A 142,359-nucleotide genomic window follows, 5' to 3' on the forward strand; every position below is an offset into this window, starting at 1 on the left:
TTTAGAGAAAATGGTTTTTGATTATGAATCCCAGACAACCTCCTAATTGCTCAGAGCTATAAGCTGTAGCTATAAATGTATTTCTCAGATGAAGTGGGCACTAGGAATTCTAATTACAGGCTTCACGTTTTGCTAATCACTTTCTGGTTGCCAATACTGTAGTTAGAGAGCCAGTGTTGAGAATGGCAAACAACAGCATTAAATAAATAGTAGGAACATTTATATGCAATTATTCCACCCGCCGCCCCACATATGGTGCATCGGCCGGAAATGAAACTGAGTAAAAGTGAAAGTGATTTTTAAATATTCGGATTTGGGAGTGAAATGCGACACGCAAATGAGTAATAGAACAGTGATAGTGTTACGTGTGCATGTGGACGACGCAATTGGGTTAACAACGCATCTGGATTGACGGAGCTGGCACTGAGTCTAGTGGAGCTGCCGGCATCGCGAGAAGCCAGTTTTTCCTCACCGCAGTCGTCCGCCGGAGCAACCGGAGCTGCGCCTGCAGTTGCGGGCCAAGCAAACACGCAGCAGCCATTGAAGTGCTGTCTGCAGTTCAATGCGCCATGTCGCATCAGTAATCCTAGTACGCCACGCCGGCAACGCCATACGTCGTGCAGAAGGAACTAAGTTAAGTGAAAAGCTGTTAAAATTTTTACTAACCTGCACTAAAAGACTGTCGGCGATGGAACCGCCAGAAGAAACTGAGGTTAAACTTAAATCAGAACCTATGTCTGTTGAGGGAACTGTAAATCCAGACAAGGGTTCAAGTGTAAATATGCATGAAAATAGTAATGTTAAAGTGAAATATGAAGTATTGTCTCCTGACAGTAGTGTGAAAAGGGGCAATGATTCACTAATAGAGACCCCTGTAGTAAAGCAGAAATCAGAAATTGTTAATTTATTGGATGATAGTTTATCTGATGAGTTAAAAACGAAACAGTCAACAGAGGTGGTAGAGTTTAAAAAGGATAAGTTAGATATAACTGATCAATCAGAAGTTTCATTTAGTTTTGATGATTCTGGTATTGGAGCTAGTTTTTCGTCACCTGAGTGTGATAAAAAACCAGCTAGGGAGCTACCCAAAGATACTGGGGCTATTGATTTAAATGTTATATTACAAGCAATAGCTACCAGTAATGCTGAATTAAAGTCTGAAATAACTGAGGTCAAAAGCAGTAATGCTGAATTAAAATATGAGATTGTGGCCAGCCAAACTAATTTTAATAAACGGTCTGAGGCAATGGACAATAAATTAGAATCCAATAAAGCTGAATTAGAAACTTCCTTCAAGACTGGCTGCAATAAGTTGAAAGAGGATCTGGACAGTTTAAATTATAAAATTGATTACAATCATGAGGATATTAAGAAAAAGGTTGCTCAACAATTTTCTGAAATGTATAAAACAGTAAAATCCGAAGTTGCTGAGGTTCGCAGAGACTTCCAAATGGAAGATGCGAAGTTAACTGAAGTTAACAGAAAAGATCGAGGCGGAATCTGAACTGTTCTCAGATAAGTTTAAAGATGTTAATATAAAAGTAAACATATGTCAAGCAGAAGTAGATGCAATCAAAACTGATACTACTCATATTGTGCAAAGAGTAGATAATGTTGAAATGAGAGTAGAAAATATTAGTACTAACATTGCTAACATTGAGAGTAAAGTAGCTTCAGTAACTTCTGGTAATGGTAGTATGCAACAAGTTGTAGCTGCAAACGCCGCTTTTATCGGGTGTCGGCAGTTCTTGCGGTTCGATCCAGATAAAAATATCCAACCGCTAGATTTGTGGAACGATTTTGAAGATGTGATTCCACCAACTTGGTCTGAACGAGAGAAAATCTCATTTATTAGAAGCCATTTAGCAGGTGACGCCATGCGTTGGTCAGCTGATGTTATGTTGAAGTGTAAAACATTAGCGGAATTTAAAACAGCTTTCATCAATGAGTATTGGTCTAGTAATAAGAAAAATGAAGTGTTGAGAGAATTTTGGAGTGGAAAACGCTTCAATGCAGGCAAGGAATCTATTAAAGAGTTTGCTAGGTCATGGATCTCACGTTTGTCACATTTGGCCGAAAAGCTAAAACCTGAAATGATAATACTAGGTCTTGAAGCCAAACTGCCATGGTATTGGCAAACTAGAATTATATATGCCCCTACAGACAATCTGGATAGTTTCATTGAATATTTGGAACGTGTAGAACATGTTGCTGCCAATGAGGAGCAAGCACGTAATAACAGAAATGGTAATAACACTAGTAGTAATTTTAAGAACGAGCGGAATGGCAATGTAAACATCAGAACAGTAGGTGTTCGCCGTCCTAAGCGAGGTAGGAATTGGAGAAATAATTATCAGAATCAACAATGGCATCCAAATTATAATAATTTTGTTCCGAACAAAATTATGCAGGTAAACAACAGTGCGGAAAGCAATGCTGTGCCAGTTAACTATAATGGAAATAAAGGAAACAGTAGTAGGCCGACGCAGGAAAACTAGTTCCCGTCTATGAGGACACTGGCGGTCACCAGGCGGTTATTTTTCCTAAGCCAGTAATTACAGTAATTGGTAAGACAGGTCAGAATACTCAGACTGAACATGTGAATGAGGGATCGGTAGCATCTAAGGATACAGCAGAAATATTAGATCACTCACAGTATTTGATAGATACCGTGTTAGAGACGCTTTCTAAGTGGGAAGAGAAAGAGAAGGCGCAGCAGTGTAACGGTAGCGAAGAGCTACAAAATACTGAATTGACAGGTGAAGAAGCAGAAGAAATTCATGCTTATATTTACGATGAGGATGATGTGCTCTTATCTAAAGTGCCTGTGCAGGATGTTGATACTGTACTAATAGATTTAGGACAGGAGGTAAGTGAGAATGTAGAGGATAGCCTGTTGGGGGTCGATGAACCCAGTAGCTGTGACCAGTTGTCACTTGAGAAGGAACCCGACGATAATTGTGAAAGTGGTTTAGCTGTAACTAGTGTTATGCCCGGTCTCGAAGCGCACAATCGCTCAGACTACAGTAATTTGGGTCATGGTCAGCAAACTAAATGTAATGAAGTCGTGCGGTGTTTCGATTTGAATTAATAGACTGACTGGAAAAGGCAGCTGAAAATATAATTCAGGAAACCCCTACACACTTTGACCTAAATGTAATGAAGACAGATGTCGATCACTTTAGTTGGAGACAAATCCGAAAGGAACTATTGGATGAGTTTGAGGAACCACCTGTACAAACTAGAATAAGCCACCCTGTAATAATAGTGAATATGTTGGGTATCAATGTACGTTGTCTCTTAGACAGTGGAAGTGAGGTGAGTGCGATATCTCAGTCCTTCTTTGATGCATTACCTGGTAAAGACAAGCTTACAGTAATGAGGGTATCAGGACTAAGAATAATTGGTGCTACTGGCAAGGTGTCAAAAACGGTAAAACGAGAAGCTTTGCTGCCCTTTGATATTAATGGTAATTTAATTGATCATCCATGCTTAATTGTAAACAATCTCAGTATTGAGGTTTTAATTGGCATAGATTTCTTGTCAAAATGTCAGAATGTTGTTGACTTTGAAAGAAGCCAGTTAAAATTGGTCTTGCCGATAACCGGAGTAATTACAGTACCTTTTATTGATAAACATGTAGTAACTAATGATGAAACTTGGGAGCTGCCTATACGAGTTCTGAAAAATAGGAGATATTGGGACGAAGGTGTTAATCTTAGTGAAAGTAAGCTAAACACAGAAGAAGAAGAAGCAATTATTTTGGACAAAATAGAAGCTAAATTGCAGGAAATCGATAAAATTTCAGCTAATCAGAAGGAAGCACTGAGACAGGTTTTGAAAAGGCACCATAAGGTTTTTTCAAATCGATCTGGCGTGGTCAAAGGTTATGAATGTCAATTAAAGGTGAAACCTGGCCACGTGTTTTTCAGGAAGCCATACCAAATACATGTAGCTAGGAAGGAGGCTGTTCGAAAGGAGATACAGAGAATGCTAGAGTGGGGCGTGATTGAAAAAGCGGTCAGTGAGTACAATAATCCTCTTGTTGTTGTACCAAAAAGAGACGGGAGTGTCAGATTGGTCTTGGACGCTCGTTGGTTGAATGAAATAGTGGTTAGGAAAAGTGATAGACCACATAACATGGACGAGTTATTGCAAAAGTTCCGAGGAGTAAAATTCTTAACCTCTATGGACATCACGTGTGGATATTGGAATTTGCCACTGGCGGAAAGTTCAAGGAAGTACACAGCTTTCTTGTACGAAGGAGTTTGTTACCAATACCGTGTGGTACCTTTCGGACTTAATATCTCTGTTTGTGCCTTCGTACGCGTGATGTGCCATGTTTTAGGACCAGCCTTAATTAATAAAATAACAGTCTACGTAGATGATCTGATAATAGCAACTCCTACCTGGGAAGAACACATAGTTTTATTAGAGGAAGTGTTAGAGGCTATTGAGAGAGGTGGCATGAAACTAAACATTGAAAAGACAGAGTGCGTTAAAGAGGAAATTGGTTTCTTGGGATATATGATAAGTGGAAAAGGAATTCTGCCTGACCCAGGCGAGCTAGCAGTCACTGAAAAATTTGATGCTCCCAGAAACATGAAGCAGTTGAGATTGATGTTCGGTCTTTTCGGCTTCTATAGGCGTTTTGTTAGTGATCAGGCTTTTAATGCGCCCTGTCTTCACCTCCTGCTGAAAAAGAATACCCCTTGGGTTTGGACAGTAGAATGTCAACAGGCGTTCGAGGTGCTTAAACAATCTTTAATTAATAGTCCTATTTTACATTATCCTGATTTTGAAAAACCATTCTGTATGTCTGTTGATGCTAGTGGTTATGGTATAGCTGTGGAGATATTCCAAGTAGAAATAGAGAACGAACAAGAAGTGCACAAGACTATAGCTTTCGCAAGTCGATCTTTACACGCAGCGGAGAGAAATTATGGCATCTCAGAACTAACTCGGGTACGAGCATATGGGATTGGTTCCCAAGTATGTGATGGCTCGAAGACATCTTAAGTAATAGAACCCAGTACGTTGTCCTCGATGGTGAGTGTTCATCAGAGGTGAGGGTATCATCTGGAGTGCCCCAGGGAAGTGTGGCAGGTCCACTGTTGTTTTCTATCTACATAAATGATCTTTTGGATAGGGTGGATAGCAATGTGCGGTTGTTTGCTGATGATGCTGTGGTGTACGGGAAAGTGTCGTCGTTGACTGACTGTAGGATGATACAAGATAACTTGGACAGGATTTTTGATTGGTGTAAAGAATGGCAGCTAACTCTAAATATAGATAAATGCCAATTAATGCAGATGAATAGGAAAAAGAATCCCATAATGTTTGAATACTCCATTAGTAGTGTTGCGCTTGACACAGCCACGTCGATTAAACATTTGGGCGTAACATTGCAGAGCGATATGAAGTGGGACAAGCATGTAATGTACCACATATTTTCTAGAATACCCAATTATGGTAGTGTCTTGTGTAAACTGTGGTGTACAGCTGTTGCCTTATACAGGGTGTTACAAAAAGGTACGGCCAAACTTTCAGGAAACATTCCTCACACACAAATAAAGAAAAGATGTTATGTGGACATGTGTCCAGAAACGCTTAATTTCCATGTTAGAGCACATTTTAGTTTCGTCAGTATGTACTGTACTTCCTCGATTCACTGCCATGATTTCATACGGGATACTCTACCTGTGCTGCTAGAACATGTGCCTTCACAAGTATGACACAATATGTGGTTCATGCACGATGGAGCTCCTGCACATTCCAGTCGAAGTGTTCGTATGCTTCTCAACAACAGATTCGGTGACCGATGGATTGGTAGAGGTGGACCAATTCCATGGCCTCCACGCTCTCCTGACCTCAACCCTCTTGACTTTCATTTATGGGGCATTTGAAAGCTCTTGTCTACGCAACCCCGGTACCAAATGCAGAGATTCTTCGTGCTTATATTGTGGACAGCTGTGATACAATACGCCATTCTCCAGGGCTGCATCAGCGCATCAGGGATTCCATGTGACGGAGGGTGGATGCATGCATCCTCGCTAACGGAGGACATTTTGAACATTTCCTGTAACAAAGTGTTTGAAGTCATGCTGGTACGTTCTGTTGCTGTGTGTTTCCATTCCATGATTAATGTGATTTGAAGAGAAGTAATAAAATGAGCTCTAACATGGAAAGTAAGTGTTTCCGGACACATGTCCACGTAACATATTTTCTTTGTTTGTGTGTGAGGAATGTTTCCTGAAAGTTTGGCCATACCTTTTTGTAACACCCTGTATATGAAGTACTTGTGGAGAGACTAATTTCATTTCTTTTATTGTATCATTGAAACCTGACTGTGTCCCTTATAGGGACATAAACTTTTATAGTTGTTCCTTAGAGTATTTGAGAATTTAATATAAAGATATGCTATAATGAAGATCATATAATTATTAGTTATTCAGGAAATGATCTGAAGAAATCCTCAGCTCCTTCAAGTTCTGGCAACAAATAATTCATTCATCATAGGCAGTGCATTATCAATAATCAATGTGATGTCTTATTTGTACCACCACAGAAGTTCCAGGAATAGTGATCCCACTGAAGATGGATCATAAGAAACAGTTTAAGTTTTCTCTTGTAGATAATACTATTACTTGACTTTTACTACTATTCTCTTTTCTACAAGATAGAAAACATACAAGTCTTAACTGGGTGAGTTTGCTGCAGATATTAATCCATAACTGGTACACCTAGGTCCTGTTGACCTGAGGGAAACTCCTTTATTTATTTATTTTTATTTTTGTAATGCTACAATCTCTCTCTCTCTCTCTCTCTCTCTCTCTCTCTCTCTCTCTCTCTCTCTCTCTCCCCTGTACTTCCCTAGCAGTCGGTTGGCTACCAGCTCAACATTGTTGCAGGTGTGCCTTTGCTAGTCCGACTTTTGTTAAGCTGATAGGGTCCCAAGGAGCCAGGGGTCCCTTAAGTGAAAGGTTTTTTTACCAGTATCATATTAAACATTTTGGATTAATGCTAACAAACTTATGAAAAATGAATATGGAAGATATTATGGGTACTATAAGATTACATAAGCTTCTACCACTAAATCAAAGAGGAAAAAGACCAGATGTTGAGCACTGTTGTGTTTGGAATGTTCCATTGTTTTGTGTCCTAAAAGTGTATGTAGTGTGTGTGAATTAAAAGTACAGAAATGAACTGATAGACTGAATGAGCAAAATCTAAGATTTTTACGGCAATTTCTACTGCTGTGTATTGTTTTCATAAATGATGTAGCCATTCAGCTGAAAATATTGCAATAAAATCACCCCATAAGTTATGCCAGCAGAAATTTATACACTGAATTTGCACTCTTCTTTTGGTATACTGCTTTGAAGCTTATTCTATTTTGTGTTTAAATGTGTTCAGTTTAGCTTATTATTTGTAGCTGATGAGTAGGACTTTGGAAAAGGAGGCCATATTTTTCACATTATATATTTTATGTATTTCACTGCCTTTTTAATAACTTCTATAAGATATGACGAGAAATAATTAATGTAGTTTTAAAAGAATAGCAATTATTAAATGTTTAAATTTCACCCAATTGTTTTCTTTTTTACCAAGGCATACTCAAAACTGAAGTGGGTGCTGAGGATCCAGGTGCACATTACACATCAAAATTTTTAGGTGGGACCACTATTTGGATAACTTAAACAAAATTGTAAGATTTGCTTGCTTTGCCCTTTGAAATCTTTTGCATTATGTTTACCTGCAACAGGGATTGTTAGCACACTTCCACTGAGTACTGTCCTATGCCATAATCTTATGTGACATTGTAGCAATAAGAAAAAGCATGCCCTATCTGTTCTGAAGAAAGTGCAGTCAGAAGATTGTGTTAAGCTAATATTGGAAGGTCTTGCAACTGTGTGTTCTGGACAGAGGGATTATTACACTTGTTATACTATCTAACATGTGGTTCATAACAATAGTAACTTAGAGATTAACTATAGTATTCACAACCACAGTACTACAAGTAAAACTTTTCAGGCAGATAACGAATCTCTGTCTAGAATTCAGAGTGGAGTTCTGTATCCTGTAACAAAAGTTTGTATCAGGTTGCTTCTACACAGTAGTGAACTGAAAATGCCTACTCAGAAACAAAGTAAACCATAGCTCATTGGCCATGTAGGTATATAATTTCTAATAATATAGGCCTACTGTGTTTCAAACACGTCTACAACACCAAAAATATTATCTGTAACTTGACAGACTTAATTTACTTGAATTGCTTTCATGAACTCATCCTTCAGGACAGCGTAAATAGCTTCACATGTGTTGGGTATTATTTCACTCAACGCTTGTTTCGATATTGCAGTTGAAAATTCCAAATCCTTGTAGCTCCTTCCTGTTGCTAGGAATCTTAATGTTACCGCCAGCCGTTCATGAGGAGAAATTACCCTTCTCATACAAGTATTTTTTCTCATAATACGAGGAGTTACAAGCCTTAAGAGATAATTATAAGTTTCGACATCCATCCGCAAATAATTTCGCCAGTCGTTAGGTTCGCCCTGCAACTCTCACAGTAAATTTACGTGAGAAAACTGCTTTCGCTTTAGCAGTCACTGTCTACACCAATTTGACCGCTTTCTCTGTTTCCTGCGATTGGTCTGAATGTTTTATGCAACACAAGTTGCGAACACAGGCCACAACAGAACTTCCTCGATTTCTATATTTCAAAATAACTGAATTAAATTTTTGACGTTTACGGGGAGCGTAGTCGCTTGCCACTGATATTACTTTTCTACACCGGCAGATGGCGGGCGAGTAGTAGATTGGGGTTCGTGTCGTGTGAACACACCACATTTGCAGCGATCCTTTGCATCTACAGACATCTGCGCCAATGTCTGCGCAGACAGATCGTTGCGTGTGGACCGGGCTATACTAACGTCTCTGAAAGTTGCCTAGCCTGCAGTACCACTGTACCAGTACATGTATTCCGGTGTGAGAGGTATCAGAAACATTTCTGCTTACAACTTTCGACTCGACCGTTTCCACACCAGGCACCCTTACCTCAAATCGATATATTCATCCTTCTCTCTCATCCCTGGGAGTTTATAACATCATCACGAAATCACACTGCATAATTTCTGACTAGTGTCGTACTCCATTGTCAGCTCTTTCTGAATGCAGAACTGTTTATTTTGCGCGATGTCTTGAGTCGTATAACCCACTGATTTACTAAGTTAGTACAGGAACATTTGAAAACAGAATTCAGCATTTCTCACTTCAGTTTGGTATCCTCATTCGCTGTTTCACCCATGAGTGCCCAGACACTTAAATTTTACACTACTGACTGTCTCTGCATACAGCAAGGATTTCTTTGGGTTTTGAGAGAGATCTTTCAATAACAGTCTGCTATGGTACCGTTAGTATTCTAAGGGTTCACACATTGAGCTCTTTGACAGCCAAAACCGTTTTATTCAATATATCTATCTATAGCTGCACGGTTTGTTTTACATATGTTATACGGCAGTTACCGTCTTTGAAAGTTTCTTTACAGATATTGTTTAGCATTCTAAACAGACAGAGTTTTGTGTGACTAAGTGATATTTTATGAATAACCTCTACCTCTGTGACCGACATGCAAAATCGAACTCCTTTCCTAAGCATGAGCGAAGATTTTGCCCCTTACCTTAAGTAAGACGTTTGACGAGAGTTTTCACTACCACATATCACTAATCAGTTGTGCATATCAAGACTGTTAGGCACCACAGTCTAACATAACAGTCGCGACACTTTGCTTCGATTTTGTTGCCTACTGCGCCAGCAGTGCCCCAAGCAGAAAGTAACTTAAACTGTGAGTTCGGCGCGATCGTGAGAGCGAATAGTGGTTGTTTATTTTCACTTCTACAATGGTTTTTTACAAGCGGGAGCGTTTGTAGCGCAATAAATTGCAGCAACAACAGGAAGAAGACACCACAGCTGTCTTTTTTAAGTTTCCTAATGATCATGTTAAACTGTATCGTCAGAATTCACTTATAAACTACATGTGTATTAATGATTAATGTTTCGTTTTAGGAGCAGAAAATGGCTAGTTAATAGCAGACGAGAAGACCATATGAAAAAAGACCTAGTTTACCTGTATAATAATATTAGGTTTTGTTTGCTACATTTCGAACAAAACCAGCTCATGAACGCAGACAATAATAAACTCGTGTAGAATGCTGTACCCACACTGTTTGACATCCCAAATAAGCCACCTCAACTGAACGATGAAGAGGAAACTGCCACAAGATTCGACAATCCATCTAAAGCTGTAAAACAGTCCTATGACACAGAAGCAGCCAGTTCAATTCTCCACGTATCAGTGCCAGATTCGTGTGAATCGTCAACACAGACCTGCTTTGACGATGAATTGGTTAGATTAAGTGCAGTTATTCGTGTCTAACAAAAGTGTAATGTTTGGTATGTATTTCATTCACTTCTGTTGTTAGTCACTTAATTTTACTTGCCTCTTTCGTGTGATGACATTATTTTGTTAGCACCTTGTTCACTGACAGATCGTTTGAAAATTATTCAAATATTTGGTTTTGCGTGAAATGTAATGTAATCATCTCATTATAATGTTTTCAACATATTTGTCCCACTATCTGGCAGTTGCTTGTCCCACTTAGAATAATATGAAGATGAAGGTAGTACTAGTGGCAACAGACGACGACAATGACAAATACAGTAGGCCTATAAAACAATAAATGAGCTGTCGATCGTTTTTGCATGAGGTACATGTCTATGCTGCTTACGTGCGAATCTGTGCGTTTGTGTTCTTTTGATATGAACGTCGTGAGCTGCAGTTCTATCTAACGTCAAAAGTGTTTTTCTTCACGAATGTGTTGTAGCTTGCCACTCGATTCACGGTTTTTGTCTACACTTGCGCTTAATTTAAATCATTTTTAGAAACATATATGCCTCCTGATACTACACAAACCCTTGGAGGTAAGAAAATAACTCAAATATTTCGTAAATTACGCAGGAAATGGATGCAAAACAAACATATGCTTACGACGCGTCTGACGTTCACCTTACTCGCCGCTTGGAGCGCTAGTGTCACTCCATCTGTCAAACGGTAACAACTTTTACAGCAGTGAGTGTCGCGCCTGTTATGTTGGACTGTGTTATGCACTCTAAAGATTCAAGATGGCCACACTTCCGATCACATGACCTAGACGTCACTTCTGGTCGAGCAACTGCGAAATTCCTTTCATTTGTACAGCATTAAATCTCCAATATGTGGGTACACCTTATTACTCACTTGATTGAAGGCGTTATTTCTTTAACAGAATCGTGAATAACAGGTGTGCTGTCTTTGTTTTTTTTTTAGGGGGGGGGGGGGCCGTCGGAGTTTTTGTTTGCATTTCATTCTCATATCAATTGTGTTTCTTAACCTTGTCGTGAACAATGACTGAAATGTGTGAGGCACTTTTAGAACTCTGTTCAACTCATAAGCGGATTTCTCCTAGTCCTCTGTCTCCATAATACAGCGACTAGAAACTGTATATTTCAAACTTTGGGCAGTATTTTTTGTGCTGAACTCGAATGAATAGTTCTCTTCGGGATATTTAGAAGAATTCAGGCGTATCTTCAATTCGTTTATGTCTGTTGCATAGAATATGCTGCAGTCATTGGTAGTCGAATTGCTGTTGGTCTGAAAAACTAAAATTACGCATCTTGCTGTTTCGAGCGCTGTGTTGAATTTAACTTGTCACGTCCATGTACTAATTTCTATTGCAACACATTCAATTAAATCCCAGTAACGGAACACTATAGTCAGGCTTAGGTAATTTTTTTTAAAGATGTTCCATAATGATATTTGCTCTTTCTCAGACATTCGTATTTCTGACATTTCCCATTATATTTTTTCGACCACAACTTTCGACTTTGGTTCTGCTCTATCCGAGACAGTACGTTTAATGTTTTGTCTACTGTGAATCAGTGACTCTGCGTACTACCCAAAGCATTCTTCAGCTTACTGCATATGTACAATAATTAAAAGTTTACTATTTTCTATCCTTCTTGGTGTTGCAATTTCAATGGCCAGAATTGTATTTTAGAGTGCAACAATGTAATTACATGAACTAATTCGCCGCCAGTGATTTCAGCCTGGAGTTCCATGTCAAAATCAAGATTACAGGAGGGATACAGCACATCTGTTCTCGTCAGCGCGCAGTTATAATCTGATCCAAAGTGTTTAAAATGCGAATAGATGTAGTCTCGAAGAAATCAGTAACCGAAAGTCGACACAGCACTCCACGACCTTGTTATGGAGAAATATTGCCAAATTTTTTACTGGTCATACCTGTCAAACCTCATTTACAACTCATGGTAATGTTACAGTAAGAGGAAAACTTCCTTTAACAGGTACTCTGTATGCATATAAGCGCCATTTTGATCTTGGGACATAGCAGTATTGCTGTGCAGAATTCTCAAACGTAGCCCACACCCAGACGAGCTGCTTATTTGTTGACATTGAAAGACTGGTTTAACAGCATGCTGATGAAGCAAACTCAGCTGCATCGACGCATTATTGATACTATGTGTTTTACATGGCCACATCAAAAGCGGAAGGCCGTCTTCCAACGCAACCAACTCAATTTTGTAGACACGCCGCAAAAATCTGACAAGGGGAAAGCCTCAGACAAGGCAAGCCGATCCGGTCAATATTTGGCAGGTGGCTTGTTTCCAACCTAAAATGAAAAGACACTAAGGTATTTTTGCTGAACACCTCTACGTTTTTGAGATAACCACAACTAAACTTTGTGATACGTAATCGACTAAGAACTACATCTACATCTACATACATACTCCGCAATCCACCATACGGTGCGTGGCAGTGGGTACCTCGTACCACAACTAGCATCTTCTCTCCCTGTTCCACTCCCAAACAGAACAAGGGAAAAATGGCTGTCTATATGCCCGTGTACGAGCCCTAATCTCTCTTATCTTATCTTTGTGGTCTTTCCGCGAAATTGGTGGTTTATATATATTTCAATGAATTCACTTACAAACTCTCGAGAACACTGACGAGTATCAGCCATTTTAATGCCCTGTGCACACAAATACAAACATTAGACTGAGCAAACAGCTGTTTCGTACCAGATTTGCGGCGATCTCCTGTCCACACGCTCCAACTTGTCGGCGCAGATGTGGTTTGAACCCACAGATTTGAGAGGTTTCGCTCAAACCTCCAACTCCAACTTCCAGGTTTGCACACACCTCAGGTTGGTACAAATCTTCTGCCCACATGCAATGATCTGTCTGTGCAGATGTGATGTGCAAAGACAGATCGTTGTGTGTGGATGGGCCTTATGGACCAAAACAAGAAAAAAATTGTAGTAAACATGGGCTCTAAAATCCATACCTTAACAGCTATGGACAATTGTTCTGTAGAAGAGATACGAGTGTGAAAGACGAGCATTGCTATTTGGTGAGCATTTTAGAGCCCACGTTTACTTGACATTTTTGTCCCTTTATGGTCCATATTACCACCTCTGAAAGTTGCCTACCCTTCAGTTTTAGGAACAACAGTACCAATACATCTATTCTACAGTCAGAGGTATGGGAAATATTGATGCTTTCAACTTTCGACTTGGTCGTTTCCGGACATATGCAAACTAATCAGATGTGTGAAACAGTTTTATAATTGATATTTCGATTCTTTAAAGAATTTTATGGTTCTTGCTGGACAAATCGTAATTTCAGTAGATCAGTCAATATCTTAGACCCCCTATATGATAGGTTGTGTAATTGTCCTTCTAGTGGTCAGGATGGCATTTGGCTCTCCAATCTGGATGTGACTACAGTGGGTTCACTGTGTCAGTGATATTACAGCTCTGGTTTCGCCGTCAGCGGCCAAATGTGTGTCAGTTACTTGCAGTTACAGCAGTACTTGCACCTTCAGTTTAATCTGTAAGTAAGATCGTTTTGCTGGGTCCCATCTGATCCATTTCTACATTTCTTAGATGTGGGCAGTGTCATTACATTAATTGAGATACACCATTTTAAGGAGTTGAAGTGGAACATGCTCCCCTCTTTGGAAGTTCAATCCAACAGTTCGCAGACTGTCAGCATTCTGGAAAGAATTCAGCAACATATTTTGCAGTTTAATGTATATGTACATAATATTTGATTTTCCTTACGCTATTCAGTTTAACTGACAAGGTTCCTTGGCTAAGTACTTAGCCTAATTAATTCCTTTTTCCTAAGGTTGACCCAGTAATGGGAACTTAGTTGGGTGGACGGCCTTTCGTCTCAAATAGATACATGTTGCACAAAGAAGAGTTAAGATGATAGTGGCACCCGAAATTGAAACACTCGTTAACAAGCCTGACTGAAGTGACATATTACAATATTGCTGTACATGATGGAGCATCTGGTCACACATTAATGTGTCCCTTTTGAGTTGCCATTAGCACCTCCGCTGAGCAGAAAAGGTCAGATTGCAAGATATCATTGAGATAGTTTAAGTTCAGAGCTGGGAGCACTTCCAGAGGTTTATCTGGCAAGTACAACAAAGGATGTGTCACCTCTACAGTGTGGTAGTTCCTGCAAAGGTTGCTGGGAGATGTAAGGTTGGTCCTAAGTTGTAGAAAGGTGTGCCATTGGTTAACAAACCACTGCTTTTCAGCTCTAGTCATGTTGTGCCTTAGGTTGACTTTGCTCATAACAGCTTGCAACAACCAATTCAGCTTCATACATAGAATACATCCATTGTATCCCCACTATTTGAAAATAAGGTTGCAGTGCCAGGGTGTCCTGCAGACATCCCTCTGCTCCAGCTCCCTCAAGGATTTACTGTATCTTGCATACTCCTGCATCAGCCTGCAACATTTTGTTAGGGCATTGCAAAAAACCACCCACTTCCATTCCAAAGATAGCACACTACTATTTACACATCCTACACAATTAATTACAACAAAGTGAACACCATCTTAATGTGCTGTCAAATGAATGGACAATCCTCTCCACTCCAACTAAGCAAAATACACAGTATTCCACCAAAAATACACAAAATCAAAATACAACTGTCGGCAATGATTCCCATGAATCCTATAATTTCCTCCACACATAACTACAAAAAATGAACACCCTGAATTAACATATCAAGCAAAATTCACGCTCATGAAAAATAAAAAACGTAAGTAAACGAAACACTTCACAAAGAATGCATGTAATTACTCTTCTCTCTATATATAAGTTTGTCATCTATGATTAATGCTCATAAATATACATTCAAATATATGCAAAACTCTAGTTATGTCATTTGTTACCACAAATACACTTAAAAATAAAACATCCTGGTATATGTCCCTACTCCTTAAATTTAATGTATATGGAATTTCACATGATGTTTGTGTGAGTGCTTGTGGTTTCTTATTTTCTCTTTACTCCCTTCCTCCTTCCTAGGGAGTGGTGCCATCACCAGTAGCAACAAACCTAGTGTGTCTTTAAATGGATGGAGGCACCACACATGTACAATAGTTGTATGTGTGGACAACTATAACTTGACATTTACTGGTGATGTCATTTCAACAACCTGGTACAGAATCTAGTACTGAATGATGAATTTCTTTATCTTACCCTTTGGGGTGTACAAGCTGATCAGCATTACTCACTGACCTATACAATATTACCTTAATTTACTATTATGTTCCCCATTCTTTGCTGACTTCCAAGGGCCTTGGTGTTAGCTTTTTGCGCTTGTTTCCACACATCCTTCAATGTCCTAGCAAAGTTTTATTCAGGTTCTCAATCTTCAGTTTTTCCACGTTAAATGTCAAGGCATTTTCCTACCGAACACCATCCCATATTGTGACAGACCTGTACTATATGGATCTTTGAATTATATGTTGCTACCACATTCAGTAAGAATGTATACCAGTCGTTACATTGGCTGTTGACTTAATAGTTCAGCATCTTTCGAGTAGTTTGATGCGTACTTTCCTTTCTTTCATGGCCTGTGGATGCAATGGACCCCTCAGCTTATGAATACATACCAACATCATTCTGACATAAAGTTGGAGTCCTTATCTGCTATTATTGTCTACAAAACACCGAACTTTAGTAGCCAGTTCTAGGCGCTTCAGTCTGGAACCGCGCAAATGCTACAGTCGCAGGTTCAAATCGTGCCTCGGGCATGGATGTGTGTGATGTCCTTAGGTTAGCTAGGTTTAAGTAGTTCTAAGTTCTGGGGGACTGATAGATGTTAAGTCCCACAGTGCTCAGAGCCAAGTAGCCTGTTATTTGTCATTGCCTGTGCTGCTATGTTTACTGTTGCGATCATCAACACATAGAGAAGAAATGATCTGTAATAGTCAGAACTTAGCAGTTTCCTGCTGGTGTCTAGCTAAAAGGGTCTAAATTATCCATTCCAATCACCTCAAAAGGTTTAGTTGCCACTAGAAACCTCTGTAGCAGCGCATGTTGGCGACTTAAATCCTTACAGTGTACTTATGGCACATAGTTTTTCGTGTATTGATCCACATCTTTTTTCTGTGCTCTCCACCAATAATGCATAGCTGTTCTCCAGTCTGTGATTCTGCAGCCTCTGTACATGGATAATACATCTTCACTTGCTTCCTTTAATACTTCCTCCCGAAGAGCAGCAGAGGCTATCACACATGGCCCAAATGTGGTATAGTGTCCCCACACTTAGCGAATAACCAACAATAGGGTTTTCCCACACAGCGAAGTTAGCCAGGGTCAGGCATGAAGCAGGGCCCCCAGATTTTGGAGCCACAGCTAGTGGTAGCCATCTGATGGGTGGCCTGGTTGGAAGGCACTCACGAAATCCAGTGGCATTCAGACTTTGGTGCAGCAGGTAAGCCTTCTGCTTAATCGAGACACATATAGCAGTGAAACTTCCTGGCAGATTAAAACTGTGTTTCATATCATCGCACACTCCGCTGCAGAGTGAAAATCTCATTCTGGAAACATATAGCAGTGACAGATGATGGATTTCAGATTGATGACTGGCGTAGACTTCCTCTCATAGCTAGCAGGTGGTGACTGATACTGCCCTTCTAAAATGGGTTGTATTTATAAGAACTTGACTCATCACTGTTTTGCCAAGGAATCCTTTCACATCGCGTAAGCCGCAACAGAGCTGCAGCACCAATTTGCGTGGCAGTCAGGTTACCAGTGCTGCAGGGACTTCTGTCTATCTGATATTACACCTCCAGCTTTGCAGTCAGGACCTGAATGTGTGTCAGCTACTCCAAGGCCTGGGCGGCGGTACTTGTGGTATCAGTGTCGTCTGAATGGGTAACACTGCACCCACTTCGACGGCGCTTCGTGGAATGTGCCCCTACATTAACTTGACCACACCAAGTAAGGCTGTTGCGATACAGCAATATTTTGTACAACTTTCTCTCAGTTTGTATCTATGTAAAAAATGATGAAGAAGATCAATAAAGCAGTGCAGTGCAATACAGTAAAATTAACTGTAGACAGTCAATAATATTGCACAGTACGAAGTGTTGCACATTGCTATTGGCAGTCCAGAAGCAGCTTTACTCAAGTCCGTGTGGCCCCTATCAAATAAGACCAGCAGAATTATTGCACGTATACAGAGAAGGAAGACACGAATGGCTACAGGTTTGTTTAACTCATAGGAGAGTATCAAGGCAACGTTTAAACACCTGAACTGACAGATGGTTGAATATAGACGCCAGTTATCACGCGAAAGTCAGCATATAAAGAGTCAAGAATCAGTATTAAGTAAAGAATCTAGCGATATTCTTCACGCTCTACGTATCGTTCTCGTAGGGACCATGAAGACAAAATTAGAGCGCGCACAACATTTTAGTCACTCATTCTTCGCGCGGTCCACGTGCGAATGGAACGAGAAGAAACCCACCAATTATGACAATCTACAGCCTGATCTACGCTCTTTTTTATAATGGTAGGTGACGTAGGCTATATGTGAAAATACAACCTTCACTATCTAAAATGTGGAGAAAGCAAGGAGTTTCAGATTGTAACTCTCTTGGGAGAAAGCCAAATCACAGGAGAAAGCCAACACAATAACTAAATCTTTGCCCCAGCAGGAAAACAAACACAATACAATATGGCGCCGGTTTGTTTGTTTGTAAATATGTAGGAGGTAGTGAACTGTCATTTCCCAAAGAAAAACAATTTTTTGCGAAATCGGCCTTAAATTTGGTATCGTGGTATGGATCTTAAGCTGTCCTCCAAACTAAACGAATACGGAAATTCTTTTAAACGAACATGCCGATTATGTGGTCGCATGGGAAGAAGGTTTACAGATATATTTGCGGAGTTACCTACTGGAAAGAACACCACGTCGGAATTGCCTGAATTGATTCACAGTTGTGTGAAGCTTCAAGTAAGTAACTTATTTAATTTTAATTTTTGTTCTTTTATTGTGAACTATCTATCGTTCTAGACCACATAGGTCCTTTCCTCTAATAGCGTATTGTATATGCTGTTTGTGATACTTCTGGCCTATTGATTGACATTGTTTTACCTTGACAAATCCTATATCATTGCGAGATGGCCCTTTTATGAATAAAGATAAATAAAAGCATTAGCATGTGTCCTCTGCTACCTGTTGTAGTTACCATGCCCATTTTTGGTCATTGGCAAGACATATGTAATTGATTCACGACGAATACAGAAAGCTACTGAAATAGTTTATGGTGTCCTATTGTTATAATTCTTAAGTTGGTTATGTGTGTTCACAGTTAATGTAAAAAATGGCAACATCCTAGGCCTACCTGTTTGCAGTTAACCTCCCAGAACTTGTTACTGTGACGAAGACTATTCACTCATTATGATAACCAATGCTTTTTTGAAGTAATGGTACCGCCAATAACTATCCGTTGAAGGAGGCGTTTCTTATCAAACGTCATTATTTTAGTTATTTAAAATGACCTTGCTTTTGATGTAATGTTTTGTCCTAAATTTTTAAAGTAAATTACTTTGTAGGTTTGTGTGCATTTGCCTGTGATATTGTTTCTAGTTCTGTTTCAAAAGTTGTTCATTAATTTGTGAGACTTTTGTCATTTATTTATGAGTAATATGTAATAACGTCTTTTACTCAGTGATATTTCAATTTTATTGTCTACATCTTGGAATGTAATTTCTGCAGTGAACATCCTCTGTCTTACACTCTCATTATTACATATTTGGAAGGGTAGGGAAAAAAATTAATTCACACAATTTTTCAATTTTTCTTCTCTCTTCCCCCTTTTTTCACATCTTCCATATATCATTTCCTCTTTATTTCTTAATGGTTTGATGTGAAGCACCATATTGCCTTACATATAAATAAACTAATCAAAAAGTCAGGCAAAATTACTAACTTAGTTTTCAAGCTTTCTGAGTACATTGTTACATGGAATTATTCAAGGACAGTGCATTGCAGTTAGTATAGAACTCTTATTAAATGAACAATATCAAAGTTATGTAAAGCAGAGGCTTCCTGGAAAATCATTGTAAGATAAACTGTGATTATGCAAACACTGTATTGCCCTTGTCTAGACCAAGCCAAGTAAATGCATCAAGACAAATGATATTCATGTCCCCAATGTCAGCACAGTGGAATGTGATATTTATTTCAGATCATTTGTCGCTAAATTTAGTAAATTACTCCTAGCAGTAGGTGAAGTCTCAGGACAAGAAATGGACAGTCAAAAGGAGATCTGTTAGACATATAATGGAAGGAAACATTCCACGTGGGAAAAATTATATATAAATACAAAGATGAGGTGACTTACCGAACAAAAACGCTGGCAGGTCGATAGACACACAAACAAACACAAACATACACACAAAATTCAAGCTTTCGCAACAAATTGTTGCCTCATCAGGAAAGAGGGAAGGAGAGGGGAAGACGAAAGGAAGTGGGTTTTAAAGGAGAGGGTAAGGAGTCATTCCAATCCCGGGAGCGGAAAGACTTACCTTAGGGGGAAAAAAGGACAGGTATACACTCGCACACACGCACATATCCATCCACACATACAGACACAAGCAGACATATTGGTCTTTAAATATGTCTGCTTGTGTCTGTATGTGTGGATGGATATGTGCGTGTGTGCGAGTGTATACCTGTCCTTTTTTCCCCCTAAGGTAAGTCTTTCCGCTCCCGGGATTGGAATGACTCCTTACCCTCTCCTTTAAAACCCACTTCCTTTCGTCTTCCCCTCTCCTTCCCTCTTTCCTGATGAGGCAACAATTTGTTGCGAAAGCTTGAATTTTGTGTGTATGTTTGTGTTTGTTTGTGTGTCTATCGACCTGCCAGCGTTTTTGTTCGGTAAGTCACCTCATCTTTGTATTTATATATAATCTGTTAGACATACTTAGATATGCTTTGCATAATCAAGCAGTTCAGTTTTGCCGAAGAACTGTTGAAGAGATTACAAAAGTCATTATATCGTTGGGGAAGGAAAAATCTTGTGTGGCTTGGCAGGCTTCCCTCCAGTTACCGTTATAATTTGTCAATTATGAGTTATTTAGGAATAAAGGAGATGACTTACTGAAAGGCAGAAGCGCTACATCATCGCTAGGTACACAAACGAAAGGTACTGAGCTTTGCTAGCTTTCAGGATGAAATTCCTTTTTCTAGGTTGTGGCAGAAACATGCACACAAAAACAACATACTCACTCACATGCACACATCTGTTTCCCTACGTCACTCGACTGAGCACAGGCGTGTGAATATTAGTGAGTATGTGTGTCTTTGTGTGCATGTTTCTCCTACAATCAGAAAGAGGAATTTCACCCTGATAGCTATCAAAGCCCAGTACCTATTGTTTGTGTACCCATCAATAATGCAGCACTTCCGCCTTTTGGTGAGTCAGGCCCTTTATTCCTAAGTAGTTCACAAGTCTCAATGAGAACTTTCTGTACTTTTCATAATCTGTCAGTGAGTCAAGGTTTATTTCCTGAAAGAGTGATGTATGCCATAGTAACACTCATTTATAAAAGTAGGGATAACCGAGTGACCTCTAATTATAAACCTGTTTCCCTTCTTCCTATGTTCGTAAAACTTTTCTGAGAATGTAGCTTACAACAGAATAATAGACATCTTTCTGACAGTAACAACAACAGCCCAGTTCAGCCTCTGTCCAGGCTTCCAGTTTGAGAAAGAAATATATGACCTCACAAACTCAGTTCTGATAGAACTAAACAAGAAAAATCACACTGGTATCATTTTTTGTGATCTTACCAGACGTTCAGTTGTGTAGATAACAAAAAATTTTACTTGGGAAACTGAGAAGATATGATATTAAAGGCATTCTTCTTCCATGGCTCAATTTTAATGTTAGAAACATTTCTCATCCATGGCATTACGTAGAGGAGCAATCATTTCAAAACTTTAAGCTAAAATGTCTTGTGCCTAGGATGACATTTCACTTAAACTGCTACAGGAATGCAGATGAGGGTCAGTGAAGCCTCTGACACAACTAAAACATCCTTCCTCTGCCATGGAGGATGCCCTGTGCTCTTGAAAATCAATGACATTCTACCAGTGTATAAGAAGGGAATAAAAACTAACACAAAAACTTCAGGCCAATATTGTTAACTTCAGAATTTGGGAAATTACTGGAGAAAGTAATATTAAACTAAGTTGAGGCATATATCATCAAACATGATCTATTCAGTAATCTACAACATGGTTTTAGAAAAGGAAGATCTACTGTAATAACAGTAGCAACTTTTATACATGAAATATTAAACAAGCTGGATAAAGGAGACAATGTAACAGACATTTTCGTGGATATAAGTAAAACTTTTGATACTGTGAATTGTAGCTATTTGAAAGACAGAAAACAGAGTGTCAAACTCATTTATGAAAGGAATGAACAAGTGCTAACAGCTAAATCAACCTACAGTATACTGCAGTGTGGTGTGCCTCAAGGAAGTATATTAGGGCCTTTTCTGTCCTTTGCGTTAGTGTCGCAATTGAACCCAAAAATTTTAGGTCATAAGCTATGTTGATGATACCCCATTTGCACTTCCATTGGCACTTAGTTACATGAATGAATGCAAATTTCTGGGTACTATTGTTGATGAACACCTGTCATAGAAAGAGCGTATTTGTAATAAAATCAATAAAAATTTGCATCTACTGACATGGGTCTCAGCCTTCCTGGACCATGGTAGCTGAAGCCAAATATATGTTGAATTAATACATCCACATCTTCAGTATGGTACTGAGATATGGCGTGGAGCACCCACAGTCTATACAGGCAGACTTGTTAGACTACAAGTAACAGTGATAGCTAAGGTAAACAAGAGAGAACCTTATAGAGAAATTTTCAGAAACTATAAAATACTTACCATCTACTCTATATGTATCCTGCAGGAAATTATGAATGTAATAAATACTAATGTACATAACAACAACACATGGGGAAGTGAAAACTTTCACAGGCTGCAGACTCTAGTCCACTTACAGTAGGAACAGTTTTTGTACAACAGACTGTTCCGTGCATAGGTTTTGGCAAAGAGGGTCAGTTTATTGCAGTAGATGAGCAGGGAATAGTCTGGCTGAGAACAGTAATTACAACATTGGGGATGACCTGGAAGAAAAAGGAGTAGCAACTACAAACACAAACATGAGTTTTGTGGTGGTCCTGCAGTGCCATGACCAGCCCTATTGAACACTGAGTTGAGCAGGTTGCTGCTGACTGAAATGAAATCTCATATGAGTGCAGTGCCTACTGCTACACCTATTCAGGTGTAGGCCATGTATAGTTCATCACCACCTTCCAATCACTTTATTACATTACATTAATGTAATGTGCTGTAGTAATATAATTAGGAGATTGTGGTGTACCAGACATGGCCTGCATCTAAATAAGAGAGTGAAAGATAGGTTGGCTGAGATTCTTGCAGATAATATATGGGGGGGGGGGGGGGGGGCAACATCACACATAGCACTATCCCTGTGGTTACTGGCATCAGAGGGGCACCATTTTCAGGTTAGAATCCAGATTCAGGCACCCTGGTTTGAAAGAAGTCAAAGTAACAGAAGAGCCCACAAAATGCTCACGAGTGCACAGGTTAGCTTACTTCATCAAAATATTAGATGGTTGAGTAATAAGGTAGAAGAGCTTCTTGTCGGTTTGTAAAATATGGAGGGCTCAGAGAACATAGACATCCTGTGCCTGTCTGAACACCACATAACCACAGGATTAGATAAGTTACATATAAAAAATGAAACTGTAGCAGCTTACTCATGCAGAATGAATATGAGAAAAGGAGCTGTTACATGTAAGAAGAGAGAAGTTCAAAAATGTTGAGACAAGTAGATTTTATAGTGCTCAGCACACAGAAGTGTGTACTTGTGAATTAATATTAAAAAGTAGTTCACTTTTAATCGTAACTGTGTATGGATCCCCACTGGAAAATTTTGTGCTATATATTAGGTATCTGGGTTTCTTATTGTGCTGTCAGACATCAGCAAGCAGTTAGTAGTCTGTCGCGACTTCAGTTTAGATTTTTAAAATTATCTGAAAACCTTATTTTGATTGCACAGTTTGAGGTCAGTAATTAACTTTTCAGTGTGGGTGAATAAAGACAGTAGAGCCCTAATTGATAATGTTTTCTTTGGTGAAGCTCAGAGTAAGAAAATAACTGTTCAGCCAGTGACGGATGCTCTCTCTGATCATGATGCACAGATGGTTAGGATGAATAACATAGTGCCTTACAGTATATATATACTTCTCAGTGGAAATCAGTTAGAAGAATTAACGATGACTCCAGGACATATGTTTTTAGGAATAGTTTACAAGAGATGACCTGGGATGAAATTTATAGTGAACAAAATGCTAATGTCAAATTTAACCTATCCCACAATAAGTTCGTGTTAGTATTCGAAAGTAGATTTCCACATAAGCTAATCAGAAAAGGCATTAAACAACCATGTAAAAAACCATGGGTCAATAGAGGGATTAAAGTATATTGTGAACAGAAAATCAAAATGTATCTTGTGGCCAGGACACATAGAGAACCTGCAGTAGTTGCACGCTACTAAAATTACAAAGGAAGGTAATTAAAAATTTAAGGAACAGGCACATAATGTCAGAAATAATTAATTCTGACAACAGACTTAAGTCTGTATGGAATGTAGTGAAATGAGAGGCACGATAACCAGCCACAGAACAGGATAACATCAGTATTGAACTGAATGGATGGGCTGTAAATGATGCATCATATGTAGCAAATGCATGTAATAATCATTTCTTAAATTAGTGGAAAGCTAGGGACAAACAGTTCAAGAGAAAAATCACAGCACTATGTTGAAAAAGTAACTTCCATGAAAATGTATCATTCAAAAGACTTGTATCATTCAACAGTGGAAAATCCATGATGGAATGTAACAATATTATGAAAAGAATAGTTGCTACTCACCCTATAGTGGAGATGCTGAGTCACGTGGTGTAAACTAACATACCTAATGCCCATGGCCTTACCGCAATTGAACACTACCTTTCCCAGTGCCCAGTGGATTCCAAATCTACAACCTCCTATCGTGTCACCACGATCAACTATATCCGCACCCGCAATTACATCTCCTTTGAAGACATTACCTAAAAACAAATCTGGGGTACGGCTATAGGCACTCACAGGCATCATCCTATGTCATCCTATCTGTGGACCATCTAGAGGAATCCTTCCTAAACACCCAGAATCCCAAACCACTCACCTTGTTCACAGTCGGGAATGATATCTTCACAATCTGGATCGAGGCCAGCCGGTGTGGCCGAGCGGTTCTAGGTGCTTCAGTCTGGAACCGCACTACTGCTGAGGTCGCAGGTTCGAATCCTGCCTCAGGCATGGATATGTGTGATGTCCTTAGGTTGGTTAGGTTTAAGTAGTTCTAAGTTCTAGGGGACTGATGACCTCAGATGTTAAGTCCCATAGTGCTCAGAGCCATTTGCACCTTTACGATCTGGATTGAGGTTGAGGACATCCTATCCTCATTCCTCCAGAACCTTAAATACATTCTGCCTCATTCGCTTCACCTGGTGCTAATGAGCCCAACAAGCTTCAGCCCAACAAGCCACTTAACTCAGTGTTGAGCTCCACATCTGTACCTCCATTCATATCAAACGTACCAACCATCAACAATGCCTCCACTTCGATAACTGCTACCAATCCTGTATCAAGAAGACCCTTCCGTACAGCGTAGCCACCCGTGGCTGTCACTTCTGTGATGATGAGCGGTCCCTCTCGAAATATACCGAGAACCTTACTGAGGCCATCACAGACCATAAGTACCCTCCCAAGTTTGTACCAAAACAGATCTCCTGCGCCTTATCTCTCCAGTCACCCACCACCTCCCAAAGTCGCACAGTCTGGCCACAGAGGAGCATTTCCCTTGTGACTCAGCACAAGCATCCCCTATCCCATCAAAGCAGGGCTACCTGTGAAACCAGTCATGTGATCTACAAGCTAAGCTGCAACCACTGTGCTGCAGCCTACATGGGCATAACAAACCCAGTTGACATATTTTGTGTATTTTCATTAAATAATGTCATAAGGAATAATGTTGTGGGGTAACTCTTCTCCAAGAAAGAAAGTCTTCATGGTCCAAAAACTTGCTGTAAGAGTAATGTGTTCTCTCATCATGATCATCTTGGAGACATCTGTTTAAGGTGTTAGGCATTCTGAGTACTGCTTCAGAGTATATTTATTCCCTCAGGAAGTTCACTGTAAACAATTCTCTACAGTTAAACATGAACAATGATGTACATGATTACAATACCAGAAGGTGAAATGAGATTCATTGCTCCACATTAAGGGTGCCTTTAGCACAAAAAGGGATGCACAGTGCTGCAACAAAAATTTTTGGTCACTTAAACAGTGATACGAAATATCTGACAGACAGCAAAGTAAAATTTGCAAACAAACTGAGAAAGTTATTTATGTATTTCAATTGACTGTGCTTATGAACAACAACTGTGGTTGTGGTGCTCACCAGTTCACATTGCAGCCAGCATGATGAGCAGAAGTCTGCTACCCTTTTGATTAACTACTTTATGAGTGACACAAAAAACTGTCTGGCCACCAGAGGACAATAACGACTGGAGAGTTTGAGTGATGACATGTGATCAGCAAACAAACTGCCATATTGGCCATGGGGTCTAACCAGTGGAGGTGACACAGCATTCAGCACACTGGACTCATAGTCAGGAGGACAATGGTTCAGACCTGTGTCTGGCAATCCTGATGTGGGTTTTCTGTGATTTCTCTAAATCACTCCAGGCAAACCTGGGACAGTTCCATTGATAGGGCACATCTGATATCCTGCCTCTTACATGAAACAATCATGTGTTTGCACTTGGTCCATGATGACCTCAATGTTAATAGGATGTTAATCTCTAAATGTCCTTCCTTCCTGAGGTCTTAAAATTCAGAGGCACCCAGCTGAAATGTGAGATTGCTGAGGTTCAACAACAATATGGAAAGGATAGACTGCTACTCACCACATAGAGGAGGCAGCAGTACCCAGATACAGTGGCCACGTGTGTGTGTATGAATTTGTGTGTGTGTGTGTGTGTGTGTGTGTGTGTGTGTGTGTGTGTATTTTCTATTTCAAAAGAAGTTCAAATGGCTCTGAGCACTATGGGACTTAACTGCTGAGATCATCAGTCCTCTAGAACTTAGAACTACTTAAATCTAACTAACCTAAAGACATCACAAACCGCTCGACCACTCCGGCCGGCTCAAAAGAAGTACATTGTCCGAAAGCTTTATTATTTTAGCAATGTTTTTCATTGTACCTGTATGTCCTGGACTTTCCATTGTTTGATTGCTGAAGTTTAGCATTTTTGTCACATCTCTTTGGGTCCTGATAGATTACTGTACCATTGGCAGGGTGATTAGGGGCTCCACAGACACATGGAAGTTCTTGAGAAATTAGTATTGGCACCCAGGCAAAAGAATACTGGGAGTAGTGGACACTTGGGACTGAGACAATCACTTCAAGCCACAGGGCATATTCTGGAGTGCAGCACAACCATAATAAGTAAGGGCACAACTGTGACAGCTTGGTATCAGTAATTTATTTGTCAAAGGAGCATTTTACAAAGATAATAGCATCCATCAGCGTAATACAAGGAAAATGTAAGTTGTATATAGAGACATGGGGATATAAAAACATTAAATGAGTGGACAGCTGGATAGGTGGTTGACTGTTGCCTTGTTGGAGGAGCTATCCCTGCATTTACTTCAAGTGATTTAGTGAAATCTAAGTTAGGGTGGCTGGACAGAGCATGAGAGACTGTCTCCTCAAATCTGAGGCCAGTGTGATAACAAATACTTTACCTCAATCACTTATATAAAACATAGAACTCTTCTAGGTAGTTAGTTATTTTCAACTTCTGTGGAACATATTCCACAGTAAATTGTAATGATGTGGAATTAGTCATTTTACATTCACATCACAAAGTAATTTGTAAATATGGCTCACTCTGAAAATTTATGCCCTGTTCTTTTTTTATTTTATTTATTATTTGAAATATATAAATGTGAGTTAGTAATTCCTATCCACCATCTTTTACATATTACAGTATTAGAAATTCTTGTACAGGAAATAAGGATTTGTCAAGGAGAAACTTTTTCAGTTTGTTTTCAAATTTTACTTTGCTGTCTGTCATACATTGTATATCCCTGGCAAATGATCAAAAACTTAAGTTGTGGCATTGTGCACTCCTTTTTGCACTAAAGACAACCATGATGTGGAGTAATGATTGTAATTTTTTTGAACTGCAGTGGATTATTTACAGTAAACTTCATGAGAGAATAGATATACTGTGAAGCAGTAGTCAGAATGCCTAACTCCTTAAACATGTGTCTACTAGATGATTGTGGATGAGCACCATATATTATTATTACACTATGTTTTTGATCTATGGAGACTTTCTTTCTTTAAGAAGAGTTATACCAGAATATTGTTCCAAATGACATTATTGAATGAAAATATCCAAAATATGTCAACTTACTGATTTGTCTCTCCCCAACATTTGCAGTGATTCTGAGTGCAAATGTGGCTCAACTAAGTTGGTTTAGGAGTTCCCAAATGTGCTTTTTCCAGTTTAAATTCTCATCAATGTGGATATACAAGAATTTTGAAGTTTCCCCCCTATTTATTACTTCCTCGCCATGTGTAGTACCCCTAGAAATGCAGAACTGAATAACTTGCATCTTTTTAAAATTTAGAGTGAGACTATTGGCAGAAAAACAGTCAGTCATACTTTTAAGAACATTGTTTACCATTTCTTTTGTTTCTGTAATTTTGCTAAGGATTGATTACAGCACTAGTGTTATTTGCAAAAAGGACTAATTCTGCTTGTTGTGTATTAGAAGATCATTTACATATATAAGGAACATTAATGGGCCTCAGATTGAGGACCCCATATGTGATTTCTCCCTAGTCAGAATTATGTCCTCAGACTATACTGGTTGAATTACTAAGTACAACATAATGCATTCTTTTGGTTAGATAAGACATTATCTATTGGTTGGCTGTATCATCATTCCCATAATACTTCAATTTATCTAGGAGTGTACTATGATTCACACAGATGACTGCCTAGTCAGAATTATGTCCTCAGACTATACTGGTTGAATTACTAAGTACAACATAATGCTTTCTTTTGGTCAGATAAGACAGTATCCATTGATTGGCTGTATCATCATCCAATAAAACTTCAATTTATCTAGGAGAGTATTATGATTCACACAGATGACTGCCTTAGATAGCTCGCAGAAACTACCAGCCAGCACTATTTTATTATTTAATGCTTGTATAATTTTGCAAGTGAATATGCAAATGGCATGTTGGAATGTTGTTAGAAGGGAGACAGGAAAAGTAACCATAGGGGTAGATAGTGTTACTATTAAGGAGAAAGAGACCATATTAACCCACTGTACACGTGTAGCTAATGTATTTAACAACAATCTCTTAAGTGTAGGTGAAAAAATTGGTGAGAATAGTTCAAAAGAAAAATCCAAGCAGTACATGGAAGAGTCAGTTTTGAGAAATCTTAGTCAGATTAAGTTTTGAGAAATCTTAGATTAATTTTTACCCATCAACCTCATGTGAAATAAGGAACATCATTAAATATTTGAAAAATAAATGTTCTGTTGGAGTAGATGACATCTCTAACAAGATATTAAATCAATTTGGAGCAGTTACAGCTAATGTTCCAAGTCACATATGTAATGCATCACTAACTCAGGATATTTTCCCAGACAGGTTAAAATACATCATTGTCAACCCTCTCTACAGAAAATGGGCACCACAGATGTCAATAATTACCGGCCAGGTTCCTTGCTTACAGCATTTTCAAAAATTGTCGCAAAAGTAATCTACTCAAGAATGTAGCATCTCAACAGTAATGGGATACTTAGTAATCACAGTTCGGATTTCAAAAATGCTGGCCCACTGAGACAGCAATATACACCTTCATTGCCCACATAATTTAGACTTTAAATGGTAAAATGTCACCAATAGGAATTTTCTGTGGCTTATCCAAAGTATTTGATTGTGTGAATCATGAAATCATGTTACAGAAATTACAGTTGTATGGTATAAATGGAACAGCATTTGAATGATTTAACTCATATTTGTAGAACAGGAAGCAAAATGTTTCTTTAAATGATTTAAGTGATTTAAGGACGTTTGCCACTTCATCTAACTGAGGTGAAATTACATTAGGTGTTGCACAGGGTTCGATCATGGTCCCCTTCTTTTCTTGACACATGTGAATGACCTCCCTTCTTATCTGAAACAAGAAGCTACACTGACACTGTTTGCTGATGATTCAAGCATCATTATTAATCCAGTAAAAGGAACTCCAATGGAAAATGATACAAATAACGTCTTTGGATAAGTTATTAATTGGTTTTCTGTGAATGGGCTTGCTCTGGACTTTGAAAACACACAGTATATCCAATTTTCTGCTGCAAGGAGTACAATTTTTCAATAGATATAACACATCAAGAGAAGTCAGTATCCAGGGTAGAGCATACTAAGTTTTTAGGTGTACATATAGATGAGAATCTTAATTGGAAACTAATATTTTGGATCTCCTAAAGTGACTATGTTCAGCAACTTTTCCAGACAAAATAATTGCCATTTTGAGGATATAGAAATTAGTAAGCTAACATACTTTGCATACTTTCACTCTCTGATGTCATATTTTGGGGTAACTCAACACGTAGGCAAAAAGTATTCACTGCTTAAAAGAAAGTGGTTAGAATAATGTGTAGGGCTCATAGTCGCATATGCTGTAGGCATCTGTTTAAAGGGTTAGGAATTCTTACAACAACCTCACAGTACATTTACTCAGTAATGATTTTTTTTCTCAACAACATGGATCAGTTTAAAAACAGCAGTGACATTTATGATTATAGTACCAGAAGAAAGAAAGACTTACACTATCCTCTGCTTAACAATACAAGAGAAGGAAGGTTGCCACTCATCATATAGTGGAGACGCTGAGTTGCGATAGGCACAATAAAAAGATTCACACAATCATAGCTTTCGGCCATTAAGGCCTTTGTCACCAGTAGACACACATACACACACGCACACACTCACTCACGCAAGTGCAACTTGCACACACGTCTGCAGTCTCAGAGAGCTGCAACTACACAACAGTAATAGTTTCAAAAATATATTTAAATCATATCTCCGTGACAACTCCTTCCATACCACAGATGAATTCTTGAATAGGATTAAATAAATCTATAGGTATAATATATGCATTTTGTGCCATTTAAGGGAATAGGGTAGGTAATGAAAGTTTTAAGCTTTTTTTTAAAAGAAAAAAAGAAAAAAATACCTTGATTCATGTGTGCGTTTCATATGCACTTGACACATTCCACATCATAACATTTACTGTGAGATTGATCAATGGATCACGTAACTTAACTAACTAGCATTCTCAGTAGAGCAACTCATCTGAAATGCAGTGCGTGATTTGTTGAGGGTATTATTGTTGCTCAAGTGGGACACTAATTGTAGAATACACCAGAAATTGAAACAGGTCAGTAGTTAGTAACATCTCTCCTATCACTTAAATATGGGTTTCACAATGACATATTCCAGTCTCTCTGGAAAAATACCTCGAACTACTGATGCATTCATTGCACATCTCAAGTAGGACTAGGTTTATGGGAACAAATCTTTAGTGCTCTATTGGGAACACCATCAAAACCAGATGAGCTTTTATTTTTGAGAGAATATATAATTTTCTTAATTTCAGAAGGAGAAGTTGGTGATATATTCATTTGTTTGAATGTTATGAAAGTTACTTTTTCAGTATACTGCTGTGGTTTTTCTCTGAAACTGTTTGTTCCTATACTTTCTGCTGTGTTTGAGAAATGATTATTAAAAGTATTAGCTACAAGTGACTCAGTTCAGTAATTATGTTATCCTTTTCTGTGGCTGGTTGTCCTTTCTCTCATTTCATTACTGTCCATATAGCCTTAAGTCTGTTGTTGGAATTACTGATTTCTGGCATTGTGTGTATGTTCCTTGATTTTTTAATGCCGTTTCTTAGTAATTTCAAGTAATTTTTATAGTGTGCAACTAATGCAGGCTATCTACTTCTTTTTTCCAGCCGATACATTTCCCTTTTACTTTCACAATATACTTTAATCCCTGTACTGATCCATGGTTTTTTACGTGGCAGTTTAATGTCATTTCTTATTAGCTTTTATAGAAAGCTATTTTCAAATGACGATGTGAATTTATCTTGGGATAGGTTAAGTTTCACATTAGCATTTGGTTAATTATAAATTTCATCCCAGTTCATCTATTGTAAACTAATCTTAAAAACTTTTGTCCTGAAGTTGTTAATTATTCTAACTGATTTCCACAGAAGAGTGTCAATACTGTAAGTTGGTAACTTATTTATCCTAACTATCCAAGCATTATGATCAGAGGGAGCATTTGTTACTGTTTAAATAGTTATTTCTTGTTCTGAGCTTCACCAAACAAAACATTATCAATTTGGGTGCTGTCTTTATCCACCCATGTTGGAAAGTTAATCACTGATATCAAATTGTAGAATCCAGATAAGGTTTCCAGATAATTTTTCCTATGAGAATCCTTGAAAAAATTTACATTGAAGTCATGGCAGACTATTAACTGCTTGCTGCTGTCTGACAGATAGCATGGTAAGGAATCCAGATTCCTCATAAACATTTCAAAATTTCCCAGTGGGGACTACATAAAGTTACAATTAAAAGTGAACTATTTTTCTGTATTAGTTCACAAGCACACAATGCTCTCTGTTGGTCAATACAAAATCTGCTAGTCTCAATGATACTGAACTTGTGCCCTGTATTAATGTATGTAACAACTCCTTTTCCCATATTATTTCTCCATGAATAAGCTGCTAGAGTGTAATCTTTTATATGTAACTTGTATTTTCCAAACAGACAAGAAACTAGCTTTACAACATAAAAAATTAGGCATTGCTCATTTAAATTACAGTAATAACATATAAACATAATTATGAACTATTCTTTTAGTCTTTTCACACTTTCTACTGCACACAACCCCATTTACCTGGAGCTGACTTTAGAATCATGATCATGCAGCCACACCTTCATTACATCTTCTGCCAGTATGAAAAATTGAGTCAGCATCCCCTTGTGGTGAGTGAGATATTGAACACAAAAGTAGTGAAACATAAGTAGTAAGCACTTGCAATCCCATTTTTTTAAATTTATTGGCAACTACTCAGAATTCTGTAAGTAATCTTTAACTGTGTGGTATGTTTTATTTAGGAGGTACACTTTGACTGCCTTTTTAAATAGGTTTATTGAGTTATTTCTATTATTTCATTGGGCAGTTTAATATTAAGTTATAATCTCTGACAGAAAGTGCTGTTTATAGATTTTTTACTTTTTTTCATAACAAACGTAAGAAGAAATTGACTCTTCTTATATTAAAGAACTTCTTCACTAGACTGTGATGTCCTGAAATATGCCGTTAAATGAGGTACACTCCACATTATTCTCCCCATATCATCCACAGTAGCTGAATTTTTAACCCCTCCACCCTACACTCCCATACCCGACTAAAAAATCTCTGCAGCATCCTGCTCATCAGACCTTACCCTCCTTCTGCATAAATATCTTGCCTTACAATTCATATGCCTGTCTCTGTAAGACTTTCAGAGGCATGCTCTCACTACTCAGTACACCAGCTCTCTCACTGGAAAGCCTTCTCCACAAATGGACATACCACTTGCAAAACAACTCGTACCTTGTACCAAAGTGTGTGTAACCACCATCCAAGCTTTTCCATTGGTAATAGTGGTTACTATTGTTTGCCTTCCTCGTCTCCAGGTCCCTGCTACTTCCATTTATAGATGCCAGTGTTGGTATGTATAAAAGGAGATGAACAATTCCTCAGAACACAAAGGCATGGGAAAATGGTTTATTGAAGAAGGACATTTTCAATTTTCTTATGAATCCTTGTCCTGTCTGAGTTTGTTCCCAGTCATTCATAGCCTTGTTATGTTTCTCTTATTATATTACATTTATCATTTCTCTCTATGTAGGTGGTCACGTATAAAATATTTTTGTAATTGTAGGAGAAAGTTAGTAAAGACATTTTGTTAAAAGATCTCACCACAAAGAAAACCGCCTTTGTTTTAATGATTGCCAGCCCAACTTGTGTATCATATATGTGACAAACTCTTATTTATTTCGTGATAATACAAAATGAGCTACCCTTCTTTGAACTCTTTTGATGACCAGTCTCAATTCTATCTGGTAAGGGTCGCATATTGTGGAGCAGTGCTCAAGAAGAGGATGCACAGAAGTAATTTTATTTACACATCAAGTTCTGTAGTACCAAATTGAGGAGCAAATTTCCAAGGTCATGGAACATGTCAGTACATGAAATTATAACATAAATGTAATAACAGATAAAAATAAAATGTTTATGAAGTAGTATATGCACTCTCTTTAATAGTTATATGTTGCACCTTCTAAGCGTTCTGCCAATAAAACACAGTCTTCAGTTTGCCTCCCCCGTAACATTTTCTTCGTGATCATTCCAGTTCAAGTTATTGGTCATTGTAATCCCTGGATATTTAGTTGAATTAACTGCATTTAGATTTGTGTGATTTATCATGTAACCAAAATACTTAGTTTCTGTTGTTCCAATTTACTATCTTTTTTCCATTCTGATTTTCTTTATAATAGATAATTTCTCTCTCTCTCTCTAGTTTTTATTGCATCACAATTTTTTCCACATTCATGGCAAGCAGTTGTAATACATTGCCAATCTTTGTAACTGCAGGTCTCACTCAACTTCCATGTTCCACCATGTTCCAGGATGTATCCTTTTACGTTGAAGACAAGTATTCTTAAGTTATTTTTGGCAGCAAACTGACATAACTTAGCTACATTGTCATTATTTCCATCATCTAATGTTTATCTCCCTGACACTTCTCATTCTTTTCATTGAGTGTGGTATTAAAGTCTCCATACTAACATTAGATTTAATTTTCATACTTTACTACTGACGACTTCAGGGTCCTTATAAAGTTGTTCTTTTATTCTTACTTTTGTTTCCTCTGTTATTTGCTGTTATTATTGCTATATTCCTAAGTCTACTTTTTATTCTCAGCTTATTAAAGTCTCCATGTTCACATTTCCATTACAGAAGGCCTTTCCTAATCAATTTTACTAATAGGAATCCTGTTCCAGACTGTCCTGTTCTTCTTTCATTTCCACTATTTCCTTTCAGACTAAGCTGATGCAATAGCTCCATACTTAACAATCATATATAACTGCTTGCTTGTCGAAAGATCCGACCCAAAGACTTGAAAGTTGAACAACTCGATATTAGAGTAATCCACTGAATTACACACCAATATCACGGAACATCGATATGTAGCAGGATTTTGGAACATACGCTGCGCTCGAACATTATGAATCACCTCAAAGGAAACGATTTATTGACAAAAAGCCAACATGGATACAGAAAATATCATTCTTGTGAAGCACAACTACCTCTTTATTCTCATGAAGTTATGAGTGTTATCGACAGGGTATGTCAAATTGATTCCATATTTTTAGATTTCCAGAAGGCATTTGACACCATTCCTCACAAGCAACTTCTAATTAAATTGCGTGCCTGTGAATTATTGTCTCAGTTATTTGACTGGATTCATAATTTCCTGTCTGAAAGGTCACAGTTCATAGTACCTGATGGAAAGTCACTGAGTAAACCGGAAGTAATATCTGTCATTCCCCAAGGAAGTGGTATAGGCGCTCTGTTGTCTCTGATCTACATGAACAGCTCAGGAGACAATCTGAGAAACCTTCCTCTTATTATTGTTTGCAGATGATGCAGTCATTTACCGTCTTGTGAAGTCATCAGATTATCAAAACAAACTGCAGAATGATTTAGACAAGATATCTGTATGCTGTAAAAAGTGGCAGGTGACTCTAAATAATGAAAAGTGTGAAGTCACCCACATGAATACTAATAGAAAACTGCCCTTAGGGACATGGGTGACAAGAATGGGAAGAAAGCCAGTGTGCATTCCATGTGCCTACTGGGTACAGTCATTCCAGACATGGGACGGGTCCTTCCGAATGTCATGAAGAGCCCAGGGTGCAGCCAGCTGTATGTGGTGGCTCATGTCAGTAACAATGATGTGTGTTGCTTTGGATTGGAAGAGATTCTCTCTGGTTTCGAGCAGCTATCTGATATGGTAAAAGCTGCCAGTCTCACTTGCAGGATGAAAGCAGAGCTGACCACTTGCATTATAATTGACCGGACCAAGGCAGATCTCTGGTACAGAGTCAAGTCTGAATCAGAGACTCAGATGGTGGTGGGGGTTCCTTACATGCAGGAAGTGGCTAAGCAGGTAGCAGGGTTTGTGGCACCGACTGGGTATTTTAGGTTAGAAGGTCTCAGGGAAACACCGAAGGGCTTCAGTTCAATGGTTGCAGGTCGAACACAGGGAGAATGTAATCTAGAGACCACTGGTAAAACAGTTGTAAACTGTCACACCTGTGTTGGGAAAGAACCAGAGCTCCAAGCGCTAATAGAAAGACTGATGCTCAAACCAATATAGGCACTGAAAGCTGGGTAAAGCCAGAAATAACTTCACCCGAAATATTTGCAAAGGACCTAACGGTGTTCGCGGAGGATATGTTACATTCAGTTGGTGGTGGCATGTTTGTTGCTGTTAGAACCAGTTTATCTTGTAGTAGAACTGAAGTATATAGTTCCTGTGTATTAGTGAGGGTAGAGGTCATTCTTTGCAACTAGAATAAAATAACAATTGGATCCTTTTACTGACATCCCCAATCAGATGATACAGTTGCTGAAAGGTTCAAAGAAAATTTGACTCTAATTTCAAACACTTAGCCAACGGATACAGTTATAGTTTGTGTTGACTTCAATTTACCCTTGACGTGTTGGTGAAAATACATATTTAAATCTGGAGGTATGCATAAAACATCATCCAAAATCATGCTAAATGCATTCTCTGAAAATTATTTCAAGCAGTTAGTTCATGAGCACACTTGAATAATAAATGGTTGTGAAAACCCACTTTACCTCTTAGCAACAATAATCCTGAGCTAATAATGAGCATCAAAATGGATGCAGGGATTAGTGAACACAGGTTTGTCGTAGAAAGATTGATTACCATAACTAAAAAATCCACCAAAAATAAAAGAAAAATATATCTATTCATAAAAGCAGATAAAAATTCACCGACAGCTTCTTGAGAGACAATCTCCACGCCTTCGAAATTAACAGCCTAAGTGTTGACCAGATGTGGCTTGAATTCAGAGAAATAGTATCAACAGCAACTGAGAGATAAGTTAACAAATGATGGAGCTGATCCACCATGGTACACAAAACACATCAAAACACAATTGCAGAAACAACAAAAAAGGCATACCAATTTTAAATGAACACAAAATACCCAAAATTGGCAACCTTTTATAGAAGCTCAAAATTTAGCACAGACTTCAATACAATGTGCTTGTTATATTTTCCACAATGAAACTTTCTCTCGAAACCTGGCAGAAAATCCAGAGAGATTATGGCCATATGTAAAGTATGCTAGCAGCAAGACAAAATCAGTGCCTTCTCTGTGCGATAGCAATGGCAATACTATTGATGACAATGCTGCCAAATCAGAGTTACTAAACCCAGCCTTCCATAATTCCTTCACCAAAGAAGACGACGTAAATATTCCAAAATTCGAATCGAGAACAGCTGCCAAAATGAGTAAAATAGTAGTAGATATTCTCAGAGTAGTGGAGCAACTTAAATCACTTAATAAAAGCAAATGCAGTCCACATTGCATACCAATTAGATTCCTTTCAGATCATGCTAATGCAATAGCTCCATACTTAACGATCAAATACAATCACTTGTTCAATGAAAGATCCATACCCAAGACTTGAAAGTGGCACAGATCACAACAATTTACAAGAAAGGCAGTAGGAGTAATCCACTGAATTACAACCTTATCATTAATGTCAATATGTAGCAGAATTTTGGAACATATATTGTGTTTAAACATTATGAATTACCTCAAAGAGAACTGTCTATTGACACTAGGTCAACACAGATTTAGAAAGTTTTCTGTTGTGAAACACAACTAGATTTTTACTCACATGAAGTGTTGAGTGCTATTGACACGGTTTTCAAATTAATTAACTTTTCTAGATTTCCAGAAGGCTTTTGACACTTACCTCACAAGTGGTTTGGAGTCAGATTGCGTGATTACAGAATATCCTCTCAGTCATGCAACTAGATTCATGATTTCCTATCATAGAGGTCACAGTTCGTAGTAACTGATGGAAAGTCATTGAGTAAAACAGAAGTGCTTTCTGGCATTCCTTATAGGCCCTCTGCTGTTCCTTATCTATATAAACAATTTAGGAGACAATCTCAGCTGCTGTCTGAGGTTGTTTGCAGATGGTACTGCCATTTATCATCTAGTAACAAGTTGCAAAATGATTTAGAATAGATATCTGTATGGTGCGAAAATTATCAGTTGACCCTAATTAATGAAAAGTGTGAGGTCATCCTCTTGAGTGCTAAAAGGAATCCCTTAAACTTTGATTACTTGATAAATCAGTCAAATCTAAAGGCCATAAATTCAAGCAAATACCTGGGAATTACAAGCATGAACAACTTAAATAGGAAAGAATATATAGAAAATGATGTGGGGAATACTAGATGGGGTTAACAGAGTACACTGAGAAAGTTCAAGAAATAGGGTAGAGAGTGTCATGGGCATGATAAGGATTTGGGGTGGACATCATTAAAGCAAAGGCATTTCTTGTTGTGGCGGGATCTTCTCATGAAATTTAAATCACCAACTTTCTCCTACGGATGTGAAAATATGTTGTTGATAGTGACCTATATAGGGAGAAACACTCATCATAATAAAAAAAGGGTAAAATAGAGCTCGCACAGGAAGATATAGGTATTGAGTTTTGCTGTGTGCTGTTTGAAAGTGGAATAATAGAGAATTATTCTGAACGTGGTTTGATGAAACCTCTGCCAGGCACTTAAATGTGATTTGTAGAGTAGCCATGTAGATGTAGATGTAGATGTAAGTTACACAAATCTCAACACTGCAAATCCAACTAAATACTCAGGGATTAAATTTATGAATAAATTAAATTGGAATGATTACGTAGTTAATGTTGTATGGAAAGCATACCAAAGACTGCATTCTGTTGGCAAAACACTCAGAAAATGTAACAGGTCTACTAAAGAGACTGCTTGCACTATGCTTTTGCACCCTCTTCTGGAGTATTGGTTTGCGGTGTAGGATCTACACAAGACATATTGACGGAGGAAATCATGAAACTTCAAAGAAGGGCAGCTCGTTGTGTATTATCCTGTGCCACATATAAGATACATGAATTGGGGTGACAGTCATTAAAATAAAGGCTTTTTCTGCAGCAGCATCTTCTCATGAAGTTTCAATCACCAACTTCCTCCTCAGAATGTGAAAAGATTTTGCTGGCTCCCACCTACAAAGGAAGAAATGATCATCATAATAAAATAAGATAAATCAGAGCTCTTACAAGAAGATTTTAGAGTTCATTATTCCTGTGTGCTGTTCAAGAGTGGAACGGTAGAGAAGTAGATTAAAGATGGTTTATGAATCCTGTGCCAGGCACTTAATTGTGAATTATGGAGTAATCGTGTAAATGTAGGTAGATGTAGATGTATGCAATAGAGATACTGTATAACATCCATCTGTTCTTACTGTTGCAACCTCACTTATCACAGAGCTACAATATAATACCAAAACTTCACAATTCCTTCCACTCTTCCTTCCCGTTTCCCATTTTTTTCTTTTAATATTTTATTTATATCAAGCTGCTATTGCCAAATCTTTTATCTTTTCTTCTTGCCAAGATCATGTTTTCTATATCCTGATGCTATAATGTTATTTTTTTTATTGTGGAGGATCTGGATTTGTTGTAGGGTTTACAGTCCTGTGAAGGTTGACTTACTACATCTGTTGATTTCTCCATGCTATAGACTGTGGCATATTCATTGTGTGACTCCTCTGTCCAGCTTGAGTGGCTGTACCTGTAGCTACACTATTGCCACCATAGTCCCAGCTTCACGGGAATGCCCAAATCCTCCTCTTCTGTGGTGAAAGAGCTGTTGATAAGATGATGTCTCATAGAAGGAGCATAATAGTTTCATTGTGCAAGGGGTAGCCAAAAAAACTGGAATTGTTTTTAACAGCTATATATTTTCAAATTGTTTACAAAACAACCTTATCTCCATCAAAATACTCTGCATTACAACTAATACATTTGTCCTGCCAGTGGTTCCACTATTCGAGACATTTTTTGTAGTTAACTTTTGAAATGACTGACAGCTCCTCCCTCATTTTTTTCTTGACTTCTTCAATGTTGTCAAATTGGTGTTCTTTCATGCCCCTTTTCATGCATGGAAATACATAAAAGTTGCAGGAAGCCAGGTCAGGTGAGTAAAGTGCATGGGGCAGCGGAAACGTGCCATTTTTAGCAAAAACTAACAGAGACGACCGTGTGTGCAGGTGCGTTGTTGTGGTGGAAGAACCAGTCTACTGTCTGCCACATATTGGGTCTGAACCGAGCTCCAAGATAACTCACTAATCTCTTATGATCGATCAGTTGTTGATCGACAGTCTGTGAGCTCAAGTGCTCAAATTTTTTCAATATTTTCATCAATTTGGGTAGTTGATGGACGTCCAGAATGATTTTTGTCATCAATCGACATGGCGCCATTTTTAAATTGAGCAAACCATTTGTACACTTGAGTTTTTCCTGTAGCATCATCTTGCTAAGCTGTTTACAACATTAAAACAGTTTTAGCAGCATTTTTATCAAACAGATAAGACTCTTTCACAGCCCCACATTGTTCACTTAAACTTGCCATCATAAAAACAAAACAAGAACAAAACATTGTTAGCAAACACAGTCACTGCAGATGAACAGAACAAGCCAGGTTGACAGTGCAGGTGGCACTGAACTGGCAATGAGTTGAGCTACACACGCCTAGTGTCAGAAATGTGTACTATACAAGCTCTATTAAGCAGTACTCACCAATTATTTCCATTGCCCTCTTCTACTTATTTAATGTCCTACTAAGTCTACATCTACATCTACATCCACACTCTGCAAACCACTGTGAGGTGCATGACAGAGGGTATATCCCATTGTGCCAGTCATTAGGGTTGCTTCCTGTTCCATTCACGTATTGAGCACAGGAAGAATGATTGTTCCCTCTATGTGCACAGTAATTATTCTAATCTTATCTTCACGATCCAAGTGTGAGCAATACATAAGGGGTTTTATTATATCCCCAGAGTAATCATTTAAAGCCAGTTCTTGAAACTTTGTTCATAGAGTTTCTCAGGATAGTTTACATCTGTTGTCAAGAGTCTGCCATTTCAGTTCCTTCATTATCTCTGTGACACTCTCCCGTGGATTAAACAAACCAGTTACCTGTCGTGCTGCACTTCTCTGTATACATTCAATATCCCCTGTTAGTCCTTTGTGGTACAGGTTCCACACACTTGAGCAATATTCTAAGATGGGTCGCATGAGTGATTTGTAAGCAATCTCTTGCACTTTCCCAGTATTCTACCAATACCCATGACTGAATCTATGCGTTCATTCTATTTCATATCCCTACAAAGTGTTACACCCAGGTGTTTGTATGAGTTGGTTGATTCCAGCAGTGCCTCATTGATATTATAGCTATAGGATACCACATTTTTTCATTTTGTAAAGTGCACAATTTTACATTTGTGAACATGTCGAGCAAGTAAGTACACATTGTTTGTGTTGCAGCTAAATATTGTAGAATCTACTAATTCTGGAAAAAAACTATGTAATTTTAATTTTGTTTTCTCTTTTACTTCACAGGTGAAAGAAAACGATGGCTTGCCTAAAAAGCTCTGCGGAGACTGCATGAAAAAATTATTTTCTTGGCAACAATTTTATATAAAATGCTGTGACACACAAAGAAAATTAGAAAAGAATTTCACTGACAGAATCAAGAGACTGAGTGAAAATAATGCAGAGAATTCAGATAATAAGGAAAATTTGTGTACTGAGTTAGAATTTCATTCTGAGAGAATTAACTCCTCAAATGAATCAAAGGAACCAAAGAAGAATACTTGTGGACCTAAGAAACAAAGTTCAAACAAAAAATATTCAGCTGGGTCAAGAAAAGCTAAACGGCAAAAATGCAAGACTAAGTATCATAAAATATCATCTAGTTGCAGGGTTGTTGGTGCAGCTATTTCAGATTCTGGCCACACAAAAAGTGCCACTGAATGTGTTGGTGCAAGTGGTGTAGTACAGATTAGGTCAGATGATAAGCAAAATATTATAGAATCAGCTGAAGATAAGGGTTGCACTGAGGATTTAAGAAGTACTCCTCTGAAAGAGGATGGTTATGAAAAAGAAAGTGAGAAAAATGTGGGCAATACTGAAGCCATGGAAGTATCATTCTCAGGAGTGCCAGGAGATCCTGTTGATTCATTAAATAGGGAAAAAGATGATGTCTCCTCAGAGGAAGTAGAAATTCGCTCAGCTGATCAATGCAGTGCACAGGGCCAGAGTGATCCAAGCAGATTTGCTAGTTATGAAGAAGAAATCAAGACACAAATCTCTGATAAAAGTAATTCTGAAAATAACAGTAATGATCCATTGTCAAAAAAATCAAAAGTAAATGAGAAGAGTATCTACCATTGTCATATATGTGAGAGAAACATTTTGCACAAGTATAGATATGATTTGCATATGGCCATGCATGATCATAAACGTGAATATAAATGTGATAAATGTTCCAAAAAATTGAGAAGCAAGTGCTCCTTGAGGTAGGAACTGTGCACGTTTAAAACGTTTTATGGAATTCAAAATAGATGAAACTTATATGCTTTCATAGCATCCTATTAGCTTTGTGTCTGCCATGTGCACACGGTGGAAACAGTTATTGCTTCCATAACTGACTCCATTGCAGGTATAAAATTAAATAAAAATAAATAAATGGAAGAACAGAAAATATAGCATCCCTTACGGTTCAGTACTTCATATCTTCCTATGTTTAGTCTATACTGAGTCTGATATTCATAGATTAAACAATCACTCGCAAAATAAAAAATAAAAAATTAATGATGATGCAAACACACTGATTAGACACCCACAATTAATCAAAATTTGACAGTTTCAGACAAGAGTAAAAGCATTAGCTGAAGCAGCAGGTAATTGACTCACAGCAGTTTTAAGCTTACTATTATGCAATTCTGCACTAACGGTCCCCAAATTACCATTTTCTTTTGGGCTTTTGACATTTTCCTCTAGATCACTACAGGCAATACTGAATGGTTCCTTGAACAAGTTCACATATTATTCCTTTCACACCCCTCCAGACCTCAGTGTCAACTGGATTTGAACTTTTTTCCTTTCATTCAAACAGTAATGTGTATTAGAGTATTAGAAATATCGTGTTGTGACCATATACTCCATGCATAAAGTTCCTCATTATTCACTTGCTAAAGAACTAGAATAGAATCAGCGCAACTAGAAACTGATAAAAAAATTAATTTTTTTGTGTGTGGAAGTCAATTTCTTTAATTTTTTATTTTTTCAGTACTTGTTGTCTTTTGAAGTTATTTGCTGCTGAATTTGAACAGAAATGAACAAATCAAGTGTTGACAAATCAGAAGATGTATTGGCTGTAGACTTTCATGTGCTGTTTAGATACTTGTTTCAGATTGTTGTAATTTTAGGGTTGCTGCCCTAAGAATAATGTGTAGCTGCATTGGTGTTATGTTTTGTTTGCAGGTACCACATGATGACACATTCAGAGAACCATAATTACTGCTGCCATGTTTGTGGGCAGCTGTTTCGCAGTGCTTCATCATTGTGTAATCATGTTCGGTTGCACAGTGAAGCCAAACACCATGTTTGCTCATTGTGTGGAAAAGCATTTCATCAGAGCTATTCATTGCAAGTCCACATGAGATCACACACAGGTGTGTTGCACAGTGGTTTTGACAAGAATATATTTCTCACTGAACATTTAACCATTGAATGCAGCCGTGTGTTAGAACTTAGTTCCATAACCTTGCAGCTGGTACAAACATTGCAAGAAGTATCAAATGAAGCACAGTTGTATAAAGAGCACTTACTGACATTTTTGTGGACGTTAGAAAATGGTTTCTAGTCAATTGTTTGTCACTAAGTTTTAAAAAGACACACTACATTTAGTTCAGAACTTGTAAGAGGTTTCCTCCCTGCTTATGTTTAAAATATGATGACACTCAGGTAAAGATGCTGACTGTGTGAAATTCTTGGCATTACATATTGATGATAAATTCATAACAATGAAAATAATCAATTATTGGCATTATAATGTAATTGTAAGTCTTTCCGCTCCCGGGATTGGAATGACTCCTTACCCTCTCCCTTAAAACCCACATCCTTTCGTCTTTCCCTCTCCTTCCCTCTTTCCTGATGAAGCAACCGTTTGTTGCAAAAGCTTGAATTTTGTGTGTATGTTTGTGTGTCTATCGACCTGCCAGCGCTTTTGTTTGGTAAGTCTCATCATCTTTGTTTTTAGTTATAATGTAATTGGATACATAAAAAATCTACTCACCAAGCAGCGGCAGGAGGCAAACTCACAAAATTGTTTAGGTTTTACAAATTTTCAGAACCAGTGGCTTGTTCTTCTGGCAGAAGAGTTGAAGTGGAAGGAAGAAGGGTGAAGGAAAAGAACTGGAGAGGTTTAGGAAAAGGGGCACTGTTCAGATAAGTCACACGGAACCTCTTGTCAGGGGAGACTTTCTGGATGGAATAAGAAGGAAAGACTGATTGTTGGGGACTGCATTGGATGAGATTTGAGAAGTGTGAGCTTAAAGATGGAAGACAGGGTGATATGCAAGACAGAGATTATGACTAAAACATCTTGCATGAGTTAATAATCTGAGTGAAAAGCTAAGTGCACAGTATGTAACAGACGTAGGAGGGAGGTGGAGAAAAATAGACAGGTCAGAAAATGACAGATGTAGAAACTAAAATCGAGTGAAGAACGGAGTAGTTATTGTGAGGAAGTGATGAAACAGAAGGAATCAACGTAAATTAAGGTCAGGTGGGTGGTGAGAACCAAGGACATGTAATGCAAGTTCCCACCTGCAGAGTTTTGAGAAACTAGTGTCTGGGGGAAGAATCCAGATGTCGCAAGTGGTGAAACAGACACCGAGGTCATGACTGTCATGTTGTAGAGCATGCTCTGCAACAGGATATTGTGTGTTTGCCTATGCCCATTCATCCTGACTGATAATTGGGTGGTAGTCATACACTATGATAGTGTATGTTTTTCCAGTTGCACGGCTGGAATAGATGGTGATAGGAAGGTGCACACAGCAAGTCTTGCAGTGGGGATGGTCACAGGGGTAGGAGCCATAGTGTAGGGAGATGGGAACAGGAGGAGCATAGGGTCTGAGAAGCATATTGCGTACTAATTTTCTGATTTTTCTGATTTTTTTCCCCTGCATTTCTTCTGTTTTTCTATCTTTTCCTACCCTCTGCCTCCCATTTTGCCACTCCCCATTTCTTACACTCCAGATTGTTCTCTCTTGCCACGATGAATCCCATCACATATTATGTCCATCCTTTTCAAAAATATGCTTTTGCACTATCAAAATTAAGGTTCCACATTCTGTTTTTTGAAATCTGCTTGTCTCTTGGAGTTACTCCCAAAGGCCTAACATTGAAAGTACTGCTTCTGGATGTAATCCTACTCTACACCAGGCTCTTTTACAGTTTCCAATACAGCATCTCTTACATTTACCCGACTAATCTGCGACCTATATGCCTCATCTGCCAGTTTTCACTCCACCAGACTTCTCTCCTTTTATAAAACCCTGCAATTCCAACTTCAGACTGCAACAACATGCTAGACTTCACCTCAGAAAGTTATCCCACCTGCTCCTCAAATACCTCAACAGTGCTTTTCTCCATCCTGTCCTTCTGCAGCTCCCCAAACAGCCACACCAACAACCAACACTCCTCTGCTACAAACCGAGCTTGGTCAGCTGCCTTAACGTCCCACAGCGTTTACCACTGCCTCCCACACTATTAATAAATCACAATCACAAAAACTCCCAACTCCCAACATTACAGTGTTCTCAACCTCTTTCCAAAATAACTCTCCCCTCCTGAATTATCTGTATTATTCAAGGGTCTCAATTTCAGCACTAAACCTGCATTTAATCATGTTGCTTTGTTTAAGGACCCATTTGCCTTTCCAGGCATTGTCAACTGGAAATATCACTTTGCAACCCACTTCCAAAACCTATCCAATAGCAAACCTGACACTGACCGCTGCCTCGAAGAACAGATCTGACCATGATCTCAACTTGATCCACTACCTCAAAACCATCCCATATAAGCCTTCCGAGAATTCCCCACGTCCAGCATTGCTCACAACCCTTCCTCAGGTCCCTACAACATGACCCTAACCTGCCCTCTGCAGAACTCCAGGCTCCTAAAAGCTGATAACTCCATCATTATCCTCCCAGCAGACAAAGGATCTACCACTATGGTACTTGACCAATAGGAGTATGTTAGTGAAGATCTATGCCAGATAGCTGACAACTGTACGTACAGCATCTGCCATCAAGATCCCATCCCTGTGATTCAGTCTGACCTGCAGTCCCTCCTAAAACCCCCAGGCCCCTCACAAGGACGTACACCTCAGTCCATAGAACTTCTCGCTCCACCCAAACTGCACACCCCCACCTTTTACCTTGTGGATCTTAACTCGTGCACGATGTTTTAGTTTTTGATCTCTGTCTTGCGCATTACCCTGTCTTCTACCTTTAAGCTCTCAGGTTTTCAAATCTCATCTGGTGCTGTCCTCAACAATCAGTCTTTGCTTCTCATCCTGTGCAGTAAGTCTCCACTGACATGGTGTTCTGGGTGACTTTTCTAAATTGTACCCCTTTTCCTAAATCTTTTCAGTCCTTTTCCTTCATCCATCTCCCTTCCCCTTCAACTCTTCTGCCATAAGAAGGACCCACTGGCTCCAAAAACTTGTAAAAGTTAAACGGTTTTGTGTGTGTGTTCTACTACTGCTGCTTGACGAGTAGATTTTTTACCTATCCATTTACATTATGATGATAAATTAAGTATCACATAGGCCTAACTGCACAGATGTTGTCAGATGTAAGTGACATAAAAATTAAAAAAAAAAAAACAAAAGAACTTAATATACTTCACCCACTTTCATTCCATAATTTCATAAGGGACTATTTTGTAGGTAATTTTGCAAGCCAAGCTAATGTTTTCCATGTCCAAAAACTTGTAATATGAATTATTTGTAGTGTGCTCCCAAAAAGTCTTGCAGACACCTGTTCAAGGAACTGGGGAAACTAACTGCTGATGTGGGTGTTTATTCCTTAATGAATAATATATATATATATATATTTTTTTTTTCAACCAATAGCAGAGTGCAGGGAATAAACACTAGAAATAAGAATAATCTTCCTGAAGTTTTAGTCAGTCACTTTTGCTCAGGAAGGCTTCAGTTATTCAGAAACACACATTTTCAATAACTTGCCAGCCACCATAAAAATTTTAACCTCTAATAAAGTTCAGTTTAAGAGGGTTCTAAAGGATTTAACGATTTATTGGTTACAAACCCCTCCCACTCCATTGACAAAATGTTTAGTAGAACCAGTTGAACTGTATATGATTAATATTATCAATAATGTTTTATGTAAAATCTGAAAATTGCAGGTTTTTGATTGAAACATGAGTAGGGGCTAGTTACAATCTTCTAAATTTGCTAGTGGTGGCCCAAACCCCTGTATGTAAAGAAACAAGTAAAATGCAGGTGATCAGTATTTGGGCTTCGCATTTCTGATTTTAAACCTTCACTTAAAATGAATTACTGTGCCAATAAATTGGACTGGACATTTAGGGCACTATGCAATTATTTTGCATGTGGGGCTAAAAAACCTCGCATACACTGCGTGTCATACAAAACTTATAAATGATCATCCATTTCCAATATGAAATTATTTGGATATTATCAAAAAGTGTTCCAACACCCTAACTTGGGAGACTCTGATGTTTTCCAGTGAGCAGTTTATTCTCCTTATGTGTATGAAACATATTTTGTACTTTTCCAATAACTATTCCTGCATACAAACATTGTGCCATTGAACATTCCAGTCAGTTGTATGTTTTCAGTTCACCAGAAGTTATTTGAGACTTAACAGATCCTTTGATAAGCTAGTAAAGAGGACAAGGAAAGCTGTACTGTAGTCACATTGTTTACAAAGTGTTTGTTTTACAAGCAATTAATGTTTGCTCCACCTGTGACTAAGCACTAAGTCATTTACAGTCTAATGGACAGATTGTACACAAAGCTTACAAACAGGTATCATTAAACCAAAATGAAGCCAAAAAGTTACTATTTTGTTTTGTTGTGAATACTTATGTCATACAGCATATCACAGGTGGACAGTATATCTAATTCACTGTAAGACATATGCTTTGCACTATAAAATCAGTCTAAAGCAAACCACAGTATGGATGGTTTGCATCCCCCAAAGCAACATAACAAACAGTATAATTTGCACTCTTATATCTAACTTAAACCTTTTCTTTTCCCATATCAAATTTTCTGACCTACCTATCCCATGCTCTGATCTGTAGAATGCCAGTTTTGCTTTTCCTGATGACAGCATCCTCCTGAATATTCCCAAAGTGGAGATACGAATGAGGGACTGTTAGCTTTGTAATATTTTACCCAAGAGGATACCATCACAGTTTAACTATACAGTAGAACTACATGGCCTCGGAAAGATCAATAGCTGTAGTTTCCCCATTGCATGCCATTGTTTGCTGTAACAGCACAGCAAGTCAATGTTAGCTGATGTTTCAGAGCCAGATCAGTCAGTTATCAGACTCTTGTCTCTGCAGCTACTGAAAAGGCTGCTGCTTGTCTTCAGGAACCACATGTTTATCTGGCTTAGCTGTGCAGATACCACTCTGTTGTGGCTGCACCTGTGGCATGGATGTCTGTGTTGTTGAGGCATGCAAGATGCACCACTTCAGCAAGATCAGTGGTTCATTCATAGGGGGGAGGGGGGGATGTGTCACTACATCTACGAATTTCATTTCTGTCTTAAAAACAGCTGAGATATGCATATTACCTATAACAGAATCTGATAATGGTATGAAAATGGTGTGTAACATTTCTTTTTGTGTTGGTGCGAGCACAAAATTTTTTGTTGTGCAGTTGTGTTCTTTTTGCAAAACCTGGCTGCTATCTTCTTTTTCAAATAAAACTGCTTTGTAGCTAATATTATCACTATATATTTGGCACAGACCTTGAGACTTTTTCCTCCTGAGTTTCCACTTCCACATCTTTATAAACAGTGTTATTATAGATTATGTAACCAACATCAGTATCTATTTGAAAATTTATGATTGCTTTCTTCCTCCTTCTTGATGGTGATTGTAACCTACATTGCACGTATTTTGATTATAGACCCCTCACATATCTGTATATGTGAGCTACACATTTTCTAAGTTTATCTTGCAACATTTTCTATGATACCAAAGCTTCCACCTTTTAAATTGGTTTCTTTCCTCAGTTTTTGTTACATAACCTGAAAGTACTATTACTTTGAACATCGCATCTATGAGCAATATCTTCGTAAACTTTATATTATGAAGCAGTGTTCAATGTATAGGCTGGTGTTCAGTAGGCTTATAAAACTGTGGGCGTTAGTTGCTTTTTATTTAGTTATTGTTTAATTGCCCTCATAGAAAAAGTCATTTGAAGAACCATTGGTATATCCCTGAAGTGCCTCATAATAGAAATATACTAGAATAAATCTCGTGTTCATATATTAAATTACCTAAACTTTTTTCATTTAACAGGAGAGAAGCCATATTCTTGTTCAGAATGTGATCACCGCTTTGCTTATCGCTCCAAACTGAATTTACACATTAAGACTGTGCATCATCAGATCAGGAAGAAGAGATGCAATGCCTGTGGTAAAGAATTGCAAAATGATGCTGATTTTCAAGGTACACTTATATTGACATGCATGCCATTCTGGAAATATTTTACAGATTTTACTGATAAGTGAATATAATTATTGAAATATCTTTTGCATAAATCTAAAGTAAATCTTGTAGAATTACATAATTGTTGCTACTCAAATGTGTGGAAAACAGAGATATTTCCTGTTTCAAAACACATATTGAAGTCAGCTTGATGGCCTAGCTATGTGTTTCCCTCTTAGTCCTACACTGCCTTATGTTTCCGTGGACATTTTCAGAAAAAAATTATTACAGAAAGAGCCACTGAATTGTCAAATTAAGTATTGGTTCAAATATGTGGATGACGCTTTGTGTTTATGGACTAGTACCACTAGGCAGATTCATTACTACAACATTCAAACTATCACCATAAGAAAATTCAGTTCACAAAGGAGCTGGGAGGCTCTTCAATAAATTTCTGGGATATTAATATAGATATTAGCACAAGAAGACACTTACTTAGCGTTTACAGAAAAACTGTAACCACAGATGCAGTAATAGCCACAAATGTGCAGCTTTCCATTTGATGGTGTATTGTCCCATATCTGTTCCATTATCTGATTCTGCATTTCAGTCAGAACTACAGACCAACAAACATATGACTTCCAGAAAAAAGGGGGAGGGGGTGAAATTACACTATTCCTGTATGATAGCCAATAGGAATCAGTTAGTAGCTGCAAAAACTGGTGCCTCACCCCATATACTGGCAGAGTTGGTGATAACAAAAAGTTAAAGTCTCACAACTATAGTTTGTAATACCAGCAGCATATCAGTGAAAATGATCAATTATTTATAAAATTATTTAATTGGATAGACAAAAAATCTACTCACCAAGTGGTGGCAGAACACACACGTAAAGGACTTGTGATTGGCAAGCTTTCGGAGTCAATGCCTCCTTCTTCAGGCAGACCGGTTGAAGAAGGGGGAAAAAAGAAGGGTGAAGGAAAAGGACTGGGGAGGTCTAGGAAAAGGGGTAGATTTTGGGAAAGTCACCCAGAACAGTGGGTCAGGGGAGACTTACCGTATGGGATGAGAAGGAAAGACTGGTTATTGGGGGACTGCATCAGACGAGATTTGAAAATCTGAGAGCTTAAAGGTGGAAGACAGGGTAATGTGCAAGACAGAGATTACTACTAAAACATCGTGCACAAGTTAAAAATAGTGAGAAGCTAAGGACGTTGTTCGTAACAGAGGTGGGAGGTGGTAGTGACAAATAGTTGGGAAAGACAATGAAAGATGTGGAAAACTAAAATGGTGTGAATCAAAGGGTAGTTACAGCGAAGAAAAGCTGAGCCAGAGGAAATCAACATAAATTTAGGCTAGGTGGGTGGCAAGAACCAAGGATATGTTGTAGTGTTAGTACCCACCTGCGGAATACTGAAAAACTGGTGTCTGGAGGAAGAACCCAAAAGGCGTGTGTGGTGAAACAGGTGAATGTCATGTTGTAGAGCATGCTCTGCAACAGGATATTGCGAGTTGCCAGTATATACCCTGTGCCTATGCCCATTCACCTAGAATAGCTTTCCATCGCCCTCCCAATCTCCGCAATATTCTTGTCAGACCCTATGCTCCTTCTGCACACATCTCCCTATCCTATGGCTCTTACCCCTGCGACCGTCCCTGCTGCAAGACTTGCCCTGTGCACCCTTCTACCACCACGTATAATAGCCCTGTAACTGCCAGAACATGCACTGTCAAAGGGAGAGCCAACTGTGAAAAGACACGTCATATACCAGCTACTAAGTAAACACTGTTCAGCCTTCTACAACAGCATGACTACCACTAAATTATCAATTAGGATGAATGGGCATAGGCAGAGGGTGTATACTGGCAACTCGCAATATCCTGTTGCAGAGCATGCTCTACAACATGACATTTGTGACCTTGGCGCCTGTTTCACCATGTGCGCATTCTGTATTCTTCCCCCCCCCACACCAGTTTCTCAGAACTCCACAGGTGGGAACTAGCACTACAACATGTCCTTGGTTTCGCCACCCACCTGGCCTTAATTTACGTTAATTTCCTCCATCTCAGCTTTTCTTCACTGTAACTACTCTTTGCTTCTCTCCGTTTCAGTTTTCTACATCTTTCAGTGTCTTTCCCGTCTAATTTTCACCATCCCCTCCCACCTCTGTTACGTACAATGGTCTTAGCTTCTCATGTTATCAATTTGTGCATGATGTTTTAGTAGTAACCTGTATCTTGCATATTACCCTGTCTTCCACCTTTAAGCTCTCAGGTTTTCAAATCTCGTCTGATACAGTCCTCAATGATCAGTCTTTCCTTCTTATGCCATACGGTAAGTCTCCCCTGACCTACGGTTCTGGGTGACTTTCCCAAAATCTACCCTTTTTCCTAGACCTCTCCAGTCCTTTTCCTTCACCATAATTCCTTCCCCTTCAACCCTCCTGCCTGAAGAAGGAGCAGGAGCCACTGGCTCCGAAAGCTTGCCAATCATGTGTGTGTTCTGTGCCGCTTGGTGAGTAGTCTTTTTATCTATCCAACAGCATTTCAAAATTCTTATACAATAGTAAAGACAAACTGCTTCCCTTGGCATAGAGTAGTGTATATAAAATCATGTGCAAGCACTGTGGAAAAGTATGTATTGGTCATTCAGGCAGAGTTGTGACTATTAGGTTGTCTGAACATAAGACAAGCTGGAGTTTAGGAAAGAAAGATTCGACCTTTGCTGATCATCTTCTTACAGAAAATCACTCATATGATGTAGAATATAAAACTTTACATTCTGTAAAGAAAGAAGAAAGGAATGAAAATATTAAAAATTAACAAATGTCAGTATTATGAAATGATAGATTGCTACTCACCATACAGAGGTGATGTTGAGTTGTAAACAGCCACAACAAAAAGACTGCTGAACATGTGAGCTTTTGGCCAAAAGGCCTTCTGATGAAGTAGATGAAACACACACCCGACCTCAGTGGCCAAAGACAGTGGTCATGTATGTGTGTGTGTGTGTGTGTGTGTGTGTGTGTGTGTGTGTGTGTGTGTGTGTGTGTGCGCGCGCGCGTGCATGTGCATGCTTTGATTTTGTTTCATCAATTTTGCTAATGAATTTAACTTCTGTTAGTCCTCGTGAAAGCTCCCAGTATGAAAGTTGATAACCAAATAGTAAAAGTAATTCTTTTATGAAAAGGATAGATGCGACTCACCATATAGTGGAGGCGCTGAGTCACAGATAGGCACAACAGAAAGGCTGTTACAAAATGAGCTAACAAGACCTTTGTCAAAAATAGTTGACACACACACACACACACACACACACACACACACACACACACACACACACAAATATGCAACTCACACACACATGACCTGTCTCCGGGAGCTGAAGCCACACTGTGAGCAGCAGCAGTGCATGATGGGAGAGACAACTGGTTGGGGTGTAAGGAGGAGGCTGGGCGGGGAGGGGGAGGGATAACAGGGTAGGGGGGACCCGGTGAAGTGCTGCTGGGGAGCATGCAGGGACGAGGTGGAGAGAGGGTAGGGCAGCTAGGTATAGTTGGGACGATAGATGGAGGAAGGCAGGGGAGAAGTGGTGGTGGCAGGCGGGCGGGGGTAGCAGAAAGGGAGAGAAGTAAAAAGACTGTGTGCATTTTTGGAATAGAGGGCTATGTAGTGCTGGAATGGGAACAGGGAAGGGGCTGGATGGGTGAGGACAGTGACTAACAAAGGTTGAGGCCAGGGGAGTTATGGTAATGTAGGATGTATTGTGGGGAAAGTTCCCACCTGCCCAATTCAGAAGAGATGGTGTTGGTGGGAAGGATCCATGTTGCACTGAAATTAAGAATGTAGTGTTGGGTGGCGAGCTCAGCAATAGGGTGGTCCAGTTGTTTCTGGGCCACAGTTTGTCGGTGGCCATTTATGCGGACAGACAGCTTGTTGGTTGTCATGCCCACATAGAATGCAGCACAGTGGTTGCAGTTTAGCGTATAGATCACTTGACTGGTTTCAGTGGTAGCACTGCCTTTGGTGGGATAGGTGATGTTTGTGATGGGACTGGTGTATGTGGTGTTGGGAGGTTGTATGGTACAGGTCTTGCATCTAGGGCTATTACAGGGATATGAGCTATGAGATAAGGAGTTGGGAGCAGGGACTGTGTAGGAATGGATGAGTATATTGTGTAGGTTCAGTGGGTGGCAGAATAACACTATGGCAGGGGTGGGAAGGATAATGGGCAAGACATTTCTCATTTTAGGGCATGACAATAGGTAGTCGAAACCCTGGCAGAGAATGTAATTCAGTCGCTTCACTCCTGGGTGGTACTGATTATGAGGGGAATGCTCTTCTGTGGCCGGACAGTGATACCTTGGGAGATGGCGGAAGACTGGAAAGATAAGACAGGGGAGATTTGTTTTTGTGCATGGTTGTTTCATTCCATCCTGGATTTCCCATTGTTTGATTTAAAAATAATTTTGGTTACATCTGAGACATTATTACTGTATCATGTTACCTAGGAATGAGAGTTATTTCTGAGGTACACATCGTGCACTGCCGTCTACAGACTTGCATGCTGCTGCCAGGATTCTTGTTCTGACAACTCACTTAATATGACCAAGAATATTCATAGTCACTCAGAAGAGTGATATTAGCCACTCTTACAGTTGCTTCATCACTACACCCATCACATAAAACACTGATATTTACTACGCAAAAGTTTCTGTACATATTTTTGGATCAACATTTCCCTTGGACTTGTGTCAGATATACAGGGTGACACACGGAAGACAGAAAGTTTTTAAATAAGGAATACAGTCAATTTTGAAATTAATGCTTGTTTGTTACACTGTAGGAAATACTGCAACCAGCCACAAGTTATTCGAAATGATTTTATTATACCATTACTATTTTCTGGCCTGAGCTCATTGTAGATGATAACATTGACTTCTTTTCAAGTTTTAATTTGTGTCTTCCTGAAAAGCCCTCCTTTACATTTGAAGTCTGTTCAGAAAATTCTGGAACTTTGTCCACAAAATTTTTCTTCACTTATTATGCATGGTCTCCTTAGAAATACTCCCCCCCACAATTGATGCACCACTCCCAACGCTGTTTACACTTCCAGAAGCAGTCTTAATATGCCTCTTGCTGGATCACATGAATCACAGTCTGCAAATTTTCTTTTATCTTGTCTATCATTGCAAATATTCATCCTTTCAATGGGGTTTTCGAATTTGGTAATAAAAAAAAAAAGAGTCGACAAGTCTGGAGAGTACAGAGGATGAGGCAGCACAGCGATTTCGTTTTTTGTGCAGTAGTCACACACCAACAGGGATGAATGTGAGGGTGTGTTATTGTGATGCAAGAGCCGTGAATTGTCTTGCCACATTTCAGGCCATTTCCCTCTCACATTTTCTCACAGGTATCGCAACATGCCCTAATAGTTCCATCGATTAACAGTTTGGCACTGTGGCACTAATTCATGATGAACTAATGCTTCGAAATCAAAGAAAACTATCAACATGGCTTTGACATTTGACCCAACCTGATGATCTTTTTGTGGTCATGGAGAACCTTTCCCAACCCATTGTGAAGATTGAACTGTGCTCTCAACATCATAACTGTAGACCCACGTCTCATAACCAATTATGATTCCCTTAAGGAACATCTCTCATTTGTGTGATCCAAGAGCTCTTCACAGATTGTGAGGCGAAGGTCTTCCTGGCCTTGACTCATGAGCCTTGGGACGAACTTGGCAGCAACACTGTGAATTCGAAAATGCTGTGTCAGGACTTCATGACATGGTCCAACCAAAATATTACATTCTTCTGCAATCTCTTGGACAATGAGTCTTCAAGTGCCACACACAATTTCATTGACAGTCCTGACATGACCATTGTTGGTAGATGTCGAAGGGTGTCCTGAATGAGGGTCATCTTTAACTACCATCAGCCATTTTTAAACAATGTGAACCATTCGTACAGCTTAGGCACTTATTCCCCTAGGCTTCCAGCAACATTTGGTGTGTGTCTGTAAAGATTTTCTTGAATTTCGCGCAAAATTTAATGCAGACACATTGCTCCTCTAACTCTGCCATCTTGAAATTCGCAAACTGTGTGACACAACATTCTACTCAATGCTGCACTGAACAGTAACTGACAGGCATACAACAATGAAACTTCTGGCAGTTAGACATCAAACATAGGGATGTGCAAGGATGCCAACTGCATTTCGCTTATACATCATTGGTACAAAATTACAAATGTTCCGGAATTGTTTGAACAGAACTTGTATTATAAGACATGGGATTGATTTTCTTTTGCAGTCCACACTGATCAATCAACTGAACTAAATACAACTAAATCTTGTATTACTAAGTTCATTGATCAGAATGGATTGTAAAAGAAAATCAAACCTCTGTCTTATATTATGTAAAGGAGGGCTTTTCAGGAAGACACAAATGTAAAACTTTGGAAGAAGTCAACACTACCACCTCATAATGGGCTCAGGACCAAAACTAGTAGTGGTAAAATAAAATCATTTAGGAAAAAAGGAAGGGAAAAAAAAGAAGAAACTTAACTTGTGGCAGGTTTCAGTATTTCCTACAGCACAATTTAAGAAAACAGCTGGTGGTGTTCTCCAACCAAAAGGGACAAAATAATGTATGTTTACTGACATTAATGTATATTTATTGACATTAAATTTCCATTTAACGTAGGCCAGAAATATATATCAAAAATAATGTTGTTGAGGTGATGTCCTTCTTTCAAATGCATGATTCAAGCCTCTTCTCCAAATCCCCATCACACAAACCGATGTCTCTGCAGAGAAAGCAGCAATTTCTTGAATGATTGCATTCTCCAACTGGTCCAAATTTCACAGTTTGTGTGTATAGACACAGCTTTTGAGATACTCTCAGAGAAAAAAATCTGGAGATCTTGGGAGGCCAAGGAACATTGCCAAAACATGAGATAATGTGTCCAGAAGAACATCCTCAACTACCATTACAGCATTTGTGGTGTGTGATGCACCATCATCCTGTTGGAGCCAAAGATCTTTTAAAGTGATTCTGCATCTTCTCAGTTTTTTTTCAATAATGTTTCAGGCATATGAATGTATCAAGCCAAAATAATAATAATAATAATAATAATAATAATAATAATGTGGCCCAGTAATGCCAAAGAGCCAAGAGTAGACCAGACTGACTTTCTCAGTGTGTATAGGACACTATTGAATAAGGTTGATTCTCAGGAGCCCAGTAATCTAGGTTTTTTTAATTTCTGGTCCAGTTTAAATGAAAATGAGCTTCTTCACTCATCAATAAAATCACGTTATCTCTGACAATCACTTACGTTCTGCGAGCAAAGTCTTTATGTGCAGCAAAATCAGTTGGCTTCACTTGTTGCACAATAAGAAGCTTACATGGGTGAGAATGTTCACAGGATGTACATAAAGTCCGAGAACACTTTCAATTACTTGTTGCACAAGAACTAAACATTGTATAGATGTCATACATATCGCATTTTGAAGAGAAACTCTGAAAGTTTTTTTTACAAACATTCGACATGCGAACCATGAGTGACCCAGCAGACGTCAGTACAGGAATCGAGTTCTTGCCATACCCATCCCAGCATGGCATCGTCGACTGTGGCAGTCGCTTCCTGTATTCTCTCCCAGAGCTATGCTACGTTATGTGGTGGAGGCAGTACATACACCAGATCTTTAATGTGTCCCCACAGAAAAAAGACACACGGGGTGAGATCTGGTGATCGGGGAAGCCATTTCATGAAACAGCTGTCCCCTTCTGTAGCACAGCCGATCCATCGATGCGGCAGCTCCATGTTCAGGTACCCACGAACTTTACAAGAAAATGGGGTAGAGCTCCATCCTGCTGAAAGATGAATGGAGAGTCCGATTGCATTTGAGGCATCAGCTATTGCTGCAACATGTCAAGTAGGAATATCCAGTGACAGTTTTCTCGCCGAAGAAGAATGGCCTTATAGTTTTTGATGTGACAAAGCACAAGAAACATTTACCTTTGGGGACTCACGCTCAAATTCAGTGCATTCATGTGGATGCTTTGTACCCCATATTCGACAATTATGCCTGTTCACTTTCCCATTAGTGTGAAAAGTGGCTTCGTCGCTAAAAAATAAGCAATCAACAATGCCATGCCCATCCCCATCCTCATTCAGTTGTTGCAACTGTGAACGAAACTCAAAACGCTTGTCTTTGTCGTTGTCATTGAGCTTCTGCACTAGCTCCAATTTGAATGTTTTCATAGACAGTTTCTGTCGCAGGACTTTCCACACTGTCATTGAAGCCATTTCAAGTTCACCGGATGCACGGCGCACCGATTTCTTTGGACTCCTTATGAATGCCTCTCGTACGTGCTCCACATTCACTTAACTTACACTGGAACGTCTGCTTCTCTTTGCTGGGCACAAGCAACCTGTCGTAACGAATTTGTTGTGCCAGTGGTAAATGGCCTTTCTTGTTGGTGGCTTCTTACCATACTTAGTTCTAAACATCCATTGAACAGCTGTAGCACACTTGTTTTTGTCATCTCCAACACACAGAAAGCTCGCTCCATGTTTGTGACTAGTGCTGACTATTGGCAAATTACCAAACTATGTTGTGGCAGTATACATGAAAAAAACTTTTAGGGCTTCTCTCCAAAATGACATCTGTACAATGTTTGGATCTTGTGCAATAAATAATTGAAAGTGTTTCTGGACTTTATGTACACACTGTATATGGAAAATTCATCTAGCCAATTCACAATCGATCACTAACTCACTAACATGAAGTCTAGCTGACCGTTCCGGGCTTCTGACCATCACTTCCCTTATCCTTGAAGCATTTTTTTGTCATCGCTACACTTTGTCTCGGACCTGTGCGCTCCTTAGGCATTATGTTCCCAGTTGATATGAAGTGTTCCACGCAACTGTGGATTGTGTTTTGACTCAGAACAACTCCATGTTGACTGAGATTGAACTGTGCACAAAATATTTGCTGCTTAACCGTAACAGACTCATCATTTCTGACAAAACAGTCATAAACAAATGTATGATATTGCAAGCCCAGCTGCTTCATTGTAACTGAAATGGCATCTTTTGTGGAGGAGAACTACCTCCACCATGATATTCTCCGACCACCAAGCTATACAGTTCGAAAGTGTCCATCTTCTGTGTGTCGCCTTTTATTTGTTACTATGACTCTGTGAAACCCAAATTTTGTCTAGATCACAGCCTTGTTGTCCTTTATATGCCATAAGTACATACTCCCCAAAAATATAGCACTTGAGGTGGCAGTATCATAAGAAATTTGCATCCATCCTTACATTTTCTGGACTTACACCAATGTCATTGAAAGGGGGATTCTGTTCCCTTGTACTCAATTTTGTCTTGTAGTTAGGCTTGGACTTTTTTTTGGTCGTAGGATACTGTCCTCTATTGTAATATTCTGACACAGTCCTGCAGATCACTTCTTCATTAAAATCATCTGAGTAAATCTGCTTTCCTGTGTACACTCATTTTGTGGCAAAGGGATGACAGCATTCATACCTACAGCCTCTGAAAAAGTTGTGATGTCACTGGCACATTGCACTCTTCATTCTGTGACCCCACATGCTTCTGCCATCAACTTTTGTGGTTGGGCAAAGTAATATCCCATCTAGCTTTTTTTCATCATGGGAAAGTTTGTTGAAGAACTTGTAAGACATTAGATATTACATATTTAGCTTGTCTTCTAATATCTGTTTAGAAACATTTTCAATAACCATGCAGGTGTGTGTGTGTGTGTGTGTGTGTGTGTGTGTGTGTGTGTGTGTGTGTGTGTGTGAGAGAGAGAGAGAGAGAGAGAGAGAGAGAGAGAGAGAGAGAGGGAGAGGGAGGGGGGGTTGGGTGTTGTCCAAATGGCAGGGCAGGGGAGGGGGGGGGGGGGGTGTTCACTTTGCAGGTGCAAAATTTACCAAGACCGTTCCTGGCCTTCTTGGTAACAGCTGATTATGACCTTCTCATTCAGAAATCAACATCTGTGATTTTATCATGCTTGCCCACAGTCCATTTTTAGCAACAAATTATTTCTTTCTTGATTGTAGCTGTGAGTTAGATGAATAGAGGAAATCTTGGGAATGTTCATGATGAGGTTGATGAAACTACTTGCTGGTTCATTTTGTTACTCTTCACTGTGCTCCCTATAGCATGAACAGTGTTCATTCCGGGGTTTGTGCTGTGGTGAAGCAAAGCCAAATGATTTTGAAAGTAAAAAGTAGGTAGATTTAAAAATGAAACTTCCTGGCAGATTGAAACTGTGTGCTAGACCAAGAATCGAACTCAGGATCTTTGCCTTTTGCAGGCATGTGCTCTACGAACTGAGTTATCCCCGCCTGACTTGCGACCTGTCCTCACAGCTCCAGTTGTGCCAGTACCTCATTTCCTACCTTCCAAACTTACAGAAGCTCTCCTTCACAGGAGAGCTTCTCTAGAGTTTAGAAGGTAGGGGACGAGGTACTGGCGCAACTGGAGCTGTGAGGATGGGTCACGAGTCCTGCTTGGATAGCTCAGTTGGTGGAGCACTTGCCTGTGAAAGGTGAAGTCCCGAGTTTGAGTCTTAGTCTGGCACCCAGTTTGAATCTTCTAGGAAGTTTCATGTCAGTGCACACTCCTCTGCAAAGTGAAAATTTCGTTCTGGATGTAAAAATTATGTGCCCAAAATGATGTGTCAAGTAGCAGCAGTGGGCCAAGACAGACACAGCAACAGGGAAGTAACCGATTTTGTGACTTTTATGAGTTTCTAACCAGGAGCAAATTGTACAATATAATCTGTGTGCCTTATCTTAGTTTCTTGAGTTTCTGCATGTTAATTTAATATCTAATAGCCAAAATTCTCGTGTTTTCATTTACATTGGAAAATAAACTGATTTTGTGACATATTACAAGTTCCTAATCAGGAGCGAATTATTTAGTTTCACCTGAGTGCTTCGGTAGTTGGGTTTTTAAATCTCTGTATATTAATCTAATTTATTAGACACAGTTCCTGTGTTTTCCTCAGCATTTACAGTAGGGTTCTGCAGCATGTGCCAACAGTCCATTTTTCTGGGTTAGTGTAGGTTTCCATGGTCTTTAGTATGGATGGGGACTGTGATTGTTGTATGCAGATGCAAGCTGAGTTGGTGACACTTCGCTCCAGCTCCAGGACGTGATGGCTTCAATTACACAGCTTGAAGCTGCAGTGGATGGGCACCACTGTTGTGGCCTGGCTGTGGGGATCCAACGGACATGCAGCAAGTTCGGGTCCTCCGATCGATCCTCATGGGTGGCCAGCCCAGTTACTGCTCGCACTGAGGTTAACTCCTCACCTGTGGTCAAGTGATAGGTTCCCCCGGGGCTTAGCAGGCAGCAAAAGACTTCCCAGGGGGCTGCACGTAAGGCGTCGCTGGTTAGTCTGACAAACAGGTTCCAGGTGCTGTCTGTGGCTGACACCGTTGCCGAGCCAGATGGTGTCGCCTGTCCTGTTTCAGAGGAAACCTCTCAGCCTGCAAGATCTGGGGAATCACAGAGGGTGGGATTATTGATAGTCGGGAGCTTCAAAGTTAGGGGCGTTATGGGGCCCCTTAGGAACTTGGCAGCCAAGGAGAGGAAGAAAGCCAATATGCCCTCTGTGTGCATACAAGATGGAGTCATTCCAGATCTGGAACAGGTCTTTGAGGATGCCATGAAGAGCACAGGGTGCAGCCAACTGCAGATGGTGGCTCACGTCAGTATCAATGATTGTCACTCTGGATTGGAAGAGGTTCTCTCTGGTTTTGAGCGGCTAACAGAAGTGGTAAAGGCTGCCAGTCTCGCTTGTGAGATGAAAGCAGTTTCAGCATAGTCAACAGAACCGATTGTGGACCTCTGATACAGAGACGAGTGGAGGGTCTGAATTAGAGACTCAAACGGTTCTGAGACTGTAGGCTGCAGATTCCTCGACTTGCTCCATAGGGTGGTTGGGTTTCTGGTTCCAGTGAATAGGTCAAGAGTCCACTATACACAGGAGGCAGCTACACAGGTAGCAGGGGCCGAACACAGGAAGAACGTAAATACAGGAACAATCGGTATAACAGTTGTAAATTGTCGTAGCTGTGTTGGGAAAGTACCAGAGCTCCAAGTGCTAATAGAAGGCACTGATGCTCAAATCGCTATAGGCACTGAAAGCTGGCTAAAGCCAGAGATAGGCTCAGCCGATATTTTTGTGAAGAACCTAATGGTGTTCTGCAAGGATAGGCTAAACACAGTTGGCGGCGGTGTGTTTGTTGCTATTAGAAGTATTTTAGCTTGTCTTGAAGTTGAAGTAGTTAATTAATATGGGCAGAGGTCATTCTTGGCAACTGGAATAAAATAATAATTGGATCCTTTTAATGACCTCCCAATTCAGATGATACAATTGCTGAAAGGTTTAAAGGAAACTTGAGTGTGATTTCAAACACGTACCCAACTCATACGATTATAGTTTGTGGTGACTTTAATTTATCCTCGATATGTTGGCGAAAACACATGTTTAATTTCGGAGATACGCATAAAACATCATCTGAAATTGTGCTAAACGCATTCCCTGAAAATTATTTCGAGCAGTTAGTTCATGAGCCCACGCGAATAGTAAACGGTTTTGAAAACACGCTTGACCTCTTCGCAACAAATAATCCTGAGTTAATTATGAGCATCAAAACGGATACAGGGATTAGTGAACACAGGGATATCGTAGCGAGGTTGAATATTGTAACCCTCGCATCCTCCAAAAATAAATGAAAAATATACCTATTCAAAAAAGCATATAAAAATTCATTTGACACCTTCCTGAGAGACAATCTCCACTCCTTCCAAATTAACAATATAAGTGTAGACCAGATGTGGCTTGAATTCAGAGAAATAGTATCAGCAGTGATTGAGAGATTTCTTCCAAACAAATTAACAAACAACAGAGCTGATTCTCCTTGGTACACAAAACGGGTCAGAACACTGTTGCAGAAACAATGAAAAAAACATGCCAAAATTAAACAGTCACAAAATCTCCAAGATTGGCAATCTTTTACAGGGAATCAAAATTTAGTGTGGACTTCAATGCGAGATGCTTATAATAGTTTCCACAATGAAACTTTGTCTCAAAACTTAGCAGAAAATCCAAAGAGTTCTGGTCATATGTGAAGTATACTAGCGGCAAGACACAATCAATGATTTCTCTGCACGATAGCAATGGAGACACGATTGAAGGCAGTGCTGCCAAAGCAGAATTACTAAACACAGCCTTTTGAAGTGCCTTCACAAAAGAAGATGAAGTAAAAATTCCAGAATTCGAATCAAGAACAGCTGCCAAAATGAGTAACATAGAAGTAGATATCCTCGGAGTAGTGGAGCAACTCAAATCATATAATAAAAGCAAGTGCAGTCCACATTCCATACCAATTAGAATCTCAGAGTATGCTGATGCAATAGCTCCATACTTAACGATCAAATACAATCACTCGTTCAATGAAAGATCCATACCCAAGACTGGAGAGTGGCACAGGTCACAACAATGTACAAGAAAGGCAGTAGGAGTGATCCACTAAACTACAGGCCCATATCATTAATGTCAATATGCAGCAGGATTTTGGAACATATATCATGTTAGGACATTATGAATTACCTCGAAGAAAACGATCTATTGAGACAGAGTCAACACAGATTTAGAAAACATTGTTCTTGTGAAACAAAATTAGCTCTTTACTCATATGAAGTGCTGGGTGCTATTGACAAGGGATTTCAAATTGATTCCGTATTTTTGGATTTCTGGAAGGCTTTTGACACTGTACCACACAAGTGGCGTGTAGTGAAATTGCGTGCTTATGGAATATCGTCTCAGTTATGTAATTGGATTTGTGATTTCCTGTCAGAGAGATCACAGTTCGTAGTAATTGATGGAATGTCATTGAGTAAAACAGAAGTAATTTCTGGCATTCCCCAAGGTAGTGTTACAGGCCCTTTGCTCTTCCTTATCTATATAAATTATTTGGGAGAAAGTCTGAGCAGCCATCTTAGATTGTTTGCAGATGACACTGTCGTTTATTAACTAATAAAGTCATCAGAAGATCAAAACAAAATACCTGTATGGTGTGAAAATTGGCAAGTGACCCTGAACAATAAAAAATGTGAGGTGATCCACATGAGTGCTAAAAGGAATCTGTTAAACTTTGGTTACGTGATAAATCAGTCAAATCTAAAGGCTGTAAATTCAACTAAATACCTAGGAATTACAATTACGAACAACTTAAATTGTTAGGAACACATAGAAAATGTTGTGGGGAACGCTAACCAAAGACTGTGTCTTATTGGCAGGGCACTTAGAAAATGTAACAGATTTACTAACGAGACTGCCTACACTATGCTTGTCTGTCATTTAGAATACTATTGAACAGTGTGGGATCCTTACCAGATAGGATTAATGGAGTACATTGAAAAAGTTCAAAGAAGGGCAGCATGTTTTGTATTATCGCGAAATATTATCTGAAATGTTACAGGATTTGGGATGGACATAATTAAAACAAAGGCATTTTTCACTGCGGAGGAATTTTCTCACAAAATTCCAATCACCAACTTTCTCCTCTGAATGCAAAAATATTCTGTTGACGCTGACCTACACAGGGAGAAACAATCACCATGATAAAATAAGGGAAATCAGAGCTCGTGTGGAAAGATAAAGACATTCATTCTTTCTGCACACTATAAGAGATTGTAATAATAGAGAATTGTGAAGGTGGTTCGATGAACCCTCTGCCAGGCACTTAAATGTGATTCACAGAGTATCCACGTAGATATAGATGGAGATGTAAAAATAACATTGTAGGAAAAATGACCATGGTGTGGTTATAAAAATTGTACAATTTTATATGTTAAAAGTATTAACTTGTTAAGAAATTTTATCTTGTTCAAAATTTTTGAAAATTGTCTGATGTAAACTAAATAAGATTGTCAACACTTTACTCCCAAAGTGTCAGAAACAGAAAGTTTACAATCATAGTGTATTTGCAAATTTTTTGTTGTGGTGTGGAGTAAGGCAAGGCAGTGTTCTGTCCCCACACCTATTTTAGTTTTGTTCAGAGGCTTTCTTGAGGCACACTATACCAAACATAAAAATAGGTTCAGAATTCAATGGAAAAGTGCTTAACACTGTACACTATGCTGGTGACACACTACTATTGGGAGAAAACATCACACACCAGCAGCCACTATTTCAACAAATCGATAGATTCAGCAATGGTTTTGACCTCGAAATGAATTTTAACAGGACCAAATAATGATTACTAGCAAACCTCCAAACATCTCATCAGGTATTACTAGTAACACCATACCCGTTGAAATAGTGTCAAAATATAAATATCTCGGTACTTGTATCAGTTTTAAACTTGGTCACTCCCAGGAAGCAAAGCAGGATTGAACAAGCAAGAACAGCATTTTTTAAGATGAGATTGTGTTTACCAACTATAATTTGAATAAACAATTAAGACTCCAGATGAATAAATGTAGTGTGAACCCAGTAGTCTTGCATGGAATGGAGGTAGGGACACTTAATGAGACAACAACACAAAATATTGAGGCATTTGAAATGTGGCTGTATCGATGAATGTTAAAAATGTCCTGGACACAAGGAAGTACCAGTGAAGAAGTTCTAAGCTGAATCAAAACCAGAAAATAGAATATTTTGGCCATATCATGACTGGGGGAGGTATATTGTTCTAAGACTGATAATGGAATGAAAAGCTGCAGAGAAAAGACCAGTAGGAAGAAGACGAACATCTTGGCTCCAGAATCTGAGAGCGTGGTTCGTACGCATGTCCCTACAGCTGTTTATATCTGTACAGTCAAAAACAATATTAGCCATAAGCACAACCAAACTCTGAAGAGAAATGGCACTGTAGGTAGAAGAAGAAGAAGAAGAATCTTAGGGCAGTGGTACCATGACTTTTATTGCAGAAACCATTAAAAAATAGAGGTTGCTCAGTGAGCAAAGAAGAGTTCTTTTGTTTCATTTTCCATGGATCATTTGTACAATTAATCATAACAGTGTGGATAAGTCATTTTTCATTCAGATTACACATCTGTATGTAAATATGATTACATGCTGACTATTTACGCATATATGTGTGTGTGTGTGTGTGTGTGTGTGTGTGTGTGTGTGTGGGGGGGGGGGGGGGGGAGGGGGGGGGGAACACATGTGTGCATTCGTGTGTGCTTTTGCGGCCCTTTTTCTTTTCCCCCCTTGTTAAAAATACAAATCTGAATTAGGTATTCTTATGGAATAGAGGTGTCAAGGAGAAACTTCTCACTTTGTTTTCAAATTTAACTTTTCTGTCCATCAAACGTTTTATATAATCTAGTAAGTGATAAAAAACAAATTGTGTTAACATTGTGCACCCCGTTTTGTGCTAACAGCAATCTTAATGTGGAATAATGAATGTCATTTTTTCTGGTATTTCAGTTGTATAATCATTGTTCCTTTTGAGCTGCAGTGAGTTATTTACAACAAATTTCATGAGGGAGTAAATATACTGTGAAACAGTAGTCACAGTATTTAACTTCTTGAACAGATGTCAACAGAATGATTATGGATGAACACCACATAATATTCTTCCTGCACATTTTTTAGCAATGAACACCTTCTCTCTTAAATCTGAGTTGCCCCACAATATTATTCCATATAAAATACACTAAATGTGTCAACTTACTGATTTGCCACCCCCCAAAAATTTCAGTGATTTAAAGACAGGAAATGGAAATAATAGTTTTTTTTTATAAATAGATCTTCTACTACCAGTCATGATTTTCTTTATTTACTTTTTTCACAACGCGTTTTAGGAAATGATTCCCATTTTCAAGTGTGTTTTATGTGTGTGTAACACCATTTCTGTTGATGTTGTCAATGTGTGACAGTCTGCTACACACAAAAAACGCACTTGAAAATAGGAATCATTTCCCAAAACACGTGCAAAAAGCAAATAAAGAAAATTGTGACTGGTAGCAGAAGATTTATTTATAAACAAACCTATTTGTTTCACAGTCACAGTCTGTCAAAAACCACTTATAATGGATCAAACCAGGAAAAGGAAAGCTAAAGGTTTAAATTTCATGTTAAAGAAAGCATTTAACAGGGTTATTGTACAAACTTACTGTTGTTTGACCATCTCACAGACTCCCTTATGGAGGACACAGTAAAAGGGATCCCAGGGATAGAGAAGTAACTGAAAGAGATGAAAACAAATAAGTTGCCAGGTCAGGATAGAATGCAAATTCAGTTTTAAAGAGAGTACTCTACACTGTTGATCCCTTATTTAGCTTGCATTTACCACAAAGTCTTGTCCAGCACAAAGTCCCAAGTGACTGATAAAAAAGCAAAGCTAACTCATTTATGTAAGAAGAGTAAAAGAATAGGCCAGCAAAATTACGGACCAGTAACATGAGTGTCGGTTTGCCGCAGATTTCTTGAATATATTCTATATTTGAGTATGTAAATTTCCGTGAGATGGAAAAAGCTCCTGTCCACATACCATCACTGATTTAGAAAGCAGCCTCATGCAAAATTCAGTTTACTCATTCCTCACACAATATACTATCACCTATGGATGAAGGGCAACAGTCGGATTCCATATTCTTAGATTTCCAGAAAGTGTTTGACATGGTGCCTCACTGCAGACACTTAATGAAGGTCCAAGGATATGCATACTCAATGCCGAGTATTTGTCTGAGACATACCTGATGGACAGGGTGAGCAACAGTCTGTGTATTTGTTGATGATGCTGTGGTGTATGGGAAGTTGTCATTGTTGAATGACTAGGAGGACACAAGATGACTTAGAAAGCATTTCTAGTTGGTGTGATGAATGGCAGCTTGCTCTAAATGTTTAAAAATGTTAACACAGATGAGTTGGAAAAAATTATGTTTAAAATGGCAGACAAAAAATAGCAAAGTATCTACATGTACGTCTACATCTACATAGGTATTCTGAAAACCACCATATAGTGCATGACAGATGGTGCCCTTTACCACTACAAGTTATTTACTTTCCTGTGCCAGTTGCAAATAAAGCAAGCGAAAAATTACTTGTTTATATGCCTCCATATGAGCCCTAATTTCTTGTATCTTTTCTTTTTGGTCCTTACTTGCAACATATGTTGGTGGCAGTAGAATCATTTGTCAGTCAGCTTCAATGATTGAAAACAAGTCACTTCTTGGCTACTGAAAGAACACAAATAATAACTGAAGGCTGAAAGCCTGAAAATGTTACTGTAAATAGAAAGTTCCAAAATCCAGTGTCCATCCATGTCAGTGTGCCACAATCAAACTCCAGAATGGACGTGCAGAAGTTAATGAGAGAATGAGCAAAAGTCTGAAGGGGTGCACGGAAGTTTAATTCAAGTGTACGGCCAATGAAAAACAAAGACAATTATTACAGAGTCCAACTGTGTGTCATGGAGTCAGAGGTCACGTCCCTTTGGTGCAGAGGCCACAAATGGTGTAGGTCCATAGCTGGCAACTTCTGGAGATGGGAGTTGATGTGGTTGGCATCATAATCACTGCAGGACTCCAGAGAGAGATCCTAATTGTGAGAATGATTTTGCAATTGGCAACTCTCCCGAGAAACTCACTTGGAGTGAATTTCTAGGGAGTAACCTGGGCACTGGTCGAAAATACTGCCTGGCCGATGGGATACTGCAGGTACTACTTTTGGTTACATGGCCTGCAGAGGAGAAAAAGGTCTGCAGGGCCATTGATCTCTGATGGCTGTTGAACTGCTGCCTGGTTGACGGGTGGAGTGAGGCCATCTATTTTGCGTCAGCTGAAGAGCTGTTTTCTGTGGGGTCCATTGCCGCATAAAATGTCTGTGTTGGTAGTTGCTGGCTAAGTAGGCACAAGGCCTTGACACGACATAAACAACCCCATAATTTTAGGATGGAGCATTGGCAATGTGCTGCTCGACATAGTCCCAGCAATCAAATATCTAAGCATAACACTTCCTGGCAGATTAAAACTGTGTGCCCGACTGAGACTCGAACTCGGGACCTTTGCCTTTCGCGGGCCAAGTGCGCTACCATCTGAGCTACCGAAGCACGACTCACGCCCGGTACTCACAGCTTTACTTCTGCCAGTATCTCGTCTCCTACCTTCGCAGGAGAGCTTCTGTAAAGTTTGGAAGGTAGGAGACGAGATACTGGCAGAAGTAAAGCTGTGAGTACCGGGCGTGAGTCAGCTTCGGTAGCTCAGATGGTAGAGCACTTGCCCGCGAAAGGCAAAGGTCCCGAGTTCGAGTCTCGGTCGGGCACACAGTTTTAATCTGCCAGGAAGTTTCATATCAGTGCACACTCTGCTGCAGAGTGAAAATCTCATTCTGGATCTAAGCATAACGTTGCAAAATGATATGAAGACAAACGAGCATGTAAGGGCAGTAGTAGGTAAGATGAATGGTCGACTTTCGTTTATTGAGAGAATTTTAAGATAAGTATAGCTCATTTAAAAAGAGGTATAGTTGTAATAGGAAAGTTCTGGTAGAATGAAATTACTTTAGGAGTAAAGGAGACCTCTCACTGAAAAGCAGAAACATTGAGTCATCAACAGTCAACAGTCACAAACAAAAAGATGGAATACTTGCTAGCTGTCAGAGTAATCCTTGTGCGAGCGCGCGCTGTCTGCGCCCCCCCCCCCCCCCCTCCCAATCACACACACACACACACACACACACACACACACACACACACACACACACACAGACACACGCACACACACACAAATGGCCCTACATGTTGCTGGCTGGGTGCACAATGCCATTTACTGCAGTTTGGCAGGTGGAATAGGTGGGGTGGAGGTTGTGTTGGGTGGAATGGGTAGATGGGGAGAGAGACAGGAGGCAGAAACATGAAGAGGTGTTGGTGATGGGTGGCTAGTCAGATGAGAATCCCCAACACTCGAGCAGTACTTATACTGTATTATCAGTGTAAGTAATGAATGATACAATGGTGTGACTGACCTCAGAAAAGTTAGACATTCATTACAAAAATCATTACTATTGATCCCTCAAGCTCTTGCACAGTGATTTTACTTTTGCACACGTGGAAAGTTCTTCTGATGTCTTTTTATAGCCACAGTGCTGCAACCCTTCGTTTTTTTACTATGTCACCTAGATTTTAAAGTAATGAAATTTTAATTGCAGTATTGCTTAATGGAAAGGATCAAACTTAATTTTCTTTCATATGCAACTGCATTCTTGCTTTAAGTACTGCTGTGATACATGACAGTTGATACTTCACCTCCATTGTACAATAACTTTTGTTTATTATTCAGAAATGACTTTTAGTGTAGCAACTTCCACTAATTCTCTTGGAAAAAGCTCAAATAAAGCAATATAGAGTTCATAAGACTTCATGTAATAACACATCTTTAATGTGCAACAATCTACAATGTAATGCATTGTCTCCTAATAATTATTCTTTGGCACAGAACATTTATGCTCAAGGCACAGAAAATTTTGTATTTTATAAAAGTAAAAGTTAAAATATCCTTATCTGGTTTTGTTTCTCTTTGGGATTTAGCAATCATTAGGATCAATTCCATAATTTTAAACATCAGCCTACAGTAGATGTCATTCACTTAAATTATACATTGTATACTCAAGAATGGATTGCTGTGTTCCATACACAGTCTCCTTAATAGTTTACATATAATTTCCGAGGATTCTCCCAATAAACATTCGCCTTCCTTGTGCGAAACAGTACCAAGACACATTTTGCACATTTTAGTTTAATAATACCATATGGAACAATATTCTGGGGTAATTCATCTTTAAGAAAGAGAGTGTTCATTGCTCAAAATCTTGCTGTAAGAATAATATGCGACGCTCATCCATGATCATCTTGTAGAGAGCTGTTGAAGGAGTTAGGCACTTCGACTGCTGCCTCACAGTTTGTTGTAAGCAATTCACTGTAGCTTAAAAGGAGTGATAATGTATGTACAGTAATTACAATATCAGAATAGAAAATGACATTCATTATTCCACATTAACATTGTCTTTAGCGCAAAAATTGGTACACAATACTATCACCAAAATTTTGAATTGCTTATCTGAAGTATAAAATGTCTCAATATTATGAAAAGGAAAGTTGCTATTCACCATATAGCAAAGCTGCTGAGTCACAGACAGGCACGACAAAAAGACTATCACACATAAAACTTTTGACCAGTAAGATCTTCTTCAAAAACAGATGACAGACACACTCACATTCACTCATGGAAATGCAGCTCACACACATGAATGCAATCTCAGGCAACTGAAACCACTCTGTGATGAGTGTGGTTTCAGTTGCCTGAGACTGAAGTCGTGTGTCTGAGTTTGTTTGCATGAGTGTGTGTCTGTGGTCTCTTTTTGAGCAAGGCCTTACTGGCCGAATGCTTCATGTGGGACAGTCTTTTTGTTGTGTCTATCTGCCACTCAGTAAACAAAATTAAAACTTGACATCTCTATCTATCCTGTACAAGAATTTCTGTCTTTGTAATGTGTAAAAGGTCATGAGTAGAATTGTAAGTCACAACAGTAATAAAAGTAAATAATAAAAATGAAAGAAATGCTAGTTGTAACTAGTGAGTGTGTAGCCACATCTACATCTGCATGTGCAATGTGAATGTAAAACAATGACTCGTTCCACCTCATTACGATTAATTGTACAAATGATCTATGAAACATGAAACAAACTACTACCAATCGTACATACTTGTTTGATTTCTTATCGCTTTGCAACATTGTGACTAGTTATTTAATCTGTGTGACTCATCAAGTAAGGTGACATACTAGTTGAGAACCTCTACTCACATTCGAGGTATATATTGGTTCAAATCCCCATTTGGCCACCCAGATTGAGGTTTTAGATTGTTTTACTAAATTGCATAAGGCAGTAATTGAGATGTTTCCCTCATGAAAGAAGTGGCCTACTTCCTTCCCCAGTCTGAGTTTGTTCTCCATTGCATATCAATGACAGGATGTTAAACCTTAATCATCTTTCTTTCTTCATAACTTGTGCAGCAATGGTTCATTGTTGCATTCATTCTTTTATTTCAAACAGCAGTGTATGAATTGCAGTACAAACTGGTATGGTGATCTTTCTCTAGTTCACAACTTTGCTTTTACTATTTTGCAAGTGCACACAGCTTGCTGCTTGTAAGTTTATACTTTCCTTCTTAATCTTAATCCTTGAAAAGTTTCAGTAATGCTGTTTACCGTAGAAGGTACTGATGTATGTGAAATGCCTCTTGTTTCAACCAAGACTGTATAAATGTCACGTTAATGAAAGTTGTTTAAAAGTTTTAGCTGTTTCTGTTTATGTATGTTTTTCTGTTGATGTTAGACTCTCTAATTATTGTTTCTTCAAACAGTTTTCTTCATAAAATCACTATAACAGTAGGAATGCCGTTACAGTTCCATACCAGATATCCACAAAATAACAACAATCATTCTGATAATATTTTGACTGAAGAATTGAAAATTTCCGTGATGTACAGAACTTTCACCATCCAGATGATAATTGTGCCAACCTTTTGGCAGATTTTTTTTTTGTTTACATATCATGCTTTCTTACTTCTACTCTTATAATATTATGAGAAACATAAATAATTGACATAATTATTCTTCATTCTCAAAGATTAACATTATTCTGAATGTATATTGTTCTATTTTGCATACCATTTACAGTCACATTTTACTATGTCACGTGGTCAATATATGCAATGTGCTCGTCATTTGTCTCTCCTTTTTGAAGGTGACATAGTAGTATTTTGAATTTGTAAAACTTGGTGTATAATTTTTGGGAATTTCTGGGTGTTTCAGATCACATGCTTGCTCATCACGGCATAAGAAATATGAAATGTGATATCTGTGGCAAATGTTTCTTCTCCAAAAACAGCTTGTTTCGACACCGTAGATCACATACTGGTGAGAAGCCATTTGAGGTTAGTGTATTTTTTTATGAAATACAAGTAAAATTTTTGGGTGATGAAAAATGTATTTTGGAGAAATATATTTGTTAATGTTTGTTAAGAAACAAACTTTTATATCACAATTAGATCACCAGCACTCCAGCACTCATTTAACATTAGAAATTACTTAAAAGTATCCGTAGTCAATGGGTGTTTCTTTTTCTCTGCCTCGTGATGGCTGGGTGTTGTGTGTTCTTCTTCATCATTTCATCATCATTGACGCACGCAAGTCGCCGAAGTGGTGTCACCTAAAAAGAACTTGCAATACGGCGGCCAAACTTCCCCGCATGGGGCCTCCCGGCCAACGATGCCGTATGATCATTTTTCATTTCTTTTTCATTTCTGTCTAATAGTATGATACATTGATATCGTATTTACTATTAAATGATAAAAGGTCACTCTATTGTATTGCGCTGTATGTGTGCTTCAAATGACCTTTTTTTCGTGAACAGAATTCTTACTGCTTTTATAAAAAGCTGTTGTTGAATTAATTTTGAGAAAATAAGTGTAACAACAGGGAATTATTCTAGTATGAGTACAAAAATTCATATTTCCATTCTGCTGATAGCTTTCAGTTTTTTTATGTTATCCTACTAAGTGTAATCTTTTACCATTAACATGACACGTTAAGTTGCAGACATTGTGGTCTGAGCTGCCAGAGGTGGCGGTCTTGTGTGCGTGAGGTGTGCTCACTTGTGTGTGTGAATGAATGTGTGTGTGACTTTCCTTTCCGGATGAAGACTATGGTTGAAAGTTAATGTGTAAGTGTCTTATAGTTATGCAACTGAGTGTGTCATCTTTACAGTGAGTAGCAATCTATCTTTTCCTTACAGTTTTAATTTCCAACCTGGTGTTTCCATTGTTTGAATGTAGCCTTTTGACACTCATCTTCGTCAATTAATCTAACCATCATCAACATGCTTTATAACTGCAGCACCTCACCAGTTGGCTGTCAGATACCTACATAGAGTTTAATCATCCCCTAAAATTATAGAAGAGCAGTGCTGCATTACACTGTCGAGTCGCATTAATATGCAGTTTATAGAAGTAGCTGATGATCTACTTAGTTTCTAACTAGCCTGTAATGTGTCTTTGGATGCTGCACAAACTACCTAGTACTGAAGGGCACTTTTTAAGTTTTTCCAAAAGCAGTGGAATAAAAACTTTTGTAGTACAAATCATTTATTGTTTCTCAAAATACTTGTGACTAAAATTCATGCATTCTTGCATACTTTCAAACCAGTTCTGGGAACATTTTTTGCACGCTGATGTTGGTTCCTCAAAACTTCATTTCAGAAGGATACATCATCATCTTGAGGTGATGGAAATCACTGCCTATGTAAATTTTGTTTGACATAAGATGACAAAAATAAGTCGTCTACTGATAAATCAGACAAAAATGGGCAATGAAATATAAATTCAATGTTGTGAAAAGAGAAGTTACTACTCAACATATAACAGAGATGCTGAGTTGCAGATAGGCACAACAAAAAGACTATCACATATGTAGCTTTCGACCAGTAAGGCCTTTGTCAAAATTAGATGACCAACACCCACATACACACTTATGCAAACGCAACTCACACACTCATGACTGCACAGTCTCAGGCATCTGAAGCCACACTGTGAGCAGCACCACCAATGCACGATGGGAGTGGCGACCTAGTGGGGGGTAGGAGGAGGTGGGGGGCGGGGAGGGGGAGGGATAGTAGCGTAGGAGTGGCGGACAGTGACATGCCTTTGGGGAGCCTGCATGGTTGAGGTGGAAAGAGGTTAGGGCAGCTATGTGCAGTCAGGAGGTTAAATGGAGAGTTGGGGGGAGGGGGGGGGGGGATAGGCGGATAGCAGAAAAGGAGAGAAGCAGAAATACTGGATGTGCTGGAGGAATGAGGGCTGTGTAGTGCTGGAATGGGAACAGAGAAGGGGCTGGAAGGGAGGGGACAACGAAGGTTGAAGCCAGGAAGGTTACGGGAATGTAGGATACATTGCAGGGGAAGTTCCCACCTGCGCAACTCTGAAAAGATGGATATCCTGCGTTCCTGTAACCCTCCTGGCCTCTACCGTTGTTAGTCATTGCCCTCTCCCATCCAGCCCCTTCTCTGTTCCCATTTCAGCCATGTGCAGCCCTCATTCCTCCATTGCACCCAGTCTTTTTGCTTTTCTCTTTTTCCGGTATCTCCCCCCCCCCCCCCCACCACCACCCCCCCGCCCACCTCTCCGTTGCCCTCCATCTAACCGCACATAGCTGCCCTACCTTCTTTCCACCTCGTCCCTGTGCGCTCTCCAACAGCAGCATGTCACTGTTTGCCACCCCTACCCTACTATCCCTCCACCTCCCTGCCCCAGCCTCCTCCTTAACCCCATCCAGTTGCCACTCCCATCATGCACTGGTGGTGCTGTTCGCAGTGTAGCCTCAGATGCCTAAGGCTGCAGTTGTGTGTGTGAGTTGCATTTGTGTATGTATGTGGGTGTTTGTCATCTAATTTTGACAAAGGTCTTATTGGCTGGAAGTTATATTTGTGACAGTCTTTTTGTTGTGCCTATCTGTGACTCAGCATCTCTGCTAAATGGTGAGTAGCAACTTTCCTTTATACAGTATTGTTACATTCCATCCTGGATTTTCCATTGTTTGAAATATTAATTCCGTGTTTTTCTCTGTCCTATAAGCAGTTAAAAATATTTTGTGTAGGCAGTGTTGGATAGCTTTTAGGAATAATAACACATGCATTATACAGCACACATCTGTACTAATTATACTATTTTTTACTATTGACTTCGGTGAAACCTATCCAACTGCGTGTTCCACACTGGCAGCAGTTGCTTATTCTGATTTGTTCTGCTAAAGTGTGACTTGTGTCATACCCAAGATGTCCTTTGCCTTGTAAGATAATCATTAAAGTCATGTAGTGTTTACATTCCAGCACAGAGGACATGGTGGGTATAACACATCTGTGTTACTAAACACCTAAAACGTTGCACAGTGTATAGCTCTGGTTGCAGGTTGCCTAAGGGCCTCCAGGGACAACAAAAACTAGATTTTCAGTATTTCATACAACATTAACCAAATTGAAAAATTATAAATGGTGTTATAACATACTCATTAAGAGGTATAACCTTAGATTAAAGGTTTAATGCAGTAAGTTAAGTATTGAAGATAGAAACAGTGTCTTTGTCTTGAGACAGCGCAACTCCAGCACACAATTTATCCAGACTATATTCATCCAGTGTTTGAGAGTGAGAGCAGACTTTACACATAATTTCAAATCTTTTCAAAACATTGTCTTACTGACAGCTTCTCACAAAATGATAAAAACAAAGAAAAGTTTATTGCTTACTATGTTTTGGCCATTCAGGCAGTACAAATTCAGCATCAGCTGTAAGGTTTTAATTTATTACTTCTTTGCTACTAACTCTATTGGTAACACATTTTGCAGATAATATCCACATACAGCAGTGAATGTAACTCCAAAATTATGTGATTTTATGAGAAAGTTCAAGAGATATGTCATAAACAATGTGATAGGTGAAAAACAACTTTTTTCTGAAAACAGAGACCAAATAACCAAGACTATCCTCTCAAGAAGAATACAGTATATCAGTTTAATAAGTCATGGTTGCAAAATGCAAACATGAATTCTTACAGAAGCACAGGAAAACCGGTAGAAGCCAACCTTGGGGAAGATTTGTATCCCGGGAAATGTAGGAACACTCGAGGCAGTACTTACCTTACAACTTCTCATAAAAGATAGGTTAAGGAAAGGCAGATATATGTTTACCTAGCATTTGTAGACTTAAGGAAAGCTTTTGACAATGTTGACTAGAGTACTCTCTCTGAAATTCTGAAGGTAGCAGGGGTAAAAGGCTATTTACAATTTGCATAGAAGTAGTAGTTGAGAAGTGAGTGAGACAGTGTTGCAGTCAATGCCTGATGTTATTCAGTCTGCACATTGAGAACACAATAATGAACGAATGGAAAATTTGGAATAGCATTTAAGTGCAGGAAGAAGAAATAGAAACTTTGACGTTTGCCAATAACAAGGTTATTCTGTCAGAGAGGCCAAAGGCCTTCTTATGATGGGAATGGTTTTTTGGCTTGTCTGAACAGATACTATTTTGAACTTGGTGTCTATTTTCCCCTCATAAGAGGTATGATAGTGTATTTTATAGGAGCTGGTGGTATTCTGTGCTTGTACCATTATGATAGGCTAGTTTTTTTGCTGAGTGGTTGGCTAGTTTAATGTCATACAGGGAAAGTTAGATGGGTTAGATAGGTTGGCATATACGAATTTGTTCACCATCATACCCTTTGGGTGGTCCTTGGTGACACAATGGTTTAGTTTATTGATTTTAGACTTTAAAGTTTTAACACTTTTAATGTTTTGTTTTTTGTTTTTTAAAAATATAGAGCTCTCCTGTATACGGATAGCATAGGTAGGACTTGGGCAATTGTCGTGCCACTAGTTTATGTAAGGAATGTATATGGTATAACCCACGTGTGTGTGTTTTGGCTTCTATTTGAGCATTCATGGCCCATGAACGTCACTTGGCTGTTATTCGATAGTCGGTTGGCTGCCGCCGATGTGGTTGCCATTGGCCTTAACAGATGGCGCCTAAGACATTTGCATATGCGGGCTGAACACAGGGTTGTAGTTTATGGCAGATAATGTTGGTTATATTTAATTTGGTGGTATTGTTTTAGAGATTTGAGAGGTTGAAAGGTTTATTCAAGGAGGAACTCCCCCCCCCCCCTCCCCCACCCACCATTATTTATTTTATATTGACATATGGTTTGAGTTGTGCTTAGTGCCACTACTGGCTATAGGTATAGTATGGCAATGTAAAAAAATTTGGAATTTTTTTAAAAAAAAAATTTATAAAATCTTTTAGTGTTAATGTGTACGGAAGTACTATTCCGGTTGTTAGTCAAAATTACACCCTGTTAGATGTTATATGCTGAGTATATTATTATTAAATTATATGTGAATGCATGGAGCATATGACCATGCAGCATCCCCTACTGAGGCCGCTTCGCTGCTAGTTGACTTGTTTAGTGTCAGTATACGCTCTGCTTGAAGACTGTTTGTGTCGCAGTTATAGTCATATGTTATTTGACACTTTCTTTGAGTTGTCAAGGCTGTACGCCTGGATGGTTACCAAGGAGTTGAAGTTTGTGGTATGTAACTCATATGACGAGATCTCATTTTCTGTAACGTTGAAACGTGTTGAGTATGGTGTTAACTTATGTTTTGTACTTTTTTGTAACAGATGTCTGAAGATGGGTGTAATCCCAAAACACACAACATGTTCTAATAAAAGAGTCAATTGAACATCTCATGACTTTATTGCGGTTGTACAGCATTGGTTGCCAATTATTAAATTAAATCAGGTGATGCTGAGGGAGTTAGATTAGGAAACAAGATGCTTAAAATAGTAGATGAGTTTTGCTATTTGGGCAGCAAGCTAACTGATGATGGCCGAAGCAAATAGGATATAAAATGTTGACTGGCAATGGAAAGAAAAGTCAGTAGCAAGTTCAGGTTGGAATATCAGCAATTATGAAAAAGGATAGATTTCTTCTTACTATAAAGATGAGCTGCAGATGGGCACAACAAAAAGACTTTTACACATTAAGCTTTTGCCCAAAGCCTTCATCAGAAAAGGAAAGCACACACACATTCACACAAGCAAGCACACCTCTCACACACATGACTAGCATTAGCAGCCACAGGTAGCAGCGATGTGTGTGAGGTATGTGCTTGCTTGTGTGAATACGTATCTGTTTTTTTCTCATCTGGTGAAGGCTTTATCCAAAATCTTAGTGAGTAACAGTCTTTTTGATGTGCCTGTCTGCAACTCAATGTGTCATCTTTACAATAAGTAGCAATCTATCCTTTCCATAATTGTCGTTTCTGAAGAAGAGAAATTTGTGAACATTGAATATAGATGTAATTGTGAGGAAGTCTTTACTGAAAGTATTTGTATGGAGTGTAGCCATGTATGGAATTGAAACGTGGATGATAAATGTTTAGACAAGAAGAGAATAGAGGCTTTTGTATGTGATTCCACTGAAGAAAACAGAAGATTAGGTGGGTAGATCATGTGACTAATGAGGTGGTACTGAATAGAAGTGGAGAGAAAAGAAATTTGTGGCACAACCTGACCAGAAGAAGCGATTGTTTGGTAGAACACATTCTGAGAGATCAAGGGATCATCAATGTAATATTGGAGGGAAGAGTAGAGGGATGGTAACCACAGAGCGAGACTAAGAGATGAATGCAGTAAGCAGATTCAGAAGGAAATAGGTTGCAGTAATTATTTGGAAATGAAGAGGCTTGCATAGAAGAGAGTAGCATGAAGAGCTGCACCAAACCAGTCTTTGGACTGAAGACCACAATGGCAACATCGTCATTCAGTGTTCGATAATGAGAGCACTTAGTGACTTCTAACAAACTTTTAGATACTTGACATGAAATGTAATGTAAGACATTTAACTCACTGGTAAAGTAATTGTGTATGCCTCACTAGCTGAGTGCAAGTCTTACAATTAGACACCCCTTCAGCAATGTGTGTGTTCATAATCTATCCTATTTCTCCAACCGGTGAAAGGGGACCAACAGATTGACATGGAATCCGAACAGCATGTCATTCCTGGTGATTCTCCACATCAGTGAGAGGTGAAGGCTAGATTAAAGGCAGACGGAAAATATCTGTTGTGGGACTGGGACTCCAACCCACAACCTCTTGGTTTCTGTTATGTGCTTTACTGTGAGACCACCAGGTCTAACAATTGTAAAGTAATCAGATATATGAAGCTGTTTTATACATTGGTGTTTGCTTTGGGGATTACTGGTGCTATATTGTAGTGTAAATTTTAGTGAAATTTTGCCATTGTCTATGAGGATGAAAGTGTACCAATGCTGAATTTGCATTTTTCCTTCTTTTTCATCAAGGCTGAGATTCATGTATAATCTTAAAATGACAGTTCATTTTGTTTGTAAAGAAGTATGATGTAACATCAAAAATAGCACCAAAATTGGAAAAAAGCACTATAAGTGTCAGAAAAAACACCACGATTGGAAAAAAAACACCAAAATTGAAAAAAATTGTACTGAATTTGATTTTAAAAATCACCAGATTTGGCAAAAAAATAATGGTGAACTTGCCAGAAAAAAATAGCACCAAAATTGGAAACAAATAATATCAAAATTGGCAAAAAGGTAGCAGTGAAATTGACAAAGAAACAAATTGGGTAACGAAATAGCACTGAATTTGGCAACAAAATAACACTGAATTTGGCAAAAAAAAAAAAAAAAAGGTATCTAATTTGACCATAACATAAAACAATTTTTTCCTGTCCCTGCCCATGGATAGTCTGAAATTGACCAAAATTGGTGGTCAAAAATAAAAGAGCTAGTACAGCTGTGTGTTGCATAATGCAGCTTGTATAATGCAGTTCTTAACAAATAATCAATTGTTTGACAACTGTGTGGCAGTGGCATTGTCATGAGGAAAAATGATGTGAAGTTTTCATTTTTTTTTTTTTTTTTATTTCATTAATGACTTGTGGCAAACAGGTTGCTGTACAGCAATCAACATTTGACTCTCTAAAGCAAATGCTGGGACATGTGGGACATGTCCAATGCATCAAAAGCCACATTCAGTCATTGTGCTTTGCAAACAAGTGAGTTTTTTTTGGTTTCACCTAAGCTTGGACATTGCTGCTTAGTTTAGGGCTCGTAGAAATACATCCAAGTTTTATGTCCAGTTACAGTCTTGTATACGATTTTGCATTCTCCCAGTTGAATTTTTTGAACGTTTCCACCAAACTGATACAAGCCTATTTTTGAATCATGAGATTGTGCAGAATCGATTGGCAGCACATCTTTTTCACAGCTGAATGTGAAATCAAATTTACTACAGTCTTCACAACCTATCTTAAAGATTTTCTTATGGAATCCTACAAACTGACCAGTGTGCCATACAGCCATACTGTGAGAAAGAATGAAATTACGATACGTATTTTTTTACCTACCTCTCATAGCACATATTCAGCATTTCAGCCACTTATTTAATTTTTTACCTGTTTCGTGATACTCAAGTTCTTATCTTAATGATATAAAAAAATAACTGGAAAACTGTGAGGAAAGTCTTAAAATTCTGTATACTTGCAACTACAGGGCTATAGATGATTGTACTATTCATGTTGTTTAAGTATTTTCACAGTGCAGAATTTTTCATTGGTGTAGTAGTGTTTGTGGGCTGGTGATAACTTCCTTCACACAGCAGTTGCAGTTTGCGTTGCATATAATATTTTTTCACTTCTGTTATTTTTGAGCTTTCTGCTTTCTTTGTTACAGTGCTTCTTGATATACAGTGCTTCTTGATATAAAGTTTTTAGTTCAGTACTGTCGACATGAACTTTCGGCTCTGGAACATGTATCTTAGTAACTCCATTCTTTCATTACCTTGAAATGTTTCCCACATGTTTGGCGCAAATGAGAAATATTTCTATAAATACTCTCTTCAAAGAGGGCAGGTAGTGTGCTTGTGACAAACTATACTTATCCTCACAATTGAAATTATTGTAATGTATTGGATGTCAGTATCTGTTTCAAATTTTCTCAGTAAATCCTTTTTGTACATTAATATTGTAAGGCTATAACAAATTTACTAGCTTCCTAACATCTTTATTTTGTATTCTGCCTCAATTTAAGTAAAAACCTCATTGTCTACTCACTACTTGCTTAGTTGAAAGTAACTTGTAAAACAGCAAGCACTTTTCTAGATAGTGAACATTTATGTTTTGAACCTTGCTTGCTAGTATAAATTGGTCTATGAGTAAATTGTTAATTTTATTGCTGATTTAAGTAATCAGTCTGATTCGTCTGGGCTCACTTCATTACTGATGGCACATGCATGATTTTATGTCCAGTGAATCACAATTATTACTTCTTAGTATTGCAAGCAGTATAGGTAAGAACAAACCATACATTTGAGGCTCTGAGTAGTTTACAGGTACATGAACAAGACTGGAAACAATACTAAGCTTTCGGGCAATGTGCTTCTTCAGAGCTGCTAGTCCAGAAACACACAGGCATGCATACCTTTGTTGTTCTGGTACTGCAGCTGAACTGGGATGACTCGTAGTGTTGGGTGGAGGGGGTGAAGGGAGAAAGGAAATGAGGAGTGGGAAGAAGGCATGGAAGGGGAAGGGGTGGCTGGTAGCAAGAGGCAACAAGCACGTGGAGTAGGGATGCACTACCAGTGAGCTCATTATGGCTGAGGCAGAGATAACTGCCTACAGCACACAGTGTTGAGGACAGGTGGACTGGGAGGGAAAGATAGAACTGAAGAAGAGGGAGACTGAAGGCTGGTGAGCATGAGAATAAAATGAATGCTGTGGGGAGGGGATGGCGCACAGGTGTGTGTTAGACGGGGGCAGGTGGAGACTGAGACCCGTAGGATCGTGGGATGCGAGCATGTGTTGTGAGGCAGTCCCCATGTAGAGAAGTTGGTATGGGGGGGGGGGGGGGTGTTAAACAGCCATGAAGTTGAGCATGTTGTGCTCAGAAGCATGTACGCAACTCTGCTCTCAGCCACACTGTAATTAATGGTGGCCATTCATGTGGGTGGACATCTAGTTGGTGGTCATACACACATGAAAGGCTGTGCAACAGTACAGTTACAGCAGAGCTGGTGTATGATATGACTGTTTTCACAAGTGACTATGCCTGTGACAGAATAGCAGTCTGTTCTTTTGGCATGTCCGAAAGAACAGACACCATTTTGATCTTGCAGCCACTGTGAATCAGGACGCAAAGCAATTAAAGACATTAGCTGCCAGTGGGCAATGGTTTATATGAATGCCGCAGGTTGAAAATTTGTGCCGGTATGGGATTCAAACCTGGGTTTCCTGCTAACTAGGAAGTTGCACTGACCAATGTTCCACCAGGGCAAAGTGGTCACCACAGCTGCATGGACTACCCTAACCCTCCTCCCATCAGACACAAATTCGCAGCTTATAACTCACGCTAGTGATGTAGTGCCCTTGCTCATTAGCCACATCACTTGTGGCATCTTGCTGATTCCAGTAAGAGTTTGAACTTAACGGGCATCTGTGCTGAAGAAATCATTGTCTGTCATCACCTTAATTATATGTATGTGGTGTCTGTTCTTTCAGACAGGAATCGGTAAGATGCCACGATTAATGAAGCTTATGAACAGGGGCACTACATCAGTAGTGTGCATTATAAGGTGGGAATTTGGGTCTGGCAGGAGACACACTAGGGTTGTCCATGCAGTTGTGATGAACACTGTGTTGGGGTGGTGTAGTAAGCGTGAGACCCAGGTTCATATAATGGTCCAGCACAAGTTTTCAACTTGCCCCATTGATATTAACCAGTGCCCACTAGCAACTAATATATTTAATTCCTTTGTCTCTAGAACAGAATATTCCTGTGCTGAGAGTGGAACAGGACGTTTTGAATGGTTGTATAGGACACATCTTGCACCTGAGTCTTCCACAGGCCTATGACTCATGTGGCAAGGAATTTGGAGTAGTTGTGATGAAAGGGTAGACTTAAGTATTTTGTAGATTGATTGGGCAGCAAAACACCTCTTTGGTTGGGGAAGGGAGGGGACAGTTATGGGTAGGAATTTCCTTGTGTGTGGGCATGACAGTAAGTGGCTGAGACCATGGCAAAGGGATACGGTTAGGTGCCACATTTGTATTCCATGCACTTGTTGCTAGCCCCTCCCAAATGTCAGCTGGTTTTCCGTCCAGCCCTTTCTCGCCCTTCCCACCTCATTTCACACTTCACCCGCTCTTCCCAATACAGCCTCTTTCCATAGGTCTAGCTACAGTGTTGGTACAAGTAATCAATCAGGACAGTTGAGTTGTACAGGTGTACATATGAATATGTGTACAGTATACTTGTTGTCTCTGAATAAGGACATTGTTCAAAAGCGTTGCAATATTTTCAGACGTGTGTATGTGCCTGTCAATTACTCAGCACTACAGCTATACGGTGAGCTGTTATCTTTACCTATGGATGACCAGACTGTTGGCTGCATGCGGCCTGCCAGTAATCTGATGGCAGCCATTTCTCACCTTTCATTCTTGTAATTTATTTTTTTACTCATCTGTCATTCCCTCTCCGAAATGATGGGATAGTCCAAATTAAATTCAATGAAGCAAATCTGCTGAATTTCTATTGTTGTGTCAATGAGAATAATGTTATAAGTATTGGTAGATAATGCCTTAAAATGTGCCAGCCTCTTTGGACCAACGTATATATGGGAATGAACTTTTTCATAAGGAATATTAAGAAATCAAAAAAATAGGAACTGCTTGATGAATGACAATTTAGAGTCAATTTTGAGCTTGTCTGTCACAAAAATTGAGCCAAACATAAAGGTAGTTGTGAAATCAATGGAATGTCTTGTTTCAAATTAAATTGTGTAAATGATGTTTGTGTAAAAATACATTGCTGTAATTATATTCATTAAATGAAATGAGTGATGTGAAATATATATTTGCTGCCTTTACATAGTCATAGTGAGAGGTTTATATCCTGCAGTATTAGAAAGACTGTACACACCTGCCTTTAACCCATCTATTGTTTATATTTCACCAAGGACCTTCCATGACCAAAATCTTTCTTATTTCATTTTGTGATACTTTCACACTCAGAAATAACATGGCAAATCAGAACTCATATTGTTTATTTACTTGCGTGTTTGAATGTAATATTAAAAGTAAACTACAGATCAACTTGTAGCAGTAGTTTCCATGGATTACAAATGGTCTTGTCTTTAATACAGCATAATGTTAGCATGTACCTACACTCCTGGAAATGGAAAAAAGAACATATTGAGACCGGTGTGTCAGACCCACCATACTTGCTCCGGACACTGCGAGAGGGCTGTACAAGCAATGATCACACGCACGGCACAGCGGACACACCAGGAACCGCGGTGTTGGCCGTCGAATGGCGCTAGCTGCGCAGCATTTGTGCACCGCCGCCGTCAGTGTCAGCCAGTTTGCCGTGGCATACGGAGCTCCATCGCAGTCTTTAACACTGGTAGCATGCCGCGACAGCGTGGGCGTGAACCGTATGTGCAGTTGACAGACTTTGAGCGAGGGCGTATAGTGGGCATGCAGGAGGCCAGGTGGACGTACCGCCGAATTGCTCAACACGTGGGGCGTAAGGTCTCCACAGTACATCGATGTTGTCGCCAGTGGTCGGCGGAAGGTGCACGTGCCCGTCGACCTGGGACCGGACCGCAGCGACGCACGGATGCACGCCAAGACCGTAGGATCCTATGCAGTGCCGTAGGGGACCGCACCGCCACTTCCCAGCAAATTAGGGACACTGTTGCTCCTGGGGTATCGGCGAGGACCATTCGCAACCGTCTCCATGAAGCTGGACTACGGTCCCGCACACCGTTAGGCTGTCTTCCGCTCACGCCCCAACATCGTGCAGCCTGCCTCCAGTGGTGTCGCGACAGGCATGAATGGAGGGACGAATGGAGACGTGTCGTCTTCAGCAATGAGAGTCGCTTCTGCCTTGGTGCCAATGATGGTCGTATGCGTGTTTGGCGCCGTGCAGGTGAGCGCCATAATCAGGACTGCATACGACCGATGCACACAGGGCCAACACCCGGCATCATGGTGTGGGGAGCGATCTCCTACACTGGCCGTACACTACTGGTGATCGTCGAGGGGACTCTGAATAGTGCACGGTACATCCAAACCGTCATCGAACCCATCGTTCTACCATTCCTAGACCGGCAAGGGAACTTGCTGTTCCAACAGGACAATGCACGTCCGCATGTATGCCGTGCCACCCAACGTGCTCTAGAAGGTGTAAGTCAACTACCCTGGCCAGCAAGATCTCCGGATCTGTCCCCCATTGAGCATGTTTGGGACTGGATTAAGCGTCGTCTCACGCGGTCTGCACGTCCAGCACGAACGCTGGTCCAACTGAGGCGCCAGGTGGAAATGGCATGGCAAGCCGTTCCACAGGACTACATCCAGCATCTCTACGATCGTCTCCATGGGAGAATAGCAGCCTGCATTGCTGCGAAAGGTGGATATACACTGTACTAGTGCCGACATTGTGCATGCTCTGTTGCCTGTGTCTATGTGCCTGTGGTTCTGTCAGTGTGATCATGTGATGTATCTGACCCCAGGAATGTGTCAATAAAGTTTCCCCTTCCTGGGACAATGAATTCACGGTGTTCTTATTTCAATTTCCAGGAGTGTATATACCGCACCTGTTCTACAAATTGTGGTTCTGTTCAGACAGTGGAATGCAAATTTTGACTGTGATGAGTTTACTGTGAGACTTATAATAAGGTTTAAATGATTACTGGAAAATCTCATATAAAGATGTGAAACAAATACTAACAAAGAGATAGAGGGGCTGGCCAGTACTTACCTCAGCTCAGTACAGCCAATAGATACACAAAAAACAGAACCGAAAATTTACGTTCCTAGCTTTCGGAACAAATGTTCCTTCGGCGGAGAGGAGAGAGTGGAAAGAAAGGGAAGAAGGGAAAGTGGATTCAGTTACTCACAACCCAGCTTATGAAGCAAAAGGGAAAGGAAAACAGGGAGGGTAGCAAGGATGGAGGCATGGTTGTCAGAGGGAAGCCAAAGGTATTCTACTGTAAGTACTGTGCCAGCTTCAAACCAAAGAGGATGCATACAGAAGTAAAGAGGTATATAGTATAAAGATAAACACAACTATGTAGGATGAAAACATGCATGAATGGCTAGAGAGAAAAGGGAAAGAGGAGAAGACTGAAGAGTAAATGGGAGTGAGGTTGTTTAACGTAGGTTCAGTCCAGGGGGACGGCGGGATGAAAGGATGTGTTGGAGTGCAAGTTCCCATCTCCACAGTTAAGAGGGACTGGTGTTGGGTGGGAGAAGCCAGATGGCACATACGGTGTAGCAGGTTCTTAGGTCCCGAGAATTGTGCTGGTGGGCATGCTCCGCTACTGGGTATTGGGCATCTCCTAGGCGGACAGTTCGTCTGTGTCCGTTCATGCGCTCAGCCAGTTTAGTTGTTGTCATACCGATGTAAAAGGCTATACAGTGCAGGCATGTCTGCTGATAAATGACGTGTAGTTTCACACGTGGCCCTGCCTTGAATTATGTATGTTTTACCAGTAGCGGGGCTGGAGTAGGTGGTTGTGAGGGGATGCATGGGGCAGGTTTTGCAACGGGGTCAGTTACAGGGGTAGGAACCGCTGGGTAGAGAAGGTAGTCTGGGAATATTGTAGGGTTTAACAAGGATGTTATGGAGGTTAGGGGGGTGACGAAAGGCAACTCTGGGTGGTGTGGGGAGAATTTTGTCAAGGGATGATCTCATTTCAGGGGTTGACTTGAGAAAGTCATATCCCTGGCGGAGTAATTTGTTGATGTATTCGAGGCCAGGATAATATTGGGTGACAAGGGGGATGCTTCTGTGTGGTCTGGGGGTAAGAACATTGTTGTTGGATGGGGATGAATGTATTGCTTGGGAGATCTGTTTGTGGACAAGGTCTGCAGGATAGTTGCGGGAGAGGAAAGCACTGGTCAGGTTATTGGTGTAATTGTTGAGGGATTCGTCACTGGAGCAGATACGTTTGCCACGGATACCTAGGCTGTAGGGAAGGGAGTGTTTGATGTGGAATGGATGGCAGCTATCAAAATGAAGGTACTGTTGTTTGTTTGTGGGTTTGATATGGACAGAGGTGTAGATGTGAGCTTCAACAAGATGAAGGTCAACATCCAGGAAGGTGGCTTGGATTTTGGAGAAGGGCCAGGTGAAATTTACATTCGTAAAGGAGTTGAGGTTATGGAGGAAATTAAGGAGTGTTTCTTCACCATGAGTCCAGACCACAAAGATGTCATCTATAAACCTATACCAGGCCAGGGGAAGCAGCTGTTGGGTCTTCAGGAAAGCCTCCTCCATGCGGCCCATGAAGAGGTTGGCATAGGACGGAGCCATCCTGGTTCCCATGGCTGTTCCCCTGATTTGTTTATAGGTCTGGCCTTCAAAAGTGAAGTAATTATGGGTGAGGATGAAGTTGGTTAGTGTGATAAGGAACGAGGTTTTTGGAAGATCTTCGGGTGGGCGTTGGGAGAGGTACTGCTCAAGGGCAGAGAGACCATGGGTATGTGGGATGTTTGTGTAAAGGGATGTAGCATCTATGGTGACAAGAAAGGTTTCAGGTGGGAGAAGAGTGGGAATGGATTTGAGGCGTTCTAGGAAGTGGTTTGTGTCTTTGATGTAGGATGGGAGTCTGCGGGTGATAGGTTGGAGGTGTTGGTCTACCAGAGCTGAGATACGTTCTGTTGGGGCTTTGAAGCCTGCTACAATGGGACGGCCAGGATGGTTCTCTTTGTGGATTTTGGGTAATAGGTAGAAGGTAGGGGTATGTGGCTCAGGTGGAGTGAGTAAGTCTATGGAAGCCGTTGTGAGGCCTTGTGAGGAACCTTGGATTTTTAGGATTTTCTGCAGCTCAGTCTGGATGGAGGGAATGGGACCCTGGGTAACAGCTTTGTAGGTTGAGTTGTCGGAGAGTTGAAGCAGTCCTTCTGCCACATATTCCACACAGTCAAGTACCACAGTTGTGGAGCCTTTATTCGCCGGGAGGATGACAATAGAGCGGTCTGTTTTCAGCTCCTTAATGGCACGGGATTCAGCTGGGGTGATGTTGGGGGTTGTCAGGATGTTCTTCAAGAATGACTGGGAGGCAACACTGGATGTGAGGAATTCCTGAAATGTCTGCAAGGGATGGTTTTGGGGGAGGGTAGGAGGATTCCTTTGAGAAGGCGGTCAGAACTGTTCTAGACAGGGTTCAACACTGGGTCTAGTATTTGGGGGCTGTGTTTGGGTAATGAAGTGATATTTCCAGTTGAGGTTCTGGGTGAATGAGAGGAGATCTTTAACCAGGGCAGTGTGGTTGAATTTAGGCATGGGGCTAAAGGTTAAGCCTTTTGATAGAACAGATGTGTCTGGAGGGGAGAGGGATCTGGATGAGAGGTTTAGAACTGAATTGGGACTGGTGATATGTGGCATTTGACTGTGGTTATAGTTGAAATTTGGTCTGTGTGGGGTATGTGCTGGGATGGGGAGATTGAGTAGGGTGGCTAGGCTAGGTTTGTTGGCTATGAGGGGGGTTTGTTGAAGATTCTCTTGTGGTTGGTGTTTGTGAGGGATAGGGAGAGGGACCCCACTTCTTAGGTGTTGCACTAGCACTGTGGATAGTTTTTTCAGGTGGTGTGTGGCATGGAACTCAAGTTTGCAGCTGGCTTCTAGGATGATGTTCCTGAGTGTGTTCTCCAAGCAATGGTTTGAGAGGTGGAGGACTTTGAAGAGAGATAGGAGCTGTTGGGAGTGGTGGTTACATGAAGTAGTGTAGAGATTCAGGACAAGTTGGGTAAGGGCTAAAGATTGAAGGTTCTGGAAGTCCAGGAGAGACTGGTGGAAGGAGGAATTGCACCCAGAGAAGGGAACTTTTAAGGTAAGTCCTTTAAGGGTAATAACAAAGGTTAAGTAGGACCGGAGGAAAAGTATGTGGGATTGCAGTTTGGCTACGGTGAATGCATGTTTCCGGAATGAATGTAAATAATGTGGTATAGGATTAGGGTACATAGTGGGTAACTGGTGGGTAGGGAAACTAAATAACTAAAGTTAAAGTAGTAATCATAAGAAGGAATAAAACATGGAGGGAAGGACGAGAAAGAAAGAAATTGTGTTGGTAATGTTCAATACCAAAGGAAGACCACTAAATAAGAAAAATACAGAAAAAGTTAACTAGACCAAGCAAGTATGTCCAGATCAGGGGAAAAGAACACACGTTGCTCAAAAACAGAGATAGCGAGTGGCGAAAAAAAGATCGCGCGTGCCGCAAAAAAGATCACGTGTGCCACAAAAAAGATTGCGCGTGCCGCAAAAAAGTTCGTGGGTGGCGCAGAAATGTCCCAAAAAAATTGTCCTGTGGCAGAGAAAGATAGCCAATGGCACAAAGTGATCGCCAGCAACACGAAATCGACAGAAATGGATGATACTGGTAGGTGTGGAAGAGATTGTTGGCAGTGATTGTTGGCTGGAAAACAGCGAATAACGAACGTTAAAACTATGGGATGTTAAATAAATAAATCAATAAATAAAAAAAGAAAAGTAGACTATAAACGGAACAAGATAATAGGAGGAAAATGAAACTAGCACAGTTGGTGAGGAAAATATTTATTTATGTATATATAAAACACTGAAGAAGAGAAAGTGTTTAGATGACAGATGCTAACAAAAGGGACAAAACAATGAAGGATGTGGACCATATAGGTGATCTAAATGATTAATGGAAAATCTCATATAAAGATGTGAAACAAATACTAACAAAGAGATAGAGGGGCTGGCCAGTACTTAACTCAGTACAGCCGATAGATACACAAAAAACAGAATCAAAAATTTTCGTTCCTAGCTTTCGTAACAAATGTTCCTTCATCAGGGAGGAGAGAGGGGAGAGAAAGGGAAGAAGGGAAAGTGGATTCAGTTACTCACAACCCAGGTTATGAAGCAACAGGGAAAGGAAGACAGGGAGGGTAGCAAGGATGGAGGCATGGTTGTCAGAGGGAAGCCAAAGATATTCTACTGTAAGTACTGTGCCAGCTTCAAACCAAACAGGATGCATACAGAAGTGTATGTTGGAGCTTATGGGCACTCAACATCGAGGTCATCAGCGCCTGCATACAGAAGTAAAGAGGTATATAGTATAAAGATAAACACAACTATGTAGGATGAAAAGATGCGTGAATGTCTAAAGAGGAAAGGGAAAGAGGAGAATACTGAAGAGTAAATGGGAGTGAGGTTGTTTAACATAGATGCAGTCCTGGGGGATCTTGTTGAAGCTCACATCCACACCTCTGTCCATATCAAACCCACAAACAAACAACAGTACCTTCACTTTGATAGCTGCCATCCATTCCACATCAAGCGCTCCCTTCACTACAGCCTAGGTATTCATGGCAAACGTATCTGCTCCAGTGACGAATCCCTCAACAATTACACCAATAACCTGACCAGTGCTTTCCTCTCCCGCAACTATCCTGCAGACCTTGTCCACAAACAGATCTCCCGAGCAATACATTCCTCCCTATCCAACAACAATGTTCTTACCCCCAGACCACACAGAAGCATCCCCCTTGTCATCCAATATTATCCTGGCCTCAAATACTTCAACAAATTACTCCGCCAGGGATATGACTTTCTCAAGTCAACCCCTGAAATGAGATCATCCCTTGACAAAATTCTCCCCACACCACCCAGAGTTGCCTTTCGTCACCCCCCTAACCTCCGTAACATCCTTGTTAAACCCTACAATATTCCCAGACTACCTTCTCTACCCAGCGGTTCCTACCCCTGTAACCGACCCCGCTGCAAAACCTGCCCCATGCATACCCTCACAACCACCTACTCCAGCCCCGCTACTGGTAAAACATACACAATTCTAGGCAGGGCCACATGTGAAACTACACATGTCATTTATCAGTTGACATGCCTGCACTGTACAGCGTTTTACATCGGTATGACAACAACTAAACTGGCTGAGCACATGAACGGACACAGACGAACTGTCCGCCTAGGAGATGTCCAATACCCAGTAGTGGAGCATGCCCTCCAGCATAATTCTCGGGACCTAAGAACCTGCTACACATTATGTGCCATTTGGCCTTCCCACCCAACACCAGTCCCTCTGAACTGCGGAGATGTGAACTTGCACTCTAACACATCCTTTCATCCTGCCATCCCCCTGGACTGAACCTACGTTAAACAACCTCACTCCCATTTACTCTTCAGTCTTCTCCTCTTTCCCTTTTCTCTCTAGCCATTCATGCATGTTTTCATCCTACATAGTTGTGTTTATCTTTATACTATATACCTCTTTACTTCTGTATGCATCCTCTTTGGTTTGAAGCTGGCGCAGTACTTACAGTAGAATATCTTTGGCTTCCCTCTGACAACCATGCCTCCATCCTTGCTACCCTCCCTGTTTTCCTTTCCCTGTTGCTTCATAACCTGGTTGTGAGTGACTGAATCCACTTTCCCTTCTTCCCTTTCTTTCCCCTCTCTCCTCCCTGATGAAGGAACATTTGTTCCGAAAGCTAGGAACGTAAATTTTCGGTTCTGTTTTTTGTGTATCTATTGGCTGTACTGAGCTGAGGTAAGTACTGGCCAGCCCCTCTATCTCTTTGTTATAATAAGGTTTATATGTTGTTAGATAATCTTAGCAAAGACATTGCCCTAAAGACCAGTAATGCAGTAAAAGCACAGTGACAATAGTTTTTAGCTGAGCAGACTGCATAAAAAAGGATTTAAGAATTTGACCAGTCATAGTTCTGTTTGTCCTCTACTGAACCTAGTCAGCCTTCACCCTGTATTTATAATCTTATTTCATTTCTCTGCTCGTTATCAATTCTGTCACATGTAATTGTAATTTTTGCATTCTATGTATTTTTCATTTTTTCCTACTAGTGGTTCTGCGAGCAAATGTTTTTGGCTGTAAGACTATTAACATGTATCTCATTCTTTTCCTTTATTTCTTTTTATTTTATTTCTCAAGAAATTCCATTTTAACATTTTTTATTTTAAATTGCAGTGTGGAATTTGTGGGAAACGATTTGCTGATTGGAGTAATCGAAAACGACACATGGATCGACATCAAAAACCAGGGCTGGTACCCAGTTCAGAATTGCAGGGAACGAAAAGACCCAGTACCAGGAAAACTGATTTAGTAATAAGCAGTGAAGAAGGGAAAGGTAAAACATATACAAGCTTAAGGTCATTTTTAGAATCTTCAGAAGTAGCGGAGGCTTTATCTGATGGTAAAACTGATGAGCGTAGCAATTCAGAAGATGTAGAGTATTTCACTTTCTTAACATCAGACAGTATTGGAAATGAAATTCAAGAAACCTTTTTTGTGTCTGAGACCAGAGAGCTGGCTGACTGTGAAATGGTTCTAAATGATACTGTCACTCTTCATGCAGCCGAAAGTCTGAATGATGGTATTGTCCTTCAGCAAGGGACTTCAAACAATGAGGTTCCAAGTTTTCAGGAAGTAGATGATGATTCCAATGACCTTGATGCATTTCTGGTTTCTAAGAATGATGTTTTAAATGATGACATTTTACAAGAAAATACAGCAAGTTTAGTGGATGAAAATAATATTCTGCAAGAAGCCATTGAGGAATCAGATAATCTTCTTGAAGCTTTCCTGGCCAGTGAAAATAATGAGCAGCCAAACGACATTGACATGAACATCATGGGAGACAACTCAGATGAATTTGCTGCAGACCCAGAGGAAAATATGAATATAATTGAAATTTCCCTTGCACCCAGTGCAGCTGATTCTGATCTTAGTGATACATTTGGTTCTAATTTAGCAACCAAATCTGACCACTTGCTTTTTCCTCATGTCAGTGATGCTGAAAAAGATTCAGTTATTCAAATGCTCAATAATTTAGGAACCATTGTTATGTAAATGTACCAAAAACTTATCCAACATTCCTAATATTATCTAGTCATATTTATATTGAATTTTTGATAAAGTGTTTATATATTTACCTAGTTACATTCCATTATTTTATATTTCCCATTTTTAAATTATGTAATTTAACCAACTACGTAATCAAAATAAGTGATTACATATTTTGTTTTCTAGTCACAGCAGGGATATTAATGAAAATGTTGTAAATGACAGGGAATGTTTTCATTTGTGTCCTGTATCAGAAATTTATATTGGGAGGCAAGCCTGTTATTTTGAAACATGTTTAAAATTTTTAATATTAAACCTTGCAAACAACAGAAGTATGTAAAAAGTCTGGATAGAATCAATTTTTAAGCAAATAATCATCCCAGTGCCTCAGTATTTTTGCCATGTCAAATTTGAACGAAAACCCTAGCTTACTGTGCCTGTTGTAATCAACAACTGATTGGCATGCCTGTTATTGCAGTTTCCTTTTATCATCAGTATTCATTTCATAACAGCTGACATATGCTGTAGTGATGTCACAGTTATGATAAGGAATAACAGTGCTGATGCTACCAGAAATGACACCAGTCTTTGTTAGAGCAATACTACTTAAGTATCACCCCTACAGTTCAGATATAAAAACTCATTGTGTTTCTCTGAACTTCAGGAAATTACTGTTAATGGAGTGTGTGTTGAAATTTTTAGTGCTGTTGTATTCTAGGCTACTCCTTTTGTGCCAGTCTTCAGATTGTAGTACAGACCAACCTTCCCCTTTGTGTAATGATGCCATTATATTTAATTAGGTTATTTTACCTCATTTTTCAATTTGGGGAATAAAATTATCTTTTGGAAAGGATTTGGTTGCTTACTGGACAGTTATCAAAATCTGTTTTATTTGTAGTATTAGATCCTATCTCATAACCTTATATATCTCAGACTAATTTGATTTTATTGCAAAGCAAATTGCTTTTGAAACCAAAATTTGAGTTTTCTACTTGCTTTGCTTAATATTTACAATATTTTTGCAGTTATTTAACAGATGCCTGATATTATTGATATGGTACACAGGTCTTCCTATTTTGGTATCGTTATCCCCATGTTGCTCCAGGGGTTTTTCATAGACTCCTTCAATTAATTTACCCATATTCTTTTTAGAAATGTACCTTCAAATATTGTTACAATTTCTGAACAAATCATTTTTGGAGTTAACATATCTTTTGCTGTAGATGTATTTCCAGTCCACATCTAGGGGGGCACTTTATAAAGACCTGAAATATTTCACTATGTATCACTTTAACTACTTTCCAAAAGTGACACATCCTAAACATTGGTATAGTCTGGGACTGAATAATACAGTTTGTAATAAGGGATTCAGCAATTTCACCACAAGGAGAGAAAAATTTGAAGAGGCTAGATGTGATAATCTTTTGTATGAATAGGTGAGGATTTGCAAGTGACTTTGAGAATAAAGACCAATGGAAGAATTTCTTTACTTCAAAGTTTGTTCTAAGTCTCAACTACAAAGCTAACTGCCCTGATGGAGGTTTCTCCTTGAGAATGGGCAGACCCTAACACAGAGACAGTGTTCTGTCTGCTTTCAGTGAAGTCTGCCAGTGGTTTCTATAACAGACAGAGTCGAACTGCTGAATTCTCTAAGTCCCCAGCTCTGAACACTAAGTCTACTTAACTTTCAAGTGCATCCTGACCGTCTAACTGCTGACTTTTAACTGACTTGGAGCATTCAGCCCTCAAGTTTTGGCCCATTTTCCACTAAGAGCCTGTCTCCCATAGCTTTGACGTAAGGTTGAAGGCTACCCTCATCTTAATTGACTGTGAGTGAAGTAATACTACCCCTTCCAATCTTGGCAGTGCCCAGACATTGTGTGGAGGAAGAAGGGAACTCTTTTTCACTATGAAGGCTGCTTCTCAGCCCTGTCATTGCCCATCATTGATGTGATGGTGGCCCCACTGGGACTGTTGATGTTTTTAAAAATATCGAGAATCAGATGTATCGATATTTAAAAAACATCATTATCGGCCCTTGATATATCGAAAAAAAGTATCGATATGTTGATGGAAAAAATATTGTCCTACTGACCTATAAAAGTATTGGCAGCATGTTGTAAATATATTGTCAGTATAAGAGCTGTACATGTAAGTACTGATTTATTATTAGATAACCCTTACATCAACAAGCTATCTGCCTGCTTATTCCCCTTGGATCAAGAATTGAGAGGGTAGCATAGCTGCTTCAAAAAGAGACCATGGTTCTCAGAAGTTGCCCAGTATCAGTGCCTCTTTCCTTCTCAGTTTTGTGCTATGACATTGTTAGTTTGTAATCATGTAGAATAAGTCTTTTAAGACTGGCAAAGGTATGATGTCCTCTGAAATACAGTATGTGGGTGTATGTTTGTGATACTGCTCATTAACTGCCTATTAAATTAGAAGTGGCTTTTTCTGCTTGGGTTACTGTAAATTCTATGATATTTGCTAAGTTTCCCATTAAAATTGTTTACTTCAACCAAGTGAATATTCACTAAACTATGGCAGATTTCAGCATGATGTGCATTTGTTTTTCCTACTGTCCTGTTAACACGTGAGCGTGAATTCAATAAAGCCAATATAGAATGTCAATAACAATTACCTTTATGTATTTCAACTGCCTTACAACTTCTTGGAGGCCATTAACAGCATGCAGACATTAGTTGTATGTGACATTATCTGAACCATCACAGGTCACATGCAATCTCTCATTGTTGTCTTATAAGAAACAAATATTTTGTGCATTTTGAATGTAACTACTACCCATGAAAATTAACTGTTTATTCTGTAGCTTAATTTGTTTAGTACATTTTCTGCTCAGTTTGATGTTGAGTACTTGTTGTTTTTGCCATTGAACAATGATTTTGACTGGCTTGAGCATGTATAATGTGCATACTTACTGCAACCAATTTATTTCTGGTTGGATTTCTTTGGCCTGCATAAAATTGATGTGACTTCATTCCTGCCAAGGACTCTGTTTGTTTTACTGACCACGACTCTGAGAAAGAAGTAGCATTGTCTCCAGATCATTTTACGTTGGTGGAATAGCTTCATTTCATGTTTATCAGAGATTGATAACTTAATATGATTCTTATCTGATCCATTCTTTTGAAACATCATCTCAGATGTCTCATTTCAGAATCTATATGATCCTTATTGGAAACTGTGTTAGTTCATTGTATGAGAGCATTTTAAAGCAAACATAGTGAAAACTCTGAGCACTGTTGTTGAAGAATGTATGCTTCAGGTTGCAGTATGCAGAGTCCCACAACACCCTCATGATTTATAGTCAACCGAAACATCTAAAAATCTGCAAATATCCTTTCCTCTCTATCTCTCACCACATTCTTTCTGAAAGAAATATCACTTCTGTGCTGACAACAAGACTGTGTAGAAGTTAACTATTGGTTGTAAAAGGAGACCATAATAGCAGTCATGATAGTCACATGTTTATAATGATGATAATGGGAGAGAAAACTTATAGGCCTTATTTCTGTTTTAAACATTAGGCTTGCAATACTACTGAGAATACTTTGTGTGAAAGGACGTTGTTGCAAAAGCTATTGTTCTGATAGAATCAGCTAATAACCAACCAAGGCTTTCTCTGTATGACTCATCTTCAATGGTTGTTGAGTGACTTAAACTTTTTTTAAATGATCTGAATTTATCTATTTACTACATGAATAGCTTCCAGACTATTTTGGCTTAACTTCAGCCAAATAATACACAAATTCTTGATAACACTTTTGTGTGTCTTTTCATGGGAATAAAAGATAACAGGGTTGGCTCTGTTCAAATTTTGAAAGGGTTATGATGAGTGATATATTCAATAGAGTAATGCAATCTTTGCCATATATTATTGTAAATAATAATGCATATAATATAAAACATGTAAACTGTAACTTGAAATTTTGTTAAAAAATCATTATCATTTGAAGAATTATGTTTTCTGAATGTAGTTATATGCAATGAAGAAAAAACAAAACACTCTCTGTGGTCATTCAGAGTTCACAGATTGTCTGAATCATTTCTAGTCTTCTAATGAAATAAAAAATCTAGTCTTCTTCTATCATTGCCTGATATTTTATACAAAGTTTATTAAGTGAATCTTTAATTTTAATAATACAGCTAAATGTAATTTTTTGTTGAATTGCACTGGATTATGGATGGTAGTAACCTATTTTGAATCTGAAGCAGTAACTATTTTATCAAAAGAATTATGGAAGATACAAATTTTAGTGAAAGCTTGAAGACGATTTTTAAATATCAGAGAGGAGGAAATACTGAAAAAAGCCACACAGATGCTGGTCTATGAGGTTTTGGGAATGTAGTCAAAACCAGTTATTTTCTCTTCATGTTATTTTCATTGGAACATATCTAGCCATCTCTTGAGTCAAAAGAGGGATGACAGTAGAAATTTTGTGTCCACCTGCCCCCATTTATATGTACATAAACAATTGGAAGAAAGTAACTCTCTGGGAAACAACCTGCCTCCATGCTCTGTACAAGGGACCTATGGTACCTATGGATCACCAACTGTTTACATGCTTACACAGTATTGATGGGACCACAGTACTGTGTCTTTAAGATGTGCATGTTAAAAACATGAGATTTCATAATTTGTACAAATTGAAGCTTGCATCACTATTAAGTTGTACAATTGTTGTACTATTTTTCAGTTGTACTATTAAGTTGTACAATTAATTTGTACAAATTGAAGCTTGCATCGCTATTAAGTAAATCCCTTTGCAGATGGATTTCAATAGCTTATTTAATGACTGAATCTTAGAAAGATGAAGTGGATGCAGAACATTGGTCGCCATTGTAATCCATAGAATGCTTTGTTTGTTGTTGATCTGTTGCTAATATGACAGTCTAGAGCAGGTAGCTGTAATGTTGACTTTCCATGCATCATCCTGGGTTTTTCGTCTTGTTTGGTCAGCACATTGTAGACAACAGTCACTTGAAATCTTAAATACATCAGCATTGTGAAACCTTTGCTCATTATATGTAGAACCATCTAGAGTGGCTATCTTCAGTGCTGGTGGAAATGTTACGTTCATTTTATGTTTATTGAGGATCCTGTGTACTTTGGGAGGAATACCATGTACGTGTGGTAGGAAAGACATTACTGTAAACACTTCCTCTTTAGCCTCTTGATGTGGCATTTCCATCATTGCTTTCAAATACTAAGCCTTATGGATAATATGTAATAGCCATTAACTGCAAGGTGTTAGCTTTCATTGTGGAGATGGTTATTCTTGGTAACAGCATTTGCCTTGCAAACAAGTGTCTTCAGAACACCTATCTTGGGCTACTGATACACATCCATGTGAGTTGGCATGCAGTGAATTGTATCTTCCAGGCTGCTTTCAGTGTTAGGCTCAGTCATTGAATAATGATTGTTATGTGTTATTTTCAATCTCCATGGTGAAGTGAATGATTTCATTGTTGGGAGTTGCCTGAATTGATGTTTCTGCTAGTCATGTTTCGTTTTTCGTGTGCTGTGGCTAATGATGGGATGTTAGTTTGATTTTGTTATGATATGGCAAGGTTTGGGGCAGTTTTTTTGTTTTGTTTGTTTCTTTGGATTTTTGGGTGTTTCTGACATTTTCTTCGATTGGTTGTCTACCTGGTAATATACTGATTGGACCGGTGGTAGTGATTGCCCTGAGTAGGTCATCAAGTTTGGTGTAGTGCCTATCTGGTGTGACTGTTGGTTTGCTGGGCATCAGTTTATTGACATGTTTGGTTGTTCCAAGGGTCAATGCAGACGGGATGGTTCTCTCCCTCACATTTTGTGCATTTAACTTTTTCTTTATTCATGTCACACTTGCTGGTGTAGTGATTCCCTTGTGCACCTTACCCATTTTGGCGGTTGTGCCAGTTATCTATTGTACACCCATAACTGAAACATCTTGTGCAGTGTGCTGGGTATGATGGTGGCATGTGGGGAAGCTCGACGTTGTGCAATCTCTTGTAGATAAAGAAGTTTTAGGGAAGGGGTTTGTTGGTAGTTGATCATTAACACTTGAATGTTATGTATGTATTTGGAAATATGTTGACCAAATTTAGGTGGGCCGGAATGCCAAAATTTGTATTCATTGTTTCAGAGTGCAAAATTCCTTAGGGCTGCAGCTTTCTTCTGTTGTGGTGTCGCGCTTTTATGTCAGGGTTGTTGCTTCTAAGTTTTGTGGTGCAGTTTCTGTGCACAGTAAAATCTGATATGCTTGGTGCTACATTTATCACTTTTGTCCATACCAGTACGTCTTTTAAGTTTCTTCTCGTGTCAGGTTTTGTAATGCCAGAGCCATTGATCTTGTTTAGTATTGAGATTTCCTGCTGGCTTGTGGTCTGGCTTCTTTTATCCCATCATGACTTTTGTGTAATAATTAAGCTACTTTTGCCAAGCCTGAAGTTACTCTGAGGTGGAGGTGGGAGATCTCTGTGTCCGATGGAGCGTGGGGTGCTGGAGTTGTGAGGCACGCTCTTTGCCTCACAGTAGCTGGCACATTTCTTGCTTTGGTTTTGGTTCTGGAACTCTTGCTACTTCCATTTCCTGATGAAGTGCATCATCCATGACTTTGATGCAGAGTACAGAGGTGGCTCACAGCTGGGCAGTGATGATTCCAGTGCTGGCAGACAGAGAAACCTGTGGTGTGGTGTGTTGTGTGTTTGCCTGATTCATTTTCTTCTGCTCAAAGATGTTGTAATCTGTCCTTACTTCTTAGTCTTGCCCTCAATGAACAGTGAGTGGCTTGTCCAATGTGAATGGAGTCCACTGTCACTAAATTCCCCATCTATCAGCTCTATTTCTGGATTTCTGGAAAAACTTTCATGTATCGGTTTTGTCCTAACAAACCTAACAGAATTTTGCTTTTTTAGAAGAGAAGACTGTCTTGTCAAGTTAGATTTTAGTGCACATTAGTGACACTCCAGCAACTGCCACTGAGCTGATCCAATAATTAATATAGTTTGTCTTTGCAGTGAAGCTCACTACCAAAGTGTCATTGACATACCTTCAGAATAAATTAGTTTTAAAATTTCATCTGTACATTGCCTTATGGTGACACACTGACAGTTGTTTACAAAATTTATTTAATAAAAAGTGCAGTTAAAATCACAGGTAAGGACTTGGAAAGGGAAATTTCAGTAAAAACTGTTACTACATCAACATTGACTAACAAGTCTAAACTTATTGAAATTAAGAGCTATTAGTCTGATGGTAAATTCAGCTGAGGTGTGGATGTGATGAACAGCCTTTCTTTAGAAGAGGTCTCAAGGCAGAGTTAATGTGTTTAGCTGCATAATACAATGCAGTCCATAAGCAGCAGAGGCACAAAATTTTGTATGGACTATTGGCAGTCCACATAACCTTCCTTGGTTCATGCATTTCATAACCTCTTGAAGAAAAGAGAAAGTATGCAGGAAAAAAGAAATGTTTTCTGAAGACACCTGCTGCAGAGTCAGCATTTCGACTCAATGGATGGCTGGATGATTAACAGTTGAAATATCAAGAGAAGAATGGCATTGATTACACGTGTCTTCCAAACTGTTAGTTTGTCAATCACTATGCTCAGAAAACTGGGTTTGAAAGTTATTATTCAATGAGAAATAATGCAAATGAGGTGTAACAAAAAGATTAATTTCAACTGACAGGTGGAGAAACGTATTACATTGGCAAGGAGAGGGTGATGATGGTAGTAATTGTGTTTCCTGTAATGACAATGTAAACTAAAATTGAAAGGTTGTGCAGTGGGAATGAAAATAGGGAATACATGTTACAGAAATTGATGGCAGTTATCCAAAACCAAAGTGGAAAATTAAAAATTATGATAAATCATAAAAAACAAGTAAATGTTATTAGAAAGGAATAAATTGAATTCATGAGGTTGAAAAGATAAATACTGCCTCAAGAACAAGAAATTGTGATCATAAAACATGTGCTAGAGCATGTATTTAAAGGAAGAGAGTTGAGAAAGAAGGGTGGAATATGTGAGGTACGTTACAAGTTTTTTACTGTATACTTGAATCCTTTTCTTCCAAAGCTGCGTATATATCACCTTTACATAACTTACTTTTCGATTATTCTCATGAATATGTCCCACATTGTACAACCAAGTTGAACTTCATTTCATGATGTCCTCTAGGTGCCATTTCAGAGTAAAAGCCGACCCATATTGCAGCTTGATTACAACTGGTTGTTCGTATTTCATACCAGCCTCAGATTTTTGCAAGATCCTATGTGATATTTGTTATGTGTGATATCTTTCTTTGGTATTAGTACACTGTTGACGGATGATTTTAGGTGAAAGCTTTCAACAATGAGTTATATATTTCCTCTATGTTGTTACAGTTTTGAAAGAGGCTTTTTTAACCCCCCACTGTAGTTCCTTCCAAGCCATTAGTCAGTATTACTGGATATCAAATGTTTACAACCTGTGGAATGTAGAATGTGAGATGAGATCTCTTGTAGACATTGATCACATTTAGGTTTTCTGTGATTTCCCTAAAAGGCAAATGCCAGGAATGTTCTTTTGAAACAGCACAGCTGATATTCTATCCCATCTTTCACAATCTGAGTTTGTGCTCCATCTCTTGTGACCTCACCGTCAATGTGATGTTAAATCCTAATGTTCCTCCCTTGTTTGTAGACATATAGTATGTAGTAAATTTAAGAAGGCACACCAGTGTCAGGTATTTGATCCTTAAACACCAAATTACTAACAACTGAAATCTCAGAATAAAAGTTTCCTGTGCTTTGTATGGAGCAGTGTGTAAAATAAGATAAAGGTAACCACTCACCTGTAGCAGACTGGTACATGGAGCATAGAAATATATAACAGAAAGCAGCATTCACACTAGCTTTTGGCCACTAGACATTTTACTGGTAATAGTAAACACTCACAACCAATTAGACAATCCCAGCTAGTGTGACTGCTGTTTTTTGTTACGTGTTTTTGTGCTCCACACGTCAATCTGCTTTAGTTGAGCAGTCGCCTTTTTCGCATTTTTACAGATTCCTGGTTTCAGTACACATAAAGTCATATATTACCTTCATAGGACCAAAGGATATGAGTAAGGGGAACATAGGTACCAAAGACTGTGTAAATGTAGTTTTTCTCAATCTATTATGTAGAAGGTACAGAGAGCAGTTACTATTTTAGCACTGCATTGGTGCCACAAATGTGAAATGTATAAAATTGCTTTTGAACATGTGGTATGTAAATATTCACACAATATGCTTATGTAACCAGTTTCTTTTTTTATATATACAACAATATATGCACTGCTGTCTGTGAAAGTATAATCACAGTTCATATATTGGTATTAATTTAATAAACATAATGTGGTTGCTTGAGATCAGTGCCAAAGAAAAATAAATATTTCTATCTAAGAGATAAATTATGCTACTCTAATAGCCTAGCATGACTGTATTTTATTATTTCAGAGGAACTGGAAAAGTATACAAAAGTGAATGCATTCCAATTTATGTTGTAGAGTAATTGGTATTTCTTTCACAAGATAGTTGCAGTCTTGAATTAAAAATGTATAATCTTAATGTTTCACTTATATTATGGATTATTATTCATGTATTTCCTTTCAGACAATTTGATAATATTGTCACTGAAAAAAATAGGTACAAGATGTAGTTATGCAATCCAAATATAGTGACTGTGGTCATTTCAGGACTGTAACTATCAAGTTAGATGTTAATATTCCAGCTGCCTAACGGACTTTACCTTTCGTAATTATCATTCAAAAGTATACTCTAAATGTCAAAATTTTGTAGTGCTTGTCTATTGAGGTGAATAATTTTGATAATGTATCAGCTTTCTGTGTCATACTTAAACATTATCATTTGAATAAGAAAATACAGTTACCAGCACAAGTGGCAAATCTGTCACTACTCTGTATATACTATGTGGGAAGTCTCAGGGATGGTCTGAGTAATATAATAAAATTATTGTTTTTAGTGTTTACCAGTTGTTATTCTTAATCAGTCTATTTAGTAATTGTGTATTACACATTTGTAATTACTTATTAATCATCTAGTCAGAAAAATCACATTGTAGTATAAATGTATGCTTTCAAATGTGTGATTTCCATTTATTTTATGTTCATTATGAATCTCATGAGGCTAAGAATAAGTAAGCTTTGTGCTTCATATGATCTCAGTTCGTTTTCTTTTTTAACAATAACGGCAGTATGTCTCATGATGTGAAATAGTCATATATTTTTTATAAACTTGTTTTGATTATATTTTTTATGTAACTACTGAAGAATGATAAATGTGATTAGCTGAAAAGTTGTATTTGCTTTTGTAGCTTTATCTCCGATATATGTAATATTGAGCAGAATAAATTAATTATATCTGAAAATTTTTGTCCTTGTATTTAAGAACAAAATGCTTACATAGAAGTAAATTGTAGTAGACAGAAAAGTAAATTCTCAGTCTACACTGTAAGTATTAAGATAACCTCAAAGGGCTGCTGCGAAATGCTACATATCTCAAAACAAAAAAGTTATAATTAACCAAACAAGTATCTCAGTAATTTGTTTTTAGATGACTGAAGATGCTTAATAAATGAGGTGGAACTTGTTTGGTCAAAAACAAATCTAAGTATTCAGTTTCAAAATATGAGTAACAGCTATTCTTATCGAAGCTGTAAAAAACATTTAATTACGGAATGAGTAAGAATGGCTGCAGGTATTAACAGTGTAATAATAAAGTTTTTTTCTTGCCCTTTATACCCTGTTCCTTCAATAGGTGCTATGTTAAGAGTAAATTGTGCTTAACATGTGATAACAGGTTTGAGTCCTCAGTAAAATTATATGTATGGCATGAGCTACGCTATCATCATGTGCAGTAACTAAGGCTTGTTCACAACATCCTGAATGAGGATACCCTAGTTCCAGATCAGCAGAAGTCTGATTGACATCGGACCACGAGTGGTTTGTGTTCACCTGCTGCCAACATTATCGATCTAACAATACTGTACCTGTGTGCACCTTAACTGTTATGAAATGATTCTAGTGCTGTGATGAAGCAGTAAGTCCATGTCTAATGCTAGAACTGCATGGGGAAAACACATCCCCCCCCCCTCCACACACACACACACACACACACACACTGCCACTCTACCCCCTGGCTGTCAATGTGTTGGGTATCAGTAGATTCGCTTCATTCGTGCCCCGCACCCCTGTGAAAAATTTGGTCAGGGTGTTGTGAACAAATTATGTGTGCAGAATTTGTGTGTTGGAGGAAGGATCCTGTTCAGACCTGTAGTAACTGTCTCTGCAGTCACAAAACCACTATTGCAACAGATATGTAAGTGTCAAGTGTCTTCCTCTGTTTCCATTCTGTGTCTGAAGCTCATCCTAACAGCCTGCTAAGTGTGTACCCTGTTCTGTGTTGAAATTACAGGGCCATGTGCAAATCTGGGCAGCTTCTTTTGTCGTACGATCCCAATATGTAGTCACTTGGGCCAAACTCCTTGGCTCCTCAAATAATATTCTGTGACCTTTCTCTGAGCAGTGTTCTGCCATGGCTGACTTGTCTAGTCCTCTTCTGTTTCATGTGGTGCTTCATCCAAGGGCTTGGCAGCTGTGTAGGTGGTTTGTCCATCATAAACACTCAGCAGTACTGTGGGCACTTACTAACCAAAGACCGATGTCATCTTTAATGAGCCATAACTTTTAATTAAATATTTAGAGTGGCCAGAGTGGCCCAGAACAGTGGTTTCAACCCATACCTCTGGAGAATAGTTACTATGCCACTAGCTGTTTCGCTGCATTAAGAAAAAAATGACACTGGCTAGGATCCTTCTGCTGAGTTGTGAAGTGCATTCTGCCAAATACACCTGAAAGTATCTGCTACATCTTTCTTGCTACAGATGCTGCCTTGACACCTATCTTAACCCTTTCATGACCATATTTTTTACAGAACTTGTGTTGTTCTTTAGGTTTCTTTATGGACTTAGCAACTATGTATAAAACTGTAGTTAAAGCCTTGAAAGTGTGGGATCATACCACGGGTACTAAAGAACTACAAAAACATCTTAAATTTTACATCTTTTTACATTTTTTGAGATGAGTATCTTTTTTATAACATTGTTTCCCAAGGCAAAATGCCACGGAATTTAGTGAAGCACGGGATGATAAACAATGGCTTCCATCTTGATGTAGATGAATGATCTGGAAGTCCAGACACACCTCTTATGTGGCTATGGGCGTGTGCATTTGGGCATCGATGTGGTGTAATTCTACTAGAGAAAGAGCGAGAGCTCAAAAGCTAGCATAAATAGTTTTATGTTGCATGTTTGTGTGTGCTGCACATCAGTCAGCTGTAGGTGAACAGTTGCCTTTCCTTTATTTTACATATTATTCCATCCAGGAGTTTCCATTGTTATACAGCAATGCTTTACATTTATTTACATTCAGGGTCAACTGCCAGTCACCACACTAGTAATCTGCCACTGCAACTGCATTGTTCGCAAATGGCCTCACAGGGCCTCCGACACTACTCCCCTGGGTCGTTAATATGAAATGTAAATACGAGGTGTATACACTCTGGGACAACTGGGAAAAACGGGGAAAGCCCAGAAATTTTTTCATCCAAAAAATGTGGGTATCCTTTCATCCAGGAAAAACCTGAGAATTTTTTAAATTCAAATTTTTCATTGTTCTAGTTTTCAGTTAAATTTTAATATTTTTGATTGGTAAGAATTTTGCTTTAGCCCACTACCACAGAATAATGTTTCCGCAATGAAACATAAATGAGAGAATAACAACAAAATAAAACTTTGGTTACAAAGTATGCACCATTCACAATAACAACAACACAGTGCACACACAAGCGTCTTCGACAGCAAAATGTGTCAAAGACTATGCAGTGCTTTGTAACAACCAACTGCTTGCTACGCAGGGACCATGAGAAATACTCATGGGCCTCGTTTCAATGAGTGTGACATCACAACTGTTTACATTTTTGACAGGTGTGGGAAGATATTGTGAATGGTGGTTTACTTTCAAAGTAAATTTCCTTTCATGCAAGAGTAATTATGTTACTTGCAAGAATGTGCAATGAATTTTGTAAATTGCGGAGCATTAGACTCTCATTCAAAATTTAACACTAAGAACCAGCCACTTAAAAAAAGTTTCAGACCCCGAAGACCAGCTATTAACACCATTATTTAAACACATTTGTGGCTGATACATCTTAAAGGGTGTAACACATGCTAAAAAAGACCAAGCTTCAATGCTAACTTTTCATATTCTTGCATACATTACAAATTATACAATATTGATACCAAAAAGCATAATTCTGCTTAAAAAAGTGCAAGGTGAGTTATTGAGCAATTTCACATGTAATTGACTTGTCTATGGAAAATAACATGTATTCATGCTTGTCAGAAATATTCAGCTGCTGCGGTTTAAGTTGCGCTCTTAGAATCCTGCTTAACCACACCTTCAGAGATTTTTTTTTTCGGCAACCAATATTTTATGCAAAAGCTAGCTTTTCTTGTAGCTACACTGTGTATATCTTAATTTAAACCATTAATTTTTCCTATTTGTGTGTTCACACTACTTAAAAATGATGTTGCTGTTGGCTGACTACATCATGTGTCCTATTCTTTCAGTATCTACTGTCGTTGGCTGGTGAGATCACGTGATGTGGGCTATGACTGGCTGACAAAAGCACATCGCAATCTTGATTTTAGTGCTTCAGAAGCTACCGTGCTATATGTAGTGGAATTCATGTTTATACTTTCGTTATATGAAAAAGAGCAGTGTAAATGTTGCCGCACATTAAAGATCTTTCTAAAATGCATTGTTTTTTTGCTGGGTTTCATTTCCTAAAGTGCTGGGCGGTCCAATGCCTGTGTATAAAACCTTCACCATTCTAAGGATTGGTGAGGTTTATGACTCCTAGGGAAAATATATTGTCACTAACATGGAAGAATATGTACTTTCACCAGAGGTGTAAAGTATTGTCACCCAAGGAAAGGTATATTTTTAACTGGTAATCCAGGAAAAATCCAAGAATTTCTTTTCTTGTCTGCTTATACACCCTGAAATAGTGGTGGCAGTGTAATAGTCGCTTGAAGTATCTCTGAAATTATTTTTCCTTTCTCGATTTCATTCCGCTGATAAAGAAACATTGAGTTCTTGATGATTGAAAACAGTGCTGACAGCTGCTAAAACTATGTTTTAATTGACCACATTACTAGCATCATGGCTTACAGCTGCAACTTCAGGTGTAACCTGCATGTTTAAGAATTGAGGTACAATTGTAAAGTGTATTGCTAATTTGTGCTATTATATGAAGATTATTTGAGGACTTATACTGTTATTATATTAATCCATCATAGATGAACCCAACGTTCTTAGTCAGGGTATTGTCATTTTGAGAATACTGTCAATATATTTTAAAAAAAAAAAAAAAAACTCAATGAACAAAGGGTAATTGAGAAGATAGTCCATGTAATATTGTCCAATAATGTTGTCAGGTATACTGAACCCATATACTGGACATTTATTTAATGTGCAAGTATCCATAAGAAAAAGAAAACAGTGCTGAAGGCTAAAACTGATTTTGAATATATAGCTTATAATGTAGTTAACAGTGGAATTGGTGCAAGACTGTAGGTACAAAAAATAGGTGCACTGCTTTGTTATGTATCTCTAGGCAAACACGGAAGGTGCAGCTTGCGTGCAAAATAAGCCCTGCCTTCTCCAGCCACTAGGAAGCACTGACTGCCCAGGAAAACAATAATTATCACATAGACACTGTGTCGCAATGTATGTGTGCATAAGAGTGCTGGATTGCTCCCGTACAGTGTAGTTGACTGTACAAGCAATGAAAGTTTGTCAAAATATTGTGATACTTTAAGTCCAACTGATTATTCATCATGTTCTGTATACTATCTTCTTTGTATCTAAAAATTTCCACTTCCTCCAGTAGATTGAAAACCTGGCCCTTTTCTTTCCTATGGATGATTATAAGATTTTCAGCAAAACTTATGATACTTACACCCCTCTTCCCATAGATGTGAGGTTAATGCAGGTTTGGAATTTGTTAAATTAAAATGTTCCTTGAACCTTTCACTGAAGGACCTACCGAGGTCATAACTGTCCTTTTGTAGAGTAAGCTCTGGATTGGCGGGATACTCCCTCTGCCTATGCCTGTTCATCCTAAAAGCCTGCTAATAGTCATGCCAATGTAAAAGGCTGAATAGTATTTATATAACGGCTGGTGTATGACGTGTCACTTCTAGGTGGCTTTCCCTTTGATAGTATAAGCTTTTCCAGTTACAGGGCAATAGGACGGTGCAGAGAGCAAGTCTTACATTGCAGACAGTTACAGAGGTAGGAGCCATAGGATTGGGAGATGGGAGTAGAAGGAGCATGGGTCTGAAAAGAATACTGAGGAGCTTGGGAGGGTTATGAAAAACTACTCTAGGTGTGGTGGGTTACACCTGTGTGTAACAGAATACAAATGAAAACCCTTGTAGCATGTGATGCATGAAACATGCCAAGTTTGGTCAGCATTTTGTCATCTGAAGAGCATTGTATTATATTCGAAGAGCCTAAATGTGGTAGTCACTGCTATTTTATGCTTATGGAAATTTGTGAGAAAGCCTTTGCACAATCTACTATGCTGAAGAAACAGGTGCCCACCACACTGTTGTTAAAGTCAGCAATGTTGGGAAATAATGATTTCTATTTACAAAGCGAAGTATTACCAATGGAATACCCAGTGTCTGGAGTCACAGGAAACATCTTTATGAACTATGTACAACAGGTCATATTTATTGAAATAGTGTCAAACAGGTAAACCATCAACTACTGGATTAGATTAATGGATGGCATCCTGTGCCTGATAAGTGAACTAAACAGCAAAATTGACCAGCTACATACAAACATAAATCGTGATCATTATTAGGTAAGTGTTACAATAGGAAAAGAGAAAAACAGACAGTTAAATTTCGTGGCTGTTTCCAAAAATATACAGAACAGCCAACACAAATTTGATGTATACTGAAAACTGCCAGCAACAGATACAATGTGTGATTTTAGGTTATTTCTGGTGTAGGAAAATTTTGAATCTTTGTTGGGTATTTATCTGGGTTGTATCATACAGGTGGCTCAAGAGTTTGACAGGTGCACTCCTTACCATTTTCAGGCATTCTTGATGACTGATTGTCATCTTCTGGGCCCCTTGCCCACAGCCTCCAGTCGGCCTGTTCTGGGTGTGGACCTGGTGCTGTGTTGGAGGAAGTGGGGTCAGTCTATTGTCCTTATTTGTAACAGGGCCAGCACCGGTGAGGGTCTCTGCCAGCATTGTGGTAATGTGTCCTTGTCCTCTTCAATTGCCATGACTGGAGTGGATTTCCACACAGATGGTCACTGTGCTTTGACCACGCTCAAGACTAGGTCCCAGGCCTTGCTTTTTTAAAAGTCACTGTCTTTATTTATTAGTCCTTTGTGTAGTTGGATCTCTATGACTTTATTTAGATTACAATCACAGAAGGTGCGGGATTGTTGCAACAACTTGGTGCTATTGCACTTCATGACATGTCCACCAAGATACAGTGCTCTGCCACAGCAAACTTGTTTTGGCTTTTCATTGTCTGTGTGGCCTTTATGCTCGATGCATCTTTTGTGTACTGTTCCATTGTTCGTTCGTAATAATCCCTTGAGGAGAGAGTAGGGTATGGAAGCACGAATGTAAACACCTTCATTACTGCTGACCATTTTTTTTTTTTTTTTTTTTTTTTTTATGACATGTAGGGAGTTTTTCAGAGGTACACTTGTAGAGAGAGATTTCACTTCCAAGCTTACCTTGAGGTCTTCTTGGCCCAGTTACAACTGGTAGAGCTGCTCAATAAAAGGCACCAACTACCATACGTGGAGCTGTAATTTGCCCGCAAAGATGCTGAACATCAATACCAGGTGTTTTGCTAATTCATACGTTAGTGCACCAATGTTGTTAACAGTTGAGCAGAGCAACATTTCTTCCTTGTGTAATTCAGGTAGCCCATAAAGTCTAGATGGTACAGCTGCTCATGGACAAAGTATCTTCACTGTCTTTTTATCTTGGAAAATGTGCTGGAGAAGCTCAATGGTCTTCCTGTAATATGTCATACATTTCTTGCTTATATATCTGACATTCTGTTGAAGGTTCTGAAAGATACTGGTATAAACTGGAAGGGTAGACAGTTGATAAAGGAATTCTATATGGGACAAAAGTGGTTGTTCATGTAGAAGAAGAAGAAACTGAGGAGGTGGGTATTGAAAGAGGTTCGAGACAGGGCTGCTGAACATCATCTGCACTTTTCAGTATATATGATGAAAAGCTAATCAATAAGGTCTTGGAAAAGTCAAGAGGACTTGTAGTGTGAGGAGAAAAGAAAAAGTCATCAAGTATGTTTTGACTGTGTTAGCAGAAATGAAGGAAGAGTTGCAGGTAATGGAGAACATGGTAAGTGTGGATAAGGAGTTTGGAATAAAAATGAACATTAGCAAGAGGAAGGTGATGAGAACTGGACAATATGAGAACACACATCACTAGATAGAATGGCTTAGAACAGGTTCATTCATTCCATTATTTAGGTGGATTGGTTGATTTGGGGGGAGGGAATCAAACAATGAGGTAATTGGAACCATCAGATTGGGGAAGGATGGGGAAGGAAATCAGCTGTGCCCTTTCAAAGGAACCATCCCAGAATTTGCATGAAACAATTTAGGGAAATCACAGAAAACTTAAATCAGGATGGCCAGAAACGTCGTCCTCCTGAATTCGAGTCCAGTGTGCTAACCACTCGCTAAATAATTTAGGGATCTTGATAACTTGCAGTGGAAGTTGTACAGGGGATGTTAGATGAGTAATCTTCATGGGAAAGAAAGCATTCAGGAGAGTGACTGTTGTGCTGACAGCCAGAAGCATCCGCGGTACACGTAGGAAGATGTTCACCAAATGCTTTGTGTGGAGTGTGGTGTCTTATGGTTGTAAAACATGGACAGTCATCGAGAAAGAATTAAAATATGTAGAAAATTTTGAAATATGGTTATGGAGAATAATAGAGAAAGTGAAATGGATTGACAAAATGAAAAATGCGAGGTTGCTGAGTGGGACAGGAGAGGAGAAGAACTACGTGAGGATGATACAGAAGAGGATAACATCTTGAATGGGACACATATTAAGTAGGAATTGTCTACTAGTGAGAATCATGAAGGGAAAAGTAGAAAGAAAATGAGAGCGAGGAAGAACAACGTTTGGAATTTTAACAGATGTGAACAAAGGAAGAACTGCCTAAGGACAGATTTAGTGAAAGAAGAAATTTAATTTGTTAACAAGGTTGTGCAATTCCCTTTGTCTGCTGGGAGGATCACTGTCTCAGAATCTTCTTGGAACTGCTTAAGTGCTTTCTTTTCTTTCTTGGAAATGTTTTGCTTTGGTGGATCGACCCTAAGAAGTGTATGGCATATTTCAAATTGTATTTCTTGTGCAGTGTCCTATGGAATTGCAAGAGCAGATTGTTCCACTGCACTGACAAATTCCACTCTTGATATGGTCTTCGGTGTCAGTGTAAAATTTAGTCTCTCTCCTAGTACAGGGTAGCATCATCAGTTATTTTCTTCTTGCAGTGGTTTAGCCAAAAGTCATTCATACTTAACAGTTTGTCTGCAAGTGGCGGACTGTCCTGCTGTGTCGGCTTGAGACCAGTTAACTGGGTCTATCCAATTCCATGAGTCAGGGGTTGGTGTCTTCACCAACTGCAAGTGGAATGTGAAGAGTTCTCTTGAGGTCTCATCCAGTCTGCATCAAGTGTACTGGATCATCTCTCTGACTAGGGCCAGGCTTGTGCTTCTAGTGATCCAGTTGGTGGTTGGAGTTCTGACATGATGAATGACCTTTGCAAAGATGGTGACGAGGCTTCATCCATGAGTAGTTGCACTGCCGAGACTTTACTGACTACCTGAAGTCCACAGGAAAAGAATGCCACTCTGCCCAATTTTTAGCAACATTAGTGCACCAAAATATCAATTACAGGGTGTATACGACCCGGGACAACCGGGAGATCCGGGAAAACCCCGGGAATTTTTTCATCCGGGAGAAAACCGGGAAATACCCGGGAATTGTTTAGAATTCCGGGGATTTTTCATTGTTTTAGTTTTCAGTTAAATTTTGGTGATTTTGACTAGTAAGAACCAATACTCTAACAAAAGATGTTACTGTATCCCGCTACTGCAGAATAATACTGTAGCAACAAAACACGAATGAGAGAAAAAAAACGAAAACAAAACTCAAGTTACGAAGGAAATGCGCCATATACAACAACAAAACAGTGCTCATACAAGCGTATGCCAACAGCAAAGTGTGTCAAAGTCTTTAGGAAGACTGCAATGCTTCATAACATGCGCAGTTGAGTCGCGTATGAGTAGTATCTTCTCTCGCTTTTGGTTACAGAAGTGTGGCTGGGCGCCACTACTTAAAATTGACCCTGTTCGGAAATATCGTAGATGGGGGCTGATGCACAGAGCAGTCAGAGTTGTGGTGGGGAGGTGGGTCGTCTCCACGTGACCTGTGTTTACGTTCAGTGATTTGTTGTTTCCTCTTCGTCTATTGCTCTCACGTTAAATGAGAACAAAACGGATTTTTGTTTATTTTGTTAAAATACGTTCGCATAGTTACGGATGGCCAAAAGATGTTATTAGTTTCAGATATTATTTCCACCTTTCTGACAGTCAAGCATTAATCGCCTTGCGGAACAATGAAGTTATTTTTACCGGTTTGCTAAAGAGATTTGGCTTTCATTAATCTGTTCTGCTGAGGAAGTCAATTTATTTGGATCGAAGTATTTAATTTCACACTATTGGCTAGTTTCAACTGTTCGCTGCATTTCAAGTGCACGTATGGCATTATGCCATAATAAAGAACCAAACATGAGATAATACAGTACCGGTACTCCAAGAAAATTTACATACGAGTGTGCATTTTAAGCCGAATTATGCATTTTAGTATGGTTCACGAAATTCCGACGCTTTTTAAGTATCCTCTGATGTCTTGTTTCTTTTATGACATAATGTAAGATCTTTCAATGTTTCACACCTACGAACATATATATGGGCTTCCTGCATCATCGTAGGTGCGCAGGCGCGGTTACGCCTGTTATCTGGCGCTTTCCTGCAACTACTGAAACGAACCTGTTTCTAACAGGTCGCGGGAAAGTATTGCGAATGGTGGTTTGAAACGCGTTACATTCAAAGCAAATTTCCTTTTGTGCAAAATGAACTATGTGCGAGAATGTATGATGAATCACAAAGTGTTTGACTCTGATTTAAAAATCAACTCTTTGAGAACGACCAGTTAGAAGAATTTCGAGCCCAGAAGAGAGACATATGCGTCGTTATTAAAAATTTTACTGGCACATTTTGTGTGTATCTTGAGTGCAGCAGGCGCAAAAAAGATCAACATTATATGTGGACGAGTATACTGTCGCTTAACACGGAAAAAGTGTATTTTCACCCGGGAGAAAGTGTATTTTTAACCGGGAAATCCGGGAATTTTTTTTCCTTGTCCACGTATACACCCTGGAATTAGTGGAACACCGGACTGTGCTGAACACATTAAACTTTTTTTGGTGTAACAACATGTCAATTAATATCAACAAGTACACATCATAAAATGTTGATGTCTTTGTAGCTCAAAAATGAATTTTTTTAATAATGTGTATTGCTCTGATAAAGCCAACTGCCTTGCCGCAGTGGTAACACCGGTTCCCGTCAGATCACCGAAGTTAAGCGCCGTTGGGCTGGGCTAGCACTTGGATGGGTGAACATCCGGTCTGCCGAGTGCAGTTGGCAAGTGCGGTGCACTCAGCCCTTGTGTGAGAAACTGAGGAGGGGGCTACTTGATTGAGGAGTAGCGGCTCCAGTCTCGGAAACTGACATATGACCATGAGAGCGGTGTGCTAACCATATGCCCCTCCATATCTGCATCCAGTGATGCCTGTGGGTTGAGGATGACACAGCAGCTGGTCGGTACCATTGGGCCTTCATGGCCTGTTCGGGAGGAGTTTAGTTTTATTGCTTTGATAAAAGAACATGATAAAAGCGTTATTCACAAAACTGTAAATGGCTGCACCATTCCAACGAAATTATATTTTGTGAACGTCATATTTCAGACTACCAGCCACATAGTTAGGGAACCTCACTGGGCACTTTCTTTGGATGACCTGTACCTGCTTAATGGTGTATGCAGTAGCAAGAAGAGGACAGATGGCAGTGAGATGTTCATGAGTGTGGAAATGTTGTTGATGGTGGCAGATGTAAATTTCATTTTGCAATTCATTGCTAAAGTGTTGTGGCTTTTATTTCCATATTTATGAGTCACCTCTGAAATTATCTGGTCACGGATACAAGAATCTCCATACTTAGTTCTGAGGTTTCTCGAGTCAAGACTGAAATTCAGACAATGGCTCTGGAAGGCTTCACAGTGGACCTCTTTAATTCACTTTGTCAGAGACATGAAGAATTTTTTAAGATTAATTGCCTCCACTTATTTCGATGGCACAGCTACAAGAAGGCAAAACTTTTATATTGTTTGATAGAAGTAGAATTGTTAAAGGAGTGACAGTCATCTAAGTGCAACTGTTGAACAGAATATAGGTTGAACAACATGGATTCAGTGTTCTCAATATTTCAAAAATGCATTTAACCAACAGTCAAATCACAATCCTAGTTCCCATGGCATATATTTTAATGACTTACGTTAACATTACAATGTCAAAAATTGTATTTGCATAATACGATAATGTCTCAGATACCAATGTATTACAAAAGTTCTATTATGATCATTTAAACAGAACTGAAAGTAAAACTAAAGTGTTAGTCATCTTTTATTTAATTTGCTGACATTAATATTGCTTTGAAATCTCAGGTTCTGATTAATAATGTTTAGTAATTGATCAAGTGAAAATTTCAAATACGGCAGCTTAAGTGTTGCACCAGAGACAATACTGCTTGCTTCTATCAATATTTTAAAGTACAGATTACATTGATAAAGTTAAACAATGCTTCATAGTAAATTTCAGAAGCGATAAACTAACTTAGATGCTTCAGAGATTGGCAACTGTAAATTCATAGTAACAGTATTTATTTCAGAGGGATGGTCATGAGGTGATTTAAGAGCAACTCTCATCCTCTTTCTCCACAGAATGACTATTTGACTGGTGCATATGAGTTAAAAGCAACTCTCATCCTGTTTCTGCATAGAACAACTGTTAGACTGGTGGATATAATCACATAATCAGAGACAATAATCAAGGGAAGCAATGGTAAATGCAGTGAAGTGTGTTTATGTCGGAGTGTTGTATATACAATTGGACCCCTATATCCACCAACCACTTTGGCATTTAATAGTCGATAGCCTTTTTCACTATAGTTCAGTTTAGGGCAGACACAGTTTAAAACTGATTAAAAGTGCTACTAATATTGTATTTTCAAAGAGTAATAACATCGCCAAACATATCTCAACTGATGTTCTGAGAGCAATAGTTACAATGCATTTTTCAGTCAAGGTTGCAAGCTAGGGTCATGCATATGGCAGAGGGAGCAGTGTGTTTCAAGCACAGCGGTTTAAGATACAGAACTGTGTCTTGCATAGCTCAGTATAAATATTTTGGTTACACTTGGCATGTCTAAATGATCTTAACTGATAAGAAAAAGAGTACATAAATTGCAAGTTCAAAACAGAATAATATTTTACAAACTGTTATCATGAGGGTTTGGATATAAGCAATGCTCATCCCCTTTGTGGACAAATGCCAGCACCACATACAGTTTTCTGCACATTTCATCAAGCAGCTCCAGAACTTCTGACGGGGCCAAGAAGACATTATAGTGAGATTCAACGTGGTATCTTCATTTACAAAAGCAACTCTAAGAGACTCTCTTAGTCTCATAGGAGATAAGTTTGGATCAGCACTAATGAAACTATTTGAATTTGCACTTACATCAACCTAATCTCTGTTCAACAGAATTTACTATGAACAAACAGATGGAGTAGTGACTGGCTGTCTGTTATCACCAGTGGTGGCCAAGAGGTTTATTGAGACATTTGAAAAGAGGAAGCTATGGGATCAGCAGTCTACAAGCCCTTGTGATGTTTTCAGTATGTAGATGATACATTCATAATCAGTTCACATGGACGACATCACCTACAAGACTTCCTGCAATACATGAATTCACTGCAACAGAACATCAAATTGTATCCACTCAAATGACATCACCTACATGACTCCTTGCAACACCTGAATTCACTGCGCTAGAACATCAAATTTGTGGTGGAGATAGGTGAAAATAATCAACTTCCATTTCTGGATGTGCTCATCAAACAAAGGCCAGGTGGTACACTAGGATGCAACCTCTGTGGTAAACTGAAACATACAAATTTGTTCTTGTATGCCACCATCTGTCTAGCCCCTTCACAACAAGAAGCTGTCCTAAGCAAACTAGTGCACAGTGCAGGCAAACTCTTGGACTGTGACAGTCTAATGGCTAAATTGCAGCACCTTCAGGTCACGTTCTGTATGAACTGTTTTAGTAACCAACAGATACAACATGCCTTATGACCAAAAGAGCTGAGACCACCGTCTGCTGAGGATGAAGAGCAATGTGTTGTGACGTCAGTTATCATGTATGTTGGGAACACATCAACAAAAGTCTGAAGAATACTCCAGAAACACAACATTGAAAGTGTGTTCCACACACTAGCCAAGACAAAAGTCTTTTGGGACCAATCAAGGATGAACTATGATGCTGGAACCTGGGAGTCTACCACACTTCATGCTAGTTCGGGAAAAAGGCTGTAGGCCAGACAGTCCAAATGGTACCCATTTATCCTTTAAGTGGACAGGTGGCTACTTTTTCAACAGAGTCCATGCAAGTACACAGGGAGGTGGTTTTACTAGTTATTGGGAGCTCCAGTAGTTGTGTGTGTGTTATAGAGCAAGCATCAAGGGCCAGAAATAAATCCAATGTGCACTCAGCATGTCTGCTGGAGGGCTCCATCTAAGATGTGGAGGAGGTTCTACTTATGGCTGTCGGGCATGCAGGTTGCAGTCTTTGGCAAATTACAGCTCATGTTCGCACCAATAATGTCTCTCAGTATGACAGTGGTAGCTGTCATTTATTTCTCACATCAATCTTTTTACAGATGCATGACTTTCAGCTACTGGCATCATCTGTGTGTTTATCTGTATCACTCACCTCTGCAGTGGTGTGAGAATTAAATTGGGGCACTACTCCAGGATTTTTGTTTGTAAAGGAACATAAAAAAATTGAGTTCAGAATTTCTGCTTTTGCTTTGTACCAATTTCAGTTCCTTCTTGGTCCATGAATGTCTAGACACTCTGTGGTACCACTAACAGCTTTTTCATATATTCAGAATTTCTTTGGATTTTGTGACAGATCTTTCAACGAAACTCTTTCATGGTAATTGTTGAAGATGTTATGCATTGCTCTCTTGATAGCCAAATGTCTGCTTGTGTCTGTATATGTGTGGATGGATATGTGTGTGTGTGCGAGTGTATATCCGTCCTTTTTTCCCCCTAAGGTAAGTCTTTCCACTCCCGGGATTGGAATGACTCCTTACCCTCTCCCTTAAAACCCACATCCTTTCGTCTTTCCCTCTCCTTCCCTCTTTCCTGATGAGGCAACAGTTTGTTGCGAAAGCTTGAATTTTGTGTGTATGTTTGTGGTTGTTTGTGTGTCTGTCGACCTGCCAGCACTTTCATTTGGTAAGTCACATCATCTTTGTTTTTAGATATATATTTCCTACGTGGCATGTTTCCCTCTATATATATATATAGAGAGAGAGAGAGAGAGAGACACACACACACGCACACAAAATAAATTGTCTCAGGAAACTGAACTATTATTAGCTGCAATAGGCAACCTAATTAGGTAGGTAATTACTCTTGTGTATAAAAGCCACACAGTTGACATTAAAATAAGTAGCTTTATTACATTTAAAATGCATTGTCAGTTACTAAAAATGTTACAGTTCTGGGTGTGTGTGATACTTGTAATATCACACTTTAGCACACTTGAGACAGATATGAGCATCACTTCCAAAATTTTGATGGGCCAGGTTCGTCAGTGTCACCAGAAATACCTTGAGTTACGGATTCAGGGTCTGTACATAGAGTTGATCCCAGGTTGACCTCTTCTTTAAACAGCGAGTCAACCTCAGCAAGTTCATTGATTTCGTCATTGGTTTCCTCAACATCCTCCATAACATCTTCTTCACTGTCTTCATATAAAAATTTTGGCACATTTTCACAGTTGACCCCAACACATTTCTTGCAAATTGAAGAACATTTCAAACCCGCTTTTCTGCAGGAGCACGCTCCGCCACATTTCAGCTTGCATGAGCATGAAACAATGTGAAGAAGTGCTTCAGGTGCTGGATCTTGGCTCATTATAATGGGTATTGGACCGTGGTCACTGTGATTCCAGCCCCATTTCTCAGGAGGTTTCCAGTTTCCCATCCAACTTTGAACTTGTTGGTAAGTCCACAACGAATGATGTTGTGCAGCATCTTGCGTAGGTGGCAACCGTGCAAGATTCAGTTTGCATTTTGTGGCAGACTTGGCGAATAGCTGGTACCACAAATGGTCTAGTGTGTGGGAACCGCTGACACCTCCACTATACAATGCGATAGTAACCTGTTCTCCTGCTGTTATTATTTATTCACGGGTAGCATGTGGTTTATTGAACGTGCAAAGTGCTGAGGTTAGGTGTTCATTTTTCACAACAATATTGCAGCACTTGATTTTTCCTTGACCAAAAAAAGTGGATGTTGTATCATATCTGCTAAAGGCATGAGTGAACAGAATATATTCACTGTCAAACTTGTAAGATGCAGTGGAAAACCACTTGTCTTTTGCATTTCCTCTTCCTGGCTTTAAGAAAAATAAGTTTTCAATGGATTGCCCCAAACCGGTCATGAGCACAAGCAAGTCAACATCTTCTCCTACAATGACAACACTTCCAAAATCTTTGGTTCTTGAAATGGCACATGTTACAATCATAACGTCAGCATCTTCTTGTGCCTGGTGCACTTCAATGCTACACTCCAGAAATTCCTTTTTAATAAGTGTGATCAAACACATCTTGTTTTGTTCATTGTACAAGAACTTGTCCTGAGGGACTTGGTTCACCATCTCTGATTCAACCACAACGTCGACCAAAGAGTGTTTTTTGGACCTACGAATCCTCTCAGCACTCTTTGTGCTACATTTGTTGCCCTCACATGGATACCCATCAAATACAATAGCAAATTGAGATCCAAAATGACGTTGCAGGTCAGAAACATAGCTTTGGGTTATTGACTTGAAGCAAACATTTCAAGTCCAAGTCACTTTGTGGATAAGGTATCCTCCACCAATGATAAAAAATTTACTCGGTCCACCTGGCTTCACATCTTCCACTGGAACGAAGGCATTGTAGAATGAAGATTTTGTTCCTTTTCGCATACCTTTTTCTGAGAATAGGGACATTGGGTAAGGAGCAAGTTCGTATTTCAGAAAGGCTTTTAACTCTTCTTCACTTTTTTTCATTAAACAAATCCTTTGGAAAAGAGTTAAAGGATCAACAGGAGTAATTTTAGCACTCCCAGCCTTTACAGAATTGAACACAGAAAGGAGAATCACAACTTTATCTTTTCTACGGAACTTTACATTGTGGAAATTGTCACCAACTATTCTTTTCATGCCTTTTTCTCCCTCTTCGTGACACATATGACAATTAACATCCTCCGTTCCGACAACATCGCTGCTGATAGACATTATAAAATCACTTTCAGGGTAGGGAGGGTGCACTGAAAACCAATCACGCAGCTTACACAAGTCTATGCCATCTCATTCGATGCGACAACTTCTTGCATCTACATGCTGTTCTGATGTTACTGCGCTCACTCCGCAATACGACTCAATTTCTTCACAAATGTTCTGCACGTGAATCATACCCAATGTCTATCTGGTTAATACACTATCTGTAATTCCTCGGCCAGAAGTAAGTCCTCCAGAACTCTTCACGGTTCTCATCAATGTTTGTTCTATAGTCATGTCAGAAGGAACCCCTGACCAATACTTTTCTGACCGCTAGATTGTAAAATGTCCTTTCATTGTGAACTTCTCATATTCTGATAAATCCATTTTTTCCTCGAGTCTCAACATATCCTGTAAGTAGAGGTGGCCACTTTTAGCGTACATAAAATGTCCAGCTGAATGGAAGTAGGGAATCATTTTTTGCACGCTTTCAAGATGAAGTTTTCAATTGCCTGATCGATCCGCTTCAATAAATTGTTTCATGAGAGTGACCATCTTGTAGTACTTTGCTCGAAATTTGAAAAATTGGTATTTTTTGACGCGCTTTAGTGCCTTAGATACTGGGAGTAGAAAAAAATAGTAAGAATCAAATTTGTAGAGAATTTTGTGCACTTTAAAAAAGAAAATAGACGTCAAAGCGATAGGAGCAAATGAAACTGAGATATTGTGAAAAAACTGAAAAAAGTCCGAAATTTTCGAAGTTTTTTGACTGCAGAAAGTTTTCCCAAGAGAAATTTTTTGGCAAAACTTGGTTTTCTAACCTTTCCAACAATATGAACGAGTTAAAAAATAAAATCTTCTACCCCACCTTTTGCAAGGTATAGGCTTTTTTTCTGGCAGTTTCACTGGACTAATTGGATTTTGGAGTGGAGTAGGGATGGACTAGAATGTTGCGGACATTGGTTGGGTGACAGGACATAACTTTAGGAGGGGTGGGAAGGATCTCGGGTAGGATGTCTCTCATTTCAGGACATGATGATAGGTAATGAAAGCCCTGGTAGAGGATGTGGTTCAGTTATTCCAGTCTGGCGTGGTACTGGGTAATGAAAGGGACACTTCTTTGTGGCTGGTTCTTGGGGGTACTGGGAGGATTGCGTGAGTGAGGGGAAATGGCATGGGAGATCTTTTTGTGAACTAGGCCTGGGAGATAGTGCCTGTCAGTGAAGGCTGTTAAAGAACTGTAAATAATATTACAAGTTCATATTTGTTCCTGTTACAAGTGTGCTAGTATCTTTGATGCAAAGTTAATATTTGATGTATTTGTCCTTTGTATTAGGGTTCTGTGAAGTTTTAAAAATATATATAGTTGTTCTGTTGTTGATATTACATTAAGTTCTGGCACTTTAATAAATCTTTGCGCAATCATTTAGAGGTTGGATATATATTTTTTTATCCTAACAAAGGCTTTGGTGAGACCCTCAGCATACTGATCAAGAGAGTTCTTGTCACTGCAGATACATGATCTCCAGGTGGCCAAGCTGTATGAGAGATCTTGTTTTAAACTTGAGGCGCAGATCTTCTACTTCCCACTCTACAGAGCTACATGTTTTGATTTTGTTATGGAGGCATGACACTATTGCCTCCTTATCAAGTTTTCTGAACATATAACCCTTCTGCTTTGTTTAGTTGCACTTTGTACTTTGGTGATCATTGGTACTGCGACTGCCTTATAGTCACTGATGCTATTTTCAATGTGGATGTCCTCAAAGAGGTCAGGTTTGTTTGTTGCTGTTAGATCCAATATATTTCTATTCCAAGTGGCTTCTCAGCAATCTGTAGTAAGTAGTCCTTAGGCAAGTCAGTGAGTAATATTTTGCAGGACATCTTCACAATCCCAGAAATTACAAAGATATAATTTTCCCAGTTGATTGTTGGATGATTAAAGTTTCTCCAATGATGTTACATACTAATGAACTTAAGTTTTCTCTAAAGTAGTTGATTACACCTGGAGGTGAGCTGGTGCTTGATAGAAGGATTCAATTATAAGTTTATGCTCACCATTGATACCTAGTCTTGCCCAAATAATCTCAGATGCAGCTCCAGTTTCCATAGCGGTGGATTTGAGCGTCTTGTCCATTGTGCAACCAAGAGTACAGGATGATGGCATCACCATCAAAGCGAATGGAAACTTGATAAACAACAAGCCGGAAGTCAAAAACATTTTGAATAATTATTTTTTAAATGTTGTAGAGAAAATAGGATCTAAATGTTCATTAGAAGAAGCAAGGCAGTTAATGGAGAGGCCTTACCCACACCATTTGATACAATTGAAATTCCACCCACCTGTCCTCCTGAAATTAGGAAGATAATAAACTCTCTCAAGAATAAAAGCTCACATGAAATTGATGGCATTTCCAGCAGGATAATAAAAGCTTGTTCCCAAGAGATAAGTGGGATTCTTAGCCACATATGTAATTGCTCTCTGAAGCAAGCTATGTTCCCAGAAAGACTGAAGTATGCCATTGTTAAACCACTGCATAAAAAAAGGGATACGTCTGATGTCAACAACTACCGCCCAATCTCTCTTCTGACTGCCTTATCCAAAATTTTTGAAAAAGTAATGTATTGTAGAGTAGCTTCACACCTTTGTAAAAATAAAGTTTTAACAAAATGTCAGTTTGGTTTCCAAAAGAGTTTTTCAACAGAAAATGCTATATATACTTTCACTAATGAAATATTAAATGCTCTGAGTAACCGGAAGTCACCCGCTGGGATTTTTTGTGATCTATCAAAGGCTTTTGATTGTGTAAATCATGGAATACTTCTAGATAAGCTCAAGTACTGTGGTATGAATGGGACAGTGCTCCAATGGTTTAAATCATACCTAATTGGAAGAGTGCAGAAAGTTGAAATAAGCAGTTCACATAATATGCAAAAAACTGGTGATTTCTCAGACTGGGGAACAATCAAGAATGGGGCACCGCAAGGTTCGGTCTTGGGTCCTCTGCTGTTCTTAATATATATTAATGACTTGCCATTCTATATTCACGAAGATGCAAAGCTGGTACTTTTTGCCGATGATACAAGTATAGCTATCACACCCAACAGACAAGAATTAACTGGTGAAATTGTAAACGGTGTTTTTCAGAAAATCATTAAGTGGTTCTCTGCAAATGGGCTCTCATTAAACTTTGACAAAACACAGTATGTACAGTTCCACACAATAAATGGAATGACATCATTGATAAATATAGACTTCAATCAGAAATTGGTAGCTAATGTAGAATATTCAAAATTTCTAGGTGTATGCATTGATGAGGGGTTGAACTGGAAAAAACACACTGAGGATATGCTGAAATGTTTTAGTTCAGCTACTTATGCTATTAGGGTCATTGCAAATTTTGGCAATATACATCTGAGTAAATTAGCTTACCATGCCTGTTTTCATTCTCTGCTTTCCTACGGCATCCTATTCTGGGGTAACTCATCATTGAGGAAAAGAGTGTTCATTGCACAAAAGCGTGTAATCAGAATAATTGCTGGAGCTCCTCCAAGATCATCCTGCAGACACTTATTTAAGGAGCTACAGATCTTCACTGTAGCCTCACAATATGTATATTCACTTATGAAATTTGTTATTAACAATCCGAATGAATTCAAAAGTGATAGCAGTGTACATGGCTGCAACACTAGGAGAAAGGATGATCTTCACTACTCAAGGTTAAATCTAGCTTTGGCTCAGAAGGGGGTAAATTATGCTGCCACGAAAGTCTTTGGTCACTTACCTAATAGCATCAAAAGTCTGACAGATAGCCATATAGCACTTAAAAGGAAATTAAAAGAATTTCTTAATGGCAACTCCTTCTACTCATTAGATGAATTTTTGAATATAATAAGTGAGTAATTGCCTCAACCCCCCCCCCCCCTCCCCCCCCCCCCAAAAAAATTAAAAACATTAAGTGTCATGTAATATTTTGTGTAATGTAATATCTTGTATAGACACCTTTTATTAACCTGACATGTTCCACATCATTACGAAGTGTCGTATTCATGATCTATGGAACAAGTACTAATCTAATCTAATCTGTAATAAATATACCCCTCGATTTACCATTAGCCTATCCTTTTGATACACTCTTAAATTTTCCCCACCAGTCTCACTGTTATCAATTTCTGGTCTGAACAAGCTATCTGTACCTAGTATTATGTGAGCTTCACAGCTTTTTAGTAGTGCTTCAAACTTGCAGTTTGGCAGCTTGATCCAAATCCTTCAACAGTGAATCACAAGAATTCTAAAACTCTTGCCTCAATGGGTAGGGGAAGAGGCATTTCTTTTGGTCTTATATGGGTACTTTCATGCCTCCTGCAGTTATCATTATCTGGAATGAATAGAGAATCACCTAATCTAAAAAATCCTTGTGTGGGCTCCATACACCAGACGTTATAGTACACACCTGCCCCATATAGGTGGCCCTGCAGCTCTCAACCCTATCGCACAAGTCCATGTAATCACAGCATAGCTTGTCTCAGAACCTTCAAAGTCTCTGGTTTAAGCCTTCCTATCAATTCAGAAGCAGAGGGCCACAATCAGTTCTGGAGACTATGCTGCAGATTGCAAGTGTTGTTGAAGCTCCATGAGCAAGGCTGGTTCTTCTCAGCCTGACCTCAGATCCCAGGCCATAGGCATTGTTCCAATGTGCACCACAATCTGCAGTTGGTTATACCCTATCCACTCAGTGGCAGCTGGACTAGTCCCTTCAACAGGCTGAATGAATCCCAGGCATAAACATCAAGTATAGTTCCTGTTCCTCACCTCCCTTGGAGGTATTTATTCAGGGTCATGGTTTTCAATCTTTTTGAGTTCATTGTTCCCCTAACCAACTATGTTGTCTCTGAGGCCCCCCTGTACGATACCTTGTAAAAACTGAAATAATAAATAAAAAGAGGATACGAATAAAATACTACTCACCTTAGTGTGAGAGTTGAGCTTGCTTCTTGTTACTCAACTTGTCAAATCTTGGCATCAAATGAGATATAGCTACCCTCATTTCCCTTTCAACACACACTGTTGATCTGTACTTGGTTTTAACGGCAGCCACGGCTGAAAACTAACTCTCACAATTATAGGAAGTTCAAAAGACCTTCAGTGTATTTCTTGTTCAAGCTTGGAAATTCCTTTATGACTAAATACCAGTGTTGCCGGTGTCACTATTAGTGAAGAACCTGATGTAAGATGTATCAGCTCTTCCTATTCTGCAGTACTGAACTGAGAAGGAGAATCATTACTGAAAAGATTTTGAACCCACTGAAACATTTTGCAGGTAAGTATTTTTTTCAAAATGATCATGAAGTGCAGATAAATGTTCTTCTGCCTGCACTAAGTCTCTAGAAAGCACCTAGCAAATTAATATGATTTTCTTTTCCAGGCGAGGCCAAACTTCTTGCCTAAGTTAAAAAATGCATGATAATACATTTCCCCTGGGCATTCAGTGAGTGATCCTGTAAAATAAGAGAGATCTATGTTCAGCACCCATGTTGTGACACCTTTGTCTGAAAAATTCAGCTTTCTGAGGATGAATTTCAATGAAGTTCACCACATTTATAAAAAAGTTTGCAACACTTGGTTCAGATCATCATTCAGATGTTGCAAAGCAAGTGTTTCTCTATGGATAATGTAATGGGTCCACATAATATCCAAAGGTTTGAGGCGAATAAATGCTTGTAGACCACTGTTCTGCTCTGAATGGATTGTGCACCTCAGTACACATACCAACACAATGAGACAAGTTAATTTGATTTTCTGTCATGAAGTTGTCCAATATTATGAACAAATCTTTGCCTGTTATACCAGCATATTGTTCCTTAAAAAAATGATCTTCCATCATTGCATTACATTTTTCATAAACAAATTGCACATAGCAAATTATATGAGCATCTCTATTGCTATCAGTGGTCTCATTAAGCTACAAACCATAATCTCTTACTGAATTTTTTTTCTATAATTTGTTCATGAAGATCCTCTCCTAAATTTTGAATCTGACTTCTTATTGTAGTACCAGGCAAATGAATGTGCAAAATCTGTTGCTACAGACTCTCCATGCATAATGGACATCATGTCAATAGCACATGGTAGAATTAGTTCTTCTGTAATCGTATGGACTCTCTTACATATTGCTACTTGATAATCTACAGCATAGGGCACTAGGAATGCTTTATTCAAGATTTTTGCCTGGTTAGAAAATGATTTATGTTCTTTCATTTACTCAGTTTTCCAGAAAAAACATGTTCTTGGGGTTGAGTGCATTATTCTTATAAACACTTTATAAATGAGATTTTAATTTGCTAGGTACCATACATTCAACAGGCCGTACTTTCAAACACAAAACACACTGTGGACACTCTTCATTGTTTACAAGAGCGCGTATGAAACCATAATCTAAGTAACTATCATTGTATTTCTTATACTTGCATTTCCTATCTTCATTATGAATTTCCTTATTGTTTTCATCAAGTTCTCACTTTTTACTTCAACTTGAAAATATTTAAAAACTTTTCCGTAGTTTATCACCTTTATCATCAACTTTATAACAAAGTCACATGCAATAAAAACTGGCTGAAAACTCAAAAGATACGTTTTTTTGCCACTAACTCTGAAACAAATCCATGGCACCCAAGGTGCTCATTCATGGCACCCCAAGGTACATTTGAACTGTGTACCATTTTGTGTTTACCTACCCTTGATGCAAGACATGGCATATGAAATGAATTCACACTGTGAAATGATTTCACACTTTAAAATAAATTCACACTGTGCCTGACTTTTTATTTTCATAAATAATTGACCTTGTAATGATTGCGTGAGTTCATGTGCCTTGTTAGCATCAAAATATGTCTGCCGATGGACAAGCCAATTTTATCATTTTTTCATTGTACACAAAAATAAATGGGTTGTGAAGACATTGATACAGGGATTAGGTAGATGGGAAATAAACATTGTATTGAGGATTTAGAGAAATGAATAGACACATAGAAAAGAAAGCCCTCTAAAACTTCCTGACAGATTAAAACTGTATAACAGACTGGGGCTCAAACCAGAACTGTTCTTATAGACTGAACCATCTATATACCACCTCCTTTCACAGCACTCTATAAATGTTGTCTCCAAATTTCTAAAAGTTAATCAATCCTTCTTCATGAAGATTTACTGTCACTGCCAAGAAACTGCCTCAAATCCAGAAGCTGAGTGTGCAGAGAAGAAATCCAAATGCTCTCCACTGGCTTCAGCCAGAACACTGAATGGAAACTTGAGTGGCAAACTTCAAAATCCCAGAGAGAAGAGCTTATTGACAACCCAGCTGTTACAAGTTCCAGGCTTTCATTATCTTAGGGAGGTGTGGATAGAGCTCAGTAGACTCCAGATTAGAGAAGGTACGTGCAAATACAACATGTACAAGTGGGGCGTTTGCACAGACGGTATGTCTGACTCAGGTGATATTTAGTCAATGAGTGCACTGTATACGAGTGTCCTGACAGACATTTCGCTAGTGGTATCAAGAGTCTACATGAAGCATTCAATGAGGCAGTCCAGTGTAGTCTGGATACCTATTTTTTGGTTAAATATACAAAACAGTTTTGTTGTTGTAACTGATGCACATTATAACAGTAATAATAATAATAACTAATATTATTATTATAGTTTCAATTCTGCCATTATGTTTCTTACTTTCCAGACTTCACTGCACACCTTATTGGACTAATGATCGAGAAAGGGGTAAGAAACTGGGCTTGTATTTGGGAGAAGGCAATTCAGACCCACCTCCAGCCATCCAGATTTAGCTTTTGCATGATTTCCGTAGACTGCTCTAGGTGGAGTCCAGTATGATTCCCTTGAAAGGGTGCTGCCAGTTTCATTCACCAATCTGAGTTTGTGGTCTGTATCCAGTGATCTCATCATTGATGCTATGTTACAACTTAATCTTCCTTTTTTCTCTTTGGTGGACTAGCACTACTGGAAGAACACACGTAGAAAAAAGAGAAAGTGGCTTAGTTGCAGTCTAGTGGTGTAGCAGCATTTCCTTATGAAGCATTACTTTACAATATTATGCATAGTTATGTTACATGAGATGGAAAAAGCTGCTGAGAAGCAAATCTGGTGATACCATCAGTGATAAAGAATGAAACACATGTGTAAAGATTTAGAAATGCAACAAATAAATCTGTGCAATGTTTCTCGATTTCTCCAGTGTACAAGACAACATTCAGTTAAAAACTGCATTTTTCTTATGGCTTCTTATGGCACAGGGTTGGCGTGTTTATTAATAGATTTGACATGGTTAGTTTAAGAGGTGGCCGAATGCGCCTTCATAGCAACCCTGTTACCCCCGTGAAGCAGAAGACGTGTACCCCAGATGTCTGCTTGTAGTTTTACTCATGTGAAAGTGAGTGAAAGTTTTTGAAACGTTTGTGAATTGTGTAACTAAGGGTGAGACTTGGGTACCAGTCCTGTGTCCACCTTAGTGGAATTTGGTAAACCACCTAAAAATGACATACAAGCAGGCCAGCATACCAACTATCATTGTTAATCTTCCAAGAGGATTCAATCCGGTGCCAGCACATCCATCCTGGAAAGGGTGCCTTAACATGCATACACAGCTATCCAGGTGGGTTAGTTAGAAACTATAAACAATACAATGAAAGAAGCAAACATATTGCCAAAGTAGAGTGGAATTATCAAAAAGAGTTAAGCCAAAGGTTAAAATTAGAGTAGAACACTCACATGAACTAAAGTTAAAATATGTCATTAGATTGACACAAGATCACTAAAGATAAGGGATGAAAATATTGGGAAGAGGATATGATAAATGGCAACAAAAGTAAATATTACATGCAGTCAACATCGGAGTATTGCCAGAGAATCAAGAAGAGATGAGAAAAGATAAACAAAGAAGGTTAGATTTCACATCAATGAAGCTATGATAAAGATCATGAAATGAGTGTAAACCTTCTAAGAGCATAGTTCAATAAGAAGAAAGAACAAAGAACAAGAACATAATTGAAAAACAGGAGGAGGTACTAAGAATACTTGAATGTACATGACTTATACATACATTAGGGCTAGTTATAACAGAGGAAGACAACATAGCAGCTATAACATAAACAGTATTATGTGACAAGCTGATACTATAAGGAAATGAAGGAAGAAATGGTGTAGTGGCTGTTTGACACAAAAAGAATGAGAGAGGAGTGAGGAATAAAAACTAAACTAGGAGAGTGATCAGATGATGAAAGCCTCTTTTGATGACTGGAACTTGGCTTGTAAAATCATTTATTGAAAGAATTTAAAAGAATAGGGACTGGTTAATATGGTACAAGAAAAAAAGTCACAAGACAAAACAATATGAGGTGTACTAGTAAAGTTGGCACATGATTTGCCAAATACTTCATCATCAGAGAGTAAATGAGTGAGATTTTAGTTTAGTCCATTTTACCAAACATGACATCTCAACATTTCTGTACTTTAGTTTTGTGTCTTTATATGTATAGTCATATGCTTATAAAATGCATGTATACAGGCTAAATAAGAAATAGAGAAAAATTGTTTTGAATAAGTTATTATTTAAAATGTTAACACATAAATTGATACATTTTTCCAAAGAGAGAGATACACAACACCCTTTGAGACTAAAGTTGTCAGACAATATGATCTGTGATATGAATGATACGATACATAACATTCTAGCATACTTTGTCTATATGCCACACCACACAAAAAGGTAACAATATTTACTTGATGTCTTATTTTTGTTCATATTGTTCTGTTGGTGTGAAAATAAAAGTGGAATATCTGCTGACAAGAAATATACAGAGCCTCTCTTACAGACAAGTCAAGAAAGCAGCAACAGAGACAGATGTGTTTGCATCTCCTACACGACTGCTTCTGCACATAATATTAGAGAAAAATGAAACTGGATGTCATGTTTTTGATAATTGCTATTTCTTATTTTATTAATAATGTATGTAATTGCATTTTCCCCTTAGGAGTTCCAGCCTGTTATATAACAATTCCAACTCACTCTGTTATAAAATGATGTAAGAAATTAATTGGTATCATTGCTACATTCTTGAGGCTTAAGAAATAAACAGTTCAGTAGTACATTGTGTGATTTAAAGTATTTTTGGCTGTTGAAAATATTTTATGATCTACATAAGCAGTTAAAGTTTGGCACTTGGACTAATATGTCAAATATCATGTAAAAATATTTTCATGTATGATTCATAAATAATGTTAATTTCTCTTTTTAAATGATCATAAGTTATGATGCTTATTACATAATTGTTGCAGTGTAAATGTTGTTTTGAGAATAAATTGTATCATTTGGTAACAAGAGTTAAATTTCTGTAACTGAAAGGATGACAGTTCTGTCATGCATCAGATTTGCCTGTGATTATAAACTCTTGGTCCTTATTAACTATTCCTGTACTTTAGTGAGATCCAGAGATGGGAGTTCTTGTTACATACAAGCAGTCTTTGTTTATTAAACAGATACCACAGCAAAATGTCCATGCAGTGGAATGAGGAGATTACATGTGCAAATATTCACATGATGCCCTCCAGCATTTAACATACAAGTTTTAATCAATTAGTCAATCCATTTCTTTGAACTAGTAGCCTTGCTGCTCAATTTTCCACCAATTTTTATGTTCTCAAACAATTTCCTTTTATATTGACAGAAAACATAAAATTTTCCATTGCTATAATGAGGCTTATTTATATCATAGATGTATCTTTGTGTATTTATATATGAGAGATTACATGTGATTTATCTTAAAATCCTACTTAAATACATTAAGTGATGACATTTTGTAACTGCCAGTTGAAAACAAATTTTTTATTTGCTGTAATTTTGGTGAGAACCAGAGCTCTCTTTCAATGAGAGCAAATCGCATCTTCCATTGGGAATTGTTGCTCTGAAAACAAACTTTTATGGAATCATTTGATATACATGTAACTGTCACCTGGTTTAGAGAAGGATGTTTTCTGTTCTTGAATGAGGAAGCTTTTTCAGTGAAATGTTGTTAAATGCATTGCTGAACAATTAATATGTAACTGATGGTAGAATGTGCATCACACACTACTTACTTATGATGGGAACAGTAGTGAAATTTAGACACTCAAAACTAGAAAACATGTCTCAGTACTTGTCATCCAAAATGTGTCTCTGTGAATAGGTGACAGAAGGATTTGGCTGGCTGAAACAACTTCATATTTCTTTAACAACTGTAATCAGTGAATTAAAGGATAAAAAATCCATACTTACCAACATAAAATGCAGAAGTATATTGAAGAATATAAAAAAAGTAAAACCTTTAATTCTCAAAATGAAAAAATGGTTTCTGCAGATGTAAAGACAAAAATGCTGTGAGAGGTCCATGAGGATGGTGGCATGAAATAAGGGTGAAAACAGCACTCTATCATTCAGGACCATACATGAAGAGGGTATAAAATACAAGATAGTTCTTTCATTTTTCGAACCATCTGTGTTATATTTTCTTCATAGCAGAAGCCCTGTTGATCACTCCTGTGAATAGTACTTTTTAGTGCCTTTCACATATTTCCTGTTCTCTGTTTCTTTTTTAACTCTGGGATATCGTGTAGCTGATGGTAATTACCCCTTTATACTAGTAATTAACACTATTGTCACAATTACAAAAGCATGATAAGTTACTCTATGATTTGATATAACAGCAGTCTGTCAACCACAAGGACACGCAATATAATCATACATTTTTTCAAAGAAGGATTCATCATTGTGGAATGGTCATATGAACACATCATTTATCATATGGCAGATTTTAGCTGCCAAGAACGCTCAGTTGCTGGCTTCTAGAAATGTGTAGATCATTATCTATTCTCATTTGTATTATGCCTCATCTGTTCCTAAAAAATTACATCCCTAGTAAAACTATATTTTAATACAGCTGGGAAATTCAAGGCATATTGGAATGATATGCACAAAATACATATATGCATTTCAGATATCCATTTTTGGGTTGGTGACAGGACTACTTACTTAAATATTTATGCTGGGGCTTATTTGACTGGATTCTCATCCGCCTAATCCACTAAGCATTTTACAAATTCATAAAACATCGAGAACCTGTTCTCTAATTGGGTCACTGGCATGTACTTTATATTTTTCCAAATGTGCCTTGAACCAATAGTTCAGGAGATAATCTGGTTTCTTTGCTAAAAATCTTTTTTTACTGAAGATGATATTTTAGGCCTGTATGTTATTGTTTACTGTACTCTTAACTTTGATAAAAGATTTTACAAACACCACTAATTAAAATATATGCAGGTATTTTTTCATAACAACAACATTCACTGATTTGTAATTTATATCACACAGCATGTATACAGCAAAGCATGATACAAGTTTTAGATGTTTTTTTTCTCCATTTCTCATTATTTCAAAATATAATCATAAATAAATTCTTTGTTTAAGTAGTAAAAATACATGTCACTTTACTATCAGATAATAAATGAACAATGTTCATAAAACATTAATAGTGCTTGTATGTCATCACATTGTTTAACAGAAAACAAAGAGGAAGGAACTAGTGTTTGAATGCTTGAGCATTTGCTGTGACTATTTGAATGAACAACTCTCAGGCAAACTGCATTTTAAGTAACATAATTGATGAACAAGTTTCATTTAGTTTGTCTTTGTGTTACTCTTTGTTTCTTTTAAAGCATAGAACAGTTGCCTGAGTTGTTTTTTTTAATCTGAACTAGGGATGGTTGAAGAGTGATTAAGTGATATCTGTTGTGCAAAACAGCCAAAGCTAGTGGCTATTGCATTTGTCTATGTTATGCACTGCATGTGAGCTTCTGCAGGTGAATGGCAACCTTTCCTCCTTTTTGTCTGTATGCTCATTTTCATGATTTATAGAAATGTTCTGCTGTGAACCAAACAGTCAAGCCATAAATGCTGATGATATACCTTCAGCATTAAGTTCAACTTTTACTTGTCTTGATATACCAAAGTTTACATAATTCATTATGCCTCATAAAATTTACAGGAATGGCAGTCATAAGTGTGTTTGTTGATTAAAATAACAGTACTAAAATAAGGAAAACTGAACCTCACAATTTACAACCAACCAATTTCTCATTTGAAAGTTAATAAGGTAGAGAGAAATTATTGTTGAGTTCCAGTGTGATAGGATGTTACTAACAATATACTAGGTTTAATCTCTCTGCTTTTATGATGTCAACCCTATGACAGACACTACATTTGATAATTACAGTTTTTCAAAATTTGTGTTATAACACTTTTCAAACAGTGAGTAAATAGAATACAAACTGAATCCACACACATCAGTAGTTATTCAAGATGGAATAATATAGTTCATTATATGAATTTATCAGTGTTTACATGAATGATGGAGTACTGACATACTCATATATGAATACAAATTGGGACAGCTCATACCTATTGAATATAGGGCTAATTATTTTAAAACTAAACACAAAAAGAATTGTGATTCAACAGGTAGAAAGCAATAAATAAATAGAAAAATACTGTAAGTGAGGATATAGAAGACAAACAAGGGACATGAAGACAGGAAAAAAAACTTAACTCATGCAGAAAGTGATAAAACATTTTGTTGACTGGAACCAAATGCTGATGTGTCAGAGAAATGAGAAGGGGTTTGAGAGACGGGGTGGACCTCAAAAGTGGTCTATGATGATTACAAGAAGAAATTGTTTTTGTAATCATGATGAACATTGACTACTGAGAGCTACAGAATATCAATTTAGAAGACGCTGAAGATCTGAAGCCTGATCTGGACATGACACTGCCCTGATATTCTCACACCAACCTTTTTTCATTGTTTAAGTGATGAGAGAGAAACTAAAGTAATGTGTTTCTCATTGTTTGTAGTTGAACAAATGGTAGTATGAGAACAAGAGATTAAGTTCAGAGTTTTCCAACAATAAGTTATTTCTGAAGACTAAACTAAAAAAAAACTACTCCTCCTGAACAGGCCATGAAAGCCCAGCAGTACCGATCGGCCGCCATGTCATCCTAAGACCATAGGCATCACTGGATGCGGATATGGAGGGGCATGTGGTCAGCACACCGCTCTCCCGGCTGTATGTCAGTTTCCGAGACTTCTCCATCAAGTAGCTCCTCAATTTGCCTCACAAGGGCTGAGTGCACCTCACTTGCCAACAGCACTTGGCAGACCGGGTGGTAACTCATCCAAATGCTAGCCCAGCCCGACAGCACTTAACATTGGTGATCTGATGGGAACCGGTGTTACCACTGTGGCAAAGCCGTTGGCATCTGAAGACTAACTGGAATAATTTCCTGAAATGAAACTGTAAGTTTTGTCTGTTTTGTGTGATAGGAGGCACATTTTTATTCATTTTAATGCAAGATATTCATGGTGTACAATGTATTCTCATTGCTTTACTAAAAACAGATGTCCCAATTTGATTAGGATATTCCTTGAAACAGAGCTGGCAGAAGTGTAGCACATTGTGGTAATTTTATGTTGCATGAAATGGAGATGGACTCTCTCATGATGTCAGACTTATTTAATTGCACGTGGCTTGGATGAGATTGCTAGGTAATGCATCAGTCTTACATATTTCTTCATTGTTGTTGGCACACCAAACAACACTAATGCAGTATACGGTAGGCTTATACAATGATATGCGTAAGACCAAATCGTTTTTAAATGTGGTAACTGGTGTTTCAGTCCTTTTAAGTATTTGGAAAATAATATAGACATTAATTGATTGAAGAGAGAGCTAAATAATGCTGTTTTTAACAATTTCTGGTTTGGTGTTGCATCAGAGAAAGGAAAATTTTCTTGTATTGTTGTAAAACTTCAAATACACACGTTACCCTTTAGGTTGCTAAGGCAGTGGAGAAGGAAGGCTGTTTGCCTGTTTGTGATGCTCCATTTCAGCAACATAGTGAAGAGTGTGTGGAACAAGCTGTTGTTGCTGTAAGTCTAACCCAGTTCAGGTTATGACTGGTGTTAAAAAATCAGTGTTCAGAGGTCCTGTAATTTTCTACATGAGCAATTTTATGTGTACGTTGGTCCTTTTGCATTCATGTATGAGGATAGTAACACGATACATTACATTTGAAGCGCACCACATCACATCAGAAAAGTTGAGACGGGAACAAACCTCTGGAGATTCAAGTCTTTCATTTGTCTGCAATAGGCTCCATGGCTAAACTGGCATTTTGTACAGCACCAATGGACAATTCTTCTTAAAAGCTAAACCATAGCATGTATTAACCAGTTTCAGTTGATAATGATTAATAATAATAATACATAGTTTGAATGAAACTCTGTAGCAATAAAGTTAGTTAAACTGATCGTAAGCTCATATATATATTTCTACTTCAGCAAAAGTACAGTGAACAGTCACATGTTACAATAGTTCTTTCCTCTTTGTTTTGGCACTTAAGGACATATAAACATTAACAAAAGCTCTTGAAGCTCATCAGAATAATTAAAGTAGTATCACATTTGCCATTGCAGAATATTAAATCAAAGGAAAGTGTCACAAATGTTGAACCAGTGATTAAATTTGTAACACATTGCTGGTGCTTATATTATGTGATATACAGAAATGACACATCAACAATCTCCTAATTGTTTCATTTGTTTTCTGTTGTGGGGTTAAATGAAGTTTGTTTATGTTTGTCATACATTGCTAATACTATCTACATTATTTTTCTAAGAGAAAACTTCATATTGTTTTTGTATAAAGTTTATTTATAAATTTAAAGTAGTTGATAGACTTTTATGCTGTATAAATTACAAGATATGTTACTTTGAAAGCTATTCCATATTGACTTAACAAACATACAGAGGGCATATTTTATAAGATCCAGATTTCTTGGATGTTAAGCTAGATTCTAGACAAACACTTCCCAAATGACACAGATACATTTTCAACAATACACTAATAAACATTTTCTTTTTGTAGGAGACTTAAGCGTTATAAAGACAGTTGAGACCACACATACTGATTAAGTCAGTTCACCTGTATAATACCCAAAGAATAATTGATAGATTTGTTTATGTTATAAAAAAGATATGCTTTGCATCATAAAAAACAAATATTTCAGTTTTATTTGTGTGAAGCTTTGACATAAGGTCCTTCTCTTTGTGTTATTAGAATAGTAATTGTTTAAAACTATGTAGCATGTTAATTTTTTTTTACTTCACTGTGGCATTTAGTGGTTAGTACTATATAAGAAAAAAATAAATCCAGGTAGTAAGCTGATATAAAACTGGATTCATCACAATGGAGATATGACTGTAAAATTTATAAGATATCTACAAATTATACATTGAAATTGCCTATAGCAAAATCTATTGTAAAATTTTTTGTATCATATTTTCTGTTTTGGAGCTATTATTTAGATTATGAAGCAGTATGTTATTGGTCTCAAAATGTGGAGAATTGGAAATCTTTGGAAGAACCTTTACATATATAGGCATATAGGCATTTTTTCTTTATTTTCCACAATTCATTCCAATATGTTTATTCAGATGAATAATATGATCATGTATGTAAATAATCATTATAAAATTGTGTAGTGCTTCTGGGTACAAGATGATGATCAAATAGAAATTGTTATGAAGGTCAATTAGTGTTTTTTTTTCTAAAGTGTCTTAAGTCAATGCAGACCGAAAGATTGAAGCAATAGGGAAAAATAGAAATTCCTTAAATAAGTGTATCCAAAATTCACAGATACTTTGTCCTTTTTGAAATTAACTCTTTAGAAATTTTTTATAATATGTCTCAGTCTCAGGTCACCTTTTTTGTCACCAAAGGCTGAAATATATAAGAAAAAAAATTCTTTTACAAGGTGGTCGCTGTATTATTCAAAGGCAATATGACCAGTTTGTGTAAATCCGAAGGCTTGTGAAACATTTGAAGAACAATATGTAAGACAGAGAAGAAACACCAACTGCTGACTAACTGACTCAGGAGGACCCATCACAGAGCTGGCAGATACAGAAACACATCAAATTATTAGCCTTTCTTCAGAGGAAAGTCAGACATGTTGTATGAAAAGATAAAGGAAAACATATGGATGAAGGAGAGAGGAGAAAACCACTGCAAAAACCCAAAGCCTCCAGCTATTTTCTCCTCATGAACAACTTTTGTCTCTCCTGAACTACAATTTGGATTGACCTGTCGTCATATCCTTTGCCTTTATGCTTTTCCTCACCTTCTCATGTTTACTGTTTGTCCTTCCTATGAAAAAGGAAATTAATTTCTTTACTTTGAGATTAGATGTGTATTTTTTCTGGCTGTATGTTTGGCAGTCTTGCTGTAATCCTCCTGTCTGTGCAGCTAGTATGTAGGCATTCCTTTATTGTCCCATGTATTGTCTCTCTGCATATTTGAATTTTCTGTTTTACAAGAATTTTGCAAATAATAACAACCGATACTGGATATAATGTCAATTGTATTTTGAATTTGCTTACATATGTGAAATTAGAAAATTATTTCATGAAACAAGAAATAATGCAAAAGTATTTCATGAAACAAGATATAATACAAAATTATTTCATGAAACAAGGTATAATGCAAAATTATTTCATGAAATAAGATATACGGTAATGCGTTGAAAGCAGCATTCATTCACAGAAAGGTAGCTTGAGGCCCTGAGTGTACTCAGTAACCTCACATAATCATAAAGGAAAATTTCAAATGTTGAGGTAGCTGCTGGCACCTGGCTTGGCACTTGGAGGTGGGTCTGGAAGAACACTATTAACTGTTATTTGGCTATCGATAGCAATCTGGAACAATAGTGTGAGAAAGCTTTTAGAAGTAGGCTTTAAGTATAACATCACTCTTCTAAGATACTATGAGATGGTCAGCTGAGATTGTTCTCATAATAAAAAACACATTTTTTGACATGTTTTTTACTGCTGAAGGTAAACTTTGCTGAAGCTACAGACATCCTGCAGGTAATTAAGGCAATTCACAGCTCTTTCACAGCTCTTTAAAACTGAGTTGACATGCTGTTTCCCCAGTGTTACATTGGAAATAGTTAGTGGAGGTTTTAACAATATGAATATTAGAATAGACTGCTTCTCACCACATAGATGAGGCATCAAACAGCAGGTAGGCATATTTAATAGTAGACTGTTAGATTTTTGTCTATCAGGTGAAGTCCTTCATCACATGGAGAGATTCTCTCTTTCCTGAGGTGAAGGCATCCAGCCACAGTGGGGCATACTGGATGGGTGGTTTATCTATTTTAGAAGGCGTGCAGAAGGTGGAAGTCCAGTCAGGAAGTAGTAGTGGTGAGGAGAGAAATAGACTCGTGGGAGAGATGCCAGGATGGACATAGGGATTTTAGGAGGGACTGGAGATCATGCCCAAGAGCTAAAAATGTAAAAGGCTACTGTTAAGTTTGCCCACCTGCTTTTCAATGGTTCCTCTATGTGATGAGCAGTAATCTCTCCTACTATTCATATCATTATTTAATTCTGGATTTTCAGTTGTTAGATTAGTGAAAGTTCTATCTAGTTTAGCAGAAGATTTATATGAAATGATAAATTATATATTTCTTATAAGATTTAACAGTGTTTGATCTGTTTCCTTGACATAATAAATTTAGTTACTGAATGTAATGTTACTTATTAACATTTGGAAAGTATTTGGTGTTTAACTTGAAGCCACCTTCTACTAACTGTTATGTTCAGATAACTAAATGGTTTCTTGCCTGAGAAAGTTCAAATGCGAATCCTATGAGCCATTTTCATGGGTGTTCACTGGACATAAGTTAGGAAGATTCCCTCTTCTTCACATACTGAGGGTGTTGTGTGTATAGGGCCTATCTCTTTTTTTTGTGACCATGGCACTATGGTGTCTGTGTTGTTGTGGATGATTATGGAAATGAAAGTAAGGTGAGTGTAAAACCTTGGAAACAAATTTTAACCATATCAATTTTGACATTTCCTTTGAACGGATGGAACACTATCAGTACCATCATGTCATAACCCTTTGAAACAGAGGGAAGAAGTTTGATGTTTAGCTATGGGCAGTGATCGCAGTACGGTGACCATACATTGTGTACCACCATATCTTTTCCCCATACTTACAAAATACCTGTCAGAATAAATTTAATCCTCACAGGATTTGGAGTGTCTACTCATGAATACAAGTTCTCAACTACCGAGATGAGGTGAGTACTAAGACATAATATGGATTCACAGTTTACTCACTGGGGGCTTTTTTTAATGTTCTCATAAATAACACCTGCATTTTTGTTATGTGGATGGCATAAGGCACTAAGGGAATGTGCATGTAAGAAACAAGATATAACAGAATCTTAATATTGCATTTTCATTATGGCAAACAGCATGTCATGAGAGGTAATCATTGTTTGGGTACAACCTTTTCTGAACACATTCCATGTAGCTGAATAAATTTCAGATATGGTATTTGTTTACAAAATTATTTACTGGTATGGAAATCTTATGTGTATATTACAGTGCATAATCAGATAACTGCAAGTACAAGATGAAAAAATAGAAAACCAGAAAAGGAAATATGTAGCTCTATTTCTTGTAGCTTGGGAAGTAGCAAAGAGTATTTGTTTTAAATCCCATGAAAATGGCATATTTATATTTAGAATTTTCAAGGGAAAATAGTAGTAGATCTATAGTCAGTGGATTACTTGCAGACTTGGAAAAAGAACTACTAAAAGAAGCAACTGAACTTTCAAGATAGATTACATAATAACATGAAGAAAAAATTTCTGACCTACTAGATGAAGTCCTGAAACAATGTATAATTACAGGACAAATTTTTCTCGAGGTGAGAAATTTAATTTTTAATTCTACAAGAATATAAAGATGTTCAAAAGAAACAGTATAAAATAACCATCAAATAATACTGATATAGCAATAGTGTTCATGATAAACAGTATGTAAACCAAAGCAAGAGGAGATACACAAGACAAAAATGAGAAGTAAGAAAAGGGAAGTGAATCAAAGAAAGAATGAGAAGTCAGGGTGCCAAATTTAGTGAAGTAAACAACAGGGCAAGAGGTTACAAAGAAATAAGGAACTAACGGAAGTAGAGAGAAATCCATCTGGGCTGTGTGACTGCTGAAATGAGGATGTACGTAAAATGGAAGTGTCACTCCAGTCTTTGTTCAAAAGCCACACTTCAATGTTTGTGCAAATGACACTGGCGGAGGAGGGCAATTTACGTATTATTTGGTCAACATTTGTGCTTATACTTAAGCAATATTCTATTATTTTACTGGTTTTTTGCTTCAAGGCACACATCTGTTATGGAACAAAAACATTAAATTATAGAATGATATTAGATAGTGATTTATAATATAGAGATTTATGCCTTTAGTCCCACTGAGTTGGAGTAATTTTTACTGCTATTGTGAAAAGTGGTTCAGTTAACCATGCTATCAGAAAGCATTGACTGGCATATTGACTAAGAATGATCATGTTGAGAAAGAGTACATGATCTGTTACGGTAACTCTCAAATCCTTATACATCAACACCTTTCACACCACTCGTACATGGTTTTCTCCTTGTGTTTTACACAAGCATGTAATGAATTTCTTTGTTTTCCATTGACAACACAAGATTACAAGAAAACTCAAATGCTATGCCAACCCCCCCCCCCCCCCTTAAAAAAAAGCACTTCAGAAAAAACTGGTACAAGGGATGTAAATATTCTTTCTGTTTGACTCTTTTGTCATTCTCACTTACAGCCATCAACCTCATGTAATAAAAAATATGCTTCTCCAACTGGGAGATTACACTCTGAATTATTTGAGTATGCAAAAAATACTAAAAAATATTATTTTTATTTAAACGGTCAGGAAACTCTTGCTCACCAGCAAATTCTAGTGTCAATTTGCGGCATTATACTGCGAAAAGCAAATACAAAATACAATAAATGTTACTTCACATCAAGCCACATAAGCCTGACTCAACCAGTAATTTAATGTTACTGAGATGTGCATTGTTGGAAAAACTTTTATTTGCCATGAGATATGTAACTCTAGTAATCAAGGATTCCAATTTATCACATTATCATTTTCCAGGTTAACTCTTGGTGCATGTTGGAGCCTGTCCACATTTGGAGAAAGGGATCATATTCCCCTTTTTGTCCAACTTTTTGGATGCTTAGTCCTGGTGTTGTGAATATAATAAAGTAATAACAGGAGAACAAGAAATCAGTTACAAAAGCAACTCACAAACCTCGGAAGAAGAAATTCCTGTAGAAGGATAACAATTAAAATGGTATGACATAATTACAAATAATTCCCTCAGATTAAATGTTTTACTCTGGAATAAAATGAACCAAGTGGTGAATGGAGTAGGGGCATTGTCAAATAATGATCCCTTAATTTTAGTTACTACAGTTAGATCCATGATAAGGGGAAAAACAACGATGTATTGTCTTGGAGACTGTGTGACCACATTTTCTTGTACTTTAAATTTAAAATTTTTTAAGGACAAAATCACATGAGTATTTCACAATACTGTCACTGATTTCAGTGCCAGGCATCATCTTCAGACTAAAGGCACATGTTTCAGGCAGTTTCAGTTGTATTGTTAACTCAACAGAAACTCCTTTCAGTGTCTGTCTTTAGTCTGAAGATGACAACTGGCTGCTTGAAACCAGTTACATCATTGTAAAATCCTCTTGTGATGTTGGTGGGGAAGGGGGATCTGTATTTGGTTGGCATATAATTGTAAAAAAAAAATAGTTTATTAGCACTGTAAATCAGAATAACTTTCATTGGCTACGTACTTTTTTATTCAGCTGTGTCTTTGTTGATGTCTGTTCAGGACATAATTTTGGAAATGAAGGCTTCATTAAAAAAACAAGCTGTCAATGTTTAGTTGTTGTATTTTTTATTTTAGTGAAGTCTGTTAGCCACCAGCACAAGCCATAATTTTTCTTTAATTAAATATGGTGAAAGGATTCATGATCTAATTACTGAGACTCAAAAATAAGGTGACTGAACAAAATCAGCTCATGTCCTGTAAGTTTCTTACAAAAGAATGGCCTTTATCATTTTGCAGTGGGTATTTTTGCATTAACAGTGCAGTTCAAATTTATTTATTTTCGTGTGCTTTAGGGTCACCTACCAAGCAATATTGTTGCATTTGTTTGAGTGAGTTATTATTTGTCATAAGTACATGTTTGTGATTTGGCAATGAGCTCAGAAGAAAGTGTACAGTG

At 38.6% G+C, this 142,359-nt stretch overlaps 1 protein-coding gene and 2 pseudogenes across 1 annotated transcript; 2 read left to right on the top strand and 1 right to left on the bottom strand.

Annotated features, from left to right (window-relative positions):
• Window positions 1-18,161: 18,161 nt before the first annotated feature.
• LOC124777364 (zinc finger protein 37 homolog) lies at window positions 18,162-106,975 on the top strand. Its single transcript, XM_047252745.1, has 7 exons — window positions 18,162-18,388; window positions 41,470-42,428; window positions 43,396-43,586; window positions 49,510-49,659; window positions 72,514-72,635; window positions 92,316-92,475; window positions 106,874-106,975. Exons 1-7 carry the CDS (start codon window positions 18,215-18,217, stop codon window positions 106,894-106,896), a joined length of 1,779 nt encoding a protein of 592 aa, XP_047108701.1. The 5' UTR covers window positions 18,162-18,214; the 3' UTR covers window positions 106,897-106,975.
• A 7,011-nt stretch (window positions 106,976-113,986) lies between these two features.
• On the top strand, window positions 113,987-114,104 carry LOC124726588 (annotated as a pseudogene).
• Window positions 114,105-134,307: 20,203 nt separating this feature from the next.
• Window positions 134,308-134,425, bottom strand: LOC124722504 (annotated as a pseudogene).
• Between the last annotated feature and the right edge of the window lie 7,934 nt (window positions 134,426-142,359).

This window comes from Schistocerca piceifrons, chromosome 1 (assembly GCF_021461385.2).
Source record: "Schistocerca piceifrons isolate TAMUIC-IGC-003096 chromosome 1, iqSchPice1.1, whole genome shotgun sequence".
NCBI classification, from domain to species: domain Eukaryota; kingdom Metazoa; phylum Arthropoda; class Insecta; order Orthoptera; family Acrididae; genus Schistocerca; species Schistocerca piceifrons.

Excerpts from the sequence above, each read along its gene's own strand:
- LOC124777364 (XM_047252745.1), top strand. The coding sequence starts at position 18,215 with ATGGATCTTAAGCTGTCCTCCAAACTAAACGAATACGGAAATTCTTTT. Across the intron at positions 72,636-92,315 it reads CTGGTGAGAAGCCATTTGAG|TGTGGAATTTGTGGGAAACG; the intron begins GTTAGTGTATTT and ends TTTAAATTGCAG. Across the intron at positions 92,476-106,873 it reads AAGCAGTGAAGAAGGGAAAG|TATCTACTGTCGTTGGCTGG; the intron begins GTAAAACATATA and ends CTATTCTTTCAG.